Source organism: Ictalurus furcatus, chromosome 2 (genome assembly GCF_023375685.1).
Source record: "Ictalurus furcatus strain D&B chromosome 2, Billie_1.0, whole genome shotgun sequence".
Lineage (NCBI taxonomy): Eukaryota > Metazoa > Chordata > Actinopteri > Siluriformes > Ictaluridae > Ictalurus > Ictalurus furcatus.
This window is the reverse complement of record NC_071256.1, coordinates 29,861,193-29,985,729: the sequence shown is the minus strand read 5'-3', so window position 1 is coordinate 29,985,729 and position 124,537 is coordinate 29,861,193. Positions and strand designations below refer to the sequence as shown.

General features: G+C 38.6%; 4 protein-coding genes across 10 annotated transcripts in view; 1 reads left to right on the top strand and 3 right to left on the bottom strand.

The window, feature by feature from the left end:
- Positions 1-6,718, bottom strand: part of dnal4a (dynein, axonemal, light chain 4a) — a 6,765-nt gene extending 47 nt beyond the window's left edge. Inside the window, exons 1-4 of one of the 5 annotated variants that reach the window (XM_053613620.1) lie at positions 6,625-6,718; positions 4,950-5,033; positions 2,148-2,231; positions 1-1,191 (exon numbers count right to left, since the gene is read on the bottom strand). The exon at positions 1-1,191 is cut by the window's left edge and continues 47 nt beyond it. In XM_053613620.1, coding sequence (XP_053469595.1) covers positions 1,027-1,191; positions 2,148-2,231; positions 4,950-5,021 — 321 coding nt within the window. In that variant the 5' untranslated portion in view covers positions 5,022-5,033; positions 6,625-6,718 and the 3' untranslated portion in view covers positions 1-1,026. The other 4 variants (XM_053613609.1, XM_053613629.1, XM_053613601.1 and 1 more) reach the window with 4 other exon arrangements.
- A 6,751-nt stretch (positions 6,719-13,469) lies between these two features.
- On the bottom strand, positions 13,470-40,359 carry cbx6b (chromobox homolog 6b). The gene is made up of 10 exons (XM_053640768.1): positions 40,275-40,359; positions 39,508-39,551; positions 39,361-39,426; positions 35,178-35,244; positions 33,841-35,085; positions 19,934-20,695; positions 17,465-17,717; positions 15,784-16,025; positions 14,601-14,780; positions 13,470-13,898 (listed from the first exon to the last, which is right to left on the bottom strand). The coding sequence occupies exons 1-10, from the start codon at positions 40,341-40,343 to the stop codon at positions 13,665-13,667; spliced, it is 3,162 nt and encodes a 1,053-aa protein (XP_053496743.1). The 5' UTR covers positions 40,344-40,359; the 3' UTR covers positions 13,470-13,664.
- Positions 40,360-44,613: 4,254 nt separating this feature from the next.
- On the top strand, positions 44,614-57,049 carry baiap2l2a (BAR/IMD domain containing adaptor protein 2 like 2a). Of its 2 annotated transcripts, none has more exons than XM_053613578.1 (14): positions 44,614-44,737; positions 45,661-45,736; positions 48,122-48,208; positions 48,935-48,996; positions 49,803-49,874; positions 49,972-50,052; positions 50,811-50,942; positions 52,138-52,239; positions 52,336-52,393; positions 52,978-53,185; positions 53,879-53,944; positions 54,022-54,178; positions 55,817-55,857; positions 55,981-57,049. In XM_053613578.1, exons 1-14 carry the CDS (start codon positions 44,684-44,686, stop codon positions 56,054-56,056), a joined length of 1,272 nt encoding a protein of 423 aa, XP_053469553.1. In that variant the 5' UTR covers positions 44,614-44,683; the 3' UTR covers positions 56,057-57,049. The 2 variants fall into 2 exon arrangements, with proteins under 2 accessions (XP_053469553.1, XP_053469545.1); XM_053613570.1 differs by having other exon boundaries at positions 54,019-54,178.
- Positions 57,050-59,158: 2,109 nt separating this feature from the next.
- pvalb6 (parvalbumin 6) lies at positions 59,159-107,809 on the bottom strand. 2 transcript variants are annotated; one of them, XM_053613555.1, is made up of 5 exons: positions 107,379-107,809; positions 63,747-63,815; positions 61,973-62,105; positions 61,756-61,865; positions 59,159-60,433 (listed from the first exon to the last, which is right to left on the bottom strand). In XM_053613555.1, exons 2-5 carry the CDS (start codon positions 63,805-63,807, stop codon positions 60,408-60,410), a joined length of 330 nt encoding a protein of 109 aa, XP_053469530.1. In that variant the 5' UTR covers positions 63,808-63,815; positions 107,379-107,809; the 3' UTR covers positions 59,159-60,407. The 2 variants fall into 2 exon arrangements, with proteins under 2 accessions (XP_053469530.1, XP_053469534.1); XM_053613559.1 differs by lacking the exon at positions 107,379-107,809 and adding an exon at positions 102,602-102,691.
- Positions 107,810-124,537: the final 16,728 nt, after the last annotated feature.

Sequence of the window (124,537 nt, the reverse complement as noted above, 5' to 3'; positions counted from 1 at the left end):
GTTAATCGACAGGGCACACTTGATAGAAATGCTGGTTTAGTAAAGAAAACAGTGAGAGAAAATTGTGAAAAAAAACATCAAGAAAATACAGAGGAAGCTCTTTGAAACAGATTGTACAGCAGGCAAAATGAAGGGGAAAAGGAAGGGGTATTACTAAACGTGATCTTTTTTTAAAATTTTTAAATTATTATTATTTTTTTAAAAGATATCTGATGTGGAGGTACACGAAGACGACAAGTACTCTTCTCTCTCACACATCAACACAGAGAACACATGTTTCTTAAAGAAGCAGTTTGTAATTTTTAGAGCCCTCTGCTGCCTCCCCTAAGGCATTAAATGAGGGCAGACCTGAGCAGCTCTGATCTGGCTGGGGGTGGAGCTTATTTCCGGGCCAGAAAAGTGTAAACAGAAGCCTGAGATAAAAGACACTAGCCGATCCACTCCATGCCAATACTGCAAATCACAGTTTTTCTAAGGTATCTTTGAGATTATGTGATTATTACAGGTCGAGAAACAATTACACATTACAAACTGCACTTTAAAACTCACACTGGGGTCAAGTACTACAGCAGTGCTATGCAGTGGCACACAGACCAACAGAACGTTATATAAATCTGTCCACTAGACGTAAAATGACCCTAACCCTGCCAGTGTGTCGTCCATTTTTCATCACCCTGGTGTATAGTGGTCCATATAATTCACTGAGACAATTATTAGAAGTTATTAATCAATACTGGAAGTGGAGGCTGAGAACAGGATCTACATAAACTCCACAATGAACCCCTGCATTCAAAGTAAAATAGCACAAAAAAATTAAAATACAGTAGAAGAGGAGGTGAGCTATAAACGGCCTATACTGTCAGGTTTTCTCTCAGACATACAAACATTACATAAACACACATGCACACAAAGGTCGAGTAGAAAAAGGTCTGCATAGCTGAAACAGTACTGTGAATACAGGTATATAAATATATAAAAGTAGGTAGTGTGTGGATGGACAGGAAAGAGGCTGGACTGGCATCAGCGCTAGGAGCATTTCCAAACACACACCGCCAGGCTGCCACCGAAGAACATGTACAACAAATTCTTTACTTCATGAGTCACCTCGAATCCAAAACCCTCGCCTATTACCACATGCCAGGAACTCCCAAACTTCTTATCCATGGACTCCTTGATCATCTTAGCTGCACTCTGAAGAAGAGAATAATGCGAGTCATTTAATGTTAGTTGTTATTAATTTAACGTAATGCGATTTGGACCACAAAAGGACATCTCTGTCCATATGCAAGAAGACATACTTCTTATTACTGTTAACAACTTCCTAAATTGTTTGTTACTGTATATGAAAGTAAGCTATTTGTATCAGTAAATTTGTCAACTCTTTCTCATAGCTATTCTTCATTTATGCAATAATAAAAGACAACTGTAGCACCTTGATGAAATAAGTAAGTAAATCGCTGCTTCATTACGAAACACTGTATGACGTTATGTTTGCAAATTGTTGGAATTAAGTAGGAAATGTTATTATACTGTTGGACAGAATTGCTATATTAAAGCCATGAAGTGCTCTAAACGGCCGGAAAGACGCTGCTATGCATCGACTTAACGGTACTCGCATTTTATTTCAGTTTTTACTTTACTATCTTTTCATTTGTACATGGTTTCTTAAAATACAGAAAATGCAGCTTGATTATTTAAACAAAAGCTGAGCTAAACGGAGTGCACTCAGCTGAGAGCGTGAATTCCTCGGATCACTTTGAGAGGGTAATTAGGGGTTAATTAGAAAAGGCCATCCGGCAGCTACATTTTGTTTGATTTTTGGTATTGGCTAGTATTTTTGGGGTTTGTTTTGAAGGTTGCTTCTAGCAGATTTGGCAATCCTGACTTGACTACAAGACTGCTGTGAGTCAATCTACCCACATTACTGAATTTATCAAAGCTCACAGAATGAGTAGGCTACAGTAACAGTCCAGATGGCTACACTATGAGGGTCTGGCTATGATGTAAGTGTTTAGACTCAGCCAGACAGACTGAGAATCTGTCAACACTCCTACGAGTGTGGGTTGGAAAACGGAGCCATGCATGGTGCCAATACAGTACCCCTCCCCTTACCTGGCCATGCCTGGAATCAAACACACAGTTCTAACCTCATTATTGGTGGCAAACTTTTCACAGGCTGTGACACACAGCTCCATGGTTTCGACTCTCATCTCCTCTGGCATGTCCGTGTGCTACAATAGAAACAGAGTAAAAATTATGTAATGTTGTCTAAATATTTGCATCATTACTTTTGTTTCCCAGAAGTCTCCATACATAGGGGAAATTAACACTATTTAGCAAAATGTCTTCCAGGATTTTTCATACTTGGTTTATATGATCAACTTTTCCTTTGACAAACGAAGAATGTATTGAAATAATTCTCGTGACTGGACCGGGAAGCTGTCGCAAGGTTGTGATGGACTTGAACAAGAAACATGGTGAGCACATCACACACGACACTGCTGCCAAACTTACTAACAAATTCAAAGAGACTGGAAATCTGGAACCAACCGAGATGTGGAAGTCCACGAGCATCCACTGACGAAGGCACAACCGATGTGCTAATGAACATAGTCCCCATGTATGGAGACTTTTCAGACTTAATTAGGAATTACAGCACTTTCTATATGTGGTCTTCCCCTTTTTAAGGGGCCAAAAGTAACTGGGCAGTTGGCTGCTCAACTGTTTTATAGTCTGTTTTATAGTTTGTGTTATTCCCTCATGTTTTCACTTACAAGTAAGCAGATAAAAGGTTAATTAAGGAGTTAATTTCAAATGTGTGTGGAACCTGTAGCTGTTAACTGTCAATAAGATGTCCAAAAAGCTGTGACTGCCAGTGAAGCAAGCCATCATTAGGCTGAAAAATCATAACAAAACCATCGGAGACATAGCACAAATGACAGAAGAATTCTTTCCCTGGTGAAGAAAAACCCCTTCACAACAGTTATCAAGAACACCCTCCACCCTCTGTGTCAAAGTCAACAATCAAGAGAAGGCTTCAACAGAGTAAATACAGAGGGTTTACCACAAGATGTAAACCATTTAAATAACAGGAAGACCAGATGAGAGTTTGCCAGACATCTATCTATCTTTTATATATATAATATATATATATATATATATATATAAGCCTGTACAGTTCTGAAACATCATCCTATGAACACAAAGGCCAATTTGGGCCAGAATGATGGGAAGAGTATGGAGGACGGAAGGAACTTCTCATGACCCGAAGCGTACAACCTCACCTCATCTTAACCTCATCTGCTCAGATTCAGGCAAATTATTCAAAACTCATTGGCTGGCACTTCACAGTGCAGATGGACAATGACCTGAAGCATACTTCAATAGCAACCCAAGACTGCCCAAGGCAAAGAAGTGGAATGTTCTGCAATGGCCAAGCCAATGACCTGACCTGAATCCAACTGAGCATGTATTTCACTTGCTAAAGGCAAAACTGAAGGCAAGATGCACCAAGAATAAGCAGCAACTGAAGACTGCTGTAGTAAAGGCCTGGCGGAGCATCACCAGGGAAGAAACTCAGGGTTCAGCCAGTCATGCACTGCAAAGGATTTGCAAACAAGTATTAAAAATGACAATTTTATTTATGATTATATTAGTTTGTCCAATTATTTTGGACCCTTAAAAAAGGTTGACCACATATACAAAGTGATGCAATTCTTATGCTGTTCACACAATTTGACCATACCCTTAAATTAAAACTAAAAGCCTGCACTTTGACCTCACATTCATTATTTAATTTCAACCCCTATACACTGTGGTAGACAGCTAAAATAACAGTACCCTTCTCACTATCCAAATATTTATGGACCTGACTGTATATTTTATATTTTGAGAGAGGTCTTTTTTTTTTTATAGCCAATGTGAATTTTAAGGACCTTCGCTTTGGCATATACGTTACTGAAGAAATGTAGCATTATGATTGAGACGTGTCAGAATTAGAAAGTCTTTCACAGATGGGTATCTTGACCTCTGTTGAAACAAAAGCAGTATGACTGGGTGTAACATGCTGTTCTGTGTGGGAGTGTTGTTTCAGTGCTTTTGCATCTGCAGTGTACGTGTGATTTGACACTTCTCTGTACTGAAATTTGGAAAAAATGTTTATTCAAAACTCATTTATAATGAAAGTCCAAGGAATAAAATTCTGTCAATATACTGTATGTTTATGCAAGACACATTCCCTCCAGGACTTTGCAATTGCAGAAATTAATGCAAAACAGAGGAAACACCATAATTTTTTTTTAAATTTAAATTTTAATTTTAATTATTTTTTAATAATTTTTTTAAATTACGACAGATTTTCCTCAGATTTTCCTCACGCATCATGTGACATCACGTCATCGCAATGTGCCAAAACCCCCTTCGATTCACGTGCATCAAACATAAGTAAAGCACAAAAAACTCATAAAATGCATCACAAACTTTAAAAAAAATCAAGTATTTTTGGCCGCAACAATAACAGGAAAAAAACCCCCAAAAAACCTCTTACTATCTATTTACGAGGCACCGAAGCAAAACAAAACAGCCACCCTTGTCTACTTGCTACTAATGACATAAATATAAATTGTTTTCAAATGTGTGTAAGGAAGAGCATTAACAGCAGAAAGCAATGTGTTAGTTTTCCTGTATGCAGATAAATGAGAGAAGCAAGGCGTCTATGGTGACCCCAGTATCGAATGACTTGGGGTTCAGCAGTACGATGCAAAATCAGCGAGTGTGCTCAAAACACTCTGGTGAGTTGGAAATTTATCCCCCCCCCCCCCCCCCCCCCCGGATGATAAATTTGCATGTCACATCTTTAATATTACCTGAGATATGTTTCTACACACTGAATTATATAATGGACACTATATAACTAGTTGTGTAGGGTTGCAATAAAACTGAATACACACCCTAATGAGAGGAAAGCTGTGTAGTCTCTTGTAGTCTGCCTCCTCTTTCTTACTTTCAGCCGTTTCTGCCATTTGGAGTTCTTGCTAGAGAAAACCACAAACACAGAAAACTAGATGTGAGATCATCAGGATGCCAATAGTTTCGTTTATAGAGGTAATAAACGATCTCTTGGTGTCTACCAAATGCCATAAAGGCAGTTAACACGGTCTAAAAAGAGGGATCACATTTCCCCCTTCTTCACCCTTACTCTCCATCCAGAGCACTCAGATGTTCTAATCATTTACTTTTGTCTGTCCCCCGTTGTCGATGTAAATCCAAGGGTGATCGGGCTTTTTCTGTGGCCGAATCCAAACTTTCGAATAGTTTCCCCTTTCATGTGAGGTCTGTGTCATCATTAGCTATTTCTAAATCTTCCCTTAAATCGTATGTTTCTTCTTCAGCCAGTGAAATTGTCTAGAGATGTTGTTGTTACTGTTTAATTGTTTTACCTTTTTCGATTGTACAGCACTTTGGATCAATTTATGACATATTTAAACATGCTTTATAAATAAATGTTGGCTGATTGAAAAATATTATTTCCTAATATTTTTGATGTTTCAAGCAAAATAGGTATTAAAGTCTGCAGATGAACGCACATCATCAGTATTGGTAAAGATATGAGGCTTGACAGGAAGTCATAGACCACTAATTTCCAATTTAAAGACTCACTAGAGAAATACATGAATGAATAAACTTGTTGAGGGTCCACACCAGAAAGCAACCTTATTATTCTATTTTATTTTATTTTATTTTATTTAAGCCACCAAGAGAAATCTAGCTATTCCCAAAACACTCCATGAACTGGGATTTACAACCACACCCTGCTGGAAGAAACAAACCCAACGCAAAATAGAAACCATCACAAAATTTCTAATGGTTTCCACTATCAATACCAGTACAAACCATCAGCTAACCATTAAAACCATTACCATCATTGTTCCTTAATGGTATCCACCAGACATAACGTGCCACCAGTAGAAGGCAAGCAACAAATGACCAGTAGAGACCCACAGGGACCATTACAGTTTCCATTAAAACCAGTACAATTCCCATTAAAAATTCTATGAGGGTTTCTATTTGTATTATTTTTTCAGGGCAGTGACAGTGCATCTAAAATATGCCAACGTCACAAGAATAATCTCGTCCTAAATAAAAGCTAGATAATAACTACGAATATTTCTACAGCCATGTGTAGTTGGACATACCGGTATCTTACTCTCAGCTAGCTTAGTTACCATGGGCTGACTAGCGCGCTAGCAGAACAATGAAAGTCAGTGTATTATGCTAACAACAAGTGAGGCTAGCTTGCTAATTTCCCTTCAGCGGTTTCTCGATAGCTCTAAAATCATGCACATTATAATACATTCAATGGAATGAACTTTGGAAAAGTAGCCAGTACTGTGTACTAACACTGCTGTCTAATCATAAAGCTACAGTCAGCAAGCAATTATGTTTTGGGCTAAATGCTAACCTAGTAACCACACAGGCAGTAGCTAGACAGGCGAGTTTGTGCACATAACAAACATCTAACACAGCTAGCAATAAAGCTAATGCTAATTAAGAATCGCGAACATTTTAAGCACTGTTCACGCGGCGTGTGACATTACCGCTGTCTCGCGCTGCAGTGAAACTTACTTTCTTCAACTACCGTTGACATGGAGACAAACCAGCCATAGCAACCACGGAGGAGGAAACCCACGTGACTGAACTACTTCCGGCGTCCTGTCTGTGAAAAACCAAGGAGCAGGAGAATGAATTAATTATTTTTCTTTTTTAACCATTAGCCTGAATGGTTTATATACACTTTTATTTGAGCTCTGATTGCACCCAAATGAACATAAATCTAAATACTGACATTTATTTCTACAAGTTTCTTACTCTTTTTCCCTTCTATTTCCATATTCCTTAAAATAATCATTCCTGTTCTTAACCTATCCATGGTTAAAATGTTTCATGTTGGATATGTTCAAAATGACAGATTTCTGTGTTAAATAGTACACTGTAACATACTAGTTTGACATAGCAGAGTGTGGTATGGCATTGATCATGAATGTGGGTTATGGTCTGTGTGAGTTTCTGTGCACGTTCTCCCTGTGTGGGTTTCCTCTGACTTTGCTGGTTTTCTTCCCACTCCCACCAGTAAAGCATGCCATGAGTAGTGATGTGTCATTCATGAACGATTCGTTCATTTTGAACGAATCTTTAATATGACAGTGAGTTGTTTCAAAGAGTGATTTGTACATTTTTGACTGCACATGTGCTGCAACATCCCCATAGGTTCTGTACTGGAAACAGAAATGATTAGTTCATCTCTCAAGTCTTCGGGTTCGTGTCGTTCATTCATCTGGTGACTGTCGCATAGGCAATGCACCATGCAGTACTGGAAACAGAAATGATTAGTTCATCTCTCGAGTCTTCTGGTTCGAGTCGTTCGTTCATCCCGTCACAGCCCCACTGCATTCAGCCTATGGGGCAGTCATGGGATGTACGAACGACTTGAGCCTGAAGACTCGAGAGATGAACTAAACATTTCTGTTTCCGGGGAATAGACGTGACAAATGTGGTGTGACAAAAGAAAGAATGACTTGGCCCGGGAGGTGAGGTGAACTAACAGACTGCATAGCCTGAAGACGAGCTCAGCAATTAATGAATCATTTCTGTTTCTCATAATTCGGCCTTGACTGCATTAGCCTATAGTTTATTTTTTATTCCAAATGGGATAAATGTTTGCGTAAGTACTAGAGGTGTTGGGGAATTTAACATGTAACATTTTAATTATATTCTGCTGAAATGAACGAAATGACTCAGAAAAAGATTCGTTCATTTTGCTGAATGAGATTCAAAGATCTCATTCACCGAAGAAGGTGTGAATGAATGTTTGAATGTGTGTGCATGGTGTAAAGTGATGGACTGGCTTCCATCCAGGGTGTATTTCTGCCTTACGTCCAGGGTTCTCGAGATAGGCTCTGGATCCACCATGACTCTGACCACTTACTGAAGATGAATGAATGAATGAATATTTTGACATACAGTGCATGCTTCTTTCTAGCCTGGAAAGTTATAAGATAGTGTAGCCCTAAATACTTCTAAATAGTTGTATCTTCTCTGATGAACTTAAATTGGTTTATAAGCTCATGTTTTTTTAAAACCCATTTTAAAGTCATTTTACATGTTCAGTGTATGTGAGATTAGATGTGATTGCTAATTCATGGCTAGGCCCTGAGGTAATCCATGTAATGTAAAAAAAAAAAAAACCCAAAAAACCTTTTCATGAGTAGAAGAACTGTACTGGAAAACACTAGCTTTCCAATTCTAGTTTCACAAGCAGGACTGAAAGGAAAGTATGTGCTCCGTTTCCTTCAAAAGTAGGTCTACATTGGTGACCTAATAAGAGGATTGTGGGAAATAGCTAATTGACTTCAGAAAAAGTTACACATCTATTCTCTCTGCCCCAATTTCACACCACCACTGCCAATTTTACAGCATTACCCCAGTTTCTGTAATGATCTTACTGATGGAGAAGATAAATAGAGAAGATAAAAAAGGTGAAAAAAAGACTTAGACATTCCTTCACTGGATGTAACCGGGAACAGCTTCTGCTACAAATCGTATGAGATGCAATTATTATTGTCTTCAGTGTAGTTTCTTTTACAAGTGCAAGATACATGTATAAAATGCACCTGAAACACAGTAGAATGGTTAAACCCAGGGCCAGAAGTAACCACAGTATGTCACAAAGGCCATGACTGTGTGGCTCACTGCTTACTCTGAACTGTGGAAGTGTGAATAAAAGCAATATCCTACTGTACAGTTAGATTATTCTATTTAACCACTCCTGCTTGTTCCTTTCACCTTTTAGAAGAAGACACAGAAAGCCAAATAAATCTGCTTCATTGCTACAATTAATTTTTCTATTATACATAAACCACTGCAAGTTCACATTCTGTTAAGACATTTTCCTCATGAAATATCACATTGTATTGCAGAGTTTGTAAGTTAATATATGTGTTTTCCAATTTTGCAGAGATATACAGTATGAGTTATCTCCAATAAGATACGTCTAATTTCGTCAGGTAATTTGCTAATAGTCTGTCCAATAACATCGCTTTGCTTTGTTTGACGTTATTCATTTTTAACAGTGCAGTAACCTGCCACGTATCTTGGTAAAAGTATTAAAATGCCTTTCAATTCTAAATATAAAAGTAGAGCCCAAAAGAGAAGAAAGTGAAAGGGCAAAACTTTCACGATTAGATACGTTTTTTTTTTAAATTATTTTTTTTACACCTAGTTGTTCTAGTGCCTTGTCTTCTTCCTCTACAACAAACTCTGGTTTGTATTTCATACAGTAAAATTGTTTCAGGATCTGGAATAACCAAGATTGGGGTTAAGAGAGCATTCTGTTTAGCAGCTTGGATTAACCTACTACTTTGTAAGGCTGTTAGTTGGAGTTCATGATCAAGATATGGTCAATTTGCACTCTTTCTGGAAGGCACCTGGTAGGTAATGAGAAACCGTAAGCGCAGACAGAAAGGTGTCTCATTTGGACTTTGATTAGAAAAGTCAAAAATAGCAAACCTGAGATGCTATGATATCATGGGGGTGTGAAGATAGACTGTTAGACTGAAAGTTATATATTTTTATATATATATATATATATATATATATATATATATATATATATATATATATATATATATATATAAAGACAGAGAGCATTAGAGATATACACATAGATATATGACAAGCAGCAAGATTTGAGATTCTGATTATTGTAAAAGCGCTGAACCTGCACATCAGTGTTCTGTGAAAATATATTCCACTATAGTCGTTTCTGTCACAGGCTCCATGCAACTCCAATATGTATTATCTAGATTAACCAAATAATTTGTGCTTATTGACACTCTAACAATACGTTGTACCAATTTATGTCAAACAACCAAATGCATTAAGAATCTGCACTGTATTGCTCATAGATGTGTAGTATCATTCTGAACTTCATTACGGCTCTAGAAGTGGGGGACTGGAGGATGTGAGAAAGGAAGACAAAAGAGGTAGCAAAAGATAGCTTTGTAAATTTGGATGTCACGTTATTTAGAACATCTCTGTGATAAAGCTGGTGAAATGAGCACATGTTTTTAGTGTGCATGCCATGTGACCTAAGACGAGCAAAGTGTTTCATGCTTGTGTTTATTGCTGGGTAGCAAGAGTGGTTGCTAAGTAACGCCAGCAGTTTCACAGGATAAATTGTAAGAAGCAGAGTATATAGTGTGTGTGACACTTTCATTATGAAGACAGCCAAGGCCATGACAGGAAAGAAAAACAAACAAAAAAAAAAGAGTGAAATAAATTCTACACCTCATAGTAAAATGTTTTGCAGAGTTAGTCTCGCAATGGAATAACACAGTGAAAGAGTGAGAGATGAGAATGAGAAGAATTTAGGAAAGCAACCAGTTCCAAAGCAGAGTATAGAAAAAAGATCAAAAGCAAAAAGCTTCCGACGCAAGCAACATTTTTCTTTTTAACATGAGCTATTTTTATGTATACACCAAGTACATGACATCACAGTGACCACATAAGTTCAAACTTTAAACAAATAACAGGTACCACGTTAACAGTAACAAACAACTGGACCTTAATGAACTCTAAAGAAGATAAACAGTGGATAGAAATGATAGATCAATAGTTCTTCTCAGTTCAGCTGTCAGATTTTCATCTTTGTGCTACTGCATGCTGCTGCCGTTTTCAAATATCACTCATGAAAATGTGCAAATCAGTATTAATATGTCTTCTCAGCTTTATGTCCAACCGTAACAGGAACAAATCCATTGTTTGCTGGCGTTTGTGCTCTGTGTTCAGTTTCAGTACGGACACCTCAACAGAACCTTTCCACCTCACTTGGTCTCTGTACTCAGAGAATAATAACACACTCTGATATAACACTCTGATCAGATATACATATATACATGAGATACACGGTATATTACATGGTACACTTCTTATGGGGTCTCATTTCATATTGAATGTGATTTTAATCACAGTTATCAAAAGTTAAACATACAGATATCAACAATAATGGCTTAAAGAAATGCAATGCATCATGGATTATGGAATGTTTTATGGACCTTATTGGAAGGTCAGGTAGGAAAACAGTTTGAGCCAAGATTTCTCAGAAAATAAAATACAATACTTTCATAAGTGGGTCGAGGTTAACATTCCTCAATCATATAAGTACATAACTTTCCTATTAGCTTCACTGTATTTACTTAATAAAGAGCAACTCCAGAGAATTTCATGGAAAAGGATTTTAAAAATGGACATTAAGCTGTATTATATCTTGTTTTAATAATTTAGGATTTTAAACCAAAGTATTGTTCCATTATTAGTGTATTTTTAAAAAGTTAGCCTTAGACGTGAGTCAAAGAATATAATGTCAGCTCATCCAGGGTGACATTGGGAGTATTCATTCCCTGGGTATCTTATTTATTCCACACAACTTTGTGCTGTATTGTCAGACACAAACATACTCAGCTACACTAGACTTGTGAAAGATAACGGGAAATCAGACCCTGTAAATGTTTTGTCAAGGGCAAAGACACAATGTTTGCTATAAAGTCATGATCAGCAGATGGGAATTAACTGAGTCCATTAATGAATTATTTGAGATGTACAAATGACCAAAATCTTTATATACAGTGTCCTCCACTAATATTAGCACCCTTGGTAAATATGAGCAAAGAAGGCTGTGAAAATTTGTCTTTATTGTTTAATATTTTGATAAAACAATTCACAATAATACTCTGCTCTCATGGATATGAAACAATTGCAAACACAACATAGGTTTATAAAAAATATCTTTGTTAAATATAGGTGTGCAACAATTATTGGCACCCCTGTGAATTCGTATGAGATATTTTCCCATGAAATATTTTGTATAAGTATATTCCCACTGATCTGTTACACATTTTAGTACAGCTGGGTGACTAGGAACAGGAAATTGCTCAATCCTGACTTCCTGTTTCACAGGGTTATAAGACCAAGGAATATAGCTGTGATGTGCGGCAAACCTTTGTTGAGCTTCACAAGATGGGAAGTGGCTATAAGAAAATAGCACAAGCATTGAAAATGCCCATTTCCACCATCAGGGCAATAATTTTGAAGTTCCAGTCAAATGGAAATGTTATGAATCAACCTAGAATTGGACGTGTGTCTATATTGTCTCAATGCACTGTGAAGAGGATGGTTTAAGTGGCCAAAAAATCTCCAACAAAAGTTAGTCACCTACATCACCACAAGTTGTTTGGAAGGGTTTCAAGAAAAAATCCTCTACTCTCTTCCAAAAACATACTCAAGCATCTTCAGTTTGCCTGACACTGCTGGAACATCAAATGGGATCGATTTCGATGGTCAGATGAAACCAAAATAGAGCTTTTTGGTAATAAACAACAGAGGTGGTTTTGGCACACACAGAGAGGTAGCCATATGGAAAAATATCTCATGTCCACAATTAAATATGGTGGCTCTTTAATGTTGTGGGGCTGTTTTTCTGCCAGATGACCTGGACATTTTGTTAGGATACATGGCATCATGGACTCAATCAAATATCAACAGATATTAAATGAAAACCTAACTGCCTCTGCCAGAAAGCTTCAAATGGGCCATGGTTGGATCTTCCAGCAGGACAATGATCCAAAACATACATCAAAATCAACACAAGAATGGTTTACTGACCACAAAATCAAGATCTTGCCATGGGAATCCCAGTCTCCTAACTTGAACCCCATAGAAAACCTGTGGGGTGAACTGAAGAGGAGAGTCCACGAGCATGGACCTCGAAATTTGAAGTATCTGGAGAGATTCTGTATGGAGGAATGGTCTCAGATCCCTTGCCATGTATTCTCCAACCTCATCAGGCATTATAGAAGAAGACTCAGAGCTGTTATCTTGGCAAAGGGAGGTAGCAGAAAGTATTGACTAAAAGGGTGCCAACAATTGTTGCACACCTATATTTAACAAAAATTTTTTGTACATAAACCTGTGTTTTGTTTGCAATTGTTTGATATAGAGTGTCTTTCTTCGAGCGCCCCCTCCCTAGTGATTACTTCAGGGCATCCAGGAGCTGGTGGTGTGGGTTGAACTTGGAGATTTTTTTTACATAAATAACCAAATTTGCCAGTAGTTGAACAGGGGATAATGTCCCCTGTCCCCTGTCAGAAATGTATACATTGCATTGCATTTTTATTTTTAATTTTAAATACCTTCATATCTTCCCTTTCTACAGGCATTGCAATCAGGACTCGGTTCTGTTCAAGTGAGTTGAAGATATTCATTATGTAATATCTGTATCTTCAACATGAAGAATAACAAAAATATAAAGTGCAAGAAATAAACAAACTGATGTAATGCCTGAATGTAACTCAATCAAAGTAAATCAAAGTAAAAAGAAACGAACATGGAATGTTTATCTCACAAGTTCTAAATCCTTTCTCTTTCCCAAAACATAAAAAAATCTTTCTGGTAAAAAATAAATAATAACTCACTATTTTCTTCTATTTTGAGTTTAAGTAATTGGTTCAAACAGACATTGCACACAAGCGTTTCCAGTCTCCTTTCACCTGACCTTGTCTCAGATACCCACCACCCCATCCTCTTCTCACATGACCTCCTGATGTAACCCCTCACTGCTGCACGCTAGTGTGATGACTGCAGTGCTCGGCCGGCTGCTTGGTGACCCCGCCGAACACTTCCACCTCGCGGCTGGTCCAAGGGACTACATTACCCAGCATGCCTGTGCTGCAGTGGGCTAGTGCAGAAAGCTCTGCACGAGTCAGCGGCCGGTCCCACATGTTAAACTGAGAGAGGTCACCTAAGAGAGCCCGTGATGCCTCGAAACGAAGTCCACCTATTGAACTCTGCATAGAAGAGAAGACAACAGTCAGGATTCTGTTTAAAACCAAGCAACATTTCTTTTGTTCTTTTTGACTTTTTAAAGTTTTATTTAAAGGTTTATACAAATAGAATTTCAAATCAAATAGCACGGAAATCCTGAGTCATGTCTGCATCCCTGCCCACTTTGCCTGAAGCACAAATGAACTTTTATGTTTCTCACAATCTAAGTAACACCAGTCAGTTGAAGGATTCCAAGCTCCATCACGTGAACAACCAAAAGACACACAAGAAACTTCTCCATGTTCATGGTAACTTGATGAAACATGCCTGTATCAGCTATATCAGCCGACTTTCCTGGAACCTTGAGGTTTTCCTATTTCAAATGGCAGGCCAAATTTAACAGTGTGAAAACAGCAACATATAAAGACTGCAAAACTAAAGCACTAACTAATCACACTCGCTTATAGGTGAAAATTAAATCCAGCTATATCTGTTCTATTTTTTTTTTTTTCTATTTTCACTACTGATTGATTTTGTGAAGTTGAGTGAACACCATATGAACACCACTAATTCTGATTAGGAATACAATCCTTCTTTTAAAATGCCTGTAAATCCTCTATATATTAATATATACACCTGCATAGCTCTCATGTCTGGGCATATAACTAACTGTGCAGTTCTCAGCTCAGCTGGTCGTCTTGATCACCAGCCAGCGTATGACTCACCTGTTCCTGGCCCAGGACGAGCGTTCCTCCGGGACGGATGTAGTGGCGGGTTGCCAGGTCCTTCCCCTCACCTTTCAGCTTGCCTCCCACGTAGGCGTGCCACACTCCTCCTCTCCTGTTCCAGCTGACACACACATGCTGCCAAGAAGCCGCCGTCAGGTTCAGATAGAACTGTGCCACCTACAGGAGGAAGGAACAACTCTTGAATATTTCATCAGCATCCTTTCTCTCAACATTGCTTTAGGGTATGCTTAAACTCTCTCATACTGATCTGCTGATCATAACGAGAGGCTAGGGGGCAGAGAGTGAATCTCATGAATGTCAATTATGTTATTATTTTGACGATTTACAGTCGCAGGGAAGCTCTTACCATTAGCAGAGCTATCAAAGAAAGAACATCATTTTTGCACTGTAATTACCGATTTAAAGGCCAGCAACAACAAGAAAAGGAACGTAAGAAAAAATACAAGCGTGATACTGTAATCATGAACCAATCATCACAGTAAGAAATGGGTAAACAACCCACTTAATGATGCTGAGTGGGTTTAGACTGTTGTGTAGGCTGTGGGCAAATTGTCAGAACTATACATGTGACATACTCATTCGTACTGATCTGGGATAGCGTGTCCTACACACATTACACTACTGGAAGCAACACTAACCATGTAAAACATTTACAATATGTTTCAATAACAGTGACTATCATAATTATAATTTTAAATAAAATTGGTAGTTATATAATAGTTATATAAACACACCTACATGTTCTGGGAAGCTTGAATAAATGATAAATTTGCAAACAATTACAAACTGCTACATGTAAAGCAGGATAATCAACAAAGTCTGTCAAGGCTTTTCCCATATACTCTGAAAAAGGTTCAATGCAGAACTATTAAGGGAACCCATTTAGGAACCCATACTGGTTCTATGAAGAATCCTAAAACACAGTTGAAGAACCATTTTTAAAAAACCCTTTATAGACGGTTTAAGCACATCACGGCACATCAGTCGAATATTCTGGAAAACCTTGCTGGTTAGTAAACAGGCTGTGTTGTGTAGGTCTTTGGCAAACATTATAAAATGATGTTTTAATACTAACATAACAGACAACGCACGATTAGACATGTTTTCACATTGACTGAGAGGAAGTGATTGGTCCTGGGAGAAAAAACATGGTTTATACCTCATTTTTGATGATGAGCTCAACAGGACCATGGACTAACTGCTGCAGCATCAGCTCATGAGGGTCCTCTGACACGGCATAAGATACTGCAGTTCCCAGGATGCTCTGCGCAGGTCTGAGCCACATGCAGACAGTAAGGGCGTGGAGTATAGGGATTGCTCGCTTCACCACAGCATACATAGAGCTGGTTCTCAGAGGAAAGGAGAGCCTGTAACCCTCCGGGAACCTGTTCTCAGACTGACCTGAGAAACACACACACACACACACACACACACACACACAAATAATGACTACCAGACAACTATTTATAGAAAGGTTTTCTACAGTTTTACTATTTAACACTATGAAATAAATATAGATATAAGATTATTTGATTATGAAACGATGTGTTTATTCATAATGGAATTTCACCCAGGAGACTTTTATTAAGGTCTCTTAATAAGCTGAGCTCCTCACTGCTTCTCTTAAATTCTAAATGAAAAATGATTCAATCTAAATGAAATTTTAATAGGAATTATTATTGATACATTCTGATATATTTTGATTCAGAAAATAAATAAATAAATAAATAAATAAATAAAACTTCACAATTTACATTTGTTTAAGAAACAAATATAAACTGATCTGAAATTTGGACTGGTAGTGTACATGAAAATAAGCTGGTAGTGTATATGAAAATGTATAAGACTGGTATTGAATATGAAAATAAGTTACAATTTTATCACATGGTGGAAGATATATGCAACAGCTGAATTATGCACATACACATGTTACATTTACAAGTTCTTTAATTTATCCTTCTAACACACAGTATGTCTAGTTCATATTTAAACACTAACTAGGATCCTTAACCACTTCATGTCAGTATTTATTTATTGTATTATTGATTATTTATGTTCAGTTTTACAACATGGGATCTTTATGTCAGAACTAATGAAATGTTTATTGGTGCAACACTACACTCTCTCCTTAGCAAATATGAGCACATCACTAAATGCAAAATCATTGAAATGAATGAAACTTGATTAAATATTTTTGGAGGAGTGTGTTTGATGAAGACATGCCCCTTGGTCCTGGCGAAACTTTGAACAGATATGCACTCAAACCTTTCAATCAGATGTTGTGATATAAAAACCTTTTCACAAAATGTTTTCCAAAAGTGATCATATTCTGAATATATTTCCAACTTTATGTTTCCAGCTTTAGGGCCGAATACTGTACAAATACAATGAGAAAATCCATCCATCCATCCATTTTCTCTACCGTTAGGGTCACGGGGAGCCTAGAGACTATCCCCAGGGACTTGGGGCACCCTGGACAGGGTACCAACCCATCGCAGGGCACAATCGCACACATTCACACACTCCAGACAATTTGAAAATGCCAATCAGCCTACAACGCATGTCTTTGGACTGGGGGAGGAAACCAGAGTACCCAGAGGAAACCCCCAAAGAACAGGGAGAACATGCAAACTCTGCACACACAGGGCAGAGGTGGAAATCGAACTCCCAAACATACTAACCTTTTTGATTTCTCACTTTTACTCCTTCTCATTTCTCATCCTTTTCATATAATTTCCTCTCTTTTCACTGATTTATTCTACCCTTCTATCCAACCATTTGTTCATTCACTCATATAACCATTCCTTTAATCTTCATCTGACTTATTCTCACTCTCTCACCTTGCTCAAGGCTGCTGATTCTTTGGTGGACAGCGTCCAGTCCATGGTCAATGTGCTGCTGATGTTTCTGGGTTTCCTTGCGAAGTGCTTTCCTCTCCTCTTCCAGCACCTGCATCTTCCGCTTCAGCTCCCGCTCCAGATCCTCCACTCTCCTCTGTGCTGCGGCTCCCTGGACCGCGATTGTGCTCGAGACACTGCCTTTGCCTTTCTGCACCGACTCTGTGTGGTTGTGAGCCAGTGGAGCCATTTCGGCCTACAGGAAAACGTGTGCATTATTAATGAATTTTGAGCAGGGATGCACCGAGTGACACTGAGCACTGAGGTTAGATAATACTGGCTTGTAACTCAGGCTTGTTACTGGATAGATTTTGATCTATTTTTCAACCCAATTCAGATTGAATTTGTCATGATGTTGAAGTGATGCTGCCTGATGAGACTCAAATCATGCATAGGAATGCAGGACACTGTGGAGCTTGTTTCAAAGAAGGATGACATTATGCCATTAGGTCTGACATAGCACAGCAACAGAAGATTGGACAGGAAGTCAGTATTGGATCAGTTTCACGTCCATACTCAGAGCCTGGTATCAAGATCATATCAAAAATGGGGAAAGGGGGATTAGTACATTTTGGGTGAGCATTTTCACATTTATATTCACGTTCAACCGCACTGCATCATCAGTTTGGACTGTGGACAGCAAGCATAACAGTACTCTACACTGCAGCAGCTACAGAACTCATACATCTTCCGACCCTTGCGAGCGAACAGTATATTAGTGTGGTAAAAATGTTAATAAAACCGATGCTACACTTGTCCTGGCATCATTGCAGTAACCTATAATGTATTACTTCACCATTTTTTTTCGCCTCCTACTGTCATGCAATGCTCACGCGCAGCTTTTCCATTTATAGCGAGGAACATTATTGACGTTATTGATTTCGAACGAGGTTTAATCACGCAAGAGAGTGGCGTGAGCACGCGCGCGCTGAAGACCGTTGCGGCACTCCAGCGATCAAACGTGGAACTGGCGCGAGCGCTCGTGCTGCAGCCAATCAGAGCAGCGCGTTTCTAGCGCAGAGCCGTAAATCACCGCGGCCACGAAGCGCGAGCGGAGCAGAAATGAGGTGCTGGGGAGCGGCGGGGAGGAGAACTTAAAGAAGAAGAAGGGGGGGAAAAAGCGTGATTATCTGCACAGCACGAGATCGCATATCCGTATCCTACTACTGCTGAACTTTCTCTGTGTATGTGTGCGCGTGCGTGTGCGTCTGTGTATGTGCGCGTGCGCGTGCGTGTATAAATGCCGGCGCTCTGACAAATTGTCCGATCTATCGTGGGTTCCTGCGTAGGCGCACTTCACTGTTGCGCGCTCATAAAATTCATGATGCTTCAGTAGGGTGAAAGAGGTGCTAAGAATAACACAACGCAGAAGCATCACTTCTTCACATAATGTAATGTGAGACATTTTCTGGGAATAAGACAAACTATCAAAACATGCCACCTGTTGTATCACGATGGGAGCATTCTCTGACAAGAGCATTTATACTTACAAAAAATGCTACCTGTAGTTCTATACTGGAAACATAAATAGCACAAAATACTTGCAATATTGTTTTACACAGCTCTGTAAGTGCATGCTACAGTAGGAGAGTATAGACAATTCGGTGTGCTTATTATTATTATCATTATTATTATTTTTATTTTTATTATTTATTTATTTATTTTTTTTTTTTACATATTATTTGGGACAGTATGCTGTATAGGACATTACAGATAATTAGCTATCCAGTGCCCATGTTACTATATTCTTTTCTTTTCCCATAGCCAGGATGTCATTATTGTCTTTTTATATAAGTACATTATAATATATTATATATATACACAATAGCGTCTTTGCCTTTTTCTCTTTCGGTCCACCCCTTACAGAATTAATTATTTATATTTTACAGTATTGCAATTCTATATTATAATTATTAGATCTTAGCGCCTACTGAACATGAATGTTATTTTATTTATTTATTTATTAATTTTTTTAAAAGAAATTCTGTATATAATACATTAAATACATGATTATATGCCTATAGGCTACACTTAGGCGACATATAGGCCACATAGACTAGGCTGTTTGCATTCATGAATATTGAATAGAGGATATACATTTTTAGTACTAAAATGTCTAGCATTTACTTTAAAAATGTCTGGTAACATGCCTCCCCCATTCTTCTATAAGGGTTCTTTGAAGGGTAACTTTCTAAAAGGGTTCTACTTTAAGATTCCCTTTAAGGGACCTTCTACTCTTCCATAATCTTTAAGGGACCCTCCATACTCTTCAGGGTGCTAGATAACATATGTTTAACGTAAATGCTACATCGAGTTTATTCAGTGTAACTGCTGTTATGTGTTTACCATCTTGGTCTTTTGAAATAATTTGTGAAACACACCCCACCAGGAACAGCTTGTTTGTCTGTGTACCTCCAGTTTCTCGATGCGCTCCTTCATGTGCATGATGGCTCTCTCCAGTTCCCGGACGGTGAGTGCAGGCGGTCCTGCGTCGTCCTGCATCATGAGTCCGTCTCTGCTGTCCCTCCTCCCAGCCCGTAAGCCCTCGCTCATGTGTGTGCCGCTTTCGCAGACAGAGAGTTTCCCGGTGAGCTCGCGGATAGTGCGCTGCTCGGCGCGGATCTCTTCCTCCTGCTGCTCCACGGTGCGCCTGAGCTCTTCTGCTGTGGCGCGGAGATCCCCCGACTGATCCCCCGCATACACAGACTGATCGTCCGCCTGGAAGCCTTTCGGTCTGCACTCTCCAGCCTGAACCGGAGTACAGACCAGCCTGCTGACTGTTACCACCTGCTGCTCCCCGCCATCGCCTCCCGTTCTCACACCGGTGATCCCGTAGAAGGTTGGAGACTCTGGGCTGTTTCTCTCTCCGCTGCCATGGAGCGCGTCCATCGGTCCTGCCCGGGCCACGGAGCCTGATGGAAAGGTGAGGACACTCGAACCCGCAGTCAAGGACTGATTATCGGCGAGCGGCTGTGCGGCGGTCGAGGCGGCGGCTGCGGGAGAAGGAGAGCCGCCGTGCACCGCGGCGATGATGCAGATTACGGCTCCGACAAATGCCACCATCCCGGCGGCCAAGATCACAACAATGAACTTCAGGGTGGCGGTGAGCAGGCGGTGAAGATGAGAAACGGGTAAAAAAATAAAAAAGGAAGAAGAAAAAACCCCCACAGTATTAATTCACCGATTACTCCTGTGATCTTCAGCTATACAGTGTTAATATGGCAGCAGATCAGTAGCAGATTCTCTTCCCTAATGATGCCACCAGTGTTTTCAGTGTAGTCTACTCTCACCCTGAAGCCCCGCCCCCTATGTCTGCTTCACTGCTCCGCAAATCTCTTCACGCACTAGCCTACAGAAACGTGTTTCAGACTAGTGCGCCACTTCACGTACACTTTTAATATGCTCAGGGGGCGTAGTTTGTGGTTGGTGTGTGTGTGTGTGTGTGTGTGTGTGTGAATCTAGCAACCCCCCCCCGCCCCCCCCCCCCTTCCATATTCATATCATGAACACATGAAAAAATATGTAAAAAAAATTATTTAATTTGTAACTATATTTTTTGTTGCGAATTGAATGCGAGTTTGTCATAATAAAAAATCAGACAAAAATACTTAAGTCCACCCCCATTGCACAAATTGGTAACGCTATTCCACTATTCCTTAGCACTTTCACCAGCACAGGGCTGACTGAGCTTTATGATGCTGTTTGACAGGGCAGCCCAGGCAGCACCTCTCATAATGAAGAGAAGTGCTGTCCAGCAGAGTGTTTTGCACTGCTGGTCAAAGAGGGACAGAAAAAAAAAAGAATGAAATATGCACTGAGAAGCCAGAGAAAGTATGATATGAAGGTGTAATCTAGCTAACCACACTCCACATTGCAGTTCAGCCATAACAATCAATATAACAAAGTTTGTGCAAACAGCCTTCTGTTATGTTCGCTTTTTTTTTTTTTTTTTTAAATAGTTCCCATAATTATCAACAGCATGATTATTCACACTGGAAGAGTTATAGTTAAGCAATATCACAGGAGCAAGAGTGTCGTTTTCCAGAACATAATGTTAAGTGACATACAATACACAATATTTTTGCTATTTCACAAAAGAAAATAGTTCCTAACAAAGCCAGGTCAGGACCGTTGAGCAACACATTCTGGTGATTGTTTCATTCCTGATTCCTTCATTGTTAATCTGCGTTTTTAAACCAATCAGCTAAATGAATGATTCAAGTGACTCACTCATTAACTGACGCTTTTAATTTCATATTTAACCTATACTTTCTTTAAAAAAAAAAATCATTTCACAGATATGATGTTAGACTTTGATAAAAAATTATGCATACATTTAACAAAGCTATGTAGTCTATAAGCTTTGAACATGATTTTATTTCAGATTCAAGCAGTGTAGAGCAGTCATAAGGGAGAGGAGGAAAAGTTGATCAGGTAAAGATGATATATATAAAAAAAACAGTATAGGATTTTTTTTTTATTTGTATCATGATTTTCAAAAGCAGCTTTACATAACGTTAGGCTATATTTTAATGTCTTAAAATGTTTTAAAGACTCCAGTGTACAGCTTTATAGTAAGTCAAGTTCATTTTAAAGTTGTCAATAGAAACAGCCATTTGTTGTTGTTGTTGTTTTGGCTTATGTGTATCACAGTGAGGAACAGGGGGAAGACAGCAGACAGGCTGCTGTTTCAAATGAGCAGGTAAGAAAACAGGGACAGGTACGGAAATATTGATGAATGTTTGATAATATGCAATACACATCTTTAAGAGTATACATCGTTAAGATATTTATTTTTCATTATTGAGGTTTATTTGGTCAAAAAAAAAAAATAATAATATTATAAACAAAAATGTGTAATAGATAGCCAAATAGAAAAAAAAGCTGATTAGAATACACGGTAGCCAACGTAGTTTGATATTTTGCTAGTTTTTGCTGTTTTAGTTGTATGTCTTAGTGGATTTGTTCGTATATCAGATCCGAGGTGAAAGTAGCAGGAGATTAGACCAAAAGAAAGAACTAGAGGAAGAACATCTGATCAGCTAAAGGCAAACCAACACTACTGAAAGGACCAATGGAGATGTTAAAGGTGTCAATAAAACTAGCTAAAACTGTGTAATGTGTATATATCACAGTGAGGGACAGGGTGAGGACAGGAGCAAAGCAGCAATTTCAGATGAGCAGGTACGAATTAAGCATATTTATGTGATAGGGAAGAGTTTTTGAAATGATAAACTGTATGCAATTTACAAGTTGCTACTCTATACAATAGGGAGTTAGTTATTTGGTGTGTAACAGTGTTCTCTTTTCATGTCAGTTTCAGGGTGAAGCTAATGTTAGGGATCAGCTGAACACAGGCAACAGTGACAGCAAAGGATTTAAAGATTCAGAAACCAACACTTGCTTAAAGAAGCCTGCACATCCTGAGCCCAAGTTTATAGTAGTAGAGAGTAGAGCAAACTAAGTGTTACATTTTCAGATGCAAAAATGGTTTCAGATGTCCCCCTGGCTGCACTACAGTGCCACTTTAAAAGAGGTTTTATGCTTTTATTGTGCAAAAGTTCTCTCAAAGAAAACAATGCTTGCTTCTGTTAGATCCTGCCTTTGTGAGTAGATCTGGCTTTAGGAACTGGAAAAAGGCAGTTGAAAAGTTTACAGCCCATGCTAAATGTCACTCCCACTACGATGCAACAACTGTGTATGCTCAGGAAACAAACAACATAGCTTCACGACTCTCCTCAGGTGTTTCTAGACAACAGGAGGAAGCAAGAAATGTATTGTTAAAATATGTAGGATATGTTCAGTATTTGGCTTGACAAGGTATTGCATTGAGAGGTCATGATGAAGAGAGGGGAATTTTTCCCAACTTCTAAAATGCAAGGCAACAGTTGATCCAGCCCGTCACAAGTGGCTAGCACAATAGCATAATTAATATTATAAAAGCATAAATAATACAAGCATAATAATGACATCATCACAGGAATAGCCGATACAATTAAATCCCTTCCAGTCACTCAGTTCGCCTCAATTGTTGATGGAACTCAAGATGTCTCAGGCACAAAGCAAGAGTCTGTTTGTCTTCGTTATGTTGACCACGACTTGATTCCTCATGAGGAATTAATTGGTTTTTATGCAGTGACAGAAACTACAGGAGAAAGTTTTGCAAAAATGGCAATAGATGTATTATCAATTGCCACTATATGCCTCACTGCACAGCTCCATGCTGGGACCCATTCTCGGCCTCACTGCGCATCTCCATGCTGGGGCCCATGCTGTCCCTCTATAGGCCTCACTGCGCAGCTCCATGCTGGGGCCCATGCTGTCCCTCTATAGGCCTCACTGCGGAGCTCCATGCTGGGGCCCACTATAGGCCAGTATGTCTGGCAAATACTCTGGCACACAGTTGATGTAATTAGGAAGAAACAGCTTTTATCTTTATATGTGCACTGTGGAGCTCACTGTGTAAACCTAGTTACTCAAAAGGCATGCACAACTTCAAAACTGCTGAGAGATTGTCTTGACTAGGTGCATCAGCTAGGAAGTCTGTGTAGCCTGTGTGGTAAATTCAAAGAAAAGTTTAACCAGATTGCTACGTCAGATCATGGTATCTCAAGCACTGTAAAATTTCTCTGTCCAACACGATGGACAGTACGACACCAAGCAATAATATCTGTTCCCAAGCAGTATGATTCTGTACTCATGTCCTTAGAGGAAATATCAAACAGCAATGCTCCTAGTGCAGCCACAGCCAATGGATTGCACCAGCGGTTTCTCAATGGCAAGCCCTTACTGGGTCTTGTGTGGGCAGGAGCTGTGTTTAGAGAGTTGGAATGTTTGAATACTTCTCTCCAAAGAAAAACACAAACTATCTCTGGCATGAAAGTTGCTCTTTCTTGTGTTCAGGCTGTTTTGAAAGGCAAAAGAAATGAAGAAGCCTTTCAAAGTCTTTTTGAGCAAGCAACTGTGATTGTGAATTCTGTAAATGTAGAGGCTATCAAAGTCCCAGAACTAAGACAACCACCTAAGCGTTTTAGGGTAGAAGCAAGCACATACGGCAAATAAACGGCAACAGAGCATTACAGAGATGAGTTTAATTGGGTGCTTGATGTTGTTGAGGCAGAGCTCAATGAACGTTTTCAGCGGGAAGGTATACTGACCCTGCAGAAACTAGAGAACACTCTGCTCACTGGATAAATTGATTCAGTGTGTAGTGAGTATCCTGAGATCAACAGCCAGTTGCTTGCAGTTCAGTTAACATGTTTAGACATGGATCCAGTATGGAGGCAGCAAACAAAGTTTGTCAGTGAAAGTCCGTGACCTTTTCAGTGAAGTGGAAACTCTGGTCAGGTTGCTCCTGGTTGTACCAGTCTCATCTTCTGAAGCAGAAAGGAGCTTTAGTGCCCTTAGATGGTTGAAAACCTGGCTATGCTCAAGTATGTCACAAAAGAGACAAAATCATGTGACAGTTTTCATGTCCACCAAGATAAGTTGGAACTCTTAGATAAGAAGTTGGTGAGCTAACAATTTGTTGCTGGTTGTGAGACGCAAGCAGATATTTGGTGTTTTCACTTGAACTGTAGAATCATATTCACTGTTCTGTAAATATGTGTAAGTGTATCCTAATCCCAAGTGTACAGTTGTTACAATCGGTATTGTAAAAAGCGCCATATTAAGTTAACTTGACAGTTGTGCAAGAGCTGACTACTGTATGTGTTTCCCTTTCAAAAGGACTACAGTGGCATATAAAAGACAGACAGACAGACAGATAGATAGATAGATAGATAGATAGATAAGCAGAGAGAAATTATCCAATAACACTGCACATATAACAAAGCTTATTGTTGAAAATGTATTTATTATTTTTCTTATTTAAAAAAATATCTGGAAGCATACCCACACTTCAACCCCGCCAATGTTCAAACTAAATCTATGTCCATGATTATACTCCTTACTACGCTAAAATTCCAGGGCAGTATACCATAACAATAAACATTGAGACCATGTTGTTGAGCCACACATGATTTTATGGAGATGCCAGTGATCCTGACCCTTTCTGCTCTAAAGACCTGCCTGATGCCCTGCTTCTGGATGGAGCTCTCATCAACTGGAGGCTACATCCTGGAGATTGCTTAGGATGGTACCACTTGGACTGCAATTACCACACGCAGTTTTGCACTCAGGTCTCCTTTGGTGAAGAGTGCATTAGTTCAATAAACAGACTTCATGTAATAACCATAATGAACTTTCTTTTACTTTCACACTATCCGTTGTTACCCAGATGAGGACGGGTTCCCTTCTGAGTCTGGTTCCTCTCAAGGTTTCTTCCTCATTTCATCTTAGGGAGTTTTCCCTCGCCGCCGTCACCACCGGCTTGCTCAATAGGGATAAGTTCACACACTTAAAATCTGTATCCTGTGTTTATATATTTCTGTAAAGCTGCTTTGCGACAATGTCCATTGTTAAAAGCGCTATACAAATCAAATTGAATTGAATTGTTTCATCTGACACAGTGAGCTTAACTTGATGAGCTCTTATTGTTTCACAAAGCCTACAGCAGTCAAGTCCAGAATTATTGGAATGAGCAAAAAATGAACATAACATGCTTAGATATACATCTCGATTTCTGCTGAAGCACACAGATGGTAAGGTCAGATTTTGGTGCCAAAAGCATGAATCCATGAACCCAACCTGTCTTGTGTCTGTACTAACTGCCCCTGTAACAGGATTTTAGCTCAGTGGTATTCCTAGATCTTGAACTATTGAGCTAGTAAGGCCCTTAACCCTCAACTGCTCAGTTGTATGAATGAGATAAACGTAAATCACTCTGTATAAGGATGTCTGCTAAATATCATAAATGTAAATATGTTTTTGATCAAAACTATAAAACAACAGTCTAAATTGCTCTGTATAAAGGCATCTGCTAACTGCTGTAAATATAAAAGTCAGTGGCAAAAACAGAATTTCTGGAGCAATTTAAATATGCTTTCAGACTTTTACAAAATACATGTTTTTGAGAGTATTGTTTTTATTTTAAAAAGAAATGTAATACAAATTGTACAGTATATATCATTAGATAAAAGGCAAGTATTTATTATTATTATTATTATTCTTTTTTTTTACTATTTTTGTCTGGAAAATTTCAATGATATATATTTTGAACAATCAAATTGTACCAGGGTGCCAATAAATTTGGAGGTGACTACATAAATGTAAACTGTAATGTACTCAGTCATTGAGTACTAAAAAACAATTATTTGAAATTATATATATTAAGATTTATGCCAATTTTAGGCTAGAATCCATTAAAAAAAAAGCTATATCCATACTTGCGTTGTAGGATTAGGTTTAGGAATGAATGATGGAAAAAAGACGCACTCATTGAGAGAGAGCGAGAGAGAGAGAGAGAGAGAGAGAGAGAGAGAGAGAGAGAGAGAGAGAACAAAAGAGTGTGTGAGAGAGAACGAGAGGGAGAGAGAGAGGGAGTAATAAATCAAACTTGGTTCTCTGCAGCACAAATTCTCCTAATCAGTTCCTTTTTTCAGTCGGGGCTAAGACACTTATTCATCACTTCACACACAACCTCATTGTCAAGGAAACTAGATCTCACAGAGCAGAAGGTCTATTTTCAGCAATCCCAGTGCACTGGCAAGCTTTAATTATGCTGGCTTTAATAGCTTCCTGAAAGCCATCATTTCAACATGTCACACTCTTAAACATATAAAAGTCACTTATAACATTCATCTGAATTCTTGTGACCGGTGAATCCTTAAATCACTTGTGATGGTCATGCATCCTTTCTCATTTAAAAGCATATGAAACAGAAACGAGCTTATTCCTCTGTACAGGAGAATCTGTGGAACATTAATGTTCAACTGGTGGGAGGAAATGAGCAGACGCCCCAGGCTAGAAGCTGTTTTCTCTTTGTATGCTGGAGGTTTAGTGCCATCTAGTGTCCAGCTAAATAACAATATCCTCAAGACACACGGCCCTGAGCAAAGAGTTGGGTGCAAATTCACCTGAGAGACTACAGTGTACACACTTGTAGCTTTGTAGGTGCTGATATGTGCAGTTTGCTGTGCAAGACAGTACAGATATTAAACTGTAGAAAGAAAACAAATCTGCAAAATAAACCCTCTCTACATTTTTGTACTGGCTATAGATATAGCGGTTTCCCATGGGTATTCTGTAGTGTTGGGTCCAAGTCCACCTTTGTCGAGTTCGAGTCGAGACCAAGTCCTTAACCAATCGAGTCCAAAAGGGGCGGAGTTGGACTTAAGTCAGAGTCGAGTCCAGAAAGTAATTCAATTGAAAACACTGAGCTGTTAAATTAATATTTTAACCTTCACAAACCAATGGAAACAGAGACGTAACAAAAAATCCCACTATTACATCTTGCCACTGCCATTTAATTTTTATTTCATGTCAGCAGCACCTCAACTAGTTTCCTATCAAAAAATGGTTTAAAAGGACAAAAATAGATATAGAGGTATATGTAGAACTTTTATTATATTACAAGTGTATGAAAATACAAATGACCCTGTTTTATTATAATATCACACTATATTGTGTCCTCCAGGGTTTCAATGATTTGATGCGTCTCCCCCACAGTTATATAGGCTGAGAGAGAGAGAGAGAGAGAGAGAGAGTACAGAGTACAGTTACATTTAGCAGCATGTCATAACATCAAGCTTCATGCTTTATTACTGCTTTTAATCTGTCTATGAATGACAACAAACTCATTTCTGAAAACAGCTCTATTATTGTAACTTTTTTCATTTTTAATTCCTAAAATATATAAAAAAAATCCCTATCAGCAGGGGTTATGATATTTACTACATTAAGAAGTACATTTCACATTTTATGTGAAACTCAAGACTGGAATCAGCAAATGCTAATGTTTAGGGGTGGGTGATATGACTACACTCTTACCTCACGATAACGATACGTTTTCTCAGCGTAGTTTATTTTTGACCCCCTATGAAGCAAGGCTACACTTCAGCATAGTTTATTTTTGACCCCCTATGAAGCAGGGCTACACTTCAGTGTAGTTTATATTTGACCTCCAATGAAGCAGTGCACCCTGTCCAGGGTGTATCCCCGGCTTGTGCTCGATGCTTCCTGGGATAGGCTCCAGGTTTCCCCGTGACCCTGAAGAAAGGATAAGTGGTATAGAAGATGGATGGATGGATGAAGCAGGGCTACACGTCAGCGTAGTTTATTTTTGACCTACTATGAAGCAGTGCTACACTTCAGCATAGTTTATTTTTGACCCCCTATGAAGCAGGGCTACACTTTAGTGTAGTGTGAGGTGAAGTGCGTTTTGGTCTAGCTAGCAGTCACTCTCTCGCTCTTGTCACTTGGACTGTGTCCGTAACCGCATACTTACCTACTATATAGTAGACGAAATACATGTATTTCGTCTACTATATAGTTGGTAAGTGTGTGGTTTTGGACGGAGCCTCGCTCTCAAAAATTTTTTATCTTTCTTTTCATGTTACACATGACGCAGACTCAACTGTACACTAAAAAATGAACTGAGTCCAGGATCGGGATCGAGTACCCAACTCTACTATTCTGCTTGCATTATTACGAGTTTTATTTAATCTTTCTTAGGCCATTTTTTAAATTATTATTTCCTGTCAATATATCATTCCAGATTAATAATTAAATAAATAACACCCCTTAACTGGTTTGCCATATTCCCCAATGTTACCCAGGTGTGTTCTATTAGATTGATTGTTTAAACAATAAATAGTTTTGAACATCTACTCTTGGTTTTAGCCTTCAGTTTCACCTGTGAAGACTGCGTTTGCTGTTAAAAAGGTTAAGCCAACACGAAGATCAGAGAGCTGTCTATGGGCGAAAAGCAAACCATTTTGAAGCTGAGAAAAAAAGGGAAAAATCAATCATGAGCATTGCACAAGCACTGGACATAAAGTCTACAATTTGGAGTGTCCTGAAAAAGAAAGAAACCAGCGGTGTACTGAGCAACAGACGCTGAATGGGTCGGCAAAGGAAAACAACAACAGCTGATGACAAACATTGTGAGAGCTGTGAAGAAAAACCCAAAAACAAGGGGTCAATGACATAACCAACAATCTCCACAGGGCAGGGCTGAAAGTATCATAATCCACCGTTTGAAGAAGACTTGGAGAGCAGAAATATAGAGGCCATACCACAAAATGCAAACCACTCATCAGCAGTAAGATTTGGAAAGCCAGATTGGAATTCACAAAGAATTACAGAGATGAGCCACAAAGGTTCTGGAACAAAGATTAATCTCCACCAAAGTGATGAAAATGGCAAAGTGTGGACAAAGAAAGGATCTGCTCATGATCAAAAACATACAAGCTCAGAAAGAAACATGGGGGAGGTAGTGTCATGGCTTTGGCTTGCATGGTTGCTTCTGGAACAGGCTCACTAAACTTTATTGATGATGTAACTCATGAAGGTAGCAGCAAAATAAATTCATAAGTTTACAGGAACATTTTGTCTGCCAAGTTACAGAGGAAAAGCATCCAAATTAATCAGGAGGAACTTTATCATACAGCAAGATGATGAACCAAAACACACTGCCAACTCAACAAAGGACTTAATCGGGGGAAAAAGTAGAAGGTTTTAGACTGGCCAAGTCAATCACCAGACCTTAACCCAAATGAGCATACATTTCACCTCCTGAAGAGGAGACTGAAGGGAGAACCCCCACTGAAACTTGCAAACTGCAAACAGTTGCTCTGCTTTGCATCACACCGTATCATACCACTGCCTTACTTATATGCCAGACACATATTAGAATGAAAACCAGAGTAGTTGACTTGTGTTTCAGTGTGACTGTGGAATCTTTATTCTAGTTTTGTCAGTTTAACTGCTTACAATGTTGAGGTGAAGAGTAGGGGAAGTTTTAAAAGCATCATCACCACACAACTCATTCGTTTGCAAAAACCACAATCAAGCATTTATTTAAACTTTTTTTTTTTCAAGCTATCCTACTTCAGAGCAGTACAAAAATCCATGTTCTTTTTGCCAATTTAAAAAACCTATACAGAATACACAATCAAAATAACATACCTTTTTTTTTTATCAGTTTAAAAACAAATAACCTTTTAAATTATTATATAAAAATTCTTCATGATTCAACAACACCAAAAAAAACAAAAAAAAAACACAATTTTTCATGAGTGTTAATCCAAACTCAATACATAGTTCAATATTTAAAGGCTTTCCATGATTACATTAGCAGAAAGAACACCAAGACCTACAGCCAGAAACTGATTGAAAACGTGTATAATTCCATCAGCGTTAATACTGCAGCACTATAAATAGATAAGGCAGAATCTCTTTCTCTCCATGCCTTCATTCAAATCACTCACAAAAAGATGTTGAACAAAATGTGTAGTTCAAACAGAAATCATAGTCATGCTGCTTCAAAAAAGAGCTCTATTTCAAAAAAAAAAAGAAAAAAAAAGAAAAAGTCTTTACATTACATCAGAGCGTGTGATCTACAGAGTATGAGTGTGTCTAATTAAACTCCCATTAAAACATAATGGACATGAACCTGCAGATCATTAATGTCTTAGAGCTCAGGTTCCCAACTCCGGACCTGGAGAAGTACATTTGAGTGTTTTCCCTGTTCTAGCTGAACTAGCTGAAGCTTGTTAGTGTGTTAGAGCAGGGAAAACTCGAAACTGTGCAGGACAAGGTCAGGAAACTGTGTCTTAGAGAAACCTTCTGGTATCATGTGAAACCATTACAATAAAATAAAGAAGTAAACATTTTAACACATTTTGCAGTGCTTATATCACTATCACTATAGGCACATACTTGGATCAAATAAATAAAAAGTACAAATGTACTAGATCAAATGGAAACGTAATAATAATGTAATCAGTTCACATGTTCTAAGTTTCAAATAATTTTCTGTCCGTATTATTGTAAAAAGGTTTGATGGGTGGATTGTATAGCCTTCTGATTCATGCAGAATTCATGCCAAATAAATGATTCGGCATCACAATAATTCAAACATCGCCAAATGTTTGTGCCAGGCCCAAGCCTGAAGCAGCAAATTATTCGTATTGCAAAAGAGCCATGCTTCTCTGACAGTTTACATAGACGTCCATTTTAACAGCATAGTTTCTTTTATATATATGTATGTATATATATATATATATATATATATATATATATATATATATATATATATATATATATATATATATATATAAACAAGACAAAATCACTCACTGAATTCAGTTTTAGACAGTGCCATTTCAGCATTATTCTAAGATTATGTGTTCTGTCAGATTATACAATGAACAGAATACAGAGCAATAATTAAAGAAAATGACTATGTTCTGCTTGTGTTATCAGTCAGCGTGAACCAAGCTTGCGCAGAAAATGGGGACAAAAACCAGAAAACTTCCTCAAACTGATCTTAAGGTAATAGAGATATTTATATTTTTTCTATATTAGCATGTTTCGTTTACGTTTCATTAATACGAGTTTTGTGTAATCCTCCTATTGGTGGCTTTAGAAGAGCATAGTAGCAGTGGTCACACTCTGAGATCTTAATCAAGAGGCACAACTTTGTCTGTCTTTGGTCGCAATGGCACCAAGTCTGTCCATATTTAATTCTTCGCCGCTACTGTACTCTCCTTCTTGCTACAAGTCTCTGCTTTGTGTTCAAGAACCCGCTGTCTAGCTGGGCGCTTAGCTGGAGCTTGCTTTTAATTACAACCTAACTGGAGGCTAAGAAAATTATATCAGCATGGGAATCAGATCAAAGACGGCACCTCCTTTACAACTGCCACATGGCGGCCAGCGATGTGCGTCTAGTCTGCCATCAACATCCAGTAAACCTTACTGGATTATCCCCAAAGGCTTACCCAAAGAAAAAAATAATTACATGGGTAACTCCAGTGCTGGTAATGTGACTTAATGGCACAAGGTAGGAAAGAACCATATCCTGAGAGCACGCTGTGTAAATTTAACAGATCGTCTTTTCACCAACATTTGATCTCCAAGTCTAAATTGTAGAGCATTTACCATTGCTTTACCAGGAAGGTGAAGAAGGATAACGAGAACAATAAAGAGTGCTATCAGATAAGCTTATTCTTCTAATCTATATATATATATATATATATAGAGAGTGCTATCAGATAAGCTTATTCTTCTAATCTATATATATATATATATATATATATATATATATATATATATATATATATATATATATATAAAGATTCAACATGATGCAAAGTTGTAAGCTAAACGAAACAAATGTTTAAATTACAACCAGATCTTCTAGATGAATTCGTACACATCAAGTTTTCTGCAATATGTAGCTTTTTCTCCCCAGAGAAACGTTCTTCTGAATACGTGTCCCAGCTGTAGACCTCTGAACACTGAACTATTAACTGCAGGCTGTGATGGAAATAACATAAAATAAAATAAAATAATAAAACTCAATAAACGACTGAGATAAGACCATTATTATTACACAGTCATAAAAGTGTTGGGTGCTTTCAGGCAGTTAATCATTACACCAGACTCTTCAGTTGGCCAAAAATATTCAAATAACTGAGTGTATATCCTCACACGCTGCACACAATGTGATGATAAAGGCCAGGAAAAACAAATGAAGAAAGATCACAGCAGGCGCAGCATGAGAAATGAATTTGTCTGCCTCAGGCTAAAGATGTCGCAGATGTTCAATGAGGGATCAACATTAATCTTCACCTGGAATAGGGTGAAGAGCCGGTCAGGTTAAGGCCCTCTATTCAGCTTCAAAATGTAGCTTATATTCAGCATCTGTGTTTACTGAGACAGCACAATCAGGGCGAGATTGGATCCTACATTTGTCTAAAACATGACGGGGCCAGAAACCACAACAATCATTCTTTTATATTTTTTTCTTCTCAATTTCTACAAGCCAATATTATGGCACAATACTCTAAGAAAATCTCCTTTCAAACTCACTGTCAAGCTTCACAGATGCTTTTTTCTGATAAAATCCTTTTGGGGGGGATTTAATTTAAGTGCACTGACTGCTCAAAGTGCAAAATTAACACTGCAGCATTCTGAAAAGTGAAGTTATATGTCACAAAATATAAGAGCCAATCATGTTTCAATATGCAAATAGAGGCGCAGTCTGTCTTGGAGAATCAGTGGGCGCATGTAGGGTTTGGGACATTTCTGATCTGCATATACTTATAATAAGTAATGTGAAATTCATTTCCAAACATCTTCACTGTAAAAGGCAGTATGTGTGGCATCGGAGTTCAAAGAGAATTCTTTTTTTTTTTTGGCTGTCACAGTTAAGGGTTTGTCTTTTTTGAAGAAGGTAAATTATTGGCACAGCAGGGAGAAGAGGCCACTGCCGGTAGTCCAGGAGGATGGCAAAACTCTTTAATAGTGACAGTAAGGAGGTTGGTTGTAACGTCCGTAATGACCACATTGGCACACTGTGCAGCCATCTCCGGATGCCAATCCAGATCCTGGTCTTCCTCCGAGGCCTCTTCGGATATAGGAATTTCAGGAACTTTGGGCTGCCGGCGGCCACGAAAGTGCTGCCGCTGTCTGGCTCTCCTATCAGTTCCATGAGGCACGGAGAGATCCAGGATGTGCTCATTCTCTTCAGACGAGGATGATAATGAAGAGGAAGAGGAGGAGGAAGAGAACATGGGGGAGGAAGGCATGGCTGACTGAGTCAATTTGGCTTTCGAGTCTGTTAGCTGAGGACTGGATTTGGCAGCATGTGAAATTTGAGAGTTGGCCTCACCTGATTGGGGTAACTGATTGGGGTGGAATTGTGATGGAAGTGGGGGATGAGGTTCACTGTCCGAGACTTCTGAGCTCGAAGCAGATCGAGGTGGCTCGACAAGCGCTTCAGGCACAGCTGAATTCTTTACTTTTGAACTTTGAGAGGAAGATGGCGATGGATTCGTACTTGGTTTGTGACCACTTTGTTCTGCCTTAGGCTTTTCCTCAGAGGGGTCCATCGGATAAGCCTCAATTGGCTTTCTAAAAACTGAAAATCCAGCTCCACCCATGGGCTGCTGCAGGCATCTAAAAGATACATCTCCAAACCTCCTGCTCTTCCCGATCACTCTGTTCCGAGAGGGAACTTTCTGGCGCCCAAGATGAGACTGATGGCTGGAATTTTGTGTCCTTTTGTTATTGGCTGGCCCAGTCTTGTCCATCACTTTTAGATTCAAGATGACCCGTCCCTTTTTGACCTCACGAGGTTTGACCTTCCGGTTAAGGATGCGGACTGTCTCGCAGAAGGGACTGACTGTAGGACGGGAGGAGAAGGGACCAGAAGAACCGATTGGCGGAGCTAAAGGGTCGGGACGGGGCAAAGGCCGCCGTGCCATCCGATGACATCGGTGGATGTCTTTCTTCAATTTGGGCTGGGCCGCACCGGACTGCAGCTTAGCATTCGAAGGGCCACTGGGATGGTACGAGGATGCAGGTGGAGGCGGAGGCGGAGGTTTGGAGGACGGCTGGGGCCGACTAGGTTTAAACTCAAGGATTCTGGGTGAGCTCTCAGCAGCCTGTGCTCGTGACTAAGGAGAAGGATAAAGAAGGTGAATGGGGTATATTTTCACAACAGGTAAAATGAATCAGATTTTAACACAAATAAGATACATTTACCAACCTTCAAAAGGAGTGTTTTAGGCTTGGGACCTCTCTTTTTTGGTCCATAAAGTTCTTGCTCTCTCTCTCTGGAGAGAAAAATAAAAATGAGGGGTACACTTCATAAATCTCAAATAAGAAACAGTCATCAAGTGCATTGTGGAATCACACATTTTAATATATTTTTTCCTTATCTCTCTTTAGGTATAAGAACTTTGGGGTGGTATATATAAAAAGCACATAATGTGTAAGTTTATATGGTATACACTATGACTGTAGCTTAAAACGTAATCATGTCATAACTACATAATAGCATTATTAATTATTAACTGATTTCTAATCTTCAACGTCTGTCCAAACCACTAAGAAGAGCCTCTCATCTACAAGATTATTTTACTATGAATCAGGTTTCTAGCCTTTACACAACACTGAAACTGCTTTGTCAGTCACCAATGATTTACTTCTTCCTGATGACACTGGTGCCATCAACATTCTTATTCTGTCAGATCTACTGTAGCCTTTAATGACATCTGTTAGATTTTGCCGTCCAGCATTTCTTCTGCAGTTCCAGTATGGCTATTGTTTAGTTTACAATTCATCTCTCTGATCGATTCCAATTTATAATCTTTTTTGGACATTAATTAATTACTGCCCTCACACAAGGTGTCCCTCAAAGACCAGTCCTTGGTCCTCTGTTTCACCATATACAGTTTCCTTTGGCCAGGGAAAATTCAGCAACATGGTTTTATCTCCCAGTACTAGGTTCACCACAGCTGTCTCCCTCACCTCATTAACCGTCTAAAACTTTCAATGGAGGTCAGCTTTCTTAAATCAAATCCTGACAAAACAGAAATTCCACTTGAAACGGAATTTTAAGTTGGTATAGATGTTATGAGCTGAAAATTCTTTTGAACCTATGTTATTCAGGCTTTCATAATCTTACCACTTAGATTACTGTAATTCCCCCTTCATTAGCATTTCTGATAAAACTCTAGATGGAAAACTCTATATATTTACACAAACCTTGGTACACATTATAGCCAATACTCAAACAGTTACACTAGCTACCATTTCAGTTATCAAGCAACACAGCCTTGCCCCATCTCCATTTCCTCCCCTAACCCTACACACCAACTCACAATCTCGGGTCTACCAATACTGGTCTACCGGAGGTGCCAGAGTGGGCTGTAGCACAGTTCTTAGGTGGCACAAGTTGGCTGTTTGATTCCTTCCTGTAATAATCTTTCATACCGTTATCCTCTGACTCATACAGACCACTTCAAAACACTCAGAGAGCACATGCATCTCTGTTCACAACAGACACCAGAGATCATGGTTAGCGATGACAACTTCCCCCAATTCACTTTCCTCTACACGATGATTCTGCACTTTCACACACCACAAATGTTGCCAGGCGATGGCAGATTAATGGCACCAGCATCAAGTGTGTGTATGCTGAGAAGAACTGCATAATACAGCTAAGTTTTTATATACCGAGACTAAAGACATTCAAACTCATTTTTTTCACAACTCCAGACATTCTCATGTAGTTAATTAAAAGTATCTAATTTATATCCATAAGAGGTCATTTCAAAATAATAGCTAAGAGATGGACTTATTTCAGCTTTTACTTACTAATTTAGATTTTAAATTAGGGTGGCTGTGGCTCAGGTGGTAGAGCAGGTTGTCCACTAATCGTAGGGTTGGCGGTTCGATTCCCGGCCCACATGACTCCACATACCGAAGTGTCCTTGGGCAAGACACTGAACCCCAAGTTGCTCCTGATGGCAAGCTAGCACCTTGCATGGCAGCTCTGCAACCATTGGTTTGTGTGTGTGAATGGATGAATGAGACACAGTGTAAAGCGCTTTGGATAAAAGCGCTATATAAGTGCAGACCATTTACCATAGATTTTCAGTAGGTCAAATTTTTACATACACTTTGTTAGCATTCGATGGCATTGACTTTTAATTGCTTAACTCAAATCATATTCTTGTGGTGGCCTTCCACAAGCATCTCACAATACTTTCCTGGAGTTTTTGCCCATTTCTCCTGATAGAACTGGTGTTATTCAGCTCCCTTGCTCAGATATGCTTTTTCAGTTCAGTCCACAAATTTTTCTATGGGATTCAGGTCAATGTTTTGTTATGGCCATGCCTTCCTTTTGTTATCCTTAAGCCATTTTGTTACAACTTGGGAAGTCAGGATCATCATGCTGCTGGAAGACCCAGTTGCAACCAAGTTTTAACTTTCTGGCTAATGTCATGATATGTTGCATCAGCAGATAAGATAATTCTCCTTCCTCATGATGCCATCTATTTTCTGACATGCACCAGTCCCTTTTCCTGCTAAACACCTCCACAATACGATACTGCCACCCCCATACTTCACAGGTGGGATAGTGTTCCCAAGATGATGATATTTGCATACGGTTGTTAAAACATATGCTTGTGGTACCGTCACTTGTTCGGAAATTGCTCCTAAGGAGGAACTCTCATTGAAGAGTAAATACTAAAGTTGTGCCCCAAATGACGTACTATACACTTAAACAATGCATTATGTACTCTACTGTCTAGTGTACGAATTTTAAAAGGGTAATATCATCTGAAACGGAAAGCTAGCGTGTTTTACTAACCGGAAGTATAAGCCGCTTCCCAGTCGATGGCGCATGATGTCAAACTCACGTAGTACAACACCACTAGCTTTAGCAGAACACCCAGAGTCAACGAAAATACATTTCTTGTTTACTGTTTATGTCAATGTTACCTTTTATGCCAAACATAACCTCAGTCACCATCAGACGGAGGAGTAATCATCAAGTGACAGCGGAAAAAAAAGTGTACGACCTCCAAATCCTCTTAGGCATGGGAGCATTTTATATTAAATACCACTAAGAAGATTGTAACCTGTAAACTTTGCAAAGCGAAGCTTCTAAAGCACGGAAGCATGAAAGTGATGCACAAGAACAAACTTATGTTTATATCCAAAATGCTCCACTTTTCAAGGGCTTGGGGAAACTGGTGCAAGTTGCTTAAAAGGTTTAGTTTAATTCCAGTTCATTGTCATTATATGCAGTATTTGCGCGCTTGCAGTGTAAATTCTGTCGTTTATTATAACGAAAGTGAAGTAACGAGGCCTCACTTGCGACGCAGACGCGGTGATAAACAGTGGGTTACGATCAAATAAACATAAGTAAAACAATATGCCTAAAGGCAGTGAGCAACAGACCACTATGTGCAGTGAAAGTGAGATTTTATTATTATTTTAGGACTGTAGTTTAATCATCAGTGCTTTTTTGTGCATCCATAGAAATAATGAATAAATACTTATATATAATTAGTTTATATACATCAACTAATTCAACAAACAGTTGTGTTAATGTAAAGTTTCAGATTTTTAAAAAGTTTTATATAAGTGTTTATATTTGCAACACTCAGTTTGTGGATTTTATTTTAAACAAAAAAAATATTTTAATAGAAATAATAATCGGCTGATTCGTTTATGAAAATAATCGTTAGTTGCAGCCCTATTATCAATGAATTTGCATACACTATAATCGGATTGTATATTATATATATATACTATTATATACTATAATTGCATTCAAAGTAGGATATTTTCCCCTATTGCGTAGCCATACTGATAAACAAATGAAATGTCTATAAATATCCACAAAAAAAAGCAGGCTTTATGCATGAATGTATTTATCTTTTGTCATTTTTTAACTTTCAGTATATTTATACTTTCTACAGGGGATGCACTGAGTTCATGTTTTTATTATCAATATTAAATACTGACAGTAAATCTCTGACAATCAACCACATATCGATCCTCACGGCAAACAAGCCGACTCTCTGTCGCGAAGTTATGCAAAGCATCACAGGTGTGACGATACAATTCAGCTCTTTGTTTACATGAAAGATCCGTGTTGTGTCACTCAACGCAACATGCACAGTGCATATTAACAACAAACACATCCCCGGATCAGGTCTCGTCAAATCTGATCCGATAGCAATCTGGTGATCAGCCTGAAACTAACAAACAATCTCTCCCAGATCAGTGCAACCCAAACTTAAAACATGAACACGTAGAACGTGAGCGGTTAATATTATCACACCAGTCGTTCCTATGCATGTTATATTCGGATTAAAAGTATACGCTTACTACATGTAGGTTTAACAGAGAAGTCTGAGAATCAAACTCACTTTTGTTCAAAAGCTGCTACGAGGCGGTCATCGAGGATGTTCTCCTCTGGTTCCCAAGTGCTGTACCTACAAACACGCAACAGAAGCAGTTATTATATAACACTCGCTCATGAATAACTGGATAATAACATTGACATTAACACTTACTTTATAGCCCAGCCTTTCCATTTGACCAAGTACTCCATGCGTCCCTGGAATGAAAACAAAAGCACATGGGGGAATATGACTATACAGATCTCCAGTACATCACTTACTTACATCTGAGCCAAGACCAGCAGCAACAACAACAAAGATTATATAGATATTATAATATTTTGAAAGCAGACCAGAGTGTTGAGAGCTATTACAGTTCACCAAAAAGGTCTAAACCCTGCCATGGTTTTTTTTTTTTTTTTTTTTTTGCAGGTCTTTTCCAACAAAGGGCTCATAAAAAGGGCTGATCGATTTACAAGATATCTGAGTTAAGGTTATTCTTTTGCTCCAAATTAGCCATGGCCCTGTCCTGAGCACAGGCAGACTGCTCTTTGTCAAAATTAGCAAGTCGGGCAGACACAAAACAGCTGTCTCCGTCTTCCAGGCTAACGCTAGCCACACAGGCACACAACTAGCCTTCTGGCTAACGCTTTCTGCATCACAACACATTGTAGAAATAACACAACAGGAGCAATGCAAACTGCAGAGAAAGCACCAGGAGTAGACATTTCATCAAGTTTCTTTTATTCGCCCTAAACAGACACAAAACTCAGCATATCCCTGCTTTTCATGAAACGCAACTAAAACACGGCATTGTCACTGAAATGAATTCACTCAGTGTGTGTGTGTGTGTGTATGAGAGAGAGAGAGAGAGAGAGAGAGAGAGAGAGCAAAGTTTAATCGCAGGCCGCAAAACGCCCCGAAACCGAAAACACGCTAACCTTGCGGACGCGCCGCTTCAGGATGGCCTCGGCGGCAAACACGCGGTCCCCCGACGCTGAAAGCTCCATAGTTTGGGACAGGAGGCGACGCTTTGCCCGCTGAGGAGACGGAAAGGAGCCCCGCTGTGATCGGGGAAAACAGACGCAGACAGCCGCGCGCAGCCCGACCAGTGACTGTGAGCCGACGAGGTCACGTGACTCTGAGTAGGGGAATGCTGCAGCTAGGAGACAGCAGTAGGCGGAGCGTAAGGCGGGGTAACTGTCAATCATATCTGCACTCAACCAATCGTCTTTAGCTATGCTTAATTGAGGCGTACTGGGCTGTACGCATGTGAAAGATTCATTAAGAGGGGAATTCGGTTATAGTATAGTTTTTGAATGTCCACATTGTCTATGCATTTTATGTCTATGCCATTATTAAAACCCTGACACGCGATACATTTCAGAAATTCTCAAGGCTTTGACTATCAACATTATGAAAGGAAAATGTTTATATTATATTTCAAAGAAGCCTGACTGAAACCTTCTCTTTTTGGGGCAATTTCTTCAAAATGATTACATTATCCATCCATCCATTTTCTGTACCGTTTATCCTACACACAGGGTTGTGGGAAGCCTGGAGTCTATCCTAGGGGACACCTTATCACTCAGGACACACCCTGAACGGTGTTCCAACCCATTGTAGGGCGCTATCGCATTCACACACTATGGACAATTTAGACTCAGCTGACAAAAAAAGGTCCCCAGGACATCCCCTAAATGGCCTCTACGAACGTCCCCTGAATGTCCATGTGTAGGGTCCCCTTGACGTCCTATGGACGTTGAAGGGGACGTTCACAGGACATCCAGCAAACATTCGGGAAGCTTAGGGGACTTTCGCTGAAATGGACACATTCAATAATGTTATGCTTTACGTTATGACTTTGACGTCCTCAAAACTTCTGCCAGCGAACGTTATAAACCGGACCAAATGCGGACCTAAGTGGATATTCACGACGTCCGGGGGACGTCCCCTGTTTGCTGGGGAGATGCCAATCAGCCTACAAGGCTGATTGGACTTGGGGAGGAAACTGGAGTACCTGGAGGAAACCCCCAAAGTATGGGGAGAACATGCAAACTCTGTGCATGCAGGGCGGAGGCAGGAATTGAGCCTTGTCCCCTGGAGGTGAGAGGCAAACGTGCTAACCACTAAGCCACCATGCCCCCCATGATTAGATTATAAACATTACAAACATAATATGCATATGACTTGATCTAACTATATGCGTATTGTGTTACAGTAGTACATTCTACGCATGTACAGTATGCATCATAAATATATGGAATATATCAGTCATAACAATTTTATAACTATACAAACAAACAATTAAAACCAGCCCACGTTATGTCATTTTTTTTCTACTTCAAGTTTTTTAGGCTCAACTTCCTGTTTGATGCTGGCCACACCCTCTTATATGATGTCACATGAATTAAGACATGTTACTTCTATCAAGCACTTCCACTGCATGAGTGAAGTAAGTTTTTAATTTCACTTAAAATAAATGCTGCTAAGTCAAACTGTACCCAATTTCCTGATGTCTGAATACACCCGGATTTACCTTATATTAATCTTCTACATCAGGGGTTTTCAACCTTTTTACAGTCGAGAATCCCGAGGACCCCTTGGCTATGCTTCACAGACCTCACTTTGAGAACCACACGAATCTACTTATACTGTATGGATGAATTATTTTCTCGCATATATTCTTTCTTTATCACAATATCTGTAATAACAAATGTAGAATATTACATTAGTAATAAAATATGTAAGGAAAGTGTGTTTGTAATAATTTGTGTTGCATGATTTTTAAAATACATTTAGCAATGTAAACCAGTTTCCCTGCACCTGAAGTGTTAACATAAAGGGGACTATTTTAGCAGATGGATCCATGCAAATTAGGATAATCACTTGTTTAGATTCTACATTAGCATATTGTTTTTCTTCTTTTCAGTAATAATATTAGTAATTAGTAGTATGTATAGTTGTGAGTACCAAGATTTTTATAGTAAAGTCTTAGGCACATGCAAAGAAATGCTGTAAAGCAAAGATAAAGAAAAATAATTTAAAAAAAAAATAAACGTTTCTACATAAAAATAGTACTATGAAGAGCAATTAATAGTAATAAACTAAAACTAAAAGAAAAAAAAAATCAGTTGTCTCAGGTACACTTAGTGCAATTTTATAAGGAAATTGGTTGGAGTTTTTTTGTTTACTGAGGATCTTGGAGAACCTGCCACAGATCTTCTGGAGACATTGAGTGTTGCACTTGCTTCTTTTTTTGCATGCAAAACCCAGCACACATCATTATGGTTTTTCATTATGGAGGTCTGTTACGTAATGTGCTACTTTCTTTACTGTTAAAAAACATTTTAGATTTCCAAACATTCCACACATTTCTAACAAAAAATGTATGTTACAGAAAAATGTTTGCAAATCTAAAATGGTTTTTTTTTGTTTTGTTGTTGTACTGACTCAATACTGCAGAAATAATAAAATAAACATCTATAACAAAATAGGGTGCCTAAGACTTTTGCACAGTACTGTATTAAAATGATTTAAATCCAATCCCTGAAACAACTTCAAGAGGCTGAATTTTGAGGATTGAAGCATAAAATGAGCAGTGTAAATGTATACTTTGTAAAATGCTTTTTCAGTCTCTCCAGGTGAAATTGTGGAGATAAGGGTGGGACGTCAAGGGGTCTAGACTAAAAAGACATATGAAGGAGGCACACAGAGACCACAGGGTCTAGAAGTATGTGGAAATTGGTTACTCTCCCTTCACTATTACACTGACATACAGACTGTAGGACTGACGACATTAAGGCAATCACGTGTAATTCACCTACTGTAATTACAGAGTCTATAACACACACACACAGGCATATTTTACAGGGGTTTTTATCTCCCCAAAACCCAATGTCCTGCATCCCTTAATGACTACCTCCCAGTAGCACTCACTTCTATAGTGATGAAGTGCTTCGGAAAACTGGTCAGAACTTACGTCTGCTCCTCCCTCCCCAGCTGCCTCGACCCATTACAGTTTGCATACCAGTCCAACAGGTCCACAGATGATGCCATCAACCACACACTACACACTGCCCTCTCACACCTGGACCAGAGGAAAGGGAACCATTTGACAATGTTGTTTGTGGATTACTCCTCCACCTTTAACACCATTCTCCCCATATACCTTTGCAGAAAGCTCCAGAACCTAGGCCTGAACTCCTCCAAATGCCACTGGATCCTAGATTTGATAACCGGACACCCACAGGTGGTCAGGATAAGAAATCACACCTCCTCCACTCTCACTCTCAGCACAGGAGCCCCTCAGGGCTGCACCCTCAGCCCCCTGCTGTACTCCCTCTATACCAGTGACTGCAAGGCCAAACACTGCTCCAACAAGCTGGTGAAGTTTGCTGATGACACAGTGGTGATAGGCCTCATCACTAACAACAATGAGAAGGCCTACCTAGAGGAAGTAGATGTCCTCTCCACATGGTGCCACAATAACAATATATAATTTTACTACATTCTATTTTATCATGTGTGTATATTCTTAGTCGTTGTTGGTCTGTTGTTACTGCACAGTGGGAGGAGTAACTAAGGAAGAACATTTCACTACTGTCACGTAATGGAGGCACAGATGAAAGCAAGTGCAAGTATGGCAGTTTAATAAAACAACAACTCCAAATGATCAGGCAGAAATCAATAAAAATAGACAGGCAGAGGTCAGGTGATCAGACAGACAGGTCGCAAACATGAACAAAGTCAAAAAGAGAATAAACAAACAGGGTATCAAGGCATGGTAATGACACACACAAAAGACAACTGAGCGTACACTTCACAACGCAATTGTGTGAACAGTCTCTGTGGATGGAATGTAATTGGTAGCAGGTGTGTCTAATTAGAACTCAGGAGATGGTGAACGTGGCCCTGTGTGTGTTTGGGAGTTGTAGTTGTCATTGCCATGTTTGTAGTTCGTGGTGCATTCTGGGAAAAGGAGTCGCCGGTTTGCTGTGATATGACAACTACATTACATCACACGTATGTCATATGTATATGACAAATAAAGAACCTTGAACCTTGAACCAGCTTGGATGGGATGATCTTTCTGTTCCAGGTGGTTAAGTCCACACCCACACCTTGTCTGTCTTCCTCTGTTCAATAATTCACAGCCCAGTGTCAACATCTCTCTCTCTTTCACACACACACACACACACACACACACACACACACACACACACACACACAGAGCAGTTCACAAACGGCAGACGGTGGACGGCTATTTGTCTGAGTGGTCATTGCTTTCAGGACATTGTTTACTTGTTTGGTATTCACAATATACCAAAATATACAATAAAGCTGCAAGATGTCAGGGCTGAACAGTGACCAGCTCCATCGCTCCACATTGGGAGTCTACATGGTGAGTCTGAAAACTTCATGCCTCACTATCCATACCCACGATTTGTATAATTAGTTACATATGCCTTGCTTCCTTGCTTATGAGTCATTGTAATATCTTTTGCAGTGTTACTATTTAAAATTGTTCCACAAATTGTAGCTGCAGTTTTTCACAGATTGGTGAACCTCTGCCCATGTTAACTTCTGAAAGACTCTGCCTCCCTAAGATACTCTTTTTAGACCCAATCATGTTACTGACATGTTGCCAATTAACCTCTAGCTGTTTCTTTTTAAAAACATTTACTTTTCCAGCCTTTTGCTGCCCCGTCCCAACTTTTTTGAGACGTGTTGCAGCCATTAAATTCAAAATGACCTTATTTTGAATAACATACGGGTTTATTAGATTTGCAAATCATTGCATTCTGTTTTTATTTACATTTTACACACCATCCCAACTTTTTTGAAATTGGGGTTGTACTTTTAGAACCTTTAGGATACTTTTAAAATTCTAAGATATATGTTAAAAGTAGACTTAAGAGTACCACCCCAGCAACAAGACAATTTACCATTTAGTGTAGGCCTCCAATGAGCAGGGTGTGTAATAGTGAGGATTTCTTTTTAAACTAGTTATACAAAAAATGCCTCTGACATGAACAACATTGTGATTTAGGGACTATAATAGAACAGGTGGATCCTGTGAGCTTTTGGTTGGCCTTTGATCTTCTGATCTACTGAAGTGTCCATTGTAATAGTGTCTGTTATTTGAAATGTTTCAAGCCAAGACAGCATGTACAGTACAGGTCTGGTTGACGTGTGTTGGCTACCCTTTTGTTCAACCCTAGATTAATTGGTGCAACTGAAACCCCATTCAGACTTAGAGAAAACTGACCGTCAATCTCTCTCTCTCTCTCTCTCTCTCTCTCTCGCTCTCTCTTTCGCTCTCAGACTCTAATGGACCAGTTCAACCCCAGCCTGCAGAGGCTAGTGGCACTAGGAAATAACTACATTCAGGCTTTCCAAGGTAATCTAACTGCTATGAGTGAGAGGTGTGTGAAAGCTGGGAGTTTCGAGCGAAATGGAAGGTGTGTAAAATATTAAGGGTGGGCAGGAAGTAAAGGAAAGAAACTGAACTTTGGCTTCCCAACAATTCAAAAGGTGCAACAGTCACATGTGTTAACAGTTCACTAATATATGACACACACCAGGTAATAAAGATGGCTTTGATGTACATGGCGCAAAGATGAAAAGGATTTTCAAAACAGTAAAAAAAAAAAATGAAAATGATATTAGTTGATAATAATCAACTAATGAAAGCATTAATGTACTATTAACAAAATAACTAACACCTGTTTTAATTGATGTTTTTTAAATAATAAACCTAATATGGTAAATAATAAAACACCTTTATAAACCAATATTTATCCTACTTATAAGTTACATTTGTATGAACAACACCTTAGTGAACATGGTTGCAATTGCTAACTGGCAAAATTCAAACTTGAAGCAAGTATCAATAGTTAAACCTGGAGACCAGAGTTAATCACCTCATCGACATTTAGTAACATGTGAGAATGTAATTTTTGCTAATAAAATAGTACAATAAAATTAAGTTAAATAAAATGTGAGGAAAATAAAGTACAAATGCAATATTCTTAAAAATATTTTATTTTCATGAAGTTTTTTTTTAAACACCTGATGTTAGAATTGTGAAGAATTCTTTGAAACAACAAACACGTAACTGTGGAATGATATCATATAACATGCCACTCATTGGTGAAGTCCAAGTCATATTCCTGGTAACAGTGAATGGAAAAATTACAGCAATTATGTAAGGAATAATTGACTCCGGTTTGTTGAATTATTAGAAAATAATGCACACCCTGAGGTGGTAATGTGGCCACGAAGGATAGTGGATAAACGCCTCGGGTTCAACGAACGGGGTCAATTAGTCTGCTTTGCCACAGTTCCACACCTCAAGATATTATTCAGATATTTTATTTAAATACATTTTTCAGGTTTTCGTTCTTAAAACGCTCTTGTGTGTGGAGCTAATTTATTTTGCATACCATCTCAAGCCTCCATTGCAAATTCCAAAACATCATTTTAGAGCTAGTAATGGAGGCTTGAGCCATTGATATGCAGTTATTGGAGAGAGAGAGAGAGAGAGAGAGAGAGAGAGAGAGAGAGAGAGAGAGAGAGAGAGAGAGTTCACTTTTTTTCATTTCATGCTGATAGTATAAAAATAGAACAAATAAATAAATAAATATTGATAGGCATACTTGTTCACAGAGTTTTAGTTGTTTTATCAATGCAGAAAATACAATGAATAAATAAATATTGATACTTGTTCACTGGCTTTTCTGTCTCATTACTGCAGTCACACGTGCTCTCACTCTCTCACTTCCTGCAAAAATGTTAATAATAAAAAAAATTTGAGCGCTCATAAAAATTACATTTATTTTGTTATTTAGTACTGCCCCAAATAAGCTATTTCACATAATAGATGTTTACATATAATCCACAAAGACACAATAATAACTGAATTTACACAAATGTTTCATTTACGCAGTTCAAAAGTTTACGTACGCTTGATTCTTAATCCTGTGTGTCGTTACCTGGATGACCAACGACTGTTTTTATGTGTTGTGATAGCTGCTCATGAGTCCCTTGTTTGTACTGAGCAGTTAAACTACCCACTTTTTTTCAGAAAAATCCTCCAGGTCCTGCACATTCTTTGCTTTTCCAGCATCTTCTGCATATTTGACCTCTTTCCAATAGTGGCTATATACTGTAATGTTAAGATTCATCTTTTCATACTGAGGACAACTGAGGGACTCGTACACAACTATTACAAAAAGTGCAAACTTTCACCGATACTCAAGAAGGCAACATGATATGTTAAGAGCCAGGGGGATGTAAACTTTTAAACAGGTGTAAATTGTTATATCAAAAATATATATTCTTGAAGATCTTTTTTTTTTTCATTTACTACTGCCCTTTAGAAGCTATAGAAGTTATTTACATGTTTCCCAGAAGACAAAATGAGAATAATCAACAGCATCAACAAGCAACACTCAACAACACAGCAATATTCAACAAACAACACGATTAGTTTTGGCATCCATACAAATTCATACAACTAAATTTCATCAGATGTTTTAAATATAGTTTAGAAATAAAGTTAAGGTTGAAAACAGAACAAGATGCACAAGCAGCTGTAGAAAGTAAAATGTATTTCTTGATGGGAAGATGATTGAATAAGAGTATAACTGAAGTGATTGAATAAAAGCATTCATTTCCCTGCAGCTTTGTATCTTAGCTTGTGTTTATGATCTCTGCTTATATCATCATTCATAATGTTGGAGAGTAATAATGTATACCAATAGTCCGTTTTGTATGTGCGTAGCTCTAGCTGCGACCAGCGAAGCCTACTTTAGTGCTCTTGGTAAGATGGGTGAACAGGCCATGCAGACTATGTCATCCCATTTACTAGGTAAGATCTTTTTCCTCAACAAAATTTTAATATTTTATTCTTTGTGTCTTGCAAAGCAAAGCTGTACACAGTGGAGTATTTTACACAATGAAGTGTCCTGTTCACATTGTACAGCTGCTACGCTGTAATCTCTCTAAAGCCTAATTGACTGACCTAGTGGACTGGGTAGGGACTAGTGTGTGTTGAGGTATTAGTTGTCAAAGCCCAACAGGCCAATGAGCTTTTAAATAGCACACACACTCTACTGAGCCCTGTGTCTTTATTGTGTCTTTATTGGTGTTGTTAACTTTGATGCTTTTACACATACTGATACAGAACACATTTTATCATTCACTCGGTACCTTTTTTCGAAACCCTTCTTCCTAGACGCGTGTGTGTGTGTGTGTGTGTGTGTGCGCGCGTGTGTGTTTCCTTAAAATTTGTAATGTGTTTTTTGTGAATTGGGTGTCTTTTGTAGAAATGGAGAGAGGGAGAGAGAGAGAGAGAGAGAGAGAGAAACAGGACACATGTGTGTGTGTGTGTGTGCATTATAGTGTTGAGCTAACAGGTAATGGAGATGACTCTGTGATCATAAATTATAAATGATAACTGACCAACAGCTGCGACCTTTAAAAGCCTTACCACACCTTACACACACACACACACACACACACACACACACACACGTAATCCCTAAGATTTCTTTTTGTTCATTTATGTATGAATGTACAATGTGTGTACTGACAGGTCACATACTAATACAGATTTCTGAGAGTCAGAGAAGACTTACCAGTGAACTGGCAGGAGTGGTAGGTTTGGTTTCTTTTCTTTTCTCCATACTTCCTCCATATACTGTACAATAACATAAAGTGTATACATGTGTGTATAGAGGTGGAGAGTACTTAGGGAATTACACTTATATGCACTCACCAACCATGTTTTACATACAATGGGGCAAAAAACAGCCAAACAGACTAAAAAAAAAAATCCAGTGCGCAAGCATCTAGTGTGTGTGGAAATGTCTTGTGGATGAAAGAGGTCAGAGGAGAATGGCCAGACTGGTTTGGGCTCTTTACAGAGCAGAAAAGCATCTCAGAATGCATAACACTTTGAACCTCGAACAGCAGAAGACATCAGCTTCCACTCCTGTCTCTGAAGAACAGGAATCAGAGGAACTGCTGCTCACTGGATGTTTTTCCCCTCAAACCATTCTTTGTAAACTCTAGAGAGTGTTGTGTGTGAAAATCCCAGGAGATTTGTAGTTTCATAAATACTCAAATCTGCCACCAACAACCATGCCACATACTTTCTGATGTTTGATGTAAACATTAACTGAAGCTCCTGGCCTGTTTCTGCATGATTTTATGCCTTGTGCTGATTGGGTGATTGGATAATTGCTTGTATGTGTACCAGCGCTAACTTCACCTCTAAACAATAACTGTTGCAACACAAACTGAGTTGTGTAAATTGTAACAATCATGATTTATAATTTCACTTACAATCATTTACTTTTTACTCTTAGAATATGTGAAAACAAGAGTAATTTTCACTACTGTACTGATTTTGTTACAATACTTTTTTCCTCACTGTCTTGTTGTGTAACTTTGTATTTTAGTTTCGTTGGTTCCATAATGAAGTCCTACAGGAAATGGAAAATAACACCAGGATCGATAAAGACTACATATTTGTCAGTAACAGTTGCACAATCCTTAACAGCATTAAAAACATTCAAGAAATTTGAAAAATAAAGATTACTTATTGATGATGCCACATAATTTCTCCAGGACAGTAGGAGGCACTATGAGATTGAGGTGAGGAACCAGGCAATGGCCCTGGAGAGACAGCTAAGGAGAGGGGGTACACAGGTGAGTCACTGACTACGTTTACATGCACATCAAATAACGTTTAAGGCAGGGGTGTCCAATCCTATCCGGAAAGGGCCGGTGTGGATGCAGGTTTTCATTCCAACCAAGCTGAAGCCACACCTGAGGCTATTGAAAGCCAAGATCAACTGATTAAACAGGTGGAATCAGGTGTGGCTCCTGCTTGGTTGGAATAAAAACCTGCACCTACGTCGGCCCGTAGCGGATAAGATTGGACACCACTGGTTTAAGGTCTATATTCGGATTGCAGCCATATTCCGAATATGATGTTTATATGCATACAGGCATCTGAATATTCCTGTATACATGGCTGTTGTAAGTGCATCTGAGTTGCCATTCCTACATACCTAGCCTACAGCTAAGCATCTCTTAGCACCCACAATTCCTTGTGGGTTAAGCATGCGCATATATCTCCTTTCAGTGGATTTTCTGAATAAGGTGTACACATGCAACAAATTTCCGATTAAAACAGGCATATTCCAGGGGTGGATCAGAATATTGTCTTAATCTGAATTGGGCAATCGGACATGACTCACTTTACATGACTCAATACTAATCAGAATATTTCCAAATTCCGATTAATATCAGAATATTGATGTGCATGTAAACATAGTCTATATGTTGGTTTCTGAGACAGTCAGGTAAAAGCAGAGGAGATGTGATAAAGCTGACCAGCATTGGTATTTAAGTATCTGTGAAGGAAGATGATAATAATACCAATGCAATGTGGGTGTGTGTAGGATGTTAATGAATATGTGCAGTTCCTGCGGGAAAGCCAGAGAGAAGCCCTGAAAGAACAGGAGAGAAGATATCGCTTTCTGGCTGAGAAACACTGCGGACTCACTCAGTCCATCGTATATATCATGACCAAGGTAAAACTTTCTCAGCTGTATGATCAATAAGTCACGATCAAGGAATTTTGCAGAGCAGTGTCTGAGAGTTTCTTGTAGAAAACTCCAATATCCTAATGTTAAAGCTACAACGAGTACAGTTTTTCTAACCATTTGGAGTCTATTAGTAAGTTTACTAACTAAAGTTCCTCGTCATTTTTGTGAGTACATTTGCTATAAAATACTGATTCCCAATTCAAACATAAATCTGTCTCAGTTATATTTGTAGTTACATTTTAACAGGAGTGAATAAAGTACTGAGAAATGATACTTAAGTGAAAGAATAGATAATTTGTCAAAATCATACTAAAATCATACTAAAAGTAAAAAAAAAGTTGATTTTTTAAAAATGTACTCGAGTATTAAGGTATTAAAAGTAAATGTTTTAATCTGCTGCAATTAATGTAATGTCAATGTTTATTGGTTATCTAAATCTAATTCATTTTAAGGCAGAAAATGTAAAAAAAAAAACAAAAAAAACCAGTCTCTATAAATTCGCTGATCATGTGCATGACTAACTTTGCTAATGAATTAATAAAAAATATAATATCATATAAATAACCAGGATTTAGCTTTAGCTAGTATTTGACTTGCTGCCTAGCCAATCATGTTAGCTACTGGACTTGATGTTAGTCTTACCTGCTATAAGCAAAGAAATAAAATGAAAAAAGCAAACTTACTTAAACATAGCCAGGTAATGTTAGCAAATGAGCAAAACTTACCTCAGCATGCTGTTTCAAATTAGATGGACAGCTCAAATTATTTGCTGACTCCAGAATATTGAACATTTTTATTGAGGTAGGTCCAGGGGTGCTCATCTTCAAGTTCAACACTGCAGTCTGGTGACTTATCCATATTCAGATGCACACTACACAAGAAGGTCACTACAGATTCTTGATATATTTTTTTCTACAATGATGGACTTGATTGGATGCCAAACTAAAATGGTAAACCGAGCCCAGTTGAATAATGTGTAGCATACAGTCATTGGCTAGATGAGAGAAGAGGGGCACTTTGTGGCTTGTATTAAGTATTTTGAAGGTCTACTTAATTATATGTGATTCTTAAGTATAGTAATAAAGAACCATTGCCACCCCTACAGTACCTTTTAATCACTCGGTGATTAGCTGAGAAAAAGTGCAGAACCGTGTTTATCCTTCTCATTTTGCCACTAAAGACAGGGAGCACCCTGCAGCAGACAGCAGAGGCTTGGAGAGAGCAGGTGAATCAGACAAGGGGGTCCCGTCCAGGCACTGCATCCAGACTAGAAGACATGGTGGTGAGAAGCTTCATAACAATAAAACAGTTTACATCATTTTATTTATTTGAATAGACAAATTTTGTTAATATTTTTGCTATCCCCATTTTTGGTCAGGCTAATGATCAAGGTCAAGCTTGGGCAGAACAACCTCTAGGCAGAGTGCCCTCTAGAGGTGAGACTACAGAACACAAGCAAAAAGAAAAAAGGCTATTCACACATACAGTGACTTGCAACAACAAAGCGACCAGAGACCTTTCACTCATTTTCAATGAGAGCTGGCGACTTCCAGTGACATGAGTGACAGCGACCGTTGGCGACTGGATGTGGGCGTGTCCAGCAATAGGACAAAGTTGAGAAATGTTTAACTCTATGCAAATTTGGAGCGACTTGGTGCAGTGAATACCAATGGGAGAAGACAGTTCAGTGCTTGCATTTTCCCCACAGATAAATGGCTGCGAATTTTATATACAAATGCTCTCCTCCAAAATGTTTAATTTTAGTGGCAAGAAAACTGGTTTGTTGTCAAAAGTGGTAAGCTAGTTGTGCCACCCACTGATAAATGTTACTATGGCAACCAGTAGTACAACCACCTACTGGTAAATTCATAGTACAGTGTCTGGCAACTTATAAAATCGCTGTATGTGTGAACGTAGCTTAAATCTAAATCCTCAGTCGGTAACATAACCCACATCTTATGCCTTGATTCCTTTCTGCCTGTCTACCTGTCTGTCTGTCTGTCTGTGTCTCTCTTTCTAGGGCCATCCCCCCAACCAACTCGATCCCGCTCCAGCTCATTTGGAGAAACTCGCGGATCAGGTGGCGGTAGGATGATGCGAGCGTTGGTACCACACCCGCCCTCTTCTAATTCCACCCTCTTACCATTCTCCGAAGGAGAAACCATTACAGTACTTGTGCCAGAGCCCCGAAATGGATGGCTGTACGGTTGTTCTGAGAGTTCAGCACGGTGAGGAGAACCGATTTAACTGAAAAATCGTATATATGCAAGGAATACCGTCAATTATTTACCTACAGCAGCATGTTTCTTTATTCCTCTTATACTACAGCAATTTTGCCAGTCATTAATATTGTATTAATTAAAGAACATTTTTTTATCAGTTTATAGTTATACTTAATGTTGTGCAACATCCGTGAAACAAGTTAGTTCCTGTTATCACTTACGTTACAGCAGTTATAAGCAGTCATTCCCTCACCAGCCTCTCTTATTTCTCTCAGTTGAAGTTAATAAGTTTAAAAAAAAAAATGCTCGTCATGTTACCAAGAAACCAGAAATCATTAAGTTACAACTTATTTCTATGTTAAATAACAATGCATTATTGAATCTGTTTATTATTAGTAATGAATAATAATAGAAGTCTAATAGAAGAAGAATGAACAGTTACATAAGAAATTATACCATATTTGAACAAGTGCATTAATATAAACTTGTCATTTGAATGAGAGCCAGTATCACTGTCAGAGCTGCTGTTATAGAAAATTAATCAATACTATCCGAATAATCAGAATTAAAAAAGCAAACATTGTTGTGGTATAACTATTAACAATGTGACATTCACTCGTGTAATGTGGTTAACGCAAAAATATATCTATAGCTTACTGCATATGTGTGGTAATTATGCTTATGTATATGTTTTTTTAGACAAGGCTGGTTTCCAGCTGCATATGTTGGTCCAATGGAAGACACACCTCGACTGCCGGACTTCAGGTGAGCCAAGATCTCAAACCCAAACAGCACAGACGATGTAATTTTTTGTTCATGACGTTCGACTTCTCTTTCAGCAGCGGCGGATTACTTAGAAGCAGTAGAAGTATGAGCAACCTTCTTGACCAATCATCTAGCAACAGAACAAATGACCCTCCTCCTCCTCCACCACCACCACCACCTCCAAGCAAATCGAACAGTTCGCACCCAGTCACACCCACTTCTTCAGAAAACAAAGTAAGTGTAAAAGAAGTGGGCAAAGTCACGATCAAGTGAAGGGTAAAAAAAACCAAAAAAACTAAAGATGTTAAATGAATGATTTTTAAGTGTTCATGAAAATGTAATGTAAGCAGTTCAGTGCCAGAGAAGCTACTCAAATGCAATGAGAACCTTTACCATTATAAAAAGATATGTCAGGAATTTCACAAGTTCAAATGTCATAATTAGACACAGCTGAAATGTCAGTATCTAAGTTTATCTGTATTGTCATAAATTATTAAATGTATTTAACATTTATTTAGCCAAAATATACCATAACATCATTCTTTTGTCAATCACTGACAGCTGGCAAGTTAGCTGGGTATCATGTTATACTCTAATAATTTATGTATTGGACATGACGGGTTAAAACCTTTTTAGCCTATTTAGTGGCACCACAAACGAAGCTCAACCGGAAACGGACAGATTTGACCCAAGTACCAATCTTTAAAAGTTAGCATGTTCTTTTCACATCCTTTACGTCATGGTTTCTCAACCTTTCGTCCACTGCGACCCACTGTTTATGAATGGCAGTCATCGATGGCCCACCTGTTACCATGGCCTGCTTTCGTAATAAAAAAACCTCCACTGATTGAGGTCATAAAACCTCACCACACTCGACACACTGGAGTTTTTCATCCACTGTAGCAGTAAAACCGTATTTAATATAGTCCGGGTTGTACTTACGAACGCATTTTGCTACCTTCGAAATAGAAGGAGTTTCTGAATTGACTATATGCTTTCTTTTCTTTTTTAAATTTAAAAAAGGATTCATTTTTCCAGATATTAAATTGTGTTCAGACAAATACAGTGCATTGAACTAGTGCATATGTAAGAACAATGCTACGGAAAGAGACCTTGATTGAGGTCTATGACTGGACGGCTAAGAAATAATGTCAGCCTTTTATGTACGGCTGTTTACGTGAACCTGTAGATATGAATATGATTCGACGATAGCAAATATACACTTCTAATTGGCAATTTGTACTATTTCTTATGAAAATATCTCGTAATGATCCCAGACAATGATCCACAAGTGGGACGTGACCCAGTGGTTGAGAAGCGCTGCTTTACATTTCATCCAACTTTCACATTTTAGTAGTGCTTTTTGGTTTTTAGTGCATTTTTGTAACCTTTTGAAAATGTAGTCAAAGTGTATGTTAAATGTTGCTGATGAAGTGTGTTGCGTGCTGAATGCTAAGTCTCAGTTCACTGCTTTGGCCAGCAGAGGCACTGTGGCAAAGTTCTGTTCTCCATGACGCCTCAGCCGTCGTTCTGGTGGATGCAGGGTGGCAGCTCCAGCTGTTGAGGGTCTGTTTGTTTGTGTGTGTGTGTGTGGTCCTTGCATGGTGTGTTTTTCAAGTGGTTCGAATGCTGGTCTTGTAATTTTTTTTCAGAGCAAGGTCATGTTGTTTCATAGTAGTTACTTCGTGTGCGTTTGTGTGTGCATGAAAAGCTGTGAGACACCAGGGTATAAGATGGCTGACGTAGAAACTACACAATTCTGCCTCGGGAATAGAAGTTTCCACACAGGGTGAAGAGCAAAAATAACAACAACAAAAAAAATAACAAAACAAAACAAACTACAACTCTAATATTTTATGCTTTCTCCTGCAGAAACAAGATAACTACAGCTCTCGACCAGAACTTTTCCCGAGGTACAAATAAAACTAAATTACACATAAAAGTGTTTAACACAACAGTTATATGTGGAAAAAATCTTGTGTTGACTTTTCTCTGTTTAATGTATTTCCTCAAACCTTTGTGTTGGCGTTTTTCAGAGGCACAAACCCTTTTGCGACGGTGAAGCTGAAACCCACCACAACCAACGACAAATCAGCCCCACGCATATTCTAACATTTTCAACCAGTGAGAGCTGGGAAACATCTAAACACAGCTCCATCAGAGTGCAGCACATCATAAATCAGCACTATGCATGCTGCAGACTGAGAAGCTGTAATTGACTGCCTCAGATGTTGCTTGTACATATTCCAGCTGGAGATGGTCTGTTGAGAGGAAAATTAGATTTTTGCTAGCTCAAGATATGAGCTGTAAATTCTTGCTGTACTTAGAGAGAAAGAAATACAGAATGAAAGCCGAGATGGGGCTCGGAGGGAATTAGGTATCCTGGCTTTTATTTTGTATCAGTTTTTTTTTTCCAGTTTTTTTTTTTTTTTTTGCGTGGAATGTAAATATGGGGGCAAAAAACATCACTGGTTTTCCATAGGGCTACTTTAGCATGAGCCTACTTCAAGATTCATGGTAGAGCAAAGGGATATTTCGCTTATCACTTTATACCCTTATGGCTCATATACAATACTGTTTGTGTACATACTTTATGTGTTTAATAGTGGTGGTGAGGGTTACAGTTTCTATGGTAACAATTAATTCGTAGGGATTTGTATATTGGATGATCCACGTAATCTAAGATGAATAATGAATGAATTAAAAACAAAAACAAACAGGAAAATCCTAAAATTGTTGATATGGTGAAGGTTTCTGGAAGGAGTCTCCAGTGTCAGTGCTTAGTAGCAGTGAGTATGTTATCCACCATGGTAGAGTCTTCAGGACAGAGGAATTTGTGTTTTCCAGTAATAAAGAGAAAAAAGAGTGGCTGGTCAAGGAACGACTGTTAATAGTTTCTATAATGAAAGTGATAACAGGAATAGAACTGAACAGGAATAAAACTGAATAAAAATTGAATCAATAAATTGAATAAAAAATACAGGAATAAAACTGAATTATAAGTGGTATAAGATACATGACGTGTCATTCATTAACAAATTGAAAATTGTAATTGTTGGCAAATCACTGTTTAAAAAAAGGAATAAAGCACTTTGGGACACGCTGTTTTGGGAAAATAATCCAGTCATGTTTTATTCCTCATAGCCGCTGATCATTTTATGAATGCTTGTGGTTTATCTGTGTTATGAGCCCTCGACTTCCTTAATAAAATAGTCACGTTATTATCATTTCTTTTGCGCAATTTAATTCATACTGAAACAGAGGTTCTGACAGAAGTGTCTTTAAAGCACAGTTATTAAGATATTTAGCACCATTTAATAATATGATATTCTTTTCTCTTCGTGTGTGCTGTGTATGGGTGTAAATGTTTGTTGAGTTTTTGCTTGCTGTTTGTTTGAGCCATTACTGACAAAGGGTTTTCCATAGGATAAACACCTTGATAAGATTTCTGACAGGATTTGTAAGTCATATTCATGAATGTAAATACTACTACCTGGTAATGCTAGCTAGCTAACCTGACAAGATTTCTGACAGAAGTTTTAAGTCATACTTAAATGTTCATAATCATGACTGCTAATGCTAGTTGGCTAACATGATTAACTTGACAGGGCTTCTGAGAGGATTTTTTTTATTCTTAAATGTTCATGGCATAGCTAACATGAACTAACTTTATTAACATCATTAAATGTTTATAAGTTTCACTGCTAATGCTAGCTAGCTAACGTATGCTGACAAGATTTCTGAGTGTTTTTAGTCATTCTTAAATGTTCATAGCATAGCTAACATGAGCTAATCACACAATTTCTGAGAGGATTAATAAAAATTTCATTCTAAATCAAAATGGATTTTAAATAAGTAATTAGTAGTTTCCTCAAACAAGTAGAATTAATTTAGAATTTAGGAGACACAATGAGGAGCTGGATCTATTTGAGAACTTTAAGGGAAGCCTCCCTCATAAAGCTGGTTGCCAAGATGCCAAGAAAGTACATAGTTTCAGAAGTAAAATTGTTGGGATTTTAAAAAGTAAAATCATTTTGATTTCTTTAATATGTTTTTTTTTTGTTCACTGCAGAATTTAATTTAGTGTCAATTACTTAATTAACAGTCTAAAATAGTCTAGAATAGTCAAATGAAAAACATTCTACACGCATATGTATCCAAAGTGTTCCCTGCTGAAAAAAAACCCAATAGAAACCATCACAGAAATTGTAATGGTTTCCACTACAAATACCATTACAAACCATCAACTGTTAGCCATTCAAACCATTACCAAATAATTCCCATTACGTAGTAGGATGTATTAAGGGCATAGGTCCTTAATGTTATCCAATAGACATAACATGCCACCAACAGAAGGCAACAAATTACAAGTAGAGACCCACAGGGACCATTACATCCAAGGGGCACAAGGCAGGGGACACCCTGGACAGGGATGCCTACAACGCATGTCTTTGGCCTGGGGGAGGAAACCGGAGTACCCAGAGAAAACCCCCGATGCACGGGGAGGACATACAATTTCCACACACACAGGGTGACAGCAGGAATCGCACCCCCATCCTTGGAGGTGTGAGGCATACATGCTAACCAATAAGCCACCATGGGGACCAATACAGTTTCCATTAAAACCAATACGATTCCCATTATAACCACTTATACCATTACAAATTCTATGAGGGTTTCTGTTGTTTTTTCAGCAGGGTTGACAGATAGGGATTTAAATACTACATAGAAATCTCCTTTTGTTCCCACATAAAAGACTATTTTGTTGCTTGTATGTCACACAGGTCTAAATTTGATATAGTTTTCCATTTGTTCACTGGAGGCTTTGAGAGCACTGACTGTAAGAATTAAACTCCAATCAGTAAGGTTAAATTAATTACTCAGATTATAGCTATTCCCACATGATATATCCTACAGCTATTTAAAAACATGGTTAGTTTGGTATGAGTGCTGTTTCTAGATTAAATATTGACTTTCTACAAACATCTGAATTCCTGAGGTGATGTGAATGAGAGTGATTTAGGGAGCAGTGTTTTGTGCTGGGGTGAACGGTGGCTTAGTGGTTAGCACGTTCGCCTCACACCCCCAGGATCTGGGGTTTGATTCCTGCTGGGCATGTTCTCCCCGTGCCGTGGGGGTTTCCTCAGGGTACTCTGGTTTCCTCCCAAAGACCGGTTTCCGTCCAAAGACGTGCATGGTAGGCTAATTGGTGTGTCTAAAGTGTCCATAGTATATGAATGGGTGTGAGTGTGTATGTGATTGTGCCCTGTGATGGACTGGAACCCTGTCCAGGGTGTACCCCGCCTTGTGCCCAATGCTCCCTGGGATAGGGTCCAGGTTCCCATGACGCTGAAGAAGGAGTAAGCGGTAGAAGATGGATGGATGGATGGATGTTTTGTGCTGGACAGATCAGGTTTCCTAATCAAGCGCGCTCTCTCTCTCTGTCTCTAGATGATACTAGCTTGATAGATGTTAGATGTTGTTAGATGATACTAGCTTGTTTGACAGTCACTTTGTTTTCTGGCCTGGCGACAGGGCAATAAAGCCACAAAACAAAACACTTCCAATTGAATGTGTGTATTGCTAAACATACCCAATACAATGTATTCCATACTTACCTAACTCTCTCTCTTTGTCTCTCTCTCTTGTTCTCTCTCTCTCCCTCTCTCTCTAGCTCTCATTCTCTCTCTTGCTCTAAAGATCTATAAGATTAGTACATTATATGTGACAAAAACTATAAACAACATAAGGACAGATGGCAAAAATCCACAGTGAGTCAAAGCCCTCGAGGCATATTGTCTTTTATTTTTTTCTTTCACAGTTTGACCTCCTTCATTTGGTGTATTTCACAACAGCTCTGTATCAGGGAGAGATGGAGACAGGACAAGGGCAAAGCAATGCCAAGAAGTGGAGGAAAGAACAATCAATCAAATGATAAAAGGAGAAGAGAAAGAAAGAAAGAAAATGGAATGCAGATTAATACATATGAAGGGGGTGGGCTATTCCTCTTAAAGTAGCTACTGTACATACTTCCAAGATGAAGGTTTGCACCTCTTCTCCTGTACAGTAAGAGATAAGGTAAGATAAGATGTACCTTTATTGATCCCATGTAGGGGAAATTCAAATTAACATTGCAGCACAAGTAGCATGAGTAACATCAAAGAAAGAATGAAAGAAAATTATTTCCATAAATACCTATACAATAGAAATAATAGAAATAATAGAAACAATAAACCAGATCTGTGTGTATGTACATATGCTAGAGTTGTATTTGTATATGTACATGTACACTAACACAAACACACATTTGTATAAAATAAAAAAAGGAAAAAAAATAAATAGCATGATTGTAGGAGGTGAGTGAAAATGTACAGTGTGTGTGTGTGTGTGTGTGTGTGTGTGTGTGTGTGTGTGTGTGTGTGTCAGGAGTCATTAGTGCAAGGGACGGCCAGGACAGTATTGTTTACTCATGGACAAGAGCAGCAAACTCTGAAGAGAGAGAGAGAGAGAGAGAGAGTTTTCGTTAATTCTTATACAAAGATTAAAAGTTAAAGTATGATAGTAATTATGAAATCATTCTATCTATCTTTTACATTCTATCTATTCTATCTACTTTCCAGATCCCACCATTATAATATTTTTTTTTTTTTTTTGCTTTTTCACATGGTAAGGAATAAGTGATACCTTTGATATTTCAGAATATTTCAATGTTTATGAAACAACATACTTTCAAATGGGGTCAGTTACACCAGCAAGTTACACCAACCAGTCTTATCTTCCTCAGCCGAGACTGAGTGTTAGACAGGAACTAAGTTATTTTAAGGAAAGCAAAGTCTGACTGTATCCCTGCTTTCAGTTAGTGTGTTCAATACTTTTTTTCCTGTGTCATTGCACTTTATTACACATAACTTCATTTATGGACTTTAATATTATGAATTCTTTATATTTCCAGATTTCTTGAGTTAATACTGATGTCTGGTGAAAATTTCATGTGAATCACCTCATAGGAAATATATTTACTGAAAAAAAATGTTAACCTGTTCAATACTTATTTCCCCCCACTGTATTAGATTTCTCATCAAAACGTGATTTCATTGCTTATGCTAAATGTCATTTAAACAACTTTCTAATTGAGCGTGATCAATTCACATAGTATTCATATCAACCAATTACATGATGAAATCTTGTGGGGATGTTGGCACTAACAGGTACTATAACTAAAGTATTTAAATGAACATGCTTATAAAGTGTGTGGTATAATAGTGCAGTGGTAATGTGGCAGTTGCAGAATGCCTGGGTTTGATCCTGGGTTTGATGCTCAGGTTTACAGTGTGGAGTTTGATTTTATTCAGGCCATTGAAAATATATGATGAAATCACGTTGGATGTACGAAAACAAATTATGCTAATGTAACTCAATTCAATCACGTGGAACTGATGTACGCATTTGAATGAAGTAAATTCGATGAGCTTTTTCTTCAGTTCTTGAATCTAGCTAATACATGCTTGTACATTTCTTTATTCCTCAGAACAAAGACAAAGAGTGAAGTCAGTTCAGCTTCTGTGGCTGGTGTAAAGAAGGATCTGACATACGCATGTTCCTAATTTTTATTTGTACATACAATAGTATTACCTGACATCATGCCATCTTACCTCCAATGTCTCTGAAATTGACAGACCGACATCTTAACAACTCGATAGAAAAATGATAGTAAAAAGCTAACTAGGAAAATAAGCTGTCAGGGGCTTTAATTGTAAAACAGCCTAGCACCCAGCTGTTGTATTAATCTCCTGCCATGTTGCATATCTCACCTTCCACTCCAATCTTGCCGTCTCCATCTTTATCAGCTGCCTTTAAGAAGGCTTTGGTTTCTTTATCAGTCAGATCTCTTCCATTGGTAGCAAAGCCCTTCAGCACGAATCTTCATTCACATCACACACACATATCAGAGTCATTGTAAATCAACCCTAAACACATACTGATTGAAGAAATTAAACCTATGCGTGTATGTGTATGTGCACATCTCACTTTAGCTCCTCTTCCTCTATAAAGCCGCTGTTGTCAGCATCCAGTACATGGAAAGCCTTCTTCACGTCATCAGCTGATTTTGCCTTCAGCCCCACCATCTCGAAGAACTTCTTATGGTCAAATGAGTCAGCAGCTACAACAATATCATAAAATTTGATTATAGTAATGGGAATATTGTTTGCAAATTGAATCCTTCAATTAGTTTTCATTTTATAGTAACTTGGGAAATCGTTACAGAACTACTGGTCTTATGAAATGAATGTGTCCACTTCACAGTCCATTTCATGCAGAAGATTGAAGAAAACCATCTTCACAGGCATAGGTGAAGCCTAAATGGCTAAACATCACTATTACGGTGCTGTGAAAAATAATTTGCCCTATCCTGATTTCTTCTGTTTTTGTGTATATCTCATACTAGATTGTTTCAGAAATGAAAACAGAATCTAAGATAAGACAAAGGCAACCTGAGTAAACACACAATACAGTTTTTAAATGATAATACTATTTACTGAAACAAAAAAGTTATCTAATACCAACTGGGCCTGTGTGAAAATTTATTTGCCCCTGTAGTTATTAATTCACCAATTCTGTGAAACTGCATTCATAATGGGGTTCAGCTGGATTAGACACAACCAGGCCTGATTACTGCAAACCCTGTTCAATCAAATCACCACTTAAATAGAACTTTTTGAACAGCATGAAGTTGGTTAAAAGGTCTTACGCAGTAACAAAATTCCAGAAAAGATGAGGAAGAAGGTGATTGAAACACATCAGTCTGGGAAGGGTTACAAAGCTATTTCAAAGGCTCTGGGACTCCAAAGAACCACAGTGAGAGCCATTATCTCCAAATAGAAAAATTGGAGCAAACTGGAGTGAACCTTCCCAGAAGTGGCTGACCTTCCAAAATTTCTCCAAGAGCACATCGATGACTCATCCAGCAATTCACAAAAGAGCCAAGAACAACATCAAAGGACCTACAGGCCTCTCTTGCATCAATAAAGGTCACTGTTCATGACTCCACTATCAGAAAGACACTGGGCAAAAATGGCATCCATGGAAGAGTGGCGAGGTGAAAACCACTGCTAACCCAGAAGAACATTAAGGCTCGTCTGAATTTTGCCAAAAGACACCTTAATGATTCTCAAACCTTTTGGGAGAATGTTCTGTGGATTGATGAGTTGAAAGTGGAACTGTTTGGTAGACAGGGGTCCCGTTACATCTGGCATAAACCAAACACAGAATTCCACAAAAAGAACATCATACCTACAATCAAGCATGGTGGTGGAAATGTGATGGTGTGGGGATGCTTTGCTGCTTCAGGGCCTGCACAACTTGCAGTAATTGAGGGAAACATGAATTCTGCTCTCTACCAGAAAATCCTAAAGGAGAATGTCCGGTCTTCAGTCCGTAAGTTGAAACTCAAGTGCAACTGGATTATGCAGCAAGACAAGGATGCAAAGCATAGGAGTAAGCCCAGGTCCTAGAAGTAAGTGAAAAACTGATCTTTTTTGCTTCAGTAAAAATAAAAAATAAAAACTGTATTGTGTGTTTACTCAGGTTGCCTTTGTTTTATGTTGTATTTCGTCTGAAGGTGTAAAACTATTTCGTATGAGATATACACAAAAACAGAAGAAACCAGCATGGCGGCAAATACTTTTTCACAGCACTATAAGTGTGATTCTCCCTTGAAGGCCATAATCTGTTGCAAAGATGAATCTGTTGTAAGAATGTGACTGGCCAAATGTGATGATGAAAGAATAAATGCATTCTTTACCTTTGAATGCATCCAGGGCTTTCTTGATGTCATCAGCGTTCAGGATGCTGCTCATTGCCATTTTTGCAGCTAGATATAAAGAGAGAGAGATACAGTAGACAGAGAGCGTGTTTGAGAGCGAGAGAGACAAAGAGAAAAAGAGCGAGTTCAGTCAGTGAATTATACATTTAACTGATTCTAAGGAGTGACATAAAAGAATAAGGTAAGTGGAGTGATAAATGTATAAATATTAGCGCAGGGAAACCGAAGATGTCTGTCTATGGTTTGTGTGAATGCTTTTTTAAAATGTGGAGCTGAAACCCAGTTCCTCATTCGGCAGAAATGAGATGTGCAATATGCAATTTTCCTCAGAAACACAGTCCCGCACTCCTACACACAGGCACAGCCATCTCCACATACGCACTGTGTAACGTCTAATGCTGCTACAACGATTTCAGTTCTCAGGAACCTCGGAATCTTCCTCTTCTTGATTTACCACTACTACCATCATCTTAGGTTCATTTCCTCCCTGCCTTCATTGCACACCTCTAAAATGTGCCACCAGAGATTTTGTTTCATGTCTTGCATGTCTTGCATGTTGCAGCCGTCCTCAGTATATTGTCTATCCTGTGATGGAAACTGCGCTCTTGCACTGAGATGACCTGACAGGCTGGAAGTGTTGTGAAACTTTGATAAGCAATGCGATTAGATATATTCTGCTAGTGCAGTGCTAGCAGTGTCTCACGGTAGTCCTCCATAGCGGCATTTTTAGGATTTAAAGAGATTTGGGCTTGAGTCAGAGTTATAAGGGCATCAAGAGAGCTTTAATTACTTTTCAGCAACACTATATTCAAAAATTGCCAGTCACAAAATATTAAATAAAGCATTTTATTTTGTTTAAGCACATTATTTAAATTCTAGTTACGTTTAATTTAAGGTTTATTTGAGAATCTTCTTTATAAACCGGATTATGCTTATCATTTAAATTGTGTTGCCTATATCATTTCTGCTGCTGTATTCAGCCTTCTATGTTTTTTTCCTGCATTTTCCCCACAGGCGTTTTCCCCTTAATGTTAATTCATTCATTTATTCATTCATAGCCAATCCGTTTGCAGGCATAATTTTGGAATGTGGGAGGATTTGACTTTTTGAAATAAAATGTTTGTGGCTTAAGGGATCGGCCCTATTAAGACCACTGGCACTACATTCAGTAACAGAAAACCACACATAGGTTTAAGAAGAACTAGGTTTGATAAAGACGCCAGGAGGATGACCTTTTGACCTTTGAAAATGCCTTTTCTTGCAGAATTGCAGAACAGATTCCCTGAGAGTCGAGCTGTTTGAGCAACTGCTCCTGCATGTGATGTTCAGGTGCACGGGGGACTGCATACCTTGCAGCTTTCATTTTAGCTGCCGTTTCACACTGCTGTCCTATGATCAGGTAAAGGTCGATTGACTGAAATCTAAGCTTCTTAGCACTGACCTCCGAATGGCCTCAGTGATGCTTGTCCTGATATAATCTCACTGTCTTTGCAGGTGAATAAGCCTCAGTCAGCACTACCCACAGTTCTACAGACAAATGCGCCTACTTGTGAAATGCACAACATTACATTAAAAAGAACAAACAGATATAACTTAATAACTCAAATGTACTGTGCTGTTATGAGACCAACATTTAAACTGAGTTTAGAACAGCGACACACAGAAACTTAAACTGAGGATGAGGAACACATCAGTGAAAAGTGTACGTGCTTTTTAAGAATCCAATCCTACTTTATTAATTTAAATTAAATCATGTAAGCTGTTCCAATAGACTGTGCATATAAATTCATCCGCCACTTTATTAGTAACATCTGTACACCTGCTTATAAATGCAATTATACAATCAATTCAATTCAATTCGATTCAGTTTTATTTGTATAAAATGATGGATGTTGTCACAAAGCAGCTTTACAGAAATAAATACATTAACGACAGGAATTTTGAAATCTATGAATTTATCCCTAATGAGCAAGTCAGAGGCGACGGTAGTAAGGAAAAACTCCCCAAGACGAAATGAGGAACCTTGAGAGGAACCAGACTCAAAAGGGAACCCGTCCTCATCTGGGTGACCCCGGATAGTGCAATTATACATAATTCCCTTCTATAACTGTATACTACATGGTCAAGAAGTGCAATTATAGTTTTCACACGAAGTTATCCACTGGAACATGAACTTCCTGACTGGGAGACCTCAGTCAGTCCGGATCTGGAACAGTATCTCCAGCAGCACCACACTGAGCAGTGGTGCTCCCCAGGGCTGTGTGCTCAGTCCACTGTTGTTCACTCTGCTGACTCACGACTGTGCAGCTACGCACAGCATCAATCACATCAAGTTTGCAGATGACACGACTGTGGTGGGTCTACAGTGTATACAGAGAGGACGTGCAAGAGCTAACAGACTGGTGCAGAGCCTACAACCTGTCTCTGAATGTGGACAAAACAAAAGAGATGGTTGTTGACTTCAGGAGAGCGCAAAGTGACCACTCTCCACTGAATATCCATGGCTCCTCCGTGGAGATCAGCAAGAACACCAAAGTCCTTGAAGTTCACCTGGCGGAGAACCTCACAGAAATCCCTCAACACCAGCTCTGTAACTAAGAAAGTCCATCCCATCTCCTACCTCTCATCCTCACCACGTTCTACAGAGGAACCAATGAGAGCATCCCTGACTGGTCTGGAAATTGCATCGTATCGCAAGACCCTGCAGCTTATAGTGAGGACAGCTGAGAAAATCATTAAAGTCTCTCTTCCCTCCATTGTAGACAGTTACACCACACGCTGCATCCACAAAGCCACCAGCACACACACATAAACACACACACACACACACTCACACACACACTCATACGGAACTGATCTGAACACCATCCCATTCCCCTTGCAATTTTTGCACATTTCTGTACTGACTACCTTACCGTATTACTGTAGTTTTGCTGCTAACGTACTTATAACAATATTATGTTTAATTTCTTGTCACCACTATACTCTTTACCTGGCTGCTACGTTCACATATGGTATAAGCTAATCTGCTGAATACTATGTCATAGTATGTTATGTTTATATTTGCAGCATTTTTTAAATTATATTGTTATCTTTTTGCACTACCTGTTATATCTGACACTTTCACACTAGAACTGTGTCCTGGTCAGCGCTACACTGTCACTTACTGTGCCCATTGTCCTGTTTTAGTAGCTACTGTACTGTCTTGTGTTGTTTGCACACGTTTGCACGTGCATTTTATGTAGAAATGTGAAGGTCTTATTTAGTTCTGTGTCGTCTCATGTGTTACGTGTGTTATTTTATGTAGCACCATGGTCCTGGAGGAACGCTGTTTCGTTTCACTGTGTACTGTACCAGCTGTATATGGTTGAAATGACAATAAAAGCCACTTGAATTGACTTGACTTGACTGTTCACTGTGGAGACTTGAGTGCAAAACTGTTCGTGGCAATTGCAGTCCTAAAGCTAGCATAGCAGTTGTAGTCCTAAGCCATCATTGTATTACTGTCCAATGCCATCTCCGCGGTTTTTAAGTCCTTCATGTGGCAACAAAACATACAGATACAGGTCAAGCGCTTTAGTTAACGTTCACATCAAACATCAGAATGAAATACTGTGAACTCAGTGACTTTGACCATGGCATGGTTGTTGGTGCTAGACTGGCTGGTTTGAGTATTCATAAAACTGCTGATCTCAACAGTCTCCAGAGGTTACACAGAATTGTGTGAAAACCAAAAACCTCCTGTAAGCAGCAGTTCTGGGAATATGAGAAACTGTGTACATGTAGTTTTGTTTCACGTAACTGAACAAGTGAGAGACAGTACACTGTAAGGTGTTGTTCCACTGAAGGAAGTTTTTTGTTGTTGTTGTTGTTAACCCAGGAACTATTGGAGGAACCATTACTTTAGTTCTGTGGATATAGATTTTTTTTTAAGCTTGCAACAGAGCGAGCTTTTCTGTGTCCAGGAAGAAAGAGTGTAGAGCTTGCCATACTGAACATTGTTGACTCTCTTTTATATTTTTAATGTTAAATGTTAATTTAACATTTTTTACATTTTATTTTAATATTTTATGATAAGTTTATTTACACAATTTATTAGAGTGTTTATAGAGCGTTTATTAGTACACAAGCCATGAATCAAAAACTGTGTACATGTCATATGTGCAAGCTCCGTGTGGTAAAATTATATTATATTATATTACATTATATTTCTTTGCTGTAACATTTGTTCAGCTCCATACAGAGCTAGAATGTTTTAAGCTTGCAAGTTGAAACCCTCAATTAATTAGGAAACAGTATGCAACCTACCTTTCCAGTTGAAGACTGGAAAAAGGCCAGGTGCTTTTCTGTGAGTGATCATATGTGCTATTAAATCCTTCCTGGCAGTTCAAATTTGGGTATTTTCCTCTGACCTCACTTATCAATAAGACTTTCCCAACCACAGTACTGTCACTCACTCAAGGTTAAAATCTGTGGAAACACTGTTTTGTGAAATTCTCATGAGATCATCAGTTTCTGAAATACTCAAACCAGCCTTTCTGGTACCGAAACCCATGCCACCATTAAAGTCCCAGAGATCACACTTTTTTTTTTTTTTTTTTTTTTGCATTTTGATGTTTGATATGAACATTAACTGAAGCTCTTGACCTGCATAACTGTATAAATGTGCAGGTGTACAGGTATTTCTAATAAAGTGGTAAGTGTATGCCATTGCTCTATGCTGTTGCACTGACAGGATTAGTTAATAGTTAATTAACTAATTAGTTACACCATGACTTATCACCACAATTCCACTAGCTGTGGATAAGTACAAGCCATTTTCTTTTTAAATAATGCCCAATTAGCTTTGAAATGCAAATCAGATAAACATAATGATATGACATTATCATTATTATTTCAGTTCATGGATTGCTAGCTTAGGCCCGCACACGACCATAACCATTACTGACACATTAGAACATTGATTTGGTTGGGGATTTCCTGATGTTCGTCATTAACATCATCCTGTACAAAGGGCTGCAACAAAGAACAATGGGAATTTATTTTCAAATGGCTGGCCAGTTTATCAAAATGTCTGTATATAATGTGATTGCTGATTAGAATGATAGTTTCTTTTGCATACAATAATAGTAATGCAAATGTACATGGCAGCTCTCCAGATTTTTTTTTTTGAAAACGTAATAGGCAGTTACAGTAACTAATAAAACTACAACCAGTTAAACACAAATATAATCAGCGGGCAAAGAGCAAGTATGGTGATGGTGGGCTTATCATATTCTTGATCTTTATCTTGTCCTTATCTTTTTTCTTTTAATCCATGACAAGTATAAACAAGATAGAGTTAGAAAGATAGAGAGAGAGAGAGACAGAGGGAGAGAAAAACAGTGACATAGAGAAAGCAAAATTAAGTGTCAGAAGTCTCCAGGCTTAGAAGACCACATTGGAACAGAAATATTGTAAAGCCTTCCGGTAACTCAGAGGCCTGAAGGTTGATGCAATGCTAAGGTCCTAAATGTTTTAAATGACCACACAAGCAGAAGTGCACTTGCAGACCTACAGCTTTGTTTAGCAACAATATATAACATTTACAGATCAGATCAGAGCTTTAGGCCAGGTAATAGTTTGTGTAACGTGGTCTCAATTGCAAATTCGTAACGATTTGTATGATCGGGGTTTCATTTAAGCAGGTTTGCGATGTAATGCCATCACCATAAAAAAGACAAAAATCTACCCGCTTGTAAAACAGCCATTCCCCTATTACATCCCATTTGTATAATTAGTATTATATAATATTCTTAAGTTATCTGCTATGTATAACCTTGAGAAATGCCTTTAATTATCGCCATCTTTAACTATCATTTGGTTGTTACCTTAGTATGCTGGCTAAGCTAAACCCATTAAATATAAGAATAAGTAATTAATTGAAGCTTTTCCATCTCTCCCTCCCTCCCTCCCTTCCTCTATTTGACTTGAAGATAACATTCATAATTTAACTTCTTATGTCCAAGATTAAATGAAAGAGAACAGAATTCAAGCACTTTGCTCTAACTTGTTTGAATTCACATACATTTCTCATGAGATCAGGTTCATTTGCGATATCTTGGCTAAAACTACACTAAGAACTTTTAACTTTAAAACTGATTTCCTTCATGCCCAAACAAATTGCACAATATTCATATCTAAAATAGATGTTTTCAGTTATATTTCCAGATAAAAATCAGAGTGTGTCAGTGTATCGAATCGACATGGCTGATGATAGAAATCATGTACAGTATCTGACCCATAAAAGTAAACAAACAAACAAACAAACAAACAAACAAAACTGTTTAAAAATACATTTCCCTTTCCTCTTGACATTGATATACAGTGTATCACAAAGTTTTTTGTTTAGTCTTTTTTTCTGGTTGTCTGCCTGCACTGGTGATCCTCCATGATCATTTTCTTTTCTGCATATTCTCTCTTTATTATTCTTTTTCTTTATTGCTATATTATTTTTTTGTCTTCCAGTGCTGCACAACTCATTCTAGCTATTGCACTATACCAGGGGTGTCCAATCTTATCCGGAAAGTTCTGGTGTGAGTGCAGGTTTTCGTTCCAACCAAGAAGGAGCCACACCCGATTCCACCTGATTAATCAGTTGATCTTGGCTTTCAGTAGGCTCAGGTGTGGCTTCTGCTTGGTTGGAATGAAAACCTGCACCCGGATAAGATTGGACACCCCTGCACTAAACACACTGACGCGACAGCAATTGAACAGCCAGTTAGCAAATCGTCTGCCTTGACCCTGATTAGACCTTGTGGCAAAAGACCTAAACATGGCCTCAACCTGCCCTGCATAAATAATAATAATAAAAAAACCTTGACTTGGTTAAAACTTAGAAGGAAATTTTACTCATCATCACATGTGATTGCAAGAAATGTAAATATGTGAATAATCACTTTCTGTACTATTAGACTGTTTTGGTCATAAATGCAGTATCTCTTAGTTGTCCTTTAATTCCAACATAAACCTTCAGACCTGCTTGAAACACTACTCGTGAGTGCAACTTCATGAATGATTAGGATTAATCTGTGTGAGCAACTGACTCAAATGGCACAAAAGGTTGCGTATCACGTTCAGAGTCGTCGCTTTGAGCTAAACATTTTCATCCACACTATACGAATCTGGGTCTTGCTGATCTGCTCTATATCTGGCTAAACTGCTTTCTTTCCCTGCAGGCTGGATCTTTCACTTTTCTTTTCTAACGTCTTCCTATATTCCACTTTCCATTAACAACAACCTCTATTTAATCATCTCCCTCACTTCCCATCCTCAAATCAGAGTTCCCTCACTGTCAGGATTAAATTTATCAGGCCCCTCTGCCGGCCATTGAATACACCTCAACTCCAGAAGTCCTATTCCCAATAGAGGGGAATGGAGGGAGAGACGAAAAGTAAAGTGTTAGAAAAATACAAGGATGGTGATGGGTTTGTTGAGTGCTGCTCCTACATCTGGTGGAACGAGGATAGATGTTTTAATGTGCGTGGTTGGAATTACATCTGTCCGCTAATCTCTGCCAAAACCAACTCACAAACAACATCCAAAACAATGCCAGTGTGTAATAAAATACTCTACAAATGCAACCTCTGGACCTTAAATGTTTAATTATGTTTGGCAGTGGTTGTAAAAGAGATACATTTCACTCTTACACCAAGCACTATATTTGCTCTTCTAAAAGATACTCCTGTAGTGTACTTTCTGGGTTCTCATCTCTCCTTAAGACCAGGGACAAAAGGAGGGAATACCAAACAGGAAAGGCAAGCAAAGCAACATGGATACAAGACAGGCCAGACAGCCGACTGCTTGGATTCCTGACCACCGTGGAAGCTCCAAAAAAGCGTCTCACTGAAGAACACAAAATGTCAAATGTTAAATCTCAAATGTCAAGATTTAAAACCCAATATCTGATAGGCAATGTACAACCCCATAAAAACAGGGGCAGCCATTATTGCACTCCTAAAAGCTCATGATACAGCACTGGTTGGAATTCTAGCATTCCCACCAAGATTTTACAGAACTGAAAAACTCACGGACTCCTAAATTAGAAGGAAATGCTTCCCACACATGTTCCACTTAGAAAAAATGTGCTCCAATTGTTTCTTTGGGTGGTGAATTGTTCTGCTTTCGAAAGGTTCTATGTTAATCTTTTCCAAATGGGGAAACTCTCAATGTAAGGAAAATAGAACTGCCTTCTAATGGTGGCATGTAATGTCTAGTGGATACCATTAAGGACCAATAATGGTAATGGTTTTAACATGGTTTGTAATTGTGTTTGCAGTGGAACTTAGTGTATTAGTGTATAAAATGTATTAGAATTTCTGTGATGGTTTATATTGTTTGAGGGTTTTTTTTTTTTTTTTCCCCAGAAGGGATTGGTGTTCTAAATTACAATTAACTCATGGACAGTAAATGAAAGAAAAAAAAAACCCACCTAGTCTCTGTTATTTCACTAGAGGGCAAAATAGCACAATAAAATCAGGGCCATAGACTCAGCTACTTACAAATTGAGCTAATCATAATGAGCTCTTCTTCACCATTCTAAAGGAATGTATATATAATCCCAATTATGTCCATTTAGATTCCGGATTGCAACACTACAAATTATGGAAAGGTTCAAGGGGGTCGAAATTAATGCACGGTACCGTATTGTAAAAGCATAATTTGTAAATGTGTTTCATTGCAGTATTTTTATCTATTTTTTTTTTTTTAGGTGTATTTTCAATCTGTTTGTGCATTAATACTGCACTGTACCTTTCAGTTAAATGCTGACAAATGTACACATTGATTGTTGTTGATGCGACGTTGGTTTACTAAACTTGATTATTTATTTATTTTTTTGGTCTGACCCACTTGACAATTGCTCATTACTCAAAATAAATGCTTTAGACTATCCTTGACTATAAATCCCTCATTCAAGCAATCTCTCAGAGAGACTTAGAGCAGTAAAAAAGTGAGAATGTGGAGGGATCAGAGAAAGACCGCAATGGAAAGAAGTATACAGTAAGTGAAGAAAAAAAAAGGTTCAGAGATGGTTTACTGCAGAGCTGAACTCAGTGACAGGTTTCAAATGAGCTGCAGTCTGACACGAGGGGACCAGAGAAGCTTTGATATTTCCACAGCATTCACAAACAACAAGCTCAACACCAACTAACAATTCCCAGCTTTGAACAATGCACAAGAGAGACATTTTCTACAGCAAAACAAACGCCATCCTTCCAGAACATTTCACACCACTGAGCACTGATAGACCAACCGAGACCCCTATCTCTGGCAGAGAAATTATATTAAAGTACAGCTCAGGACTCAAACTGCTAGATAATCTCTCTTATAGTCATCTAGGGTTACTTTCAAAATGATAATAAAAACCATCACAGTCGATAAATGGAATATTTGAACTTTTAAAAGAGAAAGAGAGCTTGTAAATGAATACAAGCGGCAGACAGACAGTGCTAAGCTGTCACGGTCAGGTGCACTGATGATAAAATGGCAAGTCTCCAGCTAACTCGGCTGGTACGAGACACCTGCTGGCATCCGCAGGTTATCACATGACCCTGCCAGCAGGACATGGTAAAGAGATTATGGAAAAAAAACATCTTTCTTTCTTGCCCTCACTCTCCATTCCTCCGCTGTAATTCTGCTCCACTGACGATCCTCTCAGGCTCTGAAAAATGTGTTTTGCTAGTCCATATTTCAGAACATTTCATGAACGAAACCCAAATTCAAACACAAAGGGGGATGGTGAGAATTCGAAAGGTAAAGGTTTGACTGAATAAAAGACGTAGATAATTTGGAAAAAAAAAAAAAATAAATGAAGAAAGTAGGTGAAATGCATGATGAGTGAGAGTGAGAAAGATTTACAGAAAGACAGGGGAAAAGAGTGAAGTGAAGAATGAAAACAAGAAGCAGAGAAAGAAGATCATTACAATACATGGCTGGAAGAACTAGCCAGAGAGTCCAACTGCCTCTGAGATTTACCACACTGCTTTAGAGCATATAATGTCACCCAGAAAAAAAGCAAAAGGTTAAAGCCAACAAAAGCTCAGTTGGCTCTTCGATGTTAATGTTGTGTAAGTATAAACATTACTTGGCAGGGTTAAATACATAATGACATTTACATGACCCAAACATGGCTAACAGCAGTGTGGACTCTTAAACGTGAGGTGGATTGTTAAACGTGTATAATATCACTTTACTTTCTTTTTTTTTTTTTTTTAGGATCTAGTGCTTAGGAGTTCCTATCACACTCACTCAGATTGGCTCTTTCTGCAGTGGAGCCCTACGTAGGCTGCTTTATCTCAAGGACTCTCAAGATGTTGATCACTGCTATCACAGCTGCAAATCTATAGCAATATAAAACAATTTGAAGGGCAAAGTTTAGGGTCAATGATGCTTGTTAGTGATGTACTGCTAATGGATATTGGTCCGATATCATGCTCATTTACTCATACTCATAAACAATGAGACACCAGTGTATGTTGGCATGATAATAAACAGAGGGTGCAAAAATAACAGATCTGAATGTATTAAATGATTAATGATGGCATAAAAATAAAGCAGACTGAAAAATGTGCTCTATGCACATATCAGGATGAGGAACTATGGCATCTTTCTATAATATGCGTAACCTGATAAAACGTCTTAAAGGTAAAAGTTCATCATGAGCAGTTAACTGCTAGCTGAATGAAGGTAGCAACTAACACTGCAGCAAACTGTCTAGAAAAGCAAAAAAATGCACAGATATCCCTGTCCCTATCAGATGAGTGAATATAACAGCTCTAAGCCAGTATATTGTTCCTGAGCATCAGATACTATCAATCATCCATCCATCTATTTCCGAACTGCTTATCCTACACAGGCTCACGGCGGAGTCTGGAGCCTATCCCAGGGAACTCTGGACACAAGGTGGGGAACACACATGAGGTGACAACCCATCACAGGGCACAAGCGCACACACATTCACTTATTCATTTATAATCAAACAAAATCCACCCCGATCACCCTTGTTCAATTGAAATGGTACAGATATCCTATGAGACCAAGTTGCTTGAGTGAGAACTACACAGTTCTACAGGGATCATCACCATAAATAAATAAAATAAATAAAATAACAACAATTGACATTTCAGCAATACGGAGAACATAGAAAAGGGGTTGAGACTGAAGTTCACTGAAGTTGTTCAATGAGCAAACCATAGGGAAAGAGTGGAAAGGAAAAATGTCCTTAAGAGGACATAAATAACAAACCTTGATTTGAAGCATACTGTAAATGGATCCAATCCTCTTTGATACTTGGAGTTAAAAAACTCTGGTATCCAGCCATCCATCAATTTTCCACACTGTTTATCATACACAGGGTTGTGGGGGAGCCTGGAAACTATCCCAGGGAACACAGGGCACAGGGTCAAGGACACCCTGGACGGGGTGCCAACCCACGTCAGGGAACAATTCACACACTACAAACAATTTGGAAACGCCAGTCAGCCTACATTGCATGTCTTTGGACTGGGGGAGGAAACCGGAGTACCCAGAGGAAACCCAGAAACTCAGGGAGAACACACAACTCCATGCACACAGGGCAGAGATGGGTTTCGAACCACCAACCACAGAGGTGCGAGGCAAGCGTGTTAACCACTAAACTAAACGTGCCCTCCAAAATCAAATGAAAAAAGACAAATAAGCTTCACTAATAGTTACTGGTTTGCAGAACTGTACTCTGTTCCAGAGCAGGAAATTAAAATGAACTAAAATCTGCTCTAAGCTTCTGAAAGAGTTCCTGGAAAGGTTCCTCTGGTGAAACACACCTTCAGAGATCTTGTCAACTTCACTGCACCGCTAAGGGCTCATATCTGATTGGACAGAAGTTCCAGATTGTTGGTGTTACACAACTGAGCTGTCTATTATGTTTAAAAAAAAATCACTTTCACTTTATCTCCTATGCTCTTGCTCTCAAAGTTCATTTGGCCAGAGGAGCGATGTGAGAAGACAAAGCATGTGTCTGAGAGACACCAAAGTTGTGTGCCTCAGCTGTTCGATATTGAACTGCTCTGACGTGATAGATAGTCACTCATATTGTACGTATCGGTAAACACTGCGCAGAGCACACTACAGGTGTCAAGAGTCCAAGTGAAAGAGAGAGAGAGAGAGAGAGAGAGAGAGAGAGAGAGAGAGAGAGAGAGAGAGAGAGATAGTCTCTCTGAATTAATGAACTCTTGATGGGGCCACAGCTGCTTCTCTGTGTTCCTTTAATAGCCTCTACTAATCCATATGTTTATTACAACCACAGAATGGAAAAGAAAATACGCTCAATAAGAGGGGAGAAAATGGAGAGCCATGATCGTTTAGAAGCTTTTTTATTATCTACAGTAAATTAGCAGGACTCAGGTTGTGTTGTTTGGTGTTAAGAGCAAACATAATGTTAAAAGACTGGTTTCTGATTGTGGGAAAATAATACTGCAGTGTGTGTGTGTGTGTGTGTCTATGTGTGTTTCATGTTTTGACATTTATTACAACTGTCACTTGAGCAGTGGATAGACACACACGCACATACATACACATATTGTTGTGTTAGTGTTCGGGCATGTCTTCACTTGTTCATAGCAAACATTATGACCTTTAAGTAGATTGTGTGTGTGTGTATGTGTGTGTGTGTGTGTGTGTGTGTGTGTGCTGTACTCTATCTAAAATAATATGCTGCAATGTTTTTAGCCACCGCTCTCCTTAAACAAAATTGCATCTTCATTTATGTAAGTGGATGTGATGTCCACCCAGCCATTTGAGAAAAGATCTGAGGACACAGTGGATTATTTGGTGTCTGATTGGGTCCAACCTACAGTATACATCCTCCCTCCAGCAATGCAGCACTTCTCATGCATGGCCCAAGTTATATACAGGGAGTGCAGGGAGAACAGGGCAAATAATAAATCTTCTACTGAACCCAGAGGACACTTTGATTACAGCATTTTTATTTCTTGTCTTGTAATTCTCTTTATTTTTATTTTTATTTTTTCACTCTAAATGTAGTCAGTCATGCTGTTGAAGTTACGCGCACACTGCTTCAGGCTGCACCGAGTTCAGCCGCATTGCGGCTCAGAATCTAATTCCACTCTGGGGCTTTTCTCAGGTGCACCCTCTCAGGAGCTGCTTTACTAGTCCAGGGCACCGTATCCTAATTATCATCAATTACAGAGGCTATGGGTACAGAGGAGAGGAGCGGAGAGGAGAAGACGAGCGGTTACACAGCCATTAAGAACAGTTCATGCACCAGCTGCTCATGTGTACTCAGGGGCTCTGCTTTTAATCTGATCCATTTGGTTCCTACAGGCTAAGTGTAATGCAGCAGTGAAAGCATGAACTTGCACTGAAATGTACTTAGTGATCAAACTTATAGACATCCTACACGGCATATGTTGTGCTAATTCAAATTTGAGCCAATTATTTGTCTGAACACAAACAATTATAGATGTTGAAGAACCAAAATGAATAGTTAATTGGTAGTCGATTGGTTGTTTACTCAGCTTTTAAATTTAGCTCACCACAGTGCTGAAGTGTCAGGCCAATATAGGTTGATGAAAGTAAATCTATTTGTTGAAATGAAAAAGATTTAGGGGGTAGGGCAGCCAAATCTCTTGGAGATTCATTCATTCAGGGTCAGGGTCATGACAGATCCAGAGCCTATACTGGGAACACTGGGCGTGAAGCGGGAATACATCCTGGATATAATGCCAGTCTATCACAGTGCCTTAAAGATACTTTTGTTAAAATATTATAGACAGACGTCTTTCTGAGGCTAGCAAGGAGACATATTGCACAAATCATGTATACAATGAGCTCTGTGTTGGAGGTTTTATTGCCTTATAGCATAGTGTGATATCAGGATGCAGGGAAGATTTGACGGCTTGAAGAGAATGTTGATGCAGTAATATTTTTATCCATGATGGCACAAATTCACAAATCCAGGGTCCTAGGTTCAATCCTGAAATGTCTGTGCCAGGGGTGTAACCTGGCCTCGTCATTCAGGGCTGTAACCTCGAAAATTTTTTCTTCAGCCCCGAACAATCCACTTGGAGCATTTCGTCACTATGTAACTGAACATCAGTAAAAGTAGACGGCGGTGTTGTAATTTTATATCTTCAGTGAACAGAGGCGAGGCCAATCAGATTGGTGTCCCATCTGGGGTTGAATTCTCCCACGTTCTGGCCAATGTTTCCAGGATAAGCTTCATATTCCCTAAGACCTTGACCAGGATAAAGCAGTTACTGAAAGTGAGTGAGTGAATTTTGGTCCAATGCACAATGAACTGATGATACTACAGGGTGTCGCAAAAGTCTCCATACACAGGGGAAATTAACACATTTTTTGCTAAATTTCTTCCAACATTTTGAATACTTTTAGTTTATATATGTTTTTCAGAGGCCTTTGCCAAAGAAAAGAACATATTGAAATCATTCTCCTGGCTGGATCATCAAGCTGCCACAAGGTTGCGATGGACTTTAACAGGAAACATGGCAAGCACATCACACATCACTCACTGTTGCCAAACTTATTAACAAATTCAAAGACTGGAAGTGTTATGGACCAACTGAGAAGTGGATGCCCAAGAACATCCATTGATGAAGGCACAACCGATGTGCGCTGGCAAACATAGTCCCCTATGTGGGGAGACTTTTGGGACACCCTGTACAATGCACTGAAATCATTTAGCTAAAACAATGAGAACTCTATAGCCCTAGATTATGTTATTTCACTATACTTAAGCACAGAAGTTGTTGTTTTTTTCCCCCCCTGTGTGCACAAAGCTATGAATTGAACAGATTTGCTCAAATAGTTTTTGTTTGTGTACAATATAAAAACGCTATTTAACTTCACAAAGCACTGTAAAGGTCAGACCAGTGAAGGTCAACTTAACTAGTACAGAGAGTATTTAATATAATGCTTGCTCTACCATTTACTGATTATCTTTGCGCTGTGATGCTTTTTGGGAAATTCAGCCTCGTTCTATATTCAGTGAGCAGATGGACAGCAGTGAGCAAAGTCATGCCTGCAATATACTGTACTTTTTTGTTTATTTATTAATCTTTAACCTATTTATCATGGTTTATCAGGGTTGCAGTGGGATGGGACACCAGTCTGCACACATTCACACTTATTAGTATTTTAGCTTAGCCAGTCCACCTACATGCATGTTTTTGAGAGGTGGAAGGGAGGAATTGACATGGACATGGCGAGAACCCATGTCCTCTCATTTATATTTTTACATTTATGGCATTTGGCAGACACCCTTATACAGAGCAACTTACATTTATCTCATTTATACAACTGAGCAGTTGAGGGTTAAGAGAATTGCTCAAGGGCCCAACACTGGCAACTTGGCAGTGCTGGGACTTGAACTCCTGACCTTCTGATCAGTGCCTTTAACCACTGAGCCACCACATGCTCAGGACTGAATCAGTGACCTGAGAGCTGTGAGACGCCAACACTTCTCAATGCACCACCATGTAGCAGAACTTCTGATAATAATAATAATAATAATATAGTCTTTATATTTTTATGTTTTAAACTACACTCTTACTGTATCTTAATGTTGCAACAGGTAAGTGGAAATGGATGCAAATGCTAAGAGAGTTTATTAAATAGTACACAGGTAAACTAATCCAAATCGAGAGGCAGAGATGTACTCAAAAACAGGCAAAGGGTCAGGCATATGCAAACAGTACAAACTGGGCAAAATAAAAAAAGCAGAAACTAGAACGTGAGCAAGATCTAAACCAGACTGGCAATACACAAACATACAGCTTAGTAGGGTCAGGTAAGAACACACTGCACAAGACCTCACAATGAGAGAGTGAGAATGCAGTCCTTATATACAGAGTGGTGATTGTGTACAGGTGTGTGTGTGATTAGAAGTCAGGTGAGTGTGAACGTGACAAAGTCTGTGCATGATGGGAAGTGTAGTTTTCATCGCCCGTGTTGGTCGGCCGAGGTGTGTCCTGGGAAACCGAGTTCCCTGCAAGTGCAGGGATAGATCTGACACTTAAAAGCCAGTAACATTTAAAATAAAACAAACAAACAAACCGGTACCTATAAAAATGAGAAAACAGACTTGGACAAAATGTGATTAAGTTGAAATATTTGAATAATTATAAAAAGTAAAAAGTGAGATTAATCGAATCCAGCAGGTATGGAGATGGTTTTAAATAAGATAATGATGAATTATGAATTAATTAATAATAATTAATTACATTAAAAAGTAATAAAGGAACTCCACACAAATAATTAAAAAAAAACCCCTGCAAAAATAAATGTTGGGAAATCAGCACAGTGGGAAACAGCTGCTTGTAGATGTTGTGGTTGTTTTTTTTTTTTTGCCTCATTTAGCAAAATTAGTCTGCCATCTGGAATATAGTATAATCTGCTCCTTTAAATAGACTACAATCAATTCACTTTGTGCAGCAGTGCTCTTGTTACCACAGGGTGCATCCATCCTCTGTGTGATACATCATCCCTTCATGGGAAAAGTCACATACATTTCACATGATTGTGTGAGTAATATGTGATCGGTTCGATTCCCGGCCCACGTGACTCCACATGCCAAAGTGTCCTAGGGCAAGACACTGAACCCCAAGTTGCTCCCGATGGCAAGCTAGCGCCTTGCATGGCAGCTCTGCTACCATTGGTGTGTGAGTGTGTGTGTGTGTATGAATGGGTGAATGAGACACAGTGTAAAGAGCTTTGGAACTGCTAAGGTTAAACAAAGTGCAGACCAGACCAAAATATATTATGCCCTGAAAATTACACATGTTGACTCCAGCACACATCTGACATCATGTGATGGATAAAACTACATGTTCTACATATGTAAAAAATAAATACATTGTGTGAACACAAATCATGTCTGAAAATAAATGAATCATGTGTAAAGAATCCTGTGATAAGAAAATCGAATATATATATATATATATATATATATATATATATATATATATATATATGTATATGTATATATATATATATATATATATATATATATATATATATATATATATATATATATATATATATATACACACAAACACATGCCTCTACATGTGAAGAGTCCACTAGTGAAAATGCCTGTTGCTTTGTCCCTTGCTAGTGTGAACATCAGGTCAAATTTCACTCGTGCCTACGTCAGGGTCAATTCTTTCCTCCATAGTTCTGCAGATCAGTGAAGTCCATGAGGTCACCGAGGCCCATTCAGGCTCACTCTGTTTGAATTGGAAATTTCTACATTTTCGTGCATGCAATAATAATAATGATAATGATAATGAGTCTTTATTGGTCACACATACATTACAGCACAGTGAAATTTTTTTCTTCACATACCTCATCATATTAGGAAGTTGGGGTCAGAGCGCAGGGTCAGCCATGATACTGTGCCCCTGGAGCAGAGAGGGTTAAGGGCCTTGCTCAAGGGCCCAACAGTGGCAACTTGGCAGAGCTGGGGCTTGAACCCCCAACCTTCTGATCAGTAACCCAGAGCCTAGCAGTGCTGGGGCTTGAACCAATAATAATTTGTATTGGCTTTGCAGTGAAAAATAGACACTATTCTAATATGACACAAAATGGCCACAATTATTAAATTTTTTTTGGTTTGTCAAGCTGATTGTATTCTGCATTATTGTGCAGCACAATCATTGGGCAAATTGTGCAACTAAATACATGCATGAATTGTTCAGTGAAATGTATTTGCAAATTAAGTTCTAAATCTGACTAATTCACCCTTTCAGAGAGGTAATTGCTTTTTCTAGGAGAAAAAAGTTGTGCTAATGTGTTATCAGTGTTGTGTCGCATATGGATAGCACAAAAGTATTACAAAAGTAAGCATAATTACTGTTTATTGTATCGCTATTGTGTTGTGTAAGTATAATTTTGATAAGAGTTCTCAAGTCTATCAGCCATGCTAAGACCTTGATTTTGAATTTGTGTTATATTAAAAAAAATAAACTGCATTGAGACATCCTTAAGAACTGCATTTAGACGTCCCTGGTATCCATGGTAATAACATACATGCTACTGTATGTATATAACAGATAAACATTACATAGGAGAACACTGGAGTATTCCTGTAAGCTTTATCCAATGATTCACATGGCATATAACACATTTCAAACCATATGAACGTGAAAAAAGTGAACATGAAAATACACACACACACACACACACACACACACACACACCCGCGCGTGCGCACACACACGCTGGGCAGGACAATAATAGAGGAGTGTGCCTGCCTCTTATCAGATTCTGAAGCGTTGGCCTGTTACAGGATCAATAGTTTGACCTTTGGTGATAAGTCTGCTTGAGTCTGCTTAGAGAGTGAGTTCAGCTCTTTCAGCAAAGGTAGAGGACACACACATCCATTCAAACCCAAAACAAAACAATTAAAAAAGTTAAAGAAGTCAGAAAGGAAAGAGAAGGCAAATGTTAGAAATGAGAAGAAAACAAAGCCGTAGAGGCAGAAAACCCCTCTTAAGACTTAAAATCATGCAGACAGTGCTGAAGAAGATTGAGCTTCTTGCACAATTTAACTACCTATCAGACATGCATTCTGTATTCAGAAAACTACAATCACTCTCTGCAACACTCACGTATTGGTGAACAATAGTCACTCTGCATGACATACTGAGAGTAACAGCAAGCGTAATGAAGAAAGACAGAAGGAGAAGGAAATGAAAAGAGAAGACATGAAGATAGGTGATAACATGGGAAAAATGAAAAAGTTAAGATGGATGTCAGAGAGTGTAATGAAAAGAGGCAGGTAGAGAGGATCAGGAGGGAGCGATGGGTTTTTTTTTTTTTCCTCCAAAACAATTCTCCTCTAAGCTTCCTTCTCTTTTTCTCCATCCTGTCTAACAGCACCATGCATACATCTTCTACCACTTCAGCTTTCCTACTCTTCCTCTTACCTTCTCTTCATTGCTTCATTCTTTTCACCCTGTCCCACTTGTTTTGTGTAAATATTTAGATAAATGGTGCTAGGATATGTCTGTTAAAGAATTCTAAATGACTTTATATGTCACACAAATCAATTCCTGTTTAAGCCGTCTACATATCCGGACATGTCTTATCATCTCTTTCTCTCACTCGCTTTCAGCATAAATGACAAATGACTCTACCATTAGAATAACAGGACCCCTCAATAGCACACATTTGTGTGGACAAGTATTCCAATTCAGCATTGATGGAGGTTAAAAGGATGGTGGTTTTTTGATGATGATGATGATGATGATGATGATGATGATGATGAAAGTGCTGTCTGGATTTAAACTTCTGCATAATGACAGTGAGGACATTCTGTACTTTGGCAATGAACCAACCATTGCAATCATCTTCTAGATGGTCTCTCTCTCTCTCTCTCTCTCTCTCTCTCTCTCTCTCTCTCTCTGTCACACACATACACACACATTGACACTCTGAGTGCCAATTTATTGTGACATTGACTTAGTCTTATCGCCGATTCAGCAATAAATGGTTCACAGTTCTAAATGGCACTAAAAAGTGATTAAGAATAAGAATCATCACTGACGTTGCAATAATTTTACTCAGTTGCTCCAGACAGACTTTCCAAACTCTCTTAAATACATTCCTTTGCAATTAGTTTCACTCCAGTTACTAAATAAAATGCGTTAGGATGAGCAAATGAGGAATAAATTGAAAGTTTAAGGGCCAGGCCTTTGGGATCCAAGCTTCAACTGTCCTGTTTGGGTGAGCTTGTGTGCACTGATAGTAGTAACACTCGATGAAGAAGACTTGATCTACTGCTGTTGTAACCCATCTACATCAAGATTTGACATGGTGTGAGTTCTGAGATGCTTCTCTGCTCACCATGGTGGTAAAGAGTTGTTATTTGCGTTACCATAGACTTCCAGTCAGCTTGAACCACTCTGGCCACAAGGCATTTCCACCCACAGAACTGCTGCTAGCTGGATGTTTTGGGGTTTTTTTTTTTTTCTTTTGCACCAGTCTGTGTAAACTCTAGATGTGTTGTGTAAGAAAATCCCAAGAAATCAGCAGTTCTGGAAATAATCAAACCAGCCCATCTGGCAACAGCAACCATTCCACAGTCACTGAGATCCCATTTCCCCCCATTCTGATGTTTGAGTTCACATCAGAATTTCATTAAATTTACACTCTTGACTCTTGCTGCTGCCAGATGATTGGCTAATTGCATGAATAAACATGTACAGTGCAATGTACAGTACAACTATAATACTATTATACACTATTATACACTAGCTACTATGAATTACTCACAGAAAAATGAAAGAAGAAAAAAATCCCAAAAGGCACAAGGGATTGGGAAATTGGGAACACTGGGAAACTGGGAAAACATCATTTTATTTGGGAAACGTGGCTTAGAAACACATTATACAGACACTAGATCTGCCAAACAAACGAGTATATATTAACAAACTAATGAGATATGCTAAGGCCATTAACCAAGGACAGGTGCAGGTGACTGAGTGGGCGGGGCCAAACACGTGCTGATAAAATCAAAAGAAAACAGGTAGAGAGATTCAGTGACAATATCAGCTGTATGTAAATGTGCTGGTGAGAAGAGCAGAAGTCTAATAAAAGTAGTTTATAGCAGTCTAAAACTGCACTCTGGGTGCACACTATGATGATCATTTGGGAGTATTTAGTTCAAGAGTGATTTGACTGGATGTTAGTTTTGAGTGTGTCCTTTTGGCTGTGGCCAGGGTTCTGACGAATGTGAATGGGCTTTGGGTTCGATACCAAGTCACTGATGCTGTGCTATTACTGATAATGTGTGTCCATCTGCAGTGTCTCTCTGTCTCTCTCTCTCTCTCTCTCTCTCTCTCTCTCTCTCTCACACACACACACACACACACTGATGTGAGTCAGAGCCAGGTTGCTTGATCTTGACGGAGCTGTTTAGGTATTCTTGTTGGCACCAACACACTGGCCTCAAATAATTAGACCAATGGAGACAAATAATTGGCAATTAGAAGAAAATGCGTGGAAGTTCTCATCCAAGCTAGTGCAAAATGATGGACTTTTCTGGTAAAAATCTTCACATAGCTAATTATTAGCATGCTATTGCCACACTTATGCACTTAAGCAGGAAAGAGAGGAAAAGGAAGAGCTCAGGAAATGTTAGAAGAGCCTGAACAACTAACAGATAAACATTAGAAAATCATATATTTTACAGATTTTTTTTTCCGGATTTATTTATGGTTGTTCATTTATTGCCTGATTACATTATATTGACTGTATCCACTTCTAACTGTTAATAGTGGTGGTGTGATGTGTAGAAGAAGGGTCTGATCTTATTCTTCTGCCTATTTATTTATTTATTTATTTTGTTAAAGCTGAGCCAAAACTTAATTTTTGTGTCCAGAATTATTTTTGGTGTGTCTTCTGAGGCTTTTAAAGACTGCACTCATCCATCAAAAACACACTTCTTGCTATTATTGTAATGAAATAACAAGGATCAGAACTGCGTAATGTGTGAAAAATGCACTACGTCTGTATCTGTTTCAAAAATACACCAATTTTTCATGGACGTATTCGACCATGAGATGATTTGGAGCAAAGTTGTATGATTTTCCTGGACATGACGCCGGTGTTGTATCCTGTCATGTTAAATTCTGTTAATGTTTACAATATACAATGACATAACAGAAAAACTACAACTACCATGACAACTACCATGAAAACTACAATGAAAACTACAGCAACTGGAGAGCATTCGTTTTCAAACAGAGCTGGCAACATGAGTGACAGTGACCGTTGGCGACTAGATGTGGGCGTGTCCAGAGATGTGACAAAATTGAGAAAAGTTGAACTTTATGCAAATTTGGAGTGACTTGGTGCAGCGACTACCAATGAGAGTGAAGACAGTAAAGTGCACGCCATCCATAGCCTCCCGTGCTTGCTAGCAATTATTTTGCTTCAAATGCGCTAAAAGATAAGCTAATTGGTGCTTGTGCTTTCCTCACAGATAGATGGCCGCAGTGGCAAAGCGCAGACACTGCTTCTCCTTCATCTCATAGAATATGATGCAAATATAAAGTGGTGAATTTTAGATACAAACTCTCTCCCTCCAGAATGTTTTAATTTTAGCTGCAAGAAAACTGCTTTGTTGTCAAAAGTGTAATGCTAGTTGCACCACCCACTGATAAATGTTACTATGGCAACCAGTAATAGGAATGCCTATTTTATAGGAAGGCGACTTTATAATGCAGCGACTGGCTACTTGCAGCAATAAAATCGCAGTATGTGTGAATGTACTTTTAGACTCCAACAATGACATGAGACCAAGTCTTACATTTCCAACACTGGACCCATACAGTAAAGTGTCATTCTATTTACTTTCTCCAAGGTAACTGGAATAATGCCATCAGACAAAATCTGAGGCATTTCTGTGTTCACAACTAAACAGCCCACAAATACAAATTCTACACTCTGAAAATGTAGTACCTATAATGGACAAGCTCATTTTCTTCTGTTTATCTGTTAGTTGTTCTGGCTCTTCTAACATTTCTTCCTTTTCCTCTCTTCCCTGCTCTTCATTGCTCCATTTTGACTTATTTTAAGGAGCCCAGTCTGTCTCAGACATCAGATGTGAAATCATCTTATTTTGTCTTATTTTTCTCCCTCTCTATCACGCTATCACTCTTTGTTTTCTCACTCTTATTCGCTCTGTTCCTATTCCTGTCATGTCCACAGCTTGAGTAAATAAAAGCCAAAAGGAAATCAGTGTTCTTTCAGCATGTGTGTGTGTGTGTGTGTGTGTGTGTGTGTGTGTGTGTGTGTGTGTGTGTGTAGCAGAATTTAAAGCCTGATTTAAGTACTTGTGAACAGAATTCCTTGAGTCAGCAGTTTTCATGTTCGGTTGATCTTTAGACGCACACATCTTTACACACAGATCTTTCGACGAGAGAGAGAGAGAGAGAGAGAGAGAGAGAGAGAGAGAAAACACCCCTAGTAAGATGGAAGTTGAGAGGAGCTCTTGAGAATGCGATCATAGCTTATGCTGGGACATGCCTATATTCGTATAGATAGATAGATCATTTATTTGTCCTCAAAGAGGAAATTTGTTTCCACCGTGGCTGCGTAGAAAAACATAAACACAACAACACCATACATATAAACCATCATAAACAATCACAGGCATAGAGGGGAGAAGGGAACAAAAAGAAGCAGAGAAGTGAATCATTCTTCAGCTGTCCCCAACAGATTCACCCTTGCAAGGCTTGGCAAGCATTCATTTCTTCACTAAATGTTCCAAAACAATATAAGAAATGACACACAGTCCTACAGCAGTAGATATTTTTTGCCCTGACCTTTCAATTCTGACCATGCAGCATCACATACTTAAACACACATACATTTTTCTTACTGTACTTGTGAGGACCTTCCACTGGCATAATTATGAAGGCTGCTCATTAATGCTATGTATGCCTACACCTAAATCGAACTCTAATCGCAACCTCAGTAACTTCACTTTTTAGTTTGTCAATAAGAACTGCAGTTTCTGTATTTAAAAAAAAAAAAGCCGTTTTGGCCAGATATATGTCCTGACAAGGTCAAACCTGTCAGATGTTCCTTTCCTTGTGGGGACATTGTAAAAACACACTTCTCTTCATTCTACTTAGCATCATGGGTCATGAGCTAACACAGTATGTCAAGTAAGAAATATACTTTCACGAGAAATGATTAAAGGTCAACGACAGTAAGATATGTACTTAAATGAAGCTTGAGTTCAAAGATGAATTAATCATTGAGAGACATTCAGCTCCACCGTGACAAATACTATCATATATGCAGAGATAACAGTCCAATTCTCTTTTCACACTCTATCACACACAGAGAAGCAGAAAGAAAGCTGGCAACTCTGATTGCCAGAGTCTTTATGAATCACACACACACATTTCTACTCTCTTATGTCTTTCTCATGAATTCGAATTAGGAATGAACCTACACTCTGTCTAATGCCTACGCTTACAATACTCCCTGAAGTTTCTACCCGTCCTTTAAGCTCTGCAGCCTAATCATGATCCTCTCGGTCATCTCCTATAGCTCCTCTTATAGACTAGGTTTTCAGTGCATTTCCCTCTTTAAAGAATGCTGCCACATTTTACAACATGTTTACAGTGGTGCTTGAAAGTTTGTGAACCCTTTAGAATGATCTACATTTCTGCATGAATTTGATCTAAAACGTCAGCAGATTTTCACATAAGTCCTAAAAGTAGACAAAGAGAACCAAATTAAGCAAGTGAGACAAAAATATTCTACTTGGTCATTTATTTATTGAGGAAAATGATCCAATATTACATATCTGTGAGCTGGCAAAAGTAAGTGAACCTCTAGGATTAGCAGTAAATTTGAAGGTCAAATTTGAGTCAGGTGTTTTCAGTCAATGGGATGACGATCAGGTGTGAGTGAGCGCCTTGTTTTATTTAAAGAACAGGGATCTATCAAAGTCTGATCTTCACAACACATGTTAGTGGAGGTGTATCATGACATGAACAAAGGAGATTTCTGAGGACCTCAGAAAAAGAGTTGTTGATACTCATCAGACTGGACAAGGTTACAAAACCATCTCTAAATAGTTTGGACTCCACCAGGCTACAGTCAGACAGATTGTGTACAAATGGAGGAAATTCAAGACCATTGTTGCCCTCTCCAGGAGTGCTCAACCAACAAAGATCACTCCAAGAGCAAGACGTGTGACAGTCTGCGAGGTCACAAAGGAACCCAGGGTAACTTCTAATTATCTAGTTAATGTTCATGAGTCCACCATCAGGAGAACACTGAACAACAATGGTGTGCATGGCAGGGGTGCAAGGAGAAAGCCGCTTCCCGTCTGCAGTTTGCTCACAATCACGTTGACAAGCCAGAATGCTATTGGTAAAATGTTTTGTCCATAAATGAGACCAAAATAGAACTTTATGGTTTAAATGAGAAGCATTATGTTTGGAGAAAGGAAAAAAAAAACTGCATTCCCTATTGCATTCCCTTTATTCCCAGAATAAAGTTAATGTTTTGGAATGGCCAAGTCAAAGTCCTGACCTTAATCCAATAGAAATGTTGTGCAAGGACCTAAAGCAAGTAGTTCATGTGAGGAAACCCACCAAAGTCCCAGAGTTGAAGCTGTTCTGTACTGAGGAATGGGCTAAAATTCATCCAAGCCGATGTGCAGGACTCATCAACAGTTACCAAAAATGTTCAGTTGCAGTTATTGCAGCACAAGGGGTCACATCAGATACTGAAAGCAAAGGTTCACATACTTTTGGCACTCACAGGTATAATATCAGATGTAACATTGGATCATTTTCCTCAATAAACAAATGACCAAGTATGATATTTTTGTCTTATTTGTTTAATCAGGTTCTCTTTATATAGTTTTTAGGACTTGTGTGAAAATCTGATGATGTTTTAGGTCTTATATATGCAGAAATATCGAAAATTCTAAAGGATTCACAAAATTTCAAGCACCGCTGCATGTGCCTGTGAAGGGTTTCAGTCATCCGTGTCCATCTGAAATGTCTAGCAGTAAAAAGAAATAGATATTAAGACGATAAGATCTTAAAAACAGTTTATCTAGTTTTTACCTTCGACTGACCATTGCCTGGTCTGCACGGACATATTTCCATCTGACACAGTTTGTAACCTTGGCATTATCATGAAGTCACGCAATCACTGAACTTTAATTCTCATATTTCATCTGTCACCAAAACTGCCTTCTTTCACCTTTGTAGTATTGCTTGCCTCTGTTCGTCCCTTAGCTTTTGTGCTGCTGTATACCTTGGTCCATGCTTTCATTACCTCACATCTAGATTACTGCAATTCTCTGTTTATTGGTCTTCCATCATATTTCTTAAATAAGTTATAGTATGTTCAAAACTCAGCAGCCCGGTTACTTACTCTCACCAAAAGAAATCTTCCCACATAAGCCTGGTTCTGTACCATTTGTATTGGCTTCCCATAACATCTCATTTTAACATATAAAGCACTGCATGGTCTTGCTCCTGCCTACCTTTCTGACCTTCTCCATACCTACCTACTATCTCGCTCTCTCCGTTCTTCTGATACTGGTCTACTCTCTATTCCTTGCACAGCCACATCTTCCATGGGTAACTGTTCATTTAGCGTTGCTGCTCCTACACTCTGGAACGTCTTGCCTCAACACCTCCGTGAATGTTCAACTCTTTCATTGTTTAAATCTAAATTCAAAACCCACCTATTCATACTACACTACCATACTGCCAGCCCTCAGATAAACCCTCAGTTCCACTGTCTTCTATCATGCCCTGTTTTATTTCTATTTTATGTTTTAGATTTTTTTTTTTTTTTTTCTGTTGGGCAAGTTATCCTCTTTTCCTTTAGACTGGCTGTCAGACCTATTCTTTTTTTTTTTTTTGGTTTTAGGCTGTTTCTTTCTATTGTATTTGTATGTGTTGTTTGTTTGTGTTGTTTTATGTTTATCATATTTTATTCTGTAAAGTGACCTTCGGCCTGAGAAAGGCACTATATAAAACTTTTTAATCCTTTTTACTTTTTATATTATTATTATTATTATTATTATTATTATTATTATTATTCAAGTGGCTACGTCAGTTCTTGTAGATGATATCAAAAGTATTTTAATAGTACTAGTACTACATATAGCCACTAGATGTAGCAGTTTTTGGACTTACTGTGATTAAAATGTAATTAATGCCTTGGGCTCTCCTTGAACTGAAACAATAACCTTATTTCTATCTTCTCATACAATGAAAAAACAGAAATGTTGCCATCACCCACATACAATTTTATTCCCAATGTACACCTGTGTAGAATTAGTGTCTTATTATCTGTGTTGTATTTCAAATATTGCAAGTTTAAACTTTTCAAGCCACACCACCGGTGTTTTCTTGTTTCTGATACTGGCATTGCCTAGCCTAGCTTGTACAGTATGTTTGAATTTTGAGTTTGTGATATGAACTTTCTGAATAAACCTAAACTTGGATCCATCCTTAGTCATTTACATTTTACATTTATGGCATTTGGCAGGCACCTTTATACAGAGCGACTGAATTTAAAAAAAAAAAAATCATTTAATAGTTAAGGGCCTTGTTCAAGGGCCCAACAGCGGAGGCTTGGGTATGAACTCACAACCTTCTGATCTGTAGCCCCACATCTTAACCACTGAGCTACCTCTGCCCACAGCCTTAGTCTTGCTTTATCACTTTTTTTGGTACTTATTATGCGTAATTTTGACAAGCTAATAATAGGTGACACACCATTTATACACGTGATTAAAGACACCTCTTAGTAACTAATGTAAAACCTGATTGGCCCCTTAGTGAGATAGAATGAAGTCTATTCATCCCTTAAGGTCAAAAACAAGCCTAGAGCTCTTAAGGTTAATTGTATTGTGCTACTTAATCTGTCTAGATCCCTTGACTAGATTTAATTTCAGTATATTCAAGAGGGCTGTGTTCAGAATGATCACCTTCCCCACTGCTTCACAGTTAGTAATCAGAAAGCAGGGTTTGACTGAATGGCCTACACTCTAAAATACACTGGGTTAAAAACAGCCCAACGGCTGGGTAAATATAGGACAGAACACATTTTGGGCTAAACTAACCAATCAAGTTCATTTTAACCCAGCAAATGGGTTGTTTTCAACCCATAGTATAGTTTCATTTTCAACCCAAAGGATGGTTTCATCAGTTCAGAAATGTATTGCTAGAGCTGCTAAAGTGGTGTTTATATATAGACTTTGAAGTAAATGACTCAAATAAGTCATATATTTAAGACGAAAACATCAGAATTTGATCAAAGGAGATTTTGATCTTATAATCCAGTGGGCATTACAAACAAATAAGCCAAATGAAGATAGCAGTGCATTTAATGTCATGTAAACTAGACTCTTATTGCACATTTTTGCTTTTTCTAGTGTACAGTAATGGTTTTATGGATAAATATATTGGTACGAACCTTGTTTTTCCAACTAAATGGTCTGCACTTACAGTATATAGCACTTTTTTTAACCTTAGCAGTTCCAAAGCACTTTACACTGCCTCTCATTCACACACACCAATGGTAGCAGAGCTGCCACGCAAGGCGTTAACTTGCCATCAGGAGCAACATGGGGTTCAGCGTCTTGCCTAAGGACACTTCGGCATGTGGAGTCATATGGGCCGGGAATCGAACCGCCAATCCTACGAGTAGTAGACAACCTGCTCTACCACCTGAGCCACAGCCACCCAAAGCTAAAGCTAAATCTAACATCTGTCCGTGTGAAAACTGTTACCTCCACCTGAGGCAAATTCAAACAGTCCACACTGAGTTGATTTGACTGAAGGAGCTGAGTTGATGCGTCGAAGTGGGGGAGGGGTACATTGATTTAACTGTCAGTGAAAATGACCCAGCCACAAAAAACCCCAACAACACAAACTACCCAAAAACTACCCAAGACTGAGGAAAATAATCCAATTAAATGACCGAAAAGGCTCAACCCAGCATTTGGGTAGAGAAAATAACCCAGCATTTTTTAGAGTTTATGACTGCATTTCTGAAGCCGAGTGATGCTGTTGGGACAAACCCACTTAAAATCCCCCTTTTCTGCACAGCCCTGTTTGTCTTTCTGTTTCACTCTGTTTTATTTCCTCTCTAGTCTCAATCTCATTCCCACTGAACAAATAAATGACTGACCTCTGTCAAAGAGAAACAGTAAGTGAAAGGAAGAGCAAACATATCAACAAAGACTATAACTCATGTGTAATGGCTGCCTCTTAGAACGGTTCCACTTTTAAAGACCAAAGCTGAACAACTAGGTCACATCGATGCGTTTATTTAAAGCAAACCTTTTTTTCACTACAATCTTACCAAATGAAAAGAAAATTGAAGACCATTTTAGCCTCTTTTCCCAGCAGGATTCTGTCTAAGTGGTGACCTCATTTAGCAGATCAGGGATTGGTTAATTGCTAAAGTCTACAATTCACAGAGTGCCATAATGGTCTTAGTGTCAGCTAAAGTTAGACACCACCTTCCTGACCTCTGAGACTGGTAGAAATACTTGCCCTTAAAAAGTGACAAAGAGACCAAAATAGACTACTTACTAGGATATATTATTTCAAATGGGAAACAAACCATGTATAATGTGTACAGAGAGAGAGATTGAGATAAAAAGAAGGATGCATTTACCATAGTGAAGAAACCATTTAAAAAATAGTTAGGTAAAGACATAGATTTTTCAGAAACAATGCAATAAGACAGAAAGGCTTATGTACTCAATGTAACTTGGGTTCTATATCTGAGTGGTGGTTTCTTTTGTTTTGGATTTGCTTGTTTACTCACTGAGCACAACAAACTCATCACCTCATGACCATGACAGTGATCTCACTTGTGCACATCACACTCTTCCTTAAGCCATTCTCATCAACTCATCTGACCCAGGTGGCCCTGACAGTCTTCTATTCAATCGAGAACCACCGTTACATACATAACCTTCCAGTCTACTTCCACTTGTTTCAGACCTCCAGGGCAGTTTCCTTCAGAACTAGTGGATGCTGTGTATCAAAGTCATTATGGGGATTTGTAGAGCACTCTGCTGATGCATCTTGCCAGACAATAACACACAGCATTCATAAATATACCAAACTTAAATGAGAAATAGTAAATTTAATCATGACTCAAATGTTTGAGATTGTTCTTTATTGAGGATGAGAAGTGATGCAAAGCATTAATATAGCTTCATATTGAGGAAGAGAACCACTTAAGGTGGTAATATTGTTCTTTAGGGTACTGATGATAAAAATCACTCTCATGCTGAGAATGTTCTTTATTGAGGATGAGAATCAATCACTCACTATTCTGATGTTCTTTATAAAGGGTGAGAATTACTCATGGTTCTGATCTTGTACTCTTGTGATGATAAGAATTGTTCAGTATCTTAATTCTAAATGCCTGGGCACATTCTCCTTTGCAAGAGCAGATCAGTTGCTAGATGAACTCTGGTACCCAACTCATTCACTGGGTGTTGACTGATAATGGATGTAATTTGTATGTACAATATATGGGATTTATGCCTCTGGTTTTACACAGTGAAAAAAAAAAAACCTATCCCCTTACTTGCATACAACCAGCACATAGATAGAGGACTCACACTTACAAAAATGTGTCTGACCCCTTGCAAATATCACAGCATGCTGGGGTCTCTACTTGTGGATTTGCCAGTCCCTGGGTATAGTCTTTCCGCAAGACAGTGTACGGTTGAACTTTTTGCTTGTATCAGCCCACATACAACTCTTGCGACTCTTTTAGATTGTTGTACAGACAACACAGACAATCGTGTGTACTCATTAGCAATAGTTTATTTATTTATTTATTTATTTTTTTAGAAAAAAACACCATAACCAGTGACTTATTGTACACCTGTGCACACTTTAACAATAACAAGATTCGCAAAAATGACTGGGAAAGCAGATGATGAAAGAAGCAGGGGCTTTTATAGGCTGGAAACGTGAGGTCATGGTCATGAGATGATGACGTTGTTAGTTCTTGGCAAGGAAAGAAGCAAATGGGAAAACATCAGTAGGTCTGAAGGTAACTGCCCTGAATGTCTATTTCTGTTGAAGTTTGATTGCAAGGAAAACAGCACATTTTAAAAAGAAAAAAACTGTGAAAACTCAAATGATTTCTTTTAGTAACATGACCATTTAACATTTGTCCATGCCAAATGTGGCTTAGAAAGACTGGTACATTTACATATGTATTACCTGGCTAAATCATGTCCCAGAGCTCCTCGGGGTTTGAACAGTTATGCTTAATTCTGTTTTTAATGTCATTTATGTGCGTATACTGTGCCCTCCACTAATATTGGCACCCTTGGTAACTATGGGTGCCAATACATACATGCCAATATGGACGCCAAATCAAATATCAAAATCAACACAAATATGGTTTACTGACCACAAAATCAAGGTTCTGCCATGGCCATCCCAGTCCCCTGACTTGAACCCCATAGAAAACCTGTGGGGTGAACTAAAGAGGAGAGTCCATCAGCATGGAACTCGAAATGTGAAGGATCTGGAGAGATTATGTATGGAGGAATGGTCTCAGATCCCTTGCCATCTATTCTCCAACCTCATCAGGCATTATAGGAGAAGACTCAGAGCTGTTATCTTGGAAAAGGGAGGTAGCACAGAGTATTGACTGAAAGGGTGCCAATAATTGTTGCACACCTAGAGTATTTTTGTGAATTCTTTGAGCAAAAGATCAAAAGGTTAAACAGTAAATACAATTTTTCACCACCTTCTTTGCTCACATTTACCAAGAGTGCCAATATTAGTGGAGGGCACTGTAGGGCATCACAGTGGCATTATCAAGAACAGGAAGTCACTCCAAATTAGGACAAGAAGAAATCTTATTATGGAAGTTGCTACCGGTGGCAACATGAATTAACTTCTGGAATATCTGGAAAGTACTTTTTGCGTGTGACAACAATCTCTTATATTCTTCACATGTCTGGGTTATGGGGTAAGCTGGCTAGATGGAAGCCATTTCTGACAAAAAAACAAAACAAAACAAAAAAAACACAAAACATCCAAACCCACATAAAATACCCCAAAACATGCTCTGAACCAAGGTAGAACATTGTGAGCATAGCTAATATATATATATATATATAATGTTTGGCATCAAAACAAGACAGCTTATCACCATTCCCACAGTGAAGCATGGTGGTGGCAGCATCATGCTATGGGCCTACTTCTCTTCAGCAGCTTTTTCTTTTTCCCCCCCTAAAATGTTTCTCTTTGTTGTTCTGGAGTTTGTTGGTTGCTATGTCACATTAAAGGTGGATTTGAACATCTATTTACCTACTATTGGTACTCAGTGTAAGAAGGAAGGAAGCTTTGATATCACCTGCTTACAGAGTGTTACTGTAAGATCAACTGATACGTACACACACACACATACACAAACTGCATCCAAACCACAAACATGCAACTTGTCCCTGTCAAGGACAAGAGCCACAGTCGATATTTTTCATTGGTTCTGACAGCAAAATTACAGTGGCAGAGGCTCAAAACCCTCTGGAGCTCTGCCAAGCAAAGCCAGAGAAACTCATGCCAGGGAGAAAACCAGGGAGCGCAAGTGACTGCACAATCACCGCTCATTCACTTAGAAATAACACGGGTCACATCTGTTTAAAAATACATATTTATTAAACAGCAAAGTGACACGGATCGTCTTATTTAGACTCACGAGTTTACATGAAACATCTGCAGTTTAAGAGTCCCTTATCAGCTCTGTGTGTGTTAGAGACAGACCAGTGAAAACATGTTGAGTATTGCATTTTGACAGAATTTTCGTCACATTTGACTGTGGCAGTTTACATCATCCTTTACTGTGCAAGTAAAACAGAGACGACTACCTGCAGATCGCTATAATTCAGGAGCCGCATGGTGGCCTGCGTGGTGGGATTGTTCTGCTGTTACAGAAGGGTGTGTTTAAAACACTGCAGGACGAGGAGTGTAAAACTGTGCAGAATGTTAATGTGAATTTGTGTGTCTGTGCTTATAGGCGTATTCTTTTCTCCCGCATTCTTTCAACCTATGATGTATCTAGTACATCTGTACCATATGACTTATGGTAAAACACACTTATAATCCCAGTCTAAGGGCAGGTCTTAAATTCTGTCTATAAATGTTTATCTGAAACAGATTTTGGTCATTTCGTCAGTTAACTGTCAATTTGGATTTACAGTATATCTGTCTAATTTATACTTTCACAGATGGAAATAGCTTTTCAGAGGTGATGTGTTACCAACATAGCAAAATGGACAGATATCTCAGAGTCCATACCTCAGATCAATTCTGGCATTGAGAAGGTATCATTTAAAGCCATCATTTAAAGGTAATTTTTCACAGAAAAATTCCTCTCAAACGGCAAACTATATGTCACATCTACTGTGCATGATATAAAGGCTACATTATTTGCTTTATTGCTTTTTAAATGAATACTGTATTTCTAGTGCGAGTATGAATGAGTCAGCCTTTGTGCGAAAGAGCTTCTGCATGCTGACATCGTAGTACAGTAACTAGAGTCTTGTAATGACACATCATTGACTTTGCACCAGTTTCTGTTTTCATTTGCACTCATTAAGCAATCCAAAGGGCATTTAGTAATAATTTGGTTATTGCATATTTACATTAACTGATTGATGAATCTCTGGTTCTTTCAGACATTTAATGAGATCATTTCTTTACAGTCAAAACATCATCAGATTGAGTGTTAAAACATGCGTTGTGTCTTATTATTGCACATTTCCCTTTATTTCTCTCAAAACTCACTTATAATGAAGTCTTAGAGTTTTGTCAAAGAGTCCTTTGACTTTTGTGTATACATGTTTGAATAAAATGGCCATATAACCCACATTAAGAGCTACAACTGACACACTTTACAGTTCTTAGAATGAGACAGACTAAAGAGAATGTAGTTGTGTGTGTGTGTGAGACCAAGTGTGGTCTAGAAACTGCCTACATTTTGTAGACACTCAAACACATACTCTCTACATACGCACACCAAATTAGCATTTTCTATCTGACAATACTCAATTAGTGTCAGCTATCCGAACACGCTCTCTCCTACACTCACACCTACACACACACAAACTAAGTGCCAAGAAATCATTAGATGCTCTTTCCCCACCTACCCTTCACGAAGCGCATTATCCAGTAAAACACTCCACATCATAAAAAAACAAAAAAAAAAACAAGAATGTGTAGCTCTTAACCACATACAGCATATTATACCACCCACGTACTAAATCAGGAACTTAATAAAGATATCAAACTCTGCAGGCTGGACGAGCAGATTTTCAGCTTAAAAGATAATAACTAGGCAAATCTCCATTCGAAGTATAATTCAGCGCAAGAGCTGAAGAAGGCTTAACGTGAAAAGCCACTGTAGAGCAAGAAAAGGCTTACAAACTGTAGTCTCACATACACATACCCACTGTGACAGATTTGCACAAACGCATACAGATGTCCAGTTCCATTTGGTAAATTGGCAATCGATCAGGGTCTGGTCAGAATGTGTGAAGTAGCTGTGATTTCATTAGAGAAATGCCCCAGTGATTTTCAATCTAAACTCTACATGTCACATCTGTAGCGTATGTAGGATCGCCACAGAGAAACAAATTGACTACGTTCACATGCGCATCAACTTCCATTTAAGGCAGCAGCCATATTCCGAATACGATCTTTATATGCGTACAGGCATCTGGATATTCCTGTATACATGGTTGTAAGTGTGCCTGAGTTGCGATTCCTAAATACCATTGACTACGTTTACATGCTCATCATTATTACGATATTAATCGGAATTTGGCAATATTCTGATTAGTATTGAGTCATGTAAACGCTGCAATCAGATTGCTCAATTCAGATTAAGACAGTATTCTCATTCCCCAGATTCTGATTTCTACCCCTGGAATATGCCTGTTTTAATCAGAAATTTGTTGCATGTAAACACCTTATTCAGAAAATCCACTGAAAGGAGATATATACACATGCTTAGTCTGCAAGGAATTGTGGGTGCTAACAGATGCTTAACTGTAGGCAAGGTATTTAGGAATGGCAACTATTACAACAGTCTCTTTACACTAGCAAGAAATTTTTAAACCCTTAAGGCGTTCTTCAGTTCTTCACTATATGTTCAACCCTTAAAGAGTCTATTTCAACACCTACATCAATGTGTCTCCTATCAGAAAGGGCTACAGGTAGAACCTTTTTTTTTTAGAAGCTAAGAAAACTTAATCAGCCGACCCCATTTAGGACCTAAGAACCCTGAATTAACCAATGAACATTTAAAGATGTTTATCATGCTTCTTTAATCGTTCATAGTATAATTAAGGGTTTTAATAAGGAAGTGTTCTTTTAGAAGCTAAGATGATATACTTACACTTACATATTCTATGTAGAACCCTACAACAAAGTTTTTTTCCTATCAAAAAGCATATCAAGTACTGTAGAACCCTTTTTTTCACGAGCTAATTACCCAGTGAACTCTTAAAGAACTACCATTCCCATCTGGGCTCTTTAATGTCTCATTGGATAGTTAAGGGTTCTCAGCCTGCTAAAAAGGAGCCCTTTCTGATAGGAAAACCCGTTATCCCCATCTTTAAGAGTTCCCCTATAGGGACAAATGAAGAACCCTGAGTTCAGAATTTTCAAAGAGTATAGTGAGAAAAGGATAGAAAACTTGTTTACTCTAAGCCATGGGTGTCCAATCTTATCAGCAAAGGGCCGGTGTGAGGGCAGGTTTTCATTCCAATCCAGCAGGAACCACCTGATTCTAGTCGAGCTTGGCTTTCAGTAGACTCGGGTGTGGCTTCTGCTTGTATAGAATGAAAACCTGCACCCACACCGACCCAGATTGGACACCCTTGCTGTAAGCACACTTATAACAGAAGTCTAAGTAAATCGTTGAAAGCTGTCAATAAACATTTACAGTCAGCTCCATAAATGTTTGGACACGGACAAATTACTGTTGTTTTATTATTCTGCCTACTGTTGGAGTTGAAATGAAATCATGAATATAAGCTCAAAGACTTCCTGCTTTAATTTGAGGGCATTTCCATCCAAATCAGGTGAACAGTGTAGGAATTACAGCACATTTTATATGTGGTACATAACATCTAAGGGACCTAAAGTAATCAGACAGCTGTTTCATGGCAGGTGTGTGAGGCCAGTGAAGATTGAGACCCGTATTTATCAAAGTTGTGTCAAATCAAACTTCTGGGATTTGAGGGCAAATGAAAAATCAGCTTCAGCTGCGATGTTCTTTTGAGGTTCTTTCTTGTTCTGCTTGACCTTTATAGCAGCCTTCGATACAGTCAATCACAAAACCCCCTCTCCATCCTCATGAGGATTGGAACCCGTGGCAGCGTGCTGCACCATCCAACCTCTGCAGCAGATCCAGAACGCAACTGCGTGTCTTGTTTTTGACCTTCCCAGGTTCTTACACAACCAGCTTCCTGTAGCCCCCCACATCAGATTTAACATACCGATGCTTGCCTACAAAGCCGAAAACAGACCAGCAGTGTATTAAAACTCTGATATACTGTGGTAGATGTCTAAATATTCATTGACCTGATTGTATGTAAAATGCGTATTTTTTGTAGAGCTTTTTTTATGAATTCAGTCAAAGCTCTAAATGTGTAGACGGAACTACTTTTACTGTATTGCTCACATGTTGGAAAGTTGGATCAAACTGCATAAGAGGATCTTTGGTAGGACTTTTTTTCTCATGTCTGTCTCATCCTAAATTATTCATTATGTAGTATATGTACCTTATATAGTTGCATACTTTATAGCACATTTGCCTCACACCTCTGGGGTTAGGGATGCCTTGTGTCCGTGGAGTGTGCATGATTCCTCTGGGTACTCCGGTTTCCTCCCCAAGTCCAAAAACATGTGTTGATGGCTGCTTGGCATATCCAAATTGTCCGTAGTGTGTGAATGCGTGTGTGCTATTGTGCCTTGAGATGGGTTGGCACCCTGTCCAGGGTGTTCCCCACCCCATGCCCTGAGCTCCCTGGGATAGGCTCCAGACTCCCTGTTACTCTGTGTACGATAAGCGGTATGGAAAGTGGATGGATGGATGGATGGACATCTATCACATTTCTTGTCCATGATAATCACAGAAATGCTACAGATAGAGATTTAGACTAAAAAATGCTGATGTATGGCTTCAATATATGAACAGGAGGGTGTGTGTGTGAGGGGGGGCTTGTATCCATTTCACTAACCACTGCAATCAGCTTGAGCTTGCCTGCAGGAGTGATGCATCTTACACACACACACACACACACACACACACACACATACATTTGTGCTATTACTGCAGGATGTCTCTGCTGGGATAAGCTTCACATCATACCCTTCACAAGCTGACAGTCCTCCTCGAGAACACACACACACACACACACACACACACACACACATACACACACACACACTGAGCGCAGCAGACTGGGAGGGCATGCATCAGTCTCGAGAGACATGCTAATGTGTCAGCACCAGTGCAGCAATTCAGGCACAGGTGCAGTGATGCAGCTTCCAAACCGTATAGTATATGATATGCTTATTTCTCTTTTAAAGATCTTAACTACTTTAAAATAGTTTTCACTTTTGTCCTCTTTACTTTCCTCTTCAACTACTTTTTACTCTATTCACTTTTCTCATTGACTTTTAAAAAAAATTTTTTTTTGCAAAGTCTCTCTCTATTTGGGATTGTTAACCCTGCATAAATGTGTACTTCAATTCAATTGTATTTGTATAGCGCTTTTAACAATGAATATTGTCTCAAAGTAGCTTTACAGAAATATATAAACACAGGATATAGATTTTAAGTGTGTGAATTTATCCCTATTGAGCAAGCCGGTGGCGACAGTGGCGAATGAAAAACTCCCTAAGATGATATGAGGAAGAAACCTTGAGAGGAACCAGACTCATAAGGGAACCCATTCTCATCTGGGTAACAATGGATAGTGTAAAAGTACTTGTACATTCTGGAACACTGACACACACACACACACACACACTGCTGATTGTGCAGCATTAAAGTCCTTCACTCTGTGCAGCTGTTTCTGCATTTACAATTTGCTGCACAGATTAACCCAAGGAGAATCTGTGTGTGTGTGTGTGTGTGTGTGTGTGTGTGTGTGTGTGAGAGAGAGAGAGAGAGAGAGAGAGAGAGAGAGAGAGAGAGAGAGAGGGTGAAAGAGAGACAGAGAGTGAGAGAGAGAGAGACAGACAGACAGCCTTCATGGTCATCATCATTTCCATCCTTTTAACCTTCATCAGTGCTGCACTGCAATACATTGCTATAGAAGTTTGTGTCCTCTTCATGGCTCCTGTTACTCTAAAAGTAATTCTCCATCCAGGGAAAGAAAGAAAGGCTGGGAGGTCATTTATTTTGTGCAGTCCATTCACCTTCTTTTACGCAAACACACACACACACACACACACAGACACACACACACACACACACACACAGCTCAGGCGCTGTCAGAGCTCAGCTGTGGTTTGTGAATGGAGTATTAGACAGAGATGATGCTGCAGCCATACAGCGATTCGGCTTTGCGCTCTCTCTCTCTCTCTTTCTCTCTCTCTCTCTTTCTCTCCCCATATTCTCTTACTCTCATTCAATATCTGTTTCTGCACTTCATTTTCTTTCTCTTTTTTTTGTTTTCAGACAAGGCTCTCTCGCAGTGCTCTCTCGCTTACTCGTTTACGCATTCCCATTCACAACCTTCCTTCTGTGCATTCTCCACGCTGCTGCTTTTCTCCATCCCATTGACTGCATTTAACTCTCCTGCAGCACTCCACGCTCTCACACAGTGCCTTGGCTTTCCACAACCCTCTCCTATCCTCATTTACTTACATTTATTTTGTCCTTATTTTCTCCTGGATATAGTAATGTGTTCCTTCCCCTCCCTCCCATATGTGCTTTCTTGTAGCTGGTGTGCTTGTCCTGCCTCTTGCCTGGGGTTAAATAAACATGTTCTGCCTCTTATCCACTGCGCAGTGTGTCCTGTCTTCAAGCTAGTGTGGAGTGTGTGTGTGTCGTGCAGTTTAGCCAGTGTGAGTGTGTCTTTTGGAATGTCTGTCTTGTCCCTAACCCGGCGTGGAGGTTGTCCTGCCTCTCACCCAATGTAGAGTGTGTGTCCTGTGTCTTACTCAGTGTGAGTGTGGTCCTGCAGCTTGTGGAGTGTGTGTCCTGTCTCTTACCTGGTGTTGAGTGTTGATAGTGTGTCCTGGCTTGAGTACAGAAGCTGGACAGGCTTGAGTAGAGTAGTTGAGCGACCAGGAGTCAGAGCACACCAACAGGAGACAGAGAGAGAAGGAGGGACAGAAATATAGAGGAATATAGAAATATAGAGGAAGAAAGAGAGACAGAGAGAGAGAGAGAGCAGAAAGGAGAGGGAGCACTGACTGGTTGGAGGTGAGATGAAGGGGAGAGAGAGTGCGAGAGAAAGATAAAGGGAGGCTTGGAGGGAGGGAACAGGGTGAGAGAGAGAGAGAGAGAGAGAGAGAGTGGGAGTGTGTGTATCTGTGAAAGAAGGAAACGACAGGGAGGGGATGAAAGAGCTTGGAGTAAAATGTGGAGAGAAAGAAAAAGAGAGAGAAAGGAAGCATAGATAATCAAGTCAAGTTAAGTATGTTTTTATTGTCAATCCTCTGTACATTGGGATGAAATGTCGTTTCTCCAGGACCATGATGCAGCACATAACCGCATGCAAGACCACATAAAGTGCAAACACACAACAGTGTGAGACCAGTGTAAATAGCAACGGAGAAGAAAAAGATAAGGAGATAGATACATAGCTAGATAGATAGATGAAATTATGCATGAAAGAAGAAACAGAAATGGGGAAGGAAAGAAAGAAAAATGGTAGTATGGAAGGTAAATAGAGAGAGAGAGAGAGGGGGGGGGGATAAATATAAGAAATAAGATAATAAAAGAGATAAGAAATAGCTAAACAAACTGCATTGGGGCCTAAAAGATAATAAAGAGAAAGAGTGAGTGAAGGGACAGGGGAGAAAAAGAGGTTAAAAAGAAAGACAATTCAAAGCCAAGTAATCTGGGCTGAGAGCTTTACAACTACATTATACCACTCGTAGAGAAAACAGGCCAATGAAGACAGCGACCCTTATTCATCAAAGTCTAATCCGAAAGAAATCTGAGTCTGATTCATTAAAGTATCACTGGCTTCCTGTACCTGTGTCACTGTCTTCCCCACATCAGAATTAATTTACTGATGCTTGCCTACAAAAGCAAAAAACAGACCAGCGGCACTTATCACACCTCGCTCTACACCACACTTCCATCAAACATCTGGTACGGCTCGACTAATCCCACCATCCCTCAAGAAACAAGGAAGACTTTGCAGCAGCAAGACTTTTCTCTGTCCTGGCACTCAGGTGGTGGAATAAACCTCCCCTGGCTGTCTGAACAGCTGAGTCACTGGCTGTCTTCATATAAGACTAAACACCTACCTCTACAGTCCAATCTGGAGACCCTGGAGCTGTAAGGCAGCTATGCAACCGTGACGCCCTAGATATATATTATATTATTTTTCATGCTACTCCTGAGAAACCAGTGATCCTGCCCCCTTCTGCTCTCCAGACCTGCCTGATCCATACTGATGCCCTACTTCAGGTTGGAGTTCTCACTTGGAAATCACTCGCTGCTGCTGAGGATGGTCCCACAAATCATTAAGATTACTGTGGACGGTACTACTTAAAAACCATGAACATGGCTTGGACCACAATTCAACTGAACAGCTATGCTACGATGGCTTCGGACTACAATTGCTATTATAGCTTTAGGACTGCATTTGCCACAAACAGTTTTGCACTCAAGACTCCATCAGTGAACAGTGGATAAGTTCAACAAAAAAGACTTCATGTGAAAGTTATAATGAATTTCCTGGTTACACAACTGCACTTTTTGTCCATGTAGTACACAGTTAGAGAAGGAAATTATTTATAATTGTACTACCGGGTATCACCCAGATGAGGATGGGTTCCCTTTTGAGTCTGGTTCCTCTCAAGGTTTCTTCCTTATATCGTCTCAGGGAGTTTTTCCTTGCCACCATCGCCTCTGGATTGCTCATTCGGGATAAATTCATCGATTTAAAATTTCTGTCCTTAATGTATTTATTTCTTTAAAGCTGCTGTGTGACGCTATCCATTATTAAAAGCGCTATACAAATAAAACTGAATTGAATTTAATTATTTTCACACCTTTTGCTATTGTTTATTATAAGATCCTATCTCACGTAAATTGTAAGCTTGAATGTTATATAGAATTTTCAACTTTAGGTTTGACAAGCCCACATGAACACGGCAGAGGCTGAAGTCATCTTCCAGTGTTTGAACAGTGGTACTTCAGTATGTAATTTATTTGGATAAAAGCGTCTGCTAAATGAATAAATGTAAATGTAAATGTGGATGTAGAGCATGTGCAGAGCTGTTCTAATCCCCAAGATCAACCAAATTACTGTGAATTTACTATTCCCTTTACTGGCTTGGAAAACAGTTTTTTATGGTCCCTTTAACTGAACTGATAAAATGATGCAACAAAACAAGCTGTGATTTCCAAATTGAGTCACAGAATTTGCTTGTTTCCAAATTCACTTAAATTCAGTATTGCAATATTTCACGTACTGTAAATGTAGCCTTTTTTTAATGAATATTGATTTTTTTTACAGTAAATAATAACTTAATTTAGGTTCCTGCTTAAGCTAGAAACTTTAAAAGCACAACGACTGGAAGGAAATATTGATCATAAAATTGCCACATTGCCTTGCTACTTTCTTTCCCCCAGAGCCTACAGGGGATGTTCTATGAACAGTGCATGCCTGAGTGTGTGTGTGTGTGTGTGTGTGTGTGTGTGTGTGTGTGTGTGTGTGCACGTCTGCATGTGTGTATGTGTATTTTCTAAGTGTCCATGAAGTGTAAGGACTCCCAGAGTGCTGATGAGGAAAAGCTTTTAGGCACAGGTCCCAAAGCAGTTGGCCACTAACGAAGCTCAACCTTCCAGTGGGGCAGAGACTGCAGCACAACCGGAGCTTACAGAAAATGCACACAATGGACTGTTGCACTGTACTGTACAAGTACAAAAGTACATCTACTGGATGTAAGAATTTTGGAATTTGTCTCTGGTAGAAAAATGACATTGCAAGAGACTTTAGGAATTCAGCATATTTCTAATCAGGGGGCAGTGGTGGCTTGACAGTTAAGGCTCTGGATTACTGATTGGAAGGTCGGGGGTTCAAGCTCCAGCACTGTCAAGCTGCCACTGTTAGGCCCTTGAGCAAGGCCCTTAACCCTCTCTGCTCCATGGGTGCTGTATCATGGCTGACCCTGCGCTCTGACCCCAACTTCCTAACATGCTGGTGTATGCAAAGAAAAGAATTTCACTGTGCTGTAATGTATATGTGATTAATAAAGGCTCATTGTCATTATAACCCGCCCCGCTACCTGCATATTTTTGGACAGTGGGAAGAAACCAGAGAACCCCGAGGAAACCCATGTGAACATGGGAAGGACATGCAAAACTGCACTCAGACAGCAACCCGAGCTTAGGATCGAACGTGGGTCCTGCACTGTGCCACCCCTCCAGAAGTATTATAAAACTACGGTACATTCACAGCAGTGTTGGGAAGTAGTTATCTAACAATAGCTACACTATTTTAAAAATACTGTAACTTTTCCAGCACCGAGTTACTGTTTTTCAAAGGAGTAGCGATGTAGCATGACTAATCGCTCCTTTTTTTTTTTTTGTCGAATTATAACGGTGCTCTTCATTGCATATCTGTGATGCCTGCTTGCTTCACAGGAATGAAGAGCCTCATTGTAGCTCACATGGACAGGAAGAGACCATCTGATGGACACATAAAGTGGCCAACCATAGTTTGTTATGTGATGTATGGGGTGGGTAAATGATAATACCATAATAAATTAATACTGGAATTTATTTTCTGATACAGAGGATATTAGTAGCGTTTTGTTGTTAATAGGCAACACAACACAATGTTTACATTTACTTACAAATAAAATCAAATAATTCAATAAGTTTATCAGTGCATGCAGGGGGATTTATTTTATGTTCTGAATACAACAGTCTGATTGTTTCTCTTAAACAGTTAGTTTAAGGGAGTAGCAAGAGAAAAAGATCCTATCTTAACTTATTATTTACTATTATTTCCATGATTAATTAATAAATCATTAAAATGATTCAATTATTTAAAAAATAATAATCATTTATCATTGCATGTATTATTATTGGCCTAACGGAAGTATCAATTGTTGAAGTTCAACACACTCATCCTTATTATCCATGATGGAGAGGGACATGGCGAATGATTTCGAAAATGAGAAAACCAATTGCCCGTGACTCTATTTGTTGAAGTTCATGTGCCTTAAGGAATGGAATAAAAAATATATCTTAAACCTTTATATGTAATCATTGCAAAGCAAAGATTAAAATACTGTCGACGTCCAAGAGTTCAAGCACAAATTTAAGGACTCATATAGAGGTGAGTGTGATTTTAAATTCATAAGTAGTCTAATGTTCACATTATTTAAATTTAGTAGGCTATATTTCTGGATTTAATTACATTATTATTATTATTATTATTATTATTATTAGTAGTAGTAGTAGTAGTAGTAGTAAACAGTTTGAGTATTAATTGTATCTTTGGATGGTCTATAAATAAAATGACTCTATATATTCATAATTGTTCTGAATTACCTTTATATTGTACTTAATCCTTTATGCACAATTTTACACAGTTATTCGTAAGCTGATTCACAAACATGACATACTAAAAATGTTGCCCATTTAAGTAGCTTCAATGTACTTTAAAACGATAGCTTAACTGTAGCATAATTACTTCAAAATATGAGTAGCTTGTAGCTTGGAAAGCTACAGTTTCAAAGTAGCTTCCCCAACACTGTTTCACAGGTACTGTATATCAGATGGAAGAACAAAACTTACCTGTCTGAATCGGAGATTGCTCCAATGCAACACGGACAAACACAGAGCATTAAATATATACCAATGACGAACAGGCACCTCGGATGACTCACTCTAGCAGGATACTGAGTTTGAAATAGAGAGACACTCTGTAAGACAATACCCCATGTTAGTCACTGGCCGGCCATAACTTCACTAGCTAAACAACGTCATAACTGGGTAAGAATTCCACAACAATGCTAAACCAGCTGACTACCATCTATTGTTCAAATGAAAGGGCACATCTCAGATATCATCTCAAATGAAAGGGCACATGTGAACAAACACATAATGTGCATGGTGCAGACCAGCCATGACCTGAACCTTTAATCAGGGCCCATGAGCTCTGGGGAGAAGTCTAGGTGCAAGATAAGAACTGAGTCTTGACATATACATACCCTGATACACACTCATTGAATAATATATAACCTTGAGTCAGTGCATCTGCTTTTATCCAACACTGAAATACACTGCATAAGTCTGAGTTTGTGTAATCTGAAAAACTGTAGCATATTGTGTAACACTCTGAGCACATATATGGTACTTTAACTGTATTAGAGAGTGGAAGACAGAGTAAAGGGGGAGGGGATGAAGGGCAATGAGAACATTTACACCTGAACAGTTAACCTCACCAAGTAATCTTCATGTAATCATGGATGCTAAATAGAGTAGTCATGTAAGGCCACAAGGCACACGGAGAACAGGGATCACTCCTTCAAATCTGTTTAGAAAGAAAAGTATTTTCACTCAACCTTTGCAATAAATTTAGACAAAACTTAGGCATCTTCTCCTGGTCTTCCCACCAAATTAGACAATAAATAAATGCTGTCCTTTTCAGCAAGGAAAAAAACGCTAAGCCATCAGCATGCCTGAATCCATCCATTTTCTGTGCTGCATATCCTACACAGGATAATGGGGGAGCCTGAAGCCTGGCTTGAGGTGGTGGACACCCTGGACAGGGGGCCAGCCCATTGCAGACTGTGGACAATTTGGAAATGCCAGTCAACCTACAATGCATGCATTTGGACTGGGGGAGGAAACCAGAGTACAGCAAATGGAGAGGCAGGATTTGAACCCCCAAGCCAGGTGGTGTAAGCTGGAAAGCTGTTCCATAACTGTGGGGCTTTGTAAGAGAAAGCTCTTCCCCCTGCTGTAGCCTTCACTATTCGAGGTACCAACAAATAGCCTGGACCCTTAGATCGAAGTAGGTGTGGCGGATCATAAAAGGCCAAAAGTTCACTCAGGTACTGTGGAGCAAGACCATTTAGTGCTTTATAGGTCAATAGTAGTATTTTATAATCAATGCGAAATTTTACTGGGAGGCAGTGCAGCATGGAGAAGATCAGGGTGATGTGGTCATATCTTCTGGTTCTAGTAAGGACTCTTGCAGCTGCATTCTGGACTAACTGGATTTTGTTTATGCTCCTACTGGAACATCCAGACAGTAAGGCATTACAGTAATCTAGTCTAGAGGTGACGAAAGGATGAACTATTTGTGCATCATGTAGTGACATTATATTTCTTATATTAGCAATATTTCTGAGATGAAAGAAGGTTATCCTAGTATTATTATCTACATGAGCTTCAAATGATAGACTGGAGTCAACAATCACACCAAGGTCTTTAACTGCTTTACATGACGATACAGAAAGGCCATCTAGAGTTACTATGTAATCAGAAAGCTTACTTCTAGTTGCATGTGGTCCTAGTAGAAGTACTTCTGTCTTGTCAGAATTAAGTAGAAGGAAATTAATAAGCATCCAGTATCTAATGTCCTTTACACATTCCTCAACTATATTAAGCTGCTGTCTGTCGTCTGACTTTGCTGAAACATACAGCTGTGTGTCATAGGCATAACAGTGGAAGCTAAATCCATGTTTACGATTAATTTGACCCAGAGGTAGCATATATTAAGTAAAAAGTAGTGGGCCCAAAACAGAACCTTGCGGAATACCAAACTTTACCTCAGTAGGCGTGGAGAAATCGCAATTTATATCTACGAACTGATACCGATCGGTCAAATAAGACCTGAGCCAGGAGAGGACTGTTCCCTTAATGACAACAACATTTTCTAGTCTATCAAGGAGAATAGTATGATCAATGCTATCAAAAGCTGCATTAAGGTCAAGTAACACAAGCAAGGAGACACAACCCTGATCAGAGGCCAGTAGTAGGTCATTTACAACTTTAACCACCACTGTCTCTGTGCTATGATGAGGCCTAAATCCTGACTGATGGATTTCATGAATATTATTCCTATGTAGGTACGAGCATAGCTGCTGTGTACAATTTTTTGTAAGATCTTAGAGATTTAGGGGAGATTTGATATGGGCCTATAACTGGACAATTGGAAGGTGTCAAGGTCAGGTTTTTTAATCAGTGGTTTGATAACTGCTAGTTTAAATGATTTAGGTACATAGCCATTGCTAAGCGGAAAAAAATGTAGCCTGGGAATTTGCTGTCAAGTGGCCCCAATTTGATTCACCAAATTCGAACTGACACATGTTTCTCCATCAACGAATCATTAATTAAAATGACTCTCAGATTGCACCAGCCGTGTCACTGCAGCTAAGATGACCCATTGAATATCTGTATATAGACTATATAAAGCCGGGGTTGGGAAAAAAGGTCGGCTCTCACAAGACCGGCCCACTGGGAAAATACCCAAAAGTCCTAATGGCCACGCCTGCTGTGAGCAGACAGTGCTAATGAATTGGGAAAAATAGTGACCAAAAATGTAAAAAAACAAAGTCGCTTGTCAGATTTTCCTAAGAAGCAACCATTTTTTAAAACAAGCCCAAATAACCACAATACATGACCCATGATTTTTTTCAAGCGATTTCTGGTCATGTCGACTGCAGCAGGTAAAACAAGAGCCTCTGTATTTGTTTGGGCCTTTTTGCATTTCACAATATGATTGTTTGTACAATGCACAATATTTTTTTTAGATGTGTCCAGATGTGCTTTCTTTTGAAAAACAAAAACAGATTTGTCTTCATGGCTTGAGAATTTTGTCTCTAAATACCTTTTGAATTTCGATGGTTTCAAACACAGTGTGGTCTGCACAAACCATGTTTGCCTTCTGTACAAGAATATTTATCGTAATCCAGGCCTTATTTTCATTTATCTTACACAGTTTTCCCCCCATTCTTTTTAAGGAATCTATCAATATTGTCACCGACTGCTTACAGATGAATTAATGCCAATTTTCTTCCCAACAGTCTGTGACTCAATCATAAAAGAGCCCACCAGTTGAGAAACACTGGTCAAGAGTGTATGAGGAAGCAGGTAGGATTGGTCAGAATTCCTTCAGTAGAAGATGGAAGTGGGATTAGAGAAACAGTCCCACACACATATTTAATCTCAGCCTCAACACTCAATGCTCAAGCAGTGTATGGTGTTTTTTGTGCGTTAGGCTGGTCACAAGCTTCACAAACTTGAAAGGGTTGTGAGTTGAGTGGCTTTTTTCCACTAACTTGTATATACACTACCAACTTTACAGGATGAGAAAGCAAACCTTTGAAAACGGTGGCACACTGAGCTTTTTGAATTTTTTTTTTTTTTTAAACTTATCATTTCTGGGCCAGAAAAAAAAGTAAAATGCAAGCCTGCGATAAAAACACTAGCCAAATCCATTGCATAATACAGTGGCAAGAAAAAGTATGTGAACCTTTTGGAATTTCATGGTTTTCTGCATAAATTTGTCATAAAATATGATCTGAACTTCATGTAAGTCAAGGGTATTGACAAATATAATGTGCCTAAAATAATAACACAAAATAAATTCTGATCTTTCATGTCTTTATTGAACACACTCATTCAACATTCAAAATGGCAGTGGAAAAAGTAAGTGAACCCTTAGAATTAATAACTGGTTGACCCCCCTTGGCACCAATAACCTCAACCAGGCACTTCCTGTAGCTGTGGATCAGATCTGCACATCGTTCAGGAGGAATTTTAGCCCATTCTTCCTGGCAGAACTGCTCTAGCTCTGTCATATTCTTTGGACGTCTCATGTGTTTGGCTCTCTTCAAGTCATTCCATAGCATCCCCATTGGGTTGAGGTCTGGCCTCTGACTTGGCCACTCCAAAAGGCCAATTTTGTTTTTCTGAAGCCATTCTGTTGTGGACTTGCTCCAGTGTTTTGGGCCATTGTCCTGTTCCATCACCCAACTTCTATACAGTTTCAGCTGACATACAGACATTCTCACATTATCCTGAAGAATTGTCTGATATACTTGGGAATTCATCTTCCCCTCAATGATTGCAAGCTGGCCAGGCCCTGATGCAGCAAAGAAGGCTAAAATCATGATGTTTCCTCCACCATACTTTACGGTTGGAATGATGTTTTCATGATGATATGCCGTGTCCTTTCTACGTCAGATGTAGTGCTGTGTGGTTTTTCCCAAATAGTTCAATCTTAGTTTCATCAGTTTACAGAACATTTTGCCAATACCGCTGTGGAGTGTCAGTGTGCTCTTTTGCAAACTTCAGGCGTGCAGCAATGTTCTTTTTAGTAAGCAGTGGCTTCCTTCGTGGTGTCCTGCCATAGATACCCTGCTTGTTCAAAGTTTTACGTATTGTAGACTCATGAACAGAGATGTTAGCCAGTTCCAATGATGCCTTCAAATCTTTGGCTGTCATTCGGGGTTGTTTCTTTACCTCATTGAGGAGTCTTCGTTGTACTCTTGGTGTCATTTTGACTGGGCACCCACTTCTTGGTAGAGTAGCAACAGTCCCAAAGTGTCTCCATTTGTAAAATGTTTGCCTAACTGTAGACTGGTGAATTTCTAAAGTCTTTGAAATCACTTTGTAACCCTTGCCAGCTTTATGTAAATCAACAATTCTTGATCGTAGATCCTCTGAAAGCTCTTTTTGGCGAGGCATGGCTCACAAAAGCGTGTGCTTCTTGTGCAGAGCAAACTCCAAAAGTTTGAGGGGTTTTTATCAGTCAAAGTAGCTGTAGTCCACACCTCCAAACTCATTTTCTTAACAAGACTCCAGGTGTGCTAAAACCTGACTTCGATTAGCTTTTTTTGAGGTCATTAAATCAAGGGTTCACATACTTTTTCCACAAGCACTGTGAGGTTTTTTTGGTTGTTCTCAAAACAAATTTCTGATCTTTCATGTCTTTATTGTGTTATTATTTTAGGCACATTATATTTGTCAATACCCTTGACTTAGATGAAGATCAGATCACATTTTTTGACAAATTTATGCAGAAAACCATGAAATTCCAAAAGGTTCACATACTTTTTCTTGCCACTGTATACTGCAATTCACAGTTTTAATAGGGTATAGCTGAAATAATGCTATGACTGAATCTTTAGACTTTCTTAAACAAGTTGCACATTTAAGCTTTAAAAGAATCCAAACCTTATCACCGAGAAGCAATCATTTTCCAGCACAATTCGATCAATACTTTTCATATACTGTGCATCGCTGCATGTTTTTGTGTGGAGGTTTGACTTTGACTTGTGGAGGTGGATCAGGCTTCATTCTGACTAGATAATGTAACATTTATATGCACAGCACTCCCCTCCTCTCTTTCTCTTTTTCAGAATCTCTTTGGACAAAAACCTTTAGGTTGATTTGTGCATCTATGTTTGTGTAGGCTTTGATGGGGTTTGTAAGTGTAGGAGATTTGTGTGTGTGCATGTGCGTGTGTGTGTGTGTATTCTATGCTGTTACATCACCATGCTCTCTCTTAAGCATGCTGGGCGACAGAGGCTCACTGCTTTAAAGCTACTGCAGAGAACAGCACTGCTGCATAACTTCAGAGCAGAACAGAAACCAGGCTGAGACCATGTATTCAAACTCAGAAACATGGTTTAGCAAATTCATGCATGATGTAGTATGCAAATAATTAATCTGCACTTTAGGTTAGTGCAAATTCGGTTACATTACAGATGGTATGTGCATATGAAAATAATACAATACAAATCTAGGGTGGCATGTTGGCACAGTGAGTAGCACTGTTGCCTCACAGCTCCAGGGTTCCTGGTTCAATCCTGAGCTCAGGTTATTCTGCCTGTGTTTGCATGGGTTTCATCCAGGTTCTCCAGATTCCCCCAACTGTCAGAAAACAGGCAGATAGGTGGGTTGACTGCTCTAAATTGCTCCGAGGTGTGAATGTGGGGTGAAGTTGCCCAGTGTTACCAGGTTTAGCTCTGGATCCATTGTGACTCTGACCAGGATTTAGCTGAATCAGTGAAATGTTAATGTTGTATTAAGACATACAATAAAACAAAACAAAAACTTAATATACATGTACAACCTGAAGTTCAGTTTAATATAAGTATGTAGGTAATTACATAGAAAAATAGACTGATTTAAAAATAAATAGATAATACAGATCCTTTCAGTAAATGTTCTGGGGATACCTTATCCTGGAGATGAAATGGATTGTTTTTGTAGCTGGTAATAACTAAAAAACAGTATATTAAAGCAATAATCCACCAGTGGGTGTGGGTTCAAGGGGTCATCTCATGATTTTTAAATGTTTTCAAAAGTTAATTACTTTGTTTACTGGGTGTAATAGAATAGGTTAACATGCTTTAATGTTCAAAAAACGGATTGCAGTACCTCTATTCCCAGGCTGCCTGAAACGCTCCAGAGTCCACTGATTGGCCAGCTGACCTGTTGCATTGTGACTGGCCAAAAACATCAAGCGTGTGTCAGAAGTGTAATGCCCCTTGAGTTAGCTTCATCCTTCAAGGCTTCTAAAGCAATTCTAAGCTCCTAAGCAACATATCATCGGTTTTACCGTATCCGTTTGAGTCAGATTCAGAAAATGCGGATGATCAAGCGGAACCAACTTTGCAAACACAACTTGAGCAGAACGTTTCAAAGTGGTAAGTTTTTATTTTGTAACTCTCTTACCTTTCAGATACGGCGTAAAGTCTGACGCCCTGCCAGCGGGCCGGCGCAAAACTATCTGAGTTCACGCTCTGACGTAGACGGTTTACGGAAATAATATCTAGACTTCAAATGACACGTTTTGGGCAGGTCTGGAGCAGTATTCTCTGTTAGATAAAATAAATCCATTTGGGGGAGACTATGAGCTTTGTGACTTTGCAGATCTTATACATGCACAAACAGATACAGTACACACCCAAACAAAAGGAAAATATTAAAAATCATGATATGACTCCTTTAAAGTTTTAATCATGAGTAAGGTTGTTCTTAGGCGCGACGTGAAGCATGTGAAAAAAATCAACATAGGACAGGGCGGCTGTGGCTCAGGTGGTAGAGCGGGTTGTCCACTAATCGTAGGGTTGGTGTTGAAGTGTCCGAAGTGTCCACTGAACCCGAAGTTCCTCCCGATGGCAGTCTAGCGCCTTGCATGGCAGCTCTGCTACCATTGGTGTGTGTGAATAGGTGATTGAGAAATTTTTGTATAGGATGTTGTGTGGTACCACATTGTGTGGTAACAGGCGTTAGGAAATAATTTCCATTAGGTTTGCACAAATGCCGGAAGGGTCATACTGAATGTACGTAGATTACAGTAGTTCTATCACACCTTATTTGAAGTTGTGAAATTTGTTGAGGCAATGAGCTCTTCTTAATCCACAATCTCATACAGGAAATAACTACCCATAATAATGTAATCCATTATTATCTTTACTTGATGATTATCACAGAGAGCAATTGACTACCATTCTGTAATTTAAATCATTATCTCAGGAGTATGCCACAAAAGTTTCAGGCTTAATGATGCTTACAGTGATTAGATTTGTAAATTTATATTCAGATTCATACTGTGCTTTTAAAAACTCTAAAGCACTTAAGTCAATTAAACACACACAGCAATCAAAACCATGCAGTGGGCTTAAAGACATCCCTAATAAACTCAATCAATAATAAAAATGCAAATCTGTGTCTCTGAATCAGTCAATTCATCCCTCTCTCTCCCGATTTCATCGTGACTCATTCCCCCAGTGGTAGGTGTCTCCCCAATCCTGTAAAGAACTACCGCTGTTGGATGATGAGCAGCATGTTAACTGCTGAATGTTGAGAGCTTCTGTGCACTCCTTGCTGAAAACACAGAACTCAAACCCTCCACTAACACCCTCTCACACTTGTACACAACCAACTGAATTTATACACCTTCTAGCCACATGACACAAGGTACAAACTGAAGCACAACTGTACATTGCACCTGTACTGCTCAAGATACAAGTGTGTGATTAGCACAGGAAAAGCAGCTGTGCTACTGTTCAACAGTAGATATGTTCATGTCAGAGTTTACCTGTTGAATGTGACACAAATTTTCTGTGCATTGGACATCTCAGATGTGGAACCCAGAGATAAAGTTGAATTCCAAGAAATAAATAATTTCTCTGTCCAAGGGCTAATGCTGAGGTTGGAGCTTAAATGTGACTAGCTAGCTACCAGTGCTAGGGATTGTTAGCAAACACAGCTAACAGTAGAAAACCTAGTGAAACTACACTTAAGTAATTGTACTTAAAAAAAATTTTGCTGACAAAAAGATAAGAAAGCAAAAACAAAAAGGTGGGATTGTCCTAGCTTGGTAGTAATTCTATTAACCGCTTTCTAAGAATATTACTGGTAGCTATCACAAAGAAAAATGACTAATTGTATGAATGTAAACCTAGACTAAACTGTGACACATATTAACTTAAATGTTTTGTGGTGAGATATGGGGGTCTTTGGATGATTTCCTGGCCGTAAGGTCCATATTAAACAGCATCTTCTTAATTGTATTTAAATAACCTGTGTTACAGATTCAGTGAATCTGCAAACTGCAATCCAAATGAATTTCGACTGGCTTAAGAACTCAAAACATACAAATGTAAAAGCAGTATAATGTGTGTGTGTATACACATAAGAGTGGAACTCTGACACTCATTTCATATCAAGAAATGACCCTACTTCTCAGAATCAGCCACAGTGTGTCTAAATGAGTATCGTCAGTGTGAGCACACAACTTTAGAGGAACTTTAACTTGACACAGGAAACCACACATATGCGCAAGCATGTCTGAGGATGTGTGTGGGCATTCAGGTTCAAGAAGGAGAAGTAATGTAGATATACACACATGTCACTACCAAAACAGTGTTTGTTTTAGTTCATTGGCTGAGACTTCACCACATGTTTCGGTTGTGCCTGTTTTGGTAGTAACTATTTTAGATACTTTTGAGCTTGGCTCAAAGATGCTAATCAGTACATGGTTGGCTAGCACAGTTCTGCACAGTTGTACACACATAAAAACAACATTATCTGGAATAACACCCAAAAAAGTTTGCTTAATTGCAGAAACAGGTGTTTGGTAGTGACGTTCCTTAAAGTTACACACTTGGGGTTTTTTTCAGAATTTTGAACACATTTACCTAAAAATTATGGGACCTATCTACTCACCATGTACAGTAGCTATGAGAGAGAGGGACACAGGAATATTTCCTGATCAAAAATGTAGGGGTGGGGTTAAAAATCAATCTCAGCCAATGGACTAAAACAAACACTGTTTCGGTAGTGACATGAACATGCGGGACACTTTTTTTTTTTACATAAAGTTTCATGATTTACAAAGAAAACATAAAATTATTTTTTTGAACTTCACTTCACTAAAAGATTTTTTTTAAAGTAAGGGAATAAAATGGAAAAATTATTTAAATATAATTTTCATAAGTTGAAATTTAGGGGTTAGGGGTTAGGACAGCCTCCCCATTGATCATTACCCAATAAATGATGAGTTTATATATATTAAGCTTACTGATATTTAAAATATTATTGTGGGTTTCAATAGATAATAGAATGACCTTAGTAAACATCTAAGTTTTGTATACTTTAAATGCTATTTAAATGTGTTTTTTGGTTGTGGGACAGCAGTTTGCACAAATTCTGTAGAATGGCCCATATATATTACTCTGTATATTATATATAACCTACTTTATGAATAACCTTATGTTCTATAATTTAAAACAGTGTCAAAACAATGCCATATTTCATCAAATGTTTATTACTATAACATAAAGCTTTAGCTGGCCACAAGATGGTGATGCTGAGGAGAACATTCTCAAAGAAATGGCATGTTTTTTTTTTGTTTTTTTTTAAAAACAAAACATACAGTGCCCTCCACTAATATTGGCACCCTTGGGAAATATGAGCAAAGAAGGCTGTGAAAAAATTTCTTTATTGTTTAACCTTTTGATCTTTTAACCTTTTGATATTTTTTTGAAATTCACTAAAATACTCTGCTCTCAGTGATATCAAACAATTGAAAACACAACAAAGGTTTATCAAAACAAATCTTTGTTAAACATAGGTGTACAATAATTATTGGCACCCTTTGAGTCAATACTTTGTGGTACCTCCCTTTGCCAAGATAACAGCTCTGAGTCTTCTCCTATAATGTCTGATGAGGTTGGAGAATACATGGCAAGGGATCCGAGACCATTCCTCCATACAGAATCTCTCCAGATCCTTCAAATTTCAGGTTCAAGTCAGGAGACTAGGATGGCCATGGCAGGACTTGGATTTTGTGGTCAGTAAACCATTTTTATGTTGATTTTGATGTATGTTTTGGATCATTGCCTGCTGGAAAATGTAACCACAACCCATTTTAAGCTTTCTGGCAGAGACAGTCAGGTTCTCATTTAATATCTGTTGATATTTGCTTGTATCCTAACAAAATGTCCAGGTCTTCTTGCAGAAAACCTGGCCCAAAACATTAAAGAGCCACCACCATATTTAACCATGGGCATGAGGTACTTTTCCATATGGCTACCTCTCGGTGTGCTAAAACCACCTCTGGTGTTTAATGCCATCTGACTATAGAACCCGATCCCATTTGAAGTTCCAGTAGTGTCTGGCAAACTGAAGATGCTTGAGTATGTTTTTGGAGAGTAGAGGCTTTTTTCTTGAAACCCTTCCAAACAACTTGTAGAGATGTAGATGATTTTGGCTTGTAGTTTTGGAGACTTTCTGACACCAAGACGCAACTAACTTCTGCAATTCTCCAGCTGTGATACTTGGAGATTTTTTGGCCACTCGAACCATCCTCTTCACAGTGCGTTGAGAAGATTTCCAGTTGACTGTAACTTCTTAATTATTGCCCTGATGGTGGAAATGGGCATTTTCTATTGCCTGTGCTATTTTCTTATAGCCACTTCCCATTCTGTGAAGCTCAACAACCTTTTGCTGCACATCACAGCTATATTCTTTGGTCTTACCCATTGTTATGAAGGACTTAAACAGGAAGTCATGGTTTATCAATTTCCGGTTCCTAGTCACCCAGCTGTACTAAACAAATTTTAAAATATCAATAGGAATATACTTCAAATATATTTTTCTCATATGAATTCATAGAGGTACCAATAATTGTTGCACACCTATATTTAACAAATATATCTTTTTTTTGTAAACCTCTGTTGTACTTGCAATTGTTTGATATCCATGAGAGCAGAGTATTTTGTAATTTTTTTTTAACAAAAGATCAAAAGGTTAAACAATAAAAACAAATTTTCACAGCCTTCTTTGCTCATATTTACCAAGGGTGCCAATATTAGTGGAGGGCACTGTATGTGTTACCTCGTAATTATAGCCCTGTGAAAGAGGAAGTCATGGTTGAACAATTTTCTGTTCCTAGTCACCCAGGTGTACTAAAAAAATAATGGAAAATCGCAATAGGAATATACTTCAAATAATCTTTTTCTCATATGAATTCATAGGGGTGCCAATATTAGTGGAGGACACGGTATGCTGTGGCATTCACAGTCACCGGATCTCTAGACAGCTCTGTATTGCCATCATTAAAACATCAACTGAGGCAATATTCTTTGGAGGAATGGTGTTAGTCCCTCCAGTACAGTTTCATAGACTGCTTTAAATATGTGTTAAGGCAGATTAAAGCTGATGGCTCATGGTGGCCCAACACCTTTCTAATACACTTTAAGTCCTTTTAATCAACTTTTTCTTTCAATCGCTCACCCATCTTTGGGAAATATAGAAATGAGAAAAATCTGTAACATTGTATGTGAAGTACTCAGACAAACATAGATCTCTAGATGTTTAGTTCCTTTCATTGTTCCTTCCTTAATTTTATTCTGAGGACTTAATTTATTAGTCATAATGTAGTTTGGTTTTCTCTCATCCAGATCTCCATAAAACTTCCTCACAATGCTCTATGTTTTAGTCCACTTGTGTAGCACAAATTATATCGACATGCCATACTTTGTGGACTAAAAAACAATACAGATTAATGTGCTTTTCAGCTGCAGCATGCTGTGAAATTCAGAATGTCCTTCTTATTTATTCTCAGATGAAAGTGAAATATGAAAGTAACTTTATCTATCTAAAGAAACTTATCCTACTGCTTAAACCAAAAAAATTGATTTACACAACTTTAAAGTTGAAAAAAATGTAGCTAATAAATGGATGTGTTGTATAAACCTGCATTAATATAGATTAAAAATGAACCAAGTGAGGAGACGGTTTGTACTTTTTTTGGGTTTTCAGATTGATTTACATGAACAGGAACGAAGAGTTCTCTTTACAACATCAAAATTAATAATACTGAAAACACACACACACACAAACACACACACACACACACACACGCACACACACACACACACACACACACACACACACACACACACACATCTACAGGTTTAAGCTATTACTTGACTCCAGTAACTTAAAAAAAAAATCAATATTTTTTTTTAATATTCACTGCATATAACAAAGTTTACTCTAAAATCATTATATTTTTTTTGTCATTTGCACAGTTACACTGGGTACACTGGGCATTGAAATGCTTGTGACGAGGCTCAGATTTAATATTGACAGTACAAACACTTTATGACAATTTTTGGGTCACATTACGATCGAATTAACAAATGCTGTATGAATATTCAAAACTGAACTCATTTCCAGTCAACAGCATGGAATACAAGCTGTAAAGGTTGCAACTTGATTAGATGCTGTTACCATTCAAATATTAAGCTAAACAATGAACTATTAACTACAGATATTAAAAACAAAGAACCACTACGATACTCTCATATGTATGAATCAGATCACATTAGAAGGAAGTGCTGAAAGAAGGGGAATCCAGAGTACAGATCGTTAACAAGTAAGGCAAAATACTTTCCGAGTGAATACTGAATTGGAATTATTGAATTTAAGTGACTCATTGAGACCTCTGTGTGATATACTTTATTAGGTATGCTAACCCTCAAGGGAATTTTATTAGGTAGACCACCATGTTGGAACTTGTAAGTACACTTTGTAAGTAAGTGTTCCTCTGCAGCTTGCATACCCCGTCCACCTTGTCCATCAACGTCTTACCACGAATGTCTTCTTCATAGGTTTATTTATTAATTTATATTTTTTAAACACTTAAATACACCACACCATTGCAATTCACAGATGAATGGCAAGTTTGCTGTTTGCTAACAACGGCTCCCTTTCACTATTTACCACTCTGCAATACAGAATATAATTTAAGCATTTCTTATTTGTTTTGGCATAGTGCCAAGTGATATCTACAACCTCCTCTTTGCTCATTCTACCTCTAGAGCTTTAAAGGTGATTTTTTTTTTTTGGTTTGTCAGAACACTGAGACAGGTCTGTAGATTTTAAACTGTTTAAATAACTTTTCAGTTCAATAATTGCTTTTGGTTTTAAACTATTTATTATTAAACTGTATTATTAATTGTATACTGTATCTGCAGTAAATTCATTTATACCATGGTCTATCTGAATACTCGAATACTTCTGATTCCCTGGAAGGTGTGTGTTCAAACTGTTGAATGCTCAGGCAGTTCCAGTCATGTTAATCACTGTTCTAAATGAATGCTCTGCCTATAAACAATTGCAACCATAGTAACATACAGTTATAGTTGCATGCAGTAGTTAAACTTGTAGCTTTATTATTAGCAGAGACGAGGCACAGACGCAGGTAATTCACGCACGCACATCTCTCTCTCTCAGAACTATTTAGTATAATTAATTCAGATAAATGTAATCTTATCACGGGCAGCATTCTGTATCTAACGTGGCAAATGACCTACTACTGGCCTCTGATCAGGGTTTTGTCTCCTTGCTTGTGTTGCTTCACCTTAGTACAGCTTTTGATACCATTGATCAAACTATTCTCCTTGATAGACTAGAAAACGTTATTGGCATTCCAGGAACGGCCCTCTCCTGTCTCAGGTCTTATTTGACCGATCGTTATCAGTTCATAGATGTAAATTGCGACTTCTCTACACATACCGAGGTAAAATTTGGTGTTCCCCAAGGTTTTGATATAACCCTCAATTCATATGTGTTTCTATATTTCTGTAAAGCTGCTTTGGGACAATGTCCATTGTTAAAAGTGCTATACAAATAACCGGAATAAAATTAAATTGAATATAAAATAAGTAATAAGTAATGCTGGCAAGTCACCATGGTACTGTATAAGTGGAATAATCCATGGCTAGGTGTATGTTACATGATTTTAATGCACTGTGCTTCATGTCGATAGTTCTTGTGTAATGTGTAAAGCACACCTAGCCATGGATTATCCCTTACATGTAAACATCAACTTCAATGTTTATATTTGCCATTATTTTTTAGATCAAGCCATTTTTAAGATAATGAAAAACATATATTCAGTCATGTTTAAACTTATGGCGAGTGTTATAGACCCTACTGTGTGATATCAACATTATTATTTTGAATTGAAAAGAACTTTAATAGCATAATTAAGATTATTGTGGCAGCAGGGGTATGGACAATGAATGCAAGGAAGAGACACAGAGAATGAGCAGATAATGAGTGAGTGTTTACACCTGTGTGTGATTAAGCTTATTTACATCATTTTTAAGAATGAGAGGCACTGAATACTGTCACTTCAAGCTCTGTGCTTTTAAGCCTGGTCTATGCCAACATAAAATACTTCACTCAAACTGACATTACTGATTTGTGTCAGTAAATGTCAGCACACAGCGTTGACACTGACTGCTGCTGAGTGCTGCTGTTGAGCAGCACACAGCGTCATGCTGCTCAACGTTGTACAATTTAAGGAATCATTTGGGGATATGCCACCTCTCTCTCCATTCACTAAAAAGCAGGAGCAAACTGTATCTGAGAAATGTTCCTATGTATGTTTTACTTTGCTTACTTTGTATTTAGGAACTCTTCAATGGTCACTGATGACTTCCTGTATAACTGGGGTATAATTATGACATAACAAGTCAAATTTATTAGTAATGAATTTAGAAATCCGTCAAATAAATGAGTAATTAATCAACACGGGGAAGATTAAAGAATACACACATGAAATGGGATTTTAAAAAAATAATTACTTTTTGATATAAAACGTTGACCTTCATAAATCAGGCAATGCCTATGAATCATAGCCACAGTTAGGGCAGTAATTAAGAAGATTAAAACATGCAGCGCTGTTAATGAACTTGCCTGGAAGAGCACACACAGTGAAGATGACTGTTTGAGAAGTAAAAACCTGTTAAAGGGTCACAGTTTTAGATTTTTGCTGAAAGGTTTTTTTTAAATGAAAATCTGGCTGCTTTTTCCAAAACCTACAACTGGGTCATTATCAGTGTTCAAACTGAGGGAGGGCTGGGGGAGAATCCCATACCCCTCATAAGCATTAAGGGACCCCCCTTAAGGTCCCAAGATAATTTATTGGGGGGGGGGGGGGTCCCCTTGGTGTTTCCTTGAAAATAGAATACTAGAAACATAAACATTTTTTGTTATTTGTCCCAGTTTCATAAGTAATCCAAATTAGTTGTCTTTTTTTTCATCTGAAAACTCTAAACACACTCTAGTGCACCAGATGAGTGGATCCTTATTTTCCAAATGAGCCAAAATAAGTGGATCGTCAATAAGTGTGTGGGCAGGGAGGGGTGGGGGGGTGTCGTAGCGTTTAAACCCATCCTCATGGTTGGGTAATTATTCCAGAGCTCACTGTATGAATATAAAATTCAGTTATAGTACGCAATAAAAGGCAAAATATATACTGCATCATGGACTTTTTTTCCTCATGAGCGATTGCTCTCAAGATGTCTGTGCACAGTCCTGATATTAAAGTGAATAAAGACCATTAGAGCAAGATGAATCCACCTGAGAATGAGACGATTTCCGCTATCTTTCCCTGCTTCCAGTAAAAATCCCCAAAAGGCTTAAATATAAGGATTTTAGTTCTTTAAAAAAATAATTGTTTTATCGATTACCAGAAAAAAACGACTGTTTTACAGATTAGCACATTAAAACTGTAACCACTGACTTTCAGTTAGAACAGAACAGTCTTAGTATTTGTGATCTCTAGCCATCATTACTGTATGAAATCTTAGATTTTAAAAAACAGTCTAAAAAATTCAAAGAGCTTTTCCAACAAAACAGCTTTCATTACATATAGTTTTACAGTAGATACCAAACAATTTACACTATATTAATCATAGACATTCGGTATATGGTCAAAATCAAGCGCACGCCTTGTTCAGAGAGCATTCCTCTTAAATACTGCAATGTTCGAAGCTGTCATTTAGACATCCAAACATCCTTGTGTAGTAGCGTTCATTCCGATCTGGTTAATGTAAAGATGACTAAGAAGAACAAAAGATATTTAACAGCGATTAAACCCACTCTTGATTGTATCTGTTCTTTCATAGATTCTGAAACTAGCCCGTAAAAGCAATGCAGATAAGGCGAGATATTGTTTTGCTATGAGATGAACAGCCCTATGTAATACACGCAACGCAACTATTTCACAAACACGCAGGCCATCAACGAGGAAGAATCAACAGTATATATGAGTTGGCGATCCATGTAGGTTTTGCAATTAATTCAATGGGTTTCTTTTTACAAGTTTTTGAATATAAAAAGAATGTGGTTACAAATTCATTAGGTTACAAAAAGGGCTTTGCTTTCAGATGAAGAGGATTAGAAAATCAATGCTAAAAACATACTAAAGATAGCATCAGTAATAATTTCACTCAGGTTTGTTGACGGTGGAGCGGTAGGGAGTTTTGTGTTGCAGGGTGCCATCATGCCTGTGTTATATTCTGCCATTCCCTTTTAGTTATGCTGTCAGAGCTAAACCGGCCGCACTCTGATCTCAACGTACACCATTTGAAACCACTGTATGAAATAAATGTTTTCTCTCTGTC

What these genes read in the sequence shown, in the direction of transcription:
- cbx6b (XM_053640768.1), bottom strand. Translation starts at nt 40,343, where the DNA reads ATGGAGCTTTCAGCGTCGGGGGACCGCGTGTTTGCCGCCGAGGCCATC. An exon ending in CTAAAACACTCCTTTTGAAG is followed by an intron (nt 35,086 to 35,177) that starts GTTGGTAAATGT and finishes CCTTCTCCTTAG; the next exon opens with TCACGAGCACAGGCTGCTGA. An exon ending in TCGTCCTGGGCCAGGAACAG is followed by an intron (nt 13,899 to 14,600) that starts GTGAGTCATACG and finishes TCTTCTATGCAG; the next exon opens with AGTTCAATAGGTGGACTTCG.
- baiap2l2a (XM_053613570.1), top strand. Translation starts at nt 44,684, where the DNA reads ATGTCAGGGCTGAACAGTGACCAGCTCCATCGCTCCACATTGGGAGTC. An exon ending in TAAGGAGAGGGGGTACACAG is followed by an intron (nt 50,053 to 50,810) that starts GTGAGTCACTGA and finishes GGGTGTGTGTAG; the next exon opens with GATGTTAATGAATATGTGCA. An exon ending in CCACTTCTTCAGAAAACAAA is followed by an intron (nt 54,179 to 55,816) that starts GTAAGTGTAAAA and finishes TTTCTCCTGCAG; the next exon opens with AAACAAGATAACTACAGCTC.
- pvalb6 (XM_053613555.1), bottom strand. Translation starts at nt 63,807, where the DNA reads ATGGCAATGAGCAGCATCCTGAACGCTGATGACATCAAGAAAGCCCTG. An exon ending in AGCCCTGGATGCATTCAAAG is followed by an intron (nt 62,106 to 63,746) that starts GTAAAGAATGCA and finishes ATATTGTTGTAG; the next exon opens with CTGCTGACTCATTTGACCAT. An exon ending in CGGCAAGATTGGAGTGGAAG is followed by an intron (nt 60,434 to 61,755) that starts GTGAGATATGCA and finishes CTCTCTCTTCAG; the next exon opens with AGTTTGCTGCTCTTGTCCAT.